Source organism: Sinohyriopsis cumingii, chromosome 10 (genome assembly GCF_028554795.1).
Source record: "Sinohyriopsis cumingii isolate HCF-2022 chromosome 10, ASM2855479v2, whole genome shotgun sequence".
In the NCBI taxonomy this organism is placed as follows: domain Eukaryota; kingdom Metazoa; phylum Mollusca; class Bivalvia; order Unionida; family Unionidae; genus Sinohyriopsis; species Sinohyriopsis cumingii.
In genome coordinates this window covers 16,017,279-16,161,457 of record NC_142970.1, presented here as the reverse complement: position 1 = coordinate 16,161,457, position 144,179 = coordinate 16,017,279, and the positions used below count along the sequence as shown (strand labels likewise).

General features: G+C 36.5%; 1 protein-coding gene across 1 annotated transcript; it reads left to right on the top strand.

Moving 5' to 3' along the window:
• The first annotated feature begins 77,904 nt into the window (after nt 1-77,904).
• Nucleotides 77,905-143,952, top strand: LOC149789649 (uncharacterized). Its single transcript, XM_089971672.1, has 21 exons — nt 77,905-78,058; nt 85,092-85,162; nt 86,329-86,892; nt 87,691-87,765; nt 88,701-88,884; nt 89,789-89,987; nt 92,881-93,049; nt 99,491-99,568; nt 106,439-106,647; nt 107,902-108,247; nt 110,499-110,594; nt 114,234-114,451; nt 121,063-121,396; nt 125,251-125,298; nt 126,923-127,114; nt 128,618-128,815; nt 129,586-129,744; nt 130,146-133,972; nt 135,077-135,179; nt 138,215-138,294; nt 143,029-143,952. Exons 1-21 carry the CDS (start codon nt 78,045-78,047, stop codon nt 143,098-143,100), a joined length of 7,236 nt encoding a protein of 2,411 aa, XP_089827798.1. The 5' UTR covers nt 77,905-78,044; the 3' UTR covers nt 143,101-143,952.
• The last annotated feature ends 227 nt before the right edge of the window (nt 143,953-144,179 follow it).

Genomic DNA, 144,179 nt, shown 5'->3' with positions numbered 1-144,179 from the left:
ACAGACAAAACAGTAGCTGGGATTATTATTGTAAAGTTATATCTACACACAACAGAAGCATGGATTATTATTGTAAAGTTATATCTACACATAACAGAACCATGGATTATTATTGCAAAGTTATATCTACACACAAAACAGTAGTACGGGATATTGTATTAAAAGTATCCCTACACACAAAACAGAGGTATGGGATTGTTTTGTCAAATTATTCCTACATACAAAACAACAGTATGGTATTATTGTATTAAAATTATCCCTACACACAAAACAGTAGTATGGGATTGTTGTGTATAAAATATCCCATCACACAAAACAGTAGTATGGGATTATTGTATTAAAAGTATCCCTACACAAAAGACAGGAGTATGGGATTATTGTATTAAAAGTATCCCTACACAAAAGACAGGAGTATGGGATTATTGTCTTAAAAGTATCCTACACAAAAGACAGGAGTATGGGATTATTGTCTTAAAAGTATCCCTACACAAAAGACAGGAGTATGGGATTATTGTCTTAAAAGTATCCCTACACAAAAGACAGGAGTATGGGATTATTGTCTTAAAAGTATCCCTACACACAAAACAGGAGTATGGGATTATTGTGTTAAAATTATCCCTACACACAAAACAGTAGTATGGGATTGTTGTGTATAAAATATCCCATCACACAAAACAGTAGTATGGGATTATTGTATTAAAAGTATCCCTACACAAAAGACAGGAGTATGGGATTATTGTCTTAAAAGTATCCCTACACAAAAAACAGGAGTATGGGATTATTGTCTTAAAAGTATCCCTACACACAAAACAACAGTATGGTATTATTGTATTAAAATTATCCCTACACACAAAACAGTAGTATGGGATTGTTGTGTATAAAATATCCCATCACACAAAACAGTAGTATGGGATTATTGTATTAAAAGTATCCCTACACAAAAGACAGGAGTATGGGATTATTGTATTAAAAGTATCCCTACACAAAAGACAGGAGTATGGGATTATTGTCTTAAAAGTATCCTACACAAAAGACAGGAGTATGGGATTATTGTCTTAAAAGTATCCCTACACAAAAGACAGGAGTATGGGATTATTGTCTTAAAAGTATCCCTACACAAAAGACAGGAGTATGGGATTATTGTCTTAAAAGTATCCCTACACACAAAACAGGAGTATGGGATTATTGTGTTAAAATTATCCCTACACACAAAACAGTAGTATGGGATTGTTGTGTATAAAATATCCCATCACACAAAACAGTAGTATGGGATTATTGTATTAAAAGTATCCCTACACAAAAGACAGGAGTATGGGATTATTGTCTTAAAAGTATCCCTACACAAAAAACAGGAGTATGGGATTATTGTCTTAAAAGTATCCCTACACACAAAACAGTTGTATAGGAATTATTGTATTAAAATTACTCATACACACAAACTAATGTAAATATCTTCCTATAGGTATCCCTACACACAAGCCAACATTATGGGATTATTTTATTATAAGTAACACAAGCAAACACTATTTTATTATTTTAAGTATTCCTACACACACGCCATCTTGGGATTACTTTATTATAAATATCCCTTTGCACATAAACCAACATCAATGATGGCAGTACAGCTGGATATGCTTTTAGCCTCACGTTCCAAGGCCCGCCATCCGTTAAAGCTCGATACCCAAGCTGATTTTCTACAGTAACGCTTTAAAAACTGTCAATTATTGTTGATAATGCTGAGCACACCCGTCGATAACACGTAGAAATTACCGAGAAAATTGCCACCATGTTTACAAGATGGCGTGCTATCTGAAAAATGTTTATCGTATCTAATTATATCTATAGAGTTACATTATTCTATCGTATTTGAAGTCCTATATTGTTAAAAAATATAAATATATTAGTTCTCTAGGACGAACGCTAAACCACCATCTGGATATTGTAATGTATGTAGGTAGGTAGGTAGGTATGTGCGTACGTGTGTGTGTGTGTGTGTGTGTGTGTGTGTGTGTGTGTGTGTGTGTGTGTTTGTGTGTATGCATGTCTGTGTGTGTATGTTACATAACGGCATGACAATATCAAAATGACTTTTTCATTTGGACGGAAAAGCATTTTTGGTTTTCTTGTTACAGGTCATGGTGCCGTAGATTTTTTAAAAATAAAACAGTGATTTCTAGTAATATATTCAGGGTACTACACAGTTTGTATATAAATATTGAGTCTTAACTGAAGCTGGAAACTAAATATAAAGACTTGCATATAAACTGTGTTTGGAAGAAGTGTTTACGACAATTACGGATTTATTGCTCATGCTAATTGCGCTAAGCCACAAAAAATACCCTTTGAATTAAGTTCGGGAATCATTTAAACTGGTCAATGTGGTGGTCTTCTCTTTTTTCACTTCTCTCTGCCCCAAGGTCAGTTTCTCCGTTCTATTTACAAGATTGTTATCTACACATAAAAAATACCTATAAAGCTATTAACAGATAAACCAAGACATGGTCCCCGAGCCATAACTATCAATTAATGGCTCTAAAATTATTTCTATAAATACATCAATCATTTATTTTCCCACGGATCTCGCAAGATATACGAACCGTCTTGTCCTATAATATTTTAGACAGCCAAACATGGCTTCCATTCAGATATGACAAAACGTCTAGGTCTTGTTGCCGAAGCATTCAACAGGTGCCTTGTAGCACAAATTGAAGTGTTCTCCGTCATTAAAACTTGTGAAAGTTTATTGGCTTTATTAAAATAATCGCTACGATTTAAAGTGATCATTGTTACAGTTCTCTCATCATGAAAAAAAAATACATCTATGGGAAAAAATAAAATTTGGTTATAATGCGTTTTCTTTTCTTTCATTTTTGTCATAATTATTATCATGATGTTAACATTATGGGTCAAGCGTCTTTCCGACTAAGAAGAAGCACTTGGTAACGCCACATAGCAACGTTACTGAGGAATGAAAACTCCTCAACTTCTGTGAAAAATAGAATCTTAAACTCTCGTTGATGAGATATGTAGTATATATAGCTCGTCGAATAATACCACATACACCTCAGTGCAGGATGTTCATGTCAGATATAATGATATTCATTCGTTTTCTAAATGATACATCTTTCAAAAACGTATGTAATGTCATCTAATAGGAACCTGGGCACTGATCAAATACCAATTTCGATTTCTTACGAATTCCTCAGATGCAATGTACCTTGAGATGAAATGGGTCTTTTTATGATAAATTGTATACATCGTTTATCGTCAAATATATTTGATTGAGGAATATGCTGTTATTAAAAGGCAGAACATTTTATGTTAAATACAAAAAACCCACATAAAATAAATGCCTGTAGCAAGGATGGAATTCAAATTATTTCGTATTTTGAATTTTACGCCATTTTTGTCCATAAACCGTAGGCGTCAATAAAAATGAAAACGGAGACCACCCATTTCGACTTATTTTATCACATACAAATAGGAACAGTACATAAATATTTAATGTGTGCAATTTTTAAGTCATAGGTATGTCATAGAAATCTCTCATCTACTGATTTTGCAACTGCAAATGCACTGTACAAATAATTTGTAAAATTATGAGCTTTTTAATTTTTATTTATTGCAAATACAATATATGTATATAATAAAGATTTATATTATAAGGTTGGTAAAATATGCATAAAGAAGTATGGTTTGCAAAATATGCAACGATTTTGTACGATTGGTAAAATATGCATTGATTTTGTAAGGTTGTTAAAATACGCATTAATAATGAAAGGTTGGTAAAATATGATTTGGTAATGTAAGGTTGCTACAATGTGCAATGTAAGGTTAGGTAAAATATGCATCGAGTGGGTAAGGTTGGCAAAATATGCATCGAGTGTGTAAGGTTGGTAAAATACGCATCGATTTTGTAAGGCTGGTAGAATATGCATTGATAATATAATGTTGGTAAAATATGCTTTGCTAATGTAAGGTTGCTACAATGTGCATTGACAATGTACGGTTGGTAAAATATGCATTGATTGTATATGGTTGTTAAAATACGCATTGATAATGGAAGGTTGGTAAAATATGCTTTGGTAATATAAGATTGCTACAATGTGCAATGTAAGGTTAGGTAAAATATGCATCGAGTGGGTAAGGTTGGCAAAATATGCATCGAGTGTGTAAGGTTGGTAAAATATGCATCGAGTGGGTAAGGTTGGTAAAATATGCATCGATTTTGTACGGCTGGTAGAATATGCATTGATTTTGTAAGGCTGGCAAAATATGCATCGAGTGTGTAAGGTTGGTAAAATATGCATCGAGTGTGCAAGGTTGGTAAAATATGCACCGATTTTGTAAGGCTGGTAGAATATGCATTGATAATATAATGTTGGTAAAATATGCATCGATTTTGTAAGGTTGGTAAAATATACATTAATAATGTAAGGTTGGTAAAATATACATTAATAATGTAAGGTTGGTAAAATATGCATTGGAAATGAAAGGTTGCTACAATGTGCATTGACAATGTAAGGTTGGTGAAATATGCGTTGATAACGGAAGGCTGGTAAAATAAGTATTAATAATGTAAGGTTGGTAAAATATGCGCTGACTTATTTATGGTTTGTAAATATACACACAGATTTTAGTTCCATTCAGACTTAAAAGTTTTGTCTACTGTTTTTCTAGTATTTAGATACTCTTTTCATATCCACATGGAAACAAAGTACGGATGCATTAACATGGAAACAAAGTAAACATGTATTAACATGGAAACAAAGTCTAGATGTATTAACATGGAAACAAAGTATGGATGTATTAACATGGAAACAAAGTATGGATGCATTAACATGGAAACAAAGTCCAGATGTATTAACATGGAAACAAAGTAAGGATGCATTAACATGGAAACAAAGTCTAGATGTATTAACATGGAAACAATGTACGGATGCATTAACATGGAAACAAAATATGGATGTATTAACATGGAAACAACGTATGGATGCATTAACATGGAAACAATGTATGGATGTATTAACATGGAAACAAAGTATGGATGTATTAACATTGAAACAAAGCATGGATGTATTAACATGGAAACAAAGTATGGATGTATTAATATGGAAACAAAGTATGGATGCATTAACATGGAAACAAAGTATGGATGTATTAAAATGGAAACAAAGTATGGATGTATTCGATCAATGTTAGTTTATGGGTGTGATGGTACCTTCATTTTGTCAGCTGGACAATCACAACACATAGCAATATCACGATAATATATTGTCTGCCTCTGTGCAAGAGACTTGTTTTTTATATATCATGAATCCTGAATATTACATGTTCGATTTTCTTATCACAGTTATATTTATGAGTCTAGTCCCAAGTTGGTTATTCATGGTCAGTAGCTATGGAAGTGATCATGTATCTTCTACTTCATTTTATCGCCAGGCAACAGTAATTTCCTCCAGTGTGGAAATACATGTAACAGCTCGGTGTACCAGGCCACCAAACATCCCCTTAAGTGTAGAAATACATGTAATAATACGGTACACCGGGCCACAAAACATGCCTCTCTAGTGTATAAATACATGTAATAGTTCGGTGTACCAGGCCACCAAACATCCCCTCTAGTGTAGAAATACACGTAACAGTACGGTGTACCAAGCCACCAAACATCCCCTTAAGTGTAGAAATACATGTAATAATACGGTGCACCAGGCCACAAAACATCCCTCTCTAGTGTATAAATACATGTAATAGTTCGGTGTACCAGGCCACCAAACATCCCCTCTAGTGTAGAAATACACGTAACAGTACGGTGTACCAAGCCACCAAACATCCCCTTAAGTGTAGAAATACATGTAATGGTAAGGTACACAAGGCCACAAAACATCCCCTCTAGTGTAAAACAATACATGTAATAGTACGGTGTACCAATACACCAAACATCCCCTCTAGTGTAAAAATGCATGTAATAGTATGCTACACTAAGACACAATACATTCCCTCTAGCGTAGAAATACATGTAATTGCAAGGTACACCAGCCCACCGAACATTTCCTCCAATGTAGAATACATGTAATAATACGGTACACCAGGACAACATAGTTTCCTGTAGTGTAAAAATACATGTACGTGTACGGTACACCAGGACACCAAACATCCCTCTAGTGTACAAAATATATTTAATAGCATGGTACCCTAGGACACCATACATTCCATGTTACAACAAAAAATGTACAGTAAATGTAACGAAAAACCAAAGAAAACAAATGTTTCACTTTAACACTGAAACAATAGATGTAAATCGTATTTGTTGTATTACCCTTGATCAACATAGATGATGAAAGAGTTAATAAGAATTTGAAGTATTCCATAACGGACCTTGACCGCTCCGGTGGCCTAGTAGTTAGACCGTCCGCCTCAATGCTGGAGGTCGCGGGTTTGAAACCTGGCTGAGTCATACCAAAGACAAACAAAAATGGTACTAACAGCTGCCTCGCAAGGCGCTCATCATTAAGAGGTTAGTGTTAGGACTGGTGGGCCTGGTGTCAGGATAACGTGACTGAGGCATGTCTGCGGCATGATACCCCAGTGCTAGACATCACTATAAACTGCCACACTGCAGACATCTTTGCGATAGGATCAAAATTGTTGCAATTTGACTGGAAGATTATTACAGCTACGTTAACATATAAATCTCTCTCTCTCTCTCTCTCTCTCTCTCTCTCTCTCTCTCTCACACACACACACACTGAACCTTAGCATTCTGCATCCAGCCGAAAACGTGTATGTGTGTGTCTGTGTGTCTGTGTGCGAAAGAGAGAGCGAGAGATTGAGAGAGAGAGAGAAAGACAGATTAGTCTTGATGACAGTTCAGTTACAGTTTCATTTTAATTTGATTGTTTGACATAAGCTCAAGGTTCGTAGTGTGATCAAATGCCTCTATTTACCTTTACAAGGACCTGAAAGATCAAAGAATTAATGACAGGAAAATGAATTCCACAGTTGTAACAACTCTCAACCTCGGCCTCAGACAGAAATGTATACTTTCTCAATACCACAAGCAAATAGAACTTGAGTAAATATTTAGGCTTCGGGTGGATGGGATATGAGGGATAATAAGATACAAGATTAAAAGATTTCCCTTGATTTAATCTCCATGTCTCGAAGGCAAGTAAGTTTCGTACTACATCATGAATATGTGTCGTATACCAGGCCTAATTATATAGGCACTACTTTAGCATGTAATATGAGCGGACGTGAAAGAAGACAACCTAATTATAGATGTAAGAGACAACAACCAAATTATTATTTGTAACAAATACGAAATGAAATATGCTACATTAAATGAAACATCAAGTATGTGTTACTGTCATACGACATGTTTTATATTAACCGCAAAAGTCGTGTGAAAATTAACTTTAAGAATGAATTGGTGTCGAATATCTTATCTCAATTAAGGAGAAGAAGGTGGATGGACTGAATATCAACATAAAAGTACGATGCAGGTAGAGGTAAAGCAGAATGACAGCGTATGTATGTATGTATGTATGTATGTATGTTTTTGTTGGGTTTAACGCCATTTTTCAGCACACGATAGGCTATGCATGGCGGCCAGTATTATTGGTGGAGGAAGAACCCGAGAAAATCCCGAGAAGAACCACCGACCCACGAGAAGCTACTAGCAAGCTTTCTCACATACCCACATTGGCTGAATCCTAAACTCGAACCCACGCAGACAGAGGTGAAATGGCAGTGGTCCGTAACGGAGAGCGCTTTAGACTATTTGGCCACTCGGGGCCCCGTGTATGTATGTATGTATGTATGTATGTGTGTGTGTGTGTGTGTGTGTGTGTGTATTTGGATAGGTAGGTAGGTAGGATGGCTATTTAGGTCGCAGGTTATAGTCATTTTCACAATCTTCACATCACATATGACAATGATATATATGACCATTCAAGTGATTTCAAAGATGACGTGATTTTAGTCAAGAGTGTTAATCTTTCTGTCTGGTCAGAGAACAAGGACTTCATTATAAAGTCGTTATGCAAGCACCCCACACCTGGCTTCCTAAGGTGAACCAGCTTTTTACATCAGACTATCAAGGAGACTTTTGTTCAGAAGAGAAAAATTATTTCTCTGTTTATTTTGATCTTTACTCAAGTACTTACTTAGCAAGTCTTATTCACCTAATAAGGGAAACGGTACAAGACTTGTTTTCACATATTTTGGACGAAATTCTGTCATCCGGTAAAGGGAAACATCCTTGTATTGTCAATGGTGTTAACAACAAATAACTGAATGCAATAAAAACAACATCAACCATTATACGCCATAATATTATTATGAACAATAAATATAAATGGTTGCTTTAACACAGACAACATCTTGGTGTATCTAGTCATTGTAATAACGTCCTGTTCCATCGCGTCATTGTAATAACGTCTTGTTCCATCAAGCCATTGTAATAAGGTCTTGTTCCATCAAACCAATGCAATAACGTCTTGTTCCATCAAGTCATTGTAATAACGTCTTGTTCCATCTTGTCGTTGTAATAACGTCTTGTCCCATCAAGTCATTGTAATAACGTCTTGTTCCATCTTGTCGTTGTAATAATGTATTGTTCCATCTAGGCATTATAGTAACGTCTTGTTCCATCAAATCATTGTAATAATGCCTTGTTCCATCAAGTCATTGTAATAACGTCTTGCTCCATCTAGTTAATGTAATAACGTCTTTTTCCATCTAGTTATTGTAATAATGTCTAGTCATTATTATAACGTATTGTTCCATCTAGTCATTGTAATAATGTCTTGTTGTATCTAGTCATTTAAATATTACCCTGGTGTATCTAGTCATTATAATAAAGCCTTGATGTATCTAGTCATTGTAATAACGTTTTGGTGTATCTAGTCATTGTAATAACGTCTAAGTGTATCTAGTCATTGTAATAACGTCTAAGTGTATCTAGTCATTGAAATAACATCATGGTGAATATTGTCATTATAATAACGTCTTGGCGTATCTAGTCTTTGAAATAACATCATGGTGTATCTAGTCATTGAAAAAATAACCTGGTGTATCTAGTCATTGTAATAATGTATTGGTTTATCTAGTCATTGAAATAACATCCTTGTGTATCTAGTCATTGTAATAATGTCTTGGTGTATCTAGTCATTGAAGTAATATCCTGGTTTATCTAGTCATTATAATAACGTCTTGGTGTATCAAGTCATCGTAAAAACTTATCGGTGTATCCAGTCATTGTAATAACGTATTGATGTATTTAGTCATTGTAATAACGTCTTGGTGTATCTAGTGATTGTAATAACGTATTTGTGTTTCTAGTCTTTCTAATAACATATTGTTCCATCTAATAATTGTAATAACGTCTTGGTGTATCGTCATTTTAATAATGTATTGATGTATACAGTCATTGTAATAACGTCTTGGTGTATCTAGTCATTTTAATAATGTATTGATGTATACAGTCATTGTAATAACGTCTTGGTGTATCTAGTCATTTTAATAATGTATTGATGTATATAGTCATTGTAATAACGTCTTGGTGTATCTAGCCATTGTAATAACGTCTTAGTGTATATAGTCATTGTAATAACGTATTTGTGTTTCTAGTCTTTCTAATAACATATTGTTCCATCTAATAATTGTAATAACGTCTTGGTGTATCTAGTTATTTTAATACTGTATTGATGTATACAGTCATTGTAATAACGTCTTGGTGTATCTAGTCATTTTAATAATGTATTGATGTATACAGTCATTGTAATAACGTCTTGGTGTATCTAGCCATTGTAATAACGTCTTAGTGTATATAGTCATTGTATCTAAACATTACAATAACGTCTTGTTTCATCTGGTTATTGTTTATAGACTCTTTGTCCATCTGCTCAATGTATATAGCGTTTTGGTCTACTAAGTCATTGTATATAGAGTCTTGGTCTATCAAGTCATTACATACAGAGTATTGGTCTGCCAAGTCACTGTACATATGTATATAGCGTATTAGTCCATCTGGTCATTGTAGTTAGTATATTGGTCCATCTGGTCATTTTGTTTATCGTCTTGGTCCATATAGTCTTTGTGTTTGGCGATAAATTCATGTCGTTTTCTATCTTTAAAAACGTTTGTTGTGGACCATGGCGTAGTGCTTCCATGGTCTTCCACGAAAAGAATGATCGAGATTTTAGTTAGTACTAATGGTCTTCCACGAAAAGATGATCGAGACTTTAGTTAGATCATGCGCTCCGCGCGAAAAAATACGATAGAGTATTTTACTAAGTTCCCATAGAAACGACGATCGAGTCTTTTAGTTAGGCTTCGTGGTCCACGGAATAAAAATGATCCAGTGTTTACTTTGTGTTCATGGTTCGCGAAAGCAAGATGGTTGAAACATTTAGTTAGTTCCCATTTAGTGCATGAAAATACAATGAGGATTCGAATTCTATAGTAAGTACAATGTGCTCTTAGATACACTGGCTTAGTTAGAACAGGAAGTGGTTTATTTTTATTACGAATTAGACAAAGTTGTTACTGTGTTAAAAGTGTATTTCCTACACCATCTTCCCGAGCACCTGTTTGTATGCATCGGAGATATGATACATACCGTACAGCTGTCAGTCGTGTTTTATTACTTGGCTATTTAAACAGTGAATGAATGATATATTTTAGCACTTGAAACATACATACATACAGACAGACAGACAGACATTTGATCTCTGTACTTTATATTTTGAAAAGTATTGCTTATATAATTAGTATCATTATTTCCTAACATACATATATTTATCTACTTGGATGTACAATCATATGCAAGTCTTTAAACACACACACACACACACACACACACACACACACACACACACACTGTGCACAGGTTCCAGAATTTCTATATGAGCAAGTCATTCTTAAACAATCTGAAATATACCTAAGTCATGTCCTCACATTTGTAAGCCAATATTTGGAATAATTAAATGAATTCGAAATGCGAATACTCTTTAAATGACGTTTCAAGTCCACAATTTGTCACCTGAAAGACACCCAGACGGTAGTCGCTCACTCTCTTTTTATTTTATTGTTCATTTAAAAAACTCAGGTCTAATTTACACATGGAATTTCATGAACTGACTTACTTCTTCTTAACGTAATACACAATTGAGTATATGGTGAAGTGGCACTTAAATGTATATGATGAAATAAGAAAGGAATGTACTTACGCTACTCAAATTCCCGTCTGTGTAACAGAAGTCCTTCGTTTTTGAAAAATAAGAGGGGATTTGTAGCGTCTTATATAACGCAAAATTGCAAACACATGTTCTGTGGATCCCCATTCTAACCGTCATTTTTATATTTCATGAAAACTTCTTTCATATAGTTTATCGGCGTCTCAGTGCGAAATTGTATAGGGTTATCACCCATTGGGAAAAAGAAACGAGTAAGATCTTCAACTTTAGTACCCTATGATGTACATATTTAAACTAATTTTAAGGCACCTGTAAATGACTTTAAATGTATATATTGGTAATGTTTGTTTAGTCTGTCTGGTCGATTAGGACGATGGTACAGTTTTAATTACAGGTTTAGTTCGTCGGTTCAGTTAGGACTATGGTACAGTTTTAATTACAGGATGAGTTGTCGGTTCAGTTAGGACTATGGTACAGTTTTAATTACAGGATGAGTTGTCGGTTCATTTAGGACGACTGTACAGTTTTAATTACAGATTTCATCTGCCTGTTCAATTAGGACGATGGTACAGATTTAATTGCACAATTTCAAGATGAGAAATCTGTTGAAATATTCTTTGACGAAGGAAATAAATGATCTCCATTACGTGTTTATACTCTCTCCATGTGCCTACTTTAACATATATGAAGAAAATTTAGAACCTTTGCTAGACAATATTTGGAGTTTAATTGTAAAAGCCGTCGGTTTTGATTTATAAGTCTCCCTCTCTCTCTCTCTCTCTCTCTCTCTCTCTCTCTCTCTGGTACACAATACAGTATATTCATTTGCTGTAAGCATAGCAAGTCATGTACTCCAGTCAATATATTTGCAGTCACGTCTTTCCATGTCGGCAAGATCAAAGGCCGCAATTTCCAACTTAAACAGTCGATTGATCGTTTAGTATATATACTTTCCTCAATGTACCCTACACTTCCATATAACACACCAACACCTTGCCGAAATCAATTAACTCAGTATACCATACACTTCCAAATACCACAACATCAACATCCTGAAATCAAATACCTCATTCTACCATATATTTTATCATTAACTTACCTAAATAAATCACCTTAATGTACCGTACACTTTTCGAAACCAATAACCTCTACTGCGTCCTGGATCTTGCAGATTCCCGATCAAAACTACAATCCACAAATATATCACTCAATTTTCTATCATAACTTTTGTAAATATGTACTGTAATGAAACCGAGTACATAGATAGATTTATATAATATCAAATGGACTGTAATCACAGAAAAATCTATGTTTCTATAGACAGAAAGGGTTAATGAACTCTGATCACGGAAACATCTCTGTCTCTATAGACATAAAGAGTTTAGTTATCTGTGATAATCGGTCAACGAGGGTTGAATTGACTGGCAATTACAAGGTGATGAATACTGCATTAAATTATAAGAATTGTTCCGATAAGGTACATTCAATTTTACGGTATGTATGTATGTATGTATGTATGTATGTAAAGTGGAAGATAGATAAGACACGAAGAAAGAGAGACATGAATACAAAGCAAGAGAAAAAAAAGGAGGAGAAATACAGATCGATAGATGCAAATATTAATCTCAAAGAGAATAACGGGTATCACACAATTTATTTTAGAGCTTATTCATATAATTGTATTGTTATATTCGTGTAATTATATTATATTATACCATATAGTGTTCGTCGTCTTTATGTTCTAATATATATATATATATATATATATATATATATATATATATATATATATATATATATATATAGTTGTATATAATTAATAGGTATAATTAATAATGTGGTTGTAGATATTCAACATTGTATCAAGCTGAGGATAGTGATATAAAACCGCTTTCTCAAAGTTGTTCCGAAATTATTGTTATTATTATTAATATTATTATTATTATTAAGGGCACTTTTTCTAACACAAGAACAAAAAGTTGACTTTGTTGCGTTAAAAAGAGTTCGTTTAAATATGCAAATATTGTAGTGAATATATTTGTATGTTTTACAGGCATTGTAAGTAAGGTAAATATTCGAGTGGAGATTTGCAAGTGTTTTTATATACATTGTAGCTGATATAAATATTCGAGTCGAGATTTGCATATGTTTTTATATGCATTGTAGCTGAGATAAATATTCGAGTCGAGATTTGTGTATGTTTTTATATGCATTGTAACTGAGATAAATATTCGAGTGGAGATTTGTGTATGTCTTTATATGCATTACAACTGAAGTAAACATTCGAATCCAGTGAGTTTATGCGATGAAAGATGGCAGGATATAATGATAATTACAAATAACGAACAAAAATTAATTATATATTTGTTACTAACCTTTTATTAATTTCACATGTACGTTCTTTTTTTAAAGTACGTCAAGAAAATGTTCTAAACAAAGTTGAAAAGCAAGAAATAAAATTAAGTTTAGTTTAGTTTTTACACCCTCTCTCTCTCTCTCTCTCTCTTTCTCTCTCTCTCTCTGCCTACGTGAGGACTGTTCAGGCTAAATCACTGTTCAGAAGGGATATCCATATTTCAATGAATATTTCATGTTTCACATCTAACGAAACACACACATACAAGAACACACATATTCAGTATTACGCAAAAAGGTATTTCCCCATAAACTACGAACGTTTGAGGATATTATAATACTCCCAAAAATAATATTCTTATTACTAGGTCTGATCATAATGTGTAAGTGTAACTGTATGATGTAACATGCGTAAGTGTAACTGTATGATGTGAAATGCGTAATTGTAACTGTATGATGTAACATAAGTGTAACTGTATGATGTAACATGCGTAATTGTAACTGTATATGTGAAATGCGTAATTGTAACTGTATGATGTGAAATGCGTAAGTGTAACTGTATGATGTGAAATGCGTAATTGTAACTGTATGATGTGAAATGCGTAAGTGTAACTGTATGATGTAAAATGCGTAAGTGTAACTGTATGATGTGAAATGCGTAATTGTAACTGTATGATGTGAAATGCGTAATTGTAACTGTATGATGTGAAATGCGTAAGTGTAACTGTATGATGTACAGTGCGTAATTGTAACTGTATTATGTAAAATGCGTAAGTGTAACTGTATGATATAAATGCGTAAGTACAACTGTATGATCTAAAAAGCTAAAGTGTCACTGCATATGTAAAATGCATAATTGTAACTGTATGATGTAAAATGCATAATTGTAACTGTATGATCCAAAATAATCGCTTCGTCAGCAGCAGACAATTACAGTTGGACATGAGAATTGATATCCACCCTACGATGTACGCAACCTTTTTAATGGCTGTTACCTCCGACACGAATATGCACATGTTCTGCAATAAATAACTACTTTAAAGCTTATCGTCTCTGTCTCACTTAGGTTACTAAATGTACCACTCAATGATATGTACCAACTTCGGGGTCTAAATATTCTGTACTGAGAAACCTGTAGATGTAATGCATTGCAAAAATTTGTAATGGATACATTACTCATAGTCATAATTACTCAATTACAGGTGTTAAAACTTCGTCATTATCAATACCTTAATATAAAATATAAAATAACTTTTTAGTGAAATTCACGAATGATATTTTACCTAAATAAAGTACCTCAGGTTGTGTAAATGCGGACAAAACTATAAAAATGCCGCAAATGTATGGGATTAAATGCAGTCTAGTGTAGTTGGTTTCTTTCGAAATGAATAAACCCAAATGTTTCAAACAGATCTACATACTTGTGGTTTCCCTCCAATAAATAGAAAAAGTAAATCCATGGGTCATTAGCTACGACGGAATGAAAAGTCATTGCTTGTAATGCGTTATTGTTGTTGTTGTTGTTGTTGTTGTTGTTGCTGTTATTATTATTATTATTATTATTATTAGTAGTAGTAGTAGTAGTAGTAGTAGTAATAGTAGTAGTGGAAATAGTAGAAGAATTTGTAGTATTAGTAGTACTGGTAGTAATAGTAGCAGCAATAGAGGTGGCAGGTGCGTCCGCAGAATTTTGCAGGGGGATGGGGGACAAACATGTAGTGATCAGCCATTAAATTATACGGAGGTAGGTCAAATCATGTTTAGAGGTGAAATGGGGGTGGGGGTGGCAAGTAACCCCCACCATTTGTTCCTATGTTCTGGCGCCCATGAGTAGCAGTATCAATTTTAGAATTGCCCAAAACATTAAAGATAGATGAATTAAATGTACAACAAATTGCTTCATCCGTCTTTTCAGCCAAATTAATTTAAAGTCAGAATTTTCAAAATATTTACAGACATTTGTCTAATTTTCAAGCTGCTGAAAATTATGAAGATTTAAATAAATCTTCGAAAAAATACATGGTTTCATTTTCGGTATAAGCTTTAAAAATGTAAGAATGGGAAAAGGACCTAATTTACAAGATACAACGACCTCATTTACAAGTAAAACTGAGCTAAATGACAAATTAAAATGACCTAATTGAGAAGTTAAAACGACTTAATGAAAAGGAATTTTATTGAACTAATGCAACGACATAAATAAATTCCATACTTTCTTCTCATTCAAATTTTGTATTTGATTTAAACCAGGCTTGAATGATATGTTTCTGCTTATAATATCAAATCATTTTAATATCAAATCCTTTTAATATCAAATCAATTTTAATATCAAATCAATTTTAATATCTTTTAGAAATAAACAAGGACTTAAAAACGGAATTATGTATACATACATACAAACAGACAGACATAATTTAGTAATTAATGTATAAATCATATATGCATGCATACAAGTAGACTGGCCTAATTTAGCAGGTAATGTACAAATTACGTTCCACTTACTAGCTTTTTAATTAAGAAATTATATTCAGAAATGTATTATTAATGAAATAAAATTTATTTTAAAATTCTCTTACCTTTCTCGGTGGATTTTAATCACATTATCGGTGCTTGGATTCACTTTCTTTGACATGAACAAGTTCGTTTACAAAAACTATGTCCACCCCGGGTGAACTGCAGGATCATAACAAGGTCAGCCGACTGATTCTCATTTTCACTTCTCTGCCTTTTTATGCCTGTCTGGTTAATGACGGTATAGTCTGTTTCAATGTTAGACCCTCTCTGTGTATCGGTACAGTATTTTAACGGCTTACTGTAAGATGTAATAGGCCTAGTTACTTACTCTCTAATGCAAAAAAAAAAAAAAAAAAATCTTCATATAATTGGAATAATATATATATATATATATATATATATATATATATATATATATATATATATATGAGTTTACACCTCTCTACACAAGAAGTGAAGTTGGGTGTAATAAATTTTGCTGTAGTCTAGAGTACGTTCAATCACAGTTCAGTCTTGCTCTCAACTGGAGAATGACGATCGCTGTTAAATGTAATTCAGAGTGTATATTTAATTGTATTTACAAAATATTATATGTTGTTTTTACAGAGACACGATGTAGCTTTTCGGTAACTGTATAGTACTATTTACACGGACACAATGTGGCAATTCCGTGACTGTGTAGTACTATTTACACGGACACAATGTGGCAATTCCGTGACTGTGTAGTACTATTTACAAGGACACAATGTGGCAATTCGGTGACTGTTTAGTACTATTTACACAAACACAATGTGGCAATTCGTTGACTGTATAGTACTATTTACCCGGACACAATGTGACGATTAGGTGACTGTATAGTACTATTTACACGGACACAATGTGGCAATTCGGTGACTGTGTAGTACTATTTACACGGACACAGTGTGGCAATTCGGTGACTGTATATTACTATTTACACCGACACAATGTGGCAATTCGGTGACTGTATAGTACTATTTACACTGACACGATGTGGCAATTCCGTGACTGTGTAGTACTATTTACACGGACACAATGTGGCGATTAGGTGACTGTATAGTACTATTTACACGGACACAATGTGGCAATTCGGTGACTGTGTAGTACTATTTACACTGACAGTGTGGCAATTCGTTGACTGTATATTACTATTTACACGGACACAATGTGGCAATTCGGTGACTGTATAGTACTATTTACACGGACACGATGTGGCAATTCCGTGACTGTGTAGTACTATTTACACGGACACAATGTGGCGATTAGGTGACTGTATAGTACTATTTACACGGACACAATGTGGCAATTCGGTGACTGTATAGTACTATTTACACGGACACAATGTGGCAGTTTGCTGTCTATATGATTAATTTTACAGGGACACGATATAAATCGGACGGTCATTATTTGTATCCATACATTATTTGTGATAGAGAGCGTGGACAATCAATCTGTTACTTTTCTTTTGCTTTGTTTTATTTTTATTAGCTTCCTTTTTTCTTTTTTTAGGCTTGGGGATATTTGTGCGGATTGATCCGTAGTTAAGTTGCGTATGCTCGGGCGACTTGTTTCATTGTCAAGTCTTCAGTCTATTATGATAAGGCCACACCAGGGCGCTGTCTTGAATAAGATTATGACTTAGGAATAAATAACGGTTGCCTTGCACTGTACTGTAAAGGAAAACACTATAGTGTAAGCACTGTACTGTAAAGGAAAACACTATAGGTCTAAGCACTGTACTGTAAAGGAAAACACTATAGGTCTAAGCACTGTACTGTAAAGGAAAACACTATAGGTGTAAGCACTGTACTGTAAAGGAAAACACTATAGGTGTAAGCACTGTACTGTAAAGGAAAACACTATAGGTGTAAGCATGGTTTACACATTTTCTTGCCAACGGCATGCACCAGGTCAAGGTGGTCCATCATCTCCAACACCGAGGACCACATGGACCACAATTGTTACGTTCTTGTGCCGTACGTGATATATAGTATCGTAATTATGCAATAATTATAGAATTGGTTTTCTTGTATGATCGCGGGCGACAAAAAATGAATGGTCATAGTTGGACTACTGGACTCTTGAGTAAAACAAGCTGGCGTAAACTAAACAGAAAACATTCGAGTTAAGAGCACAATCATTTTTATATCCGAAAGTAGATTGTAGTCCATTGCAATCCCATGGTTTACACTTCACGATGCATCACATGACTCGCCTTTCATGTTACATCAATTGCTTCACACTTCCTGTTACATGAGACGATTCATATTTCAAGTTACATCACATGTTTTCACACTTCCTGTTACATGAAACCATTCCTACTTCATGTTACATGACATGATTCACAATTTATATCGATTAAAAATTTTATTCATCGTAAACCAGATTCCTGAAGACACATATTTGTTAAGACCTACAAGTCGTGAAAGTTTATTTCCACGAATTGTTTTTGGGTTTAGGGGATCCATGTAACATGGTTATTGACCAGAAAGGAGACGCCCGTCCAGAACACATAATGCAAGCATGGCGATGCAATTTAAACTAACCCAATTCATCTAACACTACATGTGTGTGTGTGTGTGTGTGTGTGTGTGTGTGTGTGTGTGTGTGTGTACTTGGTACCACTTGAAAAAGGAAACGAACAAAAGGAATTACTTGTAACATAGTTCTTTTAGAACACAAAACAGCGGTGTCAGCTGCATTGATATCCAAAAGTTGTGCAAAGACAACGATTTTGGCTTAATTATGGACAAAAATTTCAGGGGCCGATAAACTGATTGCTTGTATGCTATATGATGTTTACAATAATTTTAGATTTAATGTTTGTTATAACGCTAGCTATTAGTAAAATCCATATGATTCCGTTGAAGTTCTAAATGTGGATTTTCCAGTCAGATTACAACCTAGTAACTGTCTCGCGAGAGAGAGAGAGAGAGAGAGAGAGAGAGAGATTTGATTAAAATTACCCTTATGAAATAGTCATTCAGATGTCATTTTTAATGATTGTGATTTGTCTTCAAAACCTTTCTTACGTCTTTGACTGAGTTATTATCAAGACTATATACACACCAGTAAAGTGTGTGTGTGCGTGCGTGTGTATGTGTGTGTGTGATTTGGACTTTTAACGTAGCTTGAACAATTTTTCAGTCATATCACTACGACGTCTGCAGTGTGACAGTTTATAGTGATGTCTAGCACTGGGGCATCATACCGCAGACATGTAGCATGATGTCCCACCCAGCCACATTATCCTGACACCAGGCTGGCCAGTTCTAACACTAACCTCTTAATGCTGAGCGCCAAGCGAGTTAGCTGTTAGTAACATTTTTGTACGTCTTTGGTATGATTCAGCTGGGTATCGAACACACAACCTCCCGCAGCCGAGGCGGACGCATCTTACCACTAGGCAAACGGAGCGGTACAGTACATTAGTAAAGGCAACGATGGACATGACTATAGTCACATTAGTAAAGGTAACGATGGACAAGACATGATACTTCAATAGGTCAATCATGTGTTTTATGTGTACACTCTATAGTACATACGTAATATAACTACAGGTTATAGTGGGCGTGTATAAGCTGATATCTCAAGTGGATAAGTTGTTTGACACATGACAGACAAGCTTGCAAGTCAACTATGCAAAACAAAATATTACAAAAACGACCCAAAGACAACCGAGTCCACGCAAGATGTCCGATATTACACAAACATTAGTCTGTGTATAACGTACTCCATGCGTAGCATACAATAGCCGGTTTGTAACATATTCTATACTTAGCATAGAATAGCATGTATATAATGTACTACATACGTAGCATACAATATCATGTTTATAGTGTACTCTGTACGCAGCATATAATAGCCTAGACTGTCTATATAGTTTCGGTGTGCCTAGACTGTGTATATATAGTTTCAATGTGCCTAGACTGTATCTACATAGTTACATCGTGCCTTGACTGTATCTGTATAGTTCAGGAGTGCCTAGACTATATTTGCATACTTCCGTTGTACTTAGGCTGCATCTGTATAGTGGTGTGATCAGACTGTATATATATAGTTCCATTGTACCCAGACTGTATCTATAAAGTTCGGTGTGCCTAGACTGTATCTGTATAGTTGCGGTGTGACTAGACTATCTGTATAGTTCCGGTGTGCCTAGATTGTATCTGTATAGTTCCGTGTACCTAGACTGTATCTGTATTGTTCTGGTGTGCCCATACTGTATATGTATGGTTCCGTTGAGCCTAAATTATTATCGGTATAGTTCAGGTGTGATTAGATTGCATCTGTATTGTTCCTAGACTGTATATGTATGGTTCCGCTGTGCCCAGACTGTGACTGCATAGTTCCGGTATGCCTAGACTGTATATGTATTGTTCTGGTGTGCATAGGCTGTACCTGTATAGTTCCGGTGTGCCTAGACTGTATCTGTATAGTTCCGGTATGCCTAGACTGTATATGTATTGTTCCGGTGTGCATAGACTGTACCTGTATAGTTCCGGTGTGCATAGACTGTATGTAGACAGTGCAGTCTAGGAGTCAAAAGGACAAAATTATGCTTTCATTAAATGGATACGTCTTGATCTATTCCCTTGCGAACGTGTTGATATCATTCACGTTATATTATGCAACACGTATACGACAGCCTTTATAGAACTAGATTAATATTGCAAATTGTTCTGACTATTATGAATTTTACTTTAAAGAAAATGTTTTTGATTCACTCCATAATTTCACAAAGTTTGATTTTTCACTTCATATGAAAAGTGGTTTTGAAACTTTTTTAAATTTATATTTTATTCTTATATTTTATTTTATAAAGATTTCATAACATTTTAACATCTTTACATTGTATATGTGATCTTGTGGTATTTCATGTTTACATTTTATTTGGAAGGGTTTATTTTCTTTTGCAATTGTTAATTTTTGCATCTTTTCTTTCAAAAGGCATCGTATAACCATTATTGCGCTCCGGTTATTTGGAAGGGTTTATTTTCTTTTGCAATTCTTAATTTTTGCATCTTTTCCTTCAAAAGGCATTGTATAACCATTATTACGCTCCGGTACCTGTAAATGCTAATTAGTATATACATTCAAAACAATGCTTAACGAAGAAAGTCGAAGCCGGCCGGGTGACACAGGCCACAGAGAAAATGGGAATAAAACGGCCTCGCACGCTATTCACAGTACATATTATTTGATAACGATAAAAACTATAAATAGTCCCAGTTTTCTAAATGAAATTATATATATATATATATATATATATATATATATATATATATATATATATATATATATATATATATATATATATATATATTAAATTCAACATGGCATTTAAAGTGTTGGTAAAAAACAAATTTATATAACAATACTATTGGTACATCAAATTGTGATCCGCCCATGACACAATAATAATACGAATATATAAACATTCTTTCTACTCATTCATTATTCATAAATGACATATGAAAATAACGATAAAAAGTATTAATAGTCCCGGTTTTCTAAATGAAATTAAAACATATGTATAGCATGTACCACTCGTATCCTTTCAACAAAAATTTACACATCTCGCGGTATATCATTGATACAGCGTACATACTACACACACACACATATGTATGTATGTATGTATGTATGTATGTATGCATGTATGTATGTATGTATATATGTATGTATGTGTGTGTATGTACGGACACACGCACGCACGTACGTACGTACGTATGTATGTATGTATGTATGTATGTCTTAAAGTTGTTGTGACTCTTAGACTGTATAAAGCCTACTAGTACGTTAATACACTTCGCATTGATGAAGCACAGAGCTGGGATGCTGGAAGGTAGCACGCGGCAGGTACACAAATGACAATGACGTAAAAATGAAGCGCATCCGTAACGTCATACACTCTGGTCATTTAACCTTTGGATTTTATTCGAACTAAATCTGTGATAGGAGAAGTGATGTAAAACCAGTCAACGTGCTTGTGTTCCAACACGCTGAGATGATGTAATAAGGTTTAGATAACTCAAGGATGAAAACAACCATATCTATCCCGAATGAGTATATGCTGTGAGTTGGGCGTTGTTGATCGCAACATCGCGTGGTTTATCTTTTTACATCAAGAAAATACCACATAGAAAAACTTTAGTGGTATAACGATACCAATTGTACAACCCCACAAGATAGGTAAAAAAGTGCATATACAATAATCCGCATAGTACATGTAGATTGTTTTGAATATGCATATCTTAGTAGATTTTAGCTTTGTTCAGTTAACACGTATTAGGTAAGTTCAGATAAATTAGAACTATTTAATCGATCAATAATTATGTCAATAATTAGTTTCTAATATATTTAGTAATCCATTCGTCTGTCTGTATGTCCGTCTATTTATCTATTATTTATTGATCATTCCGTCTGTCTGTCTGTCTATCTGTCTGTGTGTCTCTGCATTTGGCTTGATACGGATTGCTAATGTTTGGAGTGCAATCAGTTTTCCTTAAAGTAACGAATTATTCCCAAAGGCCCTTTTCGGCTCTGATAAAAGTAACGGATTATTCCCAATGGTTTTCTAAGGATCTGGTTTTAGTAAACTTAGATATAAAAGCAATTACATGCCCCTTAGTAATTTTGGCTCAATAATAGGTTTGACCTAAGAGAGAGAGAGTTATTTTAGGGTCCTCATGCAGCACAAGAGTTTTCCTCGGCTAAGAAGGAAAGGATGGGTGTTAGAAATTAGCTTTCTCTCACAGAAATCGGGGTCGGATGTCCCAAGTTTGTGTGGTGGTGGTGGTAGTTGTGGGTGGGCAGGGTCGGATCAAGCCAAACATTGGGAGAGAGGGAGGGGTTCCAATATTTCAAAAGGTCCCTGACTTTCCTGGAAAGGGCACCAAAGCAAAAGTTTGTCTATTTACTCAAAAGTGTACTTAATACACAATAAACGTGCGCAAGAATAAAACGATGGTCAAATTTCAAGTGACACGTGACTCTGTATGTTTGTGTGTGTGTGTGTGTGTGTGTGTGCACGTTTTTCTTTTTTGTGCGGGTAGTCCATAAACCTTGCACCGCAACTCACCTACCCCCAATTCAGTCCTGGTGGATGGGATAAGACTGCTTCAGATATTAAAATCTAGCTACTTGTGACAAAGTACACCTACAAGGGAGGTAATCTGGACATGCAGACATTTTGCAAAATTGATTTATTTCCCATTACATTTTTTCAAGGTGCAAGTGAGTTTTATGCACAATATTGATATCGCACAATCTGTCTAAAAACAAAAATTCACGAAAAACATATTTAAAAACATCAGTGAAGTAAAACAAATGTTAATATATTTTGATAGCTACAATAAAATAAAACAAAAATATATTTCACCTAATATGACATGCTAACGGAGGCTCGTTGCAGAAGTTTATTCCCCAGTTTATCCTCAGCCCCGAATTCACACGTGCATCTTTCATCTTGGATATCTGTATTGTTTGGTTGGCTTTTGGTCCATGATTATAGGTTATATATTTAGATAGAGCAATAATTTGGTGCTTACTAGTTTTAAACCCCATAATGACCCAGCACTGTATAGATACTGTGAATTAACTATTGTTATGAGCAGCTATTGGTGCTGCACTGTATAGATGCTGTGAATTAACTATTGTAATTGTTGGCTGTTGGTATTGTACTGCATATATACTGTGAATTAACTATTGTTAGGGGTGGCTATTGGTATATCACTGTATAGATTCTGTGAATTAACTATGAGAGCTGTACGTTCCCCACGCCAAGTTCAAAACATCTTAAAGCCCGTTACATTTAATTCACAAGGATATGCATATATTTAATTATTAAACAAAATTTATCAACAAAGTGACACTTTAACCTTAATTTAAGATATATGGAACTATCCCATGCCATCTAGACACATTTTATCTTAAGAGTTTACGAGTATGAAAACTGTTATGCAAAAGTCGCATTTGACAAGCCTTAACACTGGAAAGTAATGTTAGCTTGTGTTGGACTGCTGCGCAAGCGATGGGAATGAAGTACCTTGCCCAAAGATACCGGACTATCTGTTGGTAGGATTCGAACCCACACTTTGGTGGCATTCTCGGGTTCGTCCAATGTATGTATGTGAGAAAGCTTGCCCGTAGCTTCCTTTATATCGGTGGTTCATACCACGACTTTACCGTGTTCTCCCTCCACCAGTTATAATCGCCCTCATATAAAAATTATTTAAGAAATATATTTAATAATTTTTGCCAATAACAGCTTTTGTCCATGCATAAATTGCCACAATGCACCGGTAGCTTCCCATTTCATTGTTTCAAAATTATTTCCTTGAGGACAGCCAACCAGATCACCACTAGCGGGATAGGGGTAGGGAACGGCTGGACGTGGGCAAGATGGTAATTAACCTTCTTTATCCATTCCTCCCCTGATTTCCATTCCTCCCCTGATTTCCATTCCAGTGGTGCTATGCTGCTCTGTCAGAAATCGGTTTTCTGAACAAAATGTAAACAACAATCTGCATTTTGTTTTAAGATGCACGTAAGCTAATTTTCTTTAATACACTTCTCGAAGCAGAATTATAGTTGTAAAACTGGTTTCGACTTAAATGTGGATTAGTATGACAGGATTCGACTAACACGTAGAGTTGTATGACAGGATTCGACTGTAGCCATGAGAAGACGTAAAGAAGAGAAGTCTTTCAAACAATTGTTCTAATGTAATAATTATACCATTCGTGGGACATCTGCTCTGTCTCTGTCTGTCTGTCTGTCTCTCTCTCTCTCACACACACACCCACACACACACGCACACACATTCTAACTATGATATCCTCAATTTCAGAACAATTACATTAAAGATTTTTAAATGTATTTCCTCTTCTGGCTGTAATTATTTGTCTAATTCATCCGTCGGTCATCGTGTATATTTCTATCTGTGAGTAAAACTATTGTTCTTGTCAAGCCCTCTACTGCCTGAATGTCAAACCATTGTTTTCGTCGTACTGTGGTGTGTTTATTTTATACAACGTCGTACTGTGGTGTGTTTATTTTATACAACGTCATAATGAGGTGTGTTTATTTTATACAACGTCGTACTGTGGTGTGTTTATTTTATACAACGTCGTACTGTGGTGTGTTTATTTTATACAACGTCATAATGAGGTGTGTTTATTTTATACAACGTCGTACTGTGGTGTGTTTATTTTATACAAAGTCGTACTGTGGTATGTTTATTTTATACAACGTCTTACTGTGGTGTGTTTATTTTATACAACGTCGTACTGTGGTGTGTTTAATTTATACAACGTCTTACTGTGGTGTGTTTATTTTATACAAAGTCGTACTGTGGTGTGTTTATTTTATACAACGTTTTACTGTGGTGTGTTTATTTTATACAAAGTCGTACGTGGTGTGTTTATTGTATACAAAGTCCTACACTTATGAGACTCATGTAACAGGGATTAATTAGTTGTGTTTAGGTACAGGAGACCTTGGAAGATTTAAAAGCAACCGATGACTCACAATAATACCTCTTTAGCAACACGGATAACAAGATAAGTGGATATACAGGGACCAGGTGTAGCACTTCGTTATGAGCAAATTAATTAACTGGCTCCCGGGTTCTGTGTGTGCCAACAGGACCCATCTGGTATCATTCATTTTTCGAGCTCTGGTCCTTCTTTATCATGAAGTGGCATTAGGCATTAGGGAGAAGTGAAAGTTGACACCAGTCATCACCATCATCATCGTCGTCATCATCATCTTTCATCTTCCTCTTCTTCTTCTTTGTTTTCCTTCTTCTTTTTCTTCTTCTTCTTCTTCTTCTTCTTCTTCTTCTTCTTATTATTATTATTATTATTATTTTCTTACGTATATGCCTATTTTTTAAACTTATTTTATCATCTTATATTCCTTGTATCTCCTCTATTGTATTATCTTCATCAACATTAGTAGCAGGATCATCAGCCACATGCTTATTGCACTCTCTTAGCATCCCGGGTATAACCCTATAGATCCCGGATATCACCCCTTATACATAAATGGGTTTTAATATAGCATCCTGGTAAAACACACAAAAAAGGTCAAGCTGCTTTCTATAAACGCTAAAACCAGAGGCTACCTCATCGTTCAATCAACAAACAACGCGAAACAGAAATAGTATACTTAAAACGGTACCAATTTAACAAACCCACGTGGGCGGAGATTAAGGTGTAGGAACAATATATTCAAAAATAAACAATAACACTACCTGTGATTGGTGCATTATGTCAGACTGTACTTTCTGTTAGGCTTATTTTAAAAAATGGAGCCTCTTGGCAACGAGTGAGATTATGTTAATTCATATCTAGATCATATTTTTTATTTTTTATTTTTTTTTTAAATGTGGTACACATGGCTGACAATGTCTCTTGTGACTAGATAACTCTTACCCCTGTCTTGTTCCAGTAGAGTTATCTCTCTTAAATGCAGTGGAGTAGCTCGTTGTGTCCTTGTCAAATTGACAACCTAACATTGTTCTATATGATAGTGTGTGATATGCATGCTGAGGAAGGATACCAAGTATATTTGTTTCACGAAACATTAGCATTGAGGTTTTTGGAAAAACAATTGGTACCATGATACCTATACAGCGCGAACCAACAATAGCATACAATACGAACCAGCAAAAGTGTATTGCGCAAGTCAGCATACAGCGCGAACAAACAAACTAGATCACAATACAACGCGAACTTTTAATAGATCAGTGTACAAGGTCAGTCTGCAGTAAATCAGTATACAGTGTCAAAGAAGGGCGTGTGTGTGGTTTGGATTTTTAACGTAATTTTTAACAATTTTTCAGTCATATCGCTACGATGTCTGCAGTGTGACAGTTTATAGTGATGTCTAGCACTGGGGCATCATGCCGCAGACATGTAGCATGATGTCCCACCCAGTCACATTATCCTGATACCAGGCCGACCAGTTCTAACACTAACCTCTTAATGCTGAGCGCTAAGCGAGTTAGCTGTTAGTACCATGTTACGACTCCCGCATCCGAGGCGGACGCTCTAACCACTACACCACCGGAACAGTGTGAAAGAAGGATATATGGACTATTAATGACTATAAGTTCGTAGCGACTTAGTCCTTATAAGAGTCCATACGGCGACTTATAGTCCTTATAATAGTCCATACGTCTTTAGAACCTATAGCTACTAGTTCACGCTGTATACCGATCATACAACTAGATACCCTGTGTTAGTGGTTAGGGGTCTCTAGAGACTTCTGCTATTTGTAACTAATCCATTATATAATATTCAATATAAATTCACTTCTTTTTGTTTCAATTACTCTTTTATTGGTGTATTACCCTACCCATGTTGGTTGATTTCTATATAGTCTTGTCTCTTGGACGATTGCAATGAAGATGAACTCTGCCCTCCTTAAGATACACTGTGTTGCCAGTAATGTTGGCAATGAAGATGAACTCTGCCCACCTTACGATACACTGTGTTGCCAGTAATGTTGGCAATGAAGATGAACTCTGCCCTTCTTACGATACACTGTGTTGCCAGTAATGTTGGCAATGAAGATGAACTCTGCCCTTCTTACGATACACTGTGTTGCCAGTAATGTTGGCAATGAAGATGAACTCTGCCCACCTTACGATACACTGTGTTGCCAGTAATGTTGGCAATGAAGATGAACTCTGCCCACCTTACGATACACTGTGTTGCCAGTAATGTTGGCAATGAAGATGAACTCTGCCCTTCTTACGATACACTGTGTTGCCAGTAATGTTGGCAATGAAGATGAACTCTGCCCTCCTTACGATACACTGTGTTGCCAGTAATGTTGGCAATGAAGATGAACTCTGCCCTTCTTACGATACACTGTGTTGCCAGTAATGTTGGCAATGAAGATGAACTCTGCCCTCCTTACGATACACTGTGTTGCCAGTAATGTTGGCAATGAAGATGTACTCTGCCCTTCTTACGATACACTGTGTTGCCAGTAATGTTGGCAATGAAGATGAACTCTGCCCACCTTACGATACACTGTGTTGCCAGTAATGTTAGCAATGAAGATGAACTCTGCCCTCCTCACGATACACTGTGTTGCCAGTAATGTTGGCAATGAAGATGAACTCTGCCCTCCTTACGATACACTGTGTTGCCAGTAATGTTAGCAATGAAGATGAACTCTGCCCTCCTCACGATACACTGTGTTGCCAGTAATGTTGGCAATGAAGATGAACGATACCATCTTTACAGTGTGCTCTGTGCCCTCTATGTATGTAATGAAAGCGAAACCCGCCCTCTTTACAGTGTACGCTGTGGCCTATATGTATGTAATGAAAGCGAAACCCGCCCTCTTTACAGTGTACGCTGTGGCCTATATGTATTTCATGAAAGCGAAACCCGTCTTCTTTAAAATCCACCCTGCCGTCTACATAATGCAGCCTGTTGTTCCATGATGTTTACAATCAAGGTGAACTCTGTCTCTCTACAGTTAATCTTGCCCTCTTTATAGCGGACCCTGTTGCTCTATACTTCTATAATAAATATAAAAGGATGGTACCTGTCCACCACACCATGTTGTTACATAATGTAGGCAATGAAAATTAACCCTGATATGATATCTTACAGTGAACCCTTATCTCCTTATTTTGTCACTCCATAATATATGCAATAAAGATTTACCCTGTCAATCGTACAGTATAACCTGCACCCCTTTATGTTTACTATGTACCCCATAATGTATGCAATCAAGATTTACCTGTCCACCACACCATGTTGTTACATAATGTAGGCAATGAAAATTAACACTGATATGATATCTTACAGTGAACCCTTATCTCCTTATTTTGTCACTCCATAATATATGCAATAAAGATTTACCCTGTCAATCGTACAGTATAACCTGCACCCCTTTATGTTTACTATGTACCCCATAATGTATGCAATCAAGATTTATCCTGTCAGTCGTACAGTATACCATGTACCCCATACTTTATGCAATCAAGATATTTCCTGTCAGTCGTACAGTATGCCATGTACCCCATGATGTATGCAATCAAGATTTATCCTGTCAGTCGTACAGTATGTCATGTACCCCATAATGTATGCAATCAAGATTTATCCTGTCAGTCGTACAGTATACCATGTACCCCATAATGTATGCAATAAAGATTTATCATGTCAGTCGTACAGTTTACCATGTACCCCATAATGTATGCAATCAAGATTTATCACGTCAGTCGTACAGTATACCATGTACCCCATAATGAAATTTTCTCACAGAGATATGTGTGATGGCTTATTTGCTGGTCAAGGGAGATAAAAGCTATAGTGGCCATGTATCCTCATAGGGAAATTAATTGATGGTCAAGAAAGATAACTCCCATGGTAGTAAAATCCGTCTTCCGGTAACTTCATATGAAAACCGTATTCCTCCTTATTTAATAGTCAAGGAGCATCACTACTACATTGATAATATCCTTGATCATGTAATGTATAATGTGTTAAATATAATTAAACAAAAAGAAGGATGAAAATCTTTTGTATTGGTCTTAACATTATTATAGGCCTTATAATAAGGAAATTGGAGCTAAGTGCTGTTCTCGTGGACGTACTGAGGCAGCCTATCCAGAGCAAAGGAAGGAAGGAAGAAAGGAAGAAAGCGATAGATAGATAGATAGATAGATGGATAGATATTTTAAATATATTATTTGCTCCCTGATTGACTGATCTATTGACCGATTAATTGATTGATCTGAATAAAATACCGCATTACAGTGCTTAGATCTTCATTGCATGATGTCATCATGTATCTGGTTTTCGAATGATTAGTCACTGAAGGACGTATAACTTTAAGTCAGCAAGAAAATGTGTGTGTGTGTGTGTGTGTGTGTGTGTGTGTGTATGTGTGTGTGTGTGTGTGTGTGTGAGAGAGAGAGAGAGCTCAAAGTAATTGCGGTCCAACATCTTAAAACCGAATAAATCTGAAAATTGTATTCCTAATCCCAGATTTGTGCATTTCCATTTCAGAATAATTAGTTAACTAATTGTTCTAACCTATAAACAAAAATAAATCTTCACAAATTTTGACGTCACAAAACCAAATCTTTATTTTGGGCACATGATCAGCTGAATTATGTCATAGGCTAAAAAGCGAACAATTTATGTAGTTAAATAATGGAAGAAAAAGTACAAGACATTAAGATATCTCTTCAATGAAAAAGTACAAAGCATGTTAAATGTTTATTAATGTATAAAATACCAGACACGTACTGTGTTTGATGTACAAGACACGTACAGTGTTTATTCTAATCAAATTGTTCACGACACATAGTGTTGATTCTTTAAAAAAAAAGTACAAGACACGTAAAGTGGATTTCCAGTTACCAAGGACAAGAGAATAAATAAATAAAAATAAAAAATAGTATAGGACATGGGGGGGGGGGTCTACCATTTCAATTGGGCCTCGATTGGATCCAAGATTTCAATAGGGCTTCGACTGGGTCCAAAATTACAATAGGGCCCATTAAGCCTGGTGTGTCCGAAAACCCAGTATGTACCACCCACCCCGGCCCTAACATATACAGTGTCTATAGCGAAAAGGTAAAACACATACTTTGTTTTCCAGTGAAACAGTACAAGACTTGTACCGTGTTTATTCAAGGGAATAAGTACAAGATGTTTACAGTGCTTATTTCTATCGGATATACGCATTACTTGACATGAAATTCAGCAAGTGTGAGCAGAACACTGACTTGTTTATCGTTAAGGATGAATTGGTAATTTACGTTCTGATCCGTTCTGTTCTGTTTTAATGAAACACACCTATGTAACAATGGACAAAGATGACCTCGTGCTACCGTATTATGAGGATTAAAATGCGGACAGCTAGACTGTATTTCGAGGTCTCTCCAATACTAAACAGATAGAGATAAAAATAGAAACTTTAGTAAACCGAGAACCCGACCAAAAAGGGAAATTTAGTCTGGTCATGATGGTCCAATTTAATAGGACGTTGATTCAGTTGGCTGGAACCTGGGATCCGATTTTTGGAGAATGGAATAACACATTGTTGTCGGAAATGCTATGATTTAGTCATTGGTAAAAGATATAGTAAACTCCTTTATGGAGTAAATTAAAGAAAAACATTAAAGTCTGAAGCAATTTAGCATGGAAACAATCTACTTGTACCATGATCACCTGGGGTTCAAAATATGGCTGGCTGCCTTGGTGACATGTGCCAGAGAGATCAACAGTCTCCGTCTGTGGCTATTAGAACAATGAAATTAATGACCTGTACTTAATTGTATGGATTACTGACCTGGTGACATGTGCGAGAGAGATCATTAATTAAACGCATATAGAAGGCACTGAGGATACAATCGTATTGGCTTTATTTGGATTGTAATGGCGACAACAGTAGATGCTTTGTCAAGCAATCATTGGCCGAGACAAAGGAAATTACTTCTGGTCAGTGCTTATAGATTCATTTGATTTCAAAGAAATTCCCCACAGACAAGAGCTGACGAATTTCTTAAATATATTTCTTTCATCAAAGGGGATACAATTATATTAAATATGCGTCGTGCAGGCGAGAGGGGATCCAATTATATGGTGTATCGGTACATGCGCAATAGACGCTAAATAAATGATTGATATCATGTGATTTACTCTCCAATTTTGGATATTATCCCTACACAACCCAACTCTGAGGTCACGTCTGTATTTTGAGAGCAACAAATTAGTTCCAATCACGTGGCCGCATTATTTTGTTAATTTTCACAACACAATGAAGTCAGTATAATACATTTCTTGGAAGTAAGCACAATTCTTTCAAGAAAAAGTGTGTTAATATTTGTGGAGCTAAATCAATGAGTTTATGACGGATGAGACATAATGTAGAGCCAAACAAGTGTATTGAAAAGGGACTAAACATAATGGGCAGCTAAATAAGTGTACTGAAAAGTGACTAAACACAATATGCAGTTAAATAAGTGTATTGAAAAGGGACTAAACACAATATGCAGCTAAATAAGTGTATTGAAAAGGGACTAAACACAATCTGCAGCTAAATAAGTGTATTGAAAAGGGACTAAACAAACGTGCAGCTAAATAAGTGTATTGAAAAGGGACTAAACACAATCTGCAGCTAAATAAGTGTATTGAAACGGGACTAAACACAATATGCAGCTAAATAAGCGTATTGAAAAGGGACCAAACAAACGTGCAGCTAAATAAGTGTATTGAAAAGGGACTAAACAAACGTGCAGCTAAATAAGTATATTGAAAAGGGACTAAACATAATCTGCAGCTAAATAAGTGTATTGAAACGGGACTAAACACAATGTGCAGCTAAATAAGTGTATTGAAAAGGGACGAAACACAATATGCAGCTAAATAAGCGTATTGAAAAGGGACCAAACACTATCTGCAGCTAAATAAGTGTATTGAAAAGGGACTAAACACAATCTGGAGCTAAATAAGTGTATTGAAATGGGACTAAGCAAACGTGCAGCTAAATAAGTGTATTGAAAAGGGACTAAACAAACGTGCAGCTAAATAAGTGTATTGAAAAGGGACTAAACACAATCTGCAGCTAAATAAGTGTATTGAAACGGGACTAAACACAATGTGCAGCTAAATAAGTGTATTGAAAAGGGACTAAACACAATATGCAGCTAAATAAGTGTATTGAAAAGGGACTAAACACAATCTGCAGCTAAATAAGTGTATTGAAACGGGACTAAACACAATGTGCAGCTAAATAAGTGTATTGAAACGGGACTAAACACAATGTGCAGCTAAATAAGTGTATTGAAAAGGGACTAAACACAATCTGCAGCTAAATAAGTGTATTGAAAAGGGACTAAACACAATGTGCAGCTAAATATGTGTATTGAAAAGGGACTAAATATATTGTGCAGCTAAATAAGTATATTGAAAAGGGACTAAATATAACGTGAAGCTAAGTAAGTGCATTAAAAGGGACTAAATATAACGTGAAGCTAAACAAGTGTATTGAAAAGTGAGTAAATATATTGTGCAGCTAAATAAGTGTATTGAAAAGGGACTAAATATAACGTGAAGCTAAATAAGTGTATTGGAAAGGGACTAAATATAACGTGAAGCTAAATAAGTGTATTGAAAAGGGACTAAATATTTTGTGCAGCTAAATAAGTGTATTGAAAAGGGACTAAATATAACTTGAAGCTTTATAAGTGTATTGAAAAGGGACTAAATTTAACGTGAAGCTAAATATGTGTATTGAAAAGTGACTAAATATTTTGTGCAACTAAATAAATGTATTGAAAAGGGACTAAATATAACGTGAAGCTAAATAAGTGTATTGAAAAGTGACTAAATATATTGTGCAGTTAAATAAGTGTATTGAAAAGGGACTAAATATAACGTGAAGCTAAATAAGTGTATTGAAAATTTGCTAAATATATTGTGCAGCTAAATAAGTGTATTGAAAAGTGAAAAGGGACTAAATATAACGTGAAGCTAATAAGTGTATTGAAAAGTGACTAAATATATTGTGCAGCTAAATAAGCTACTCAAAAGGTACTAAACATAATGTGCAGCTAAACAAACTAATTTCAAAATCACACGGATAATTTAAGTTCTAACCAATATCGTGCTGATCGAAAGGCAGGCTATCGGTGTACGTTTCATATTTATTCGAAAGACAAAGTTGAAAGACAATGATCGGACAACTATAATCCAAACCACATACCTTCCTTTGTTATTGTATATAAACGTCTGATTCGGTTATGTGTGTGGACACCAGCAGATTTCTAGCTTTGGAAAACTGACAGACTTATGAGGTGCCTCTACCCCCCCCCCCCTTGTTCAAAGTCAGTTGGGTTCTGTATACGTATTGTACCTTTCCCGACATGCTTTGAGGGCATTATAATTAAATATATATAATCAAACAGAATGTTTTAAAAGGAAACTGTAACTTTGAATGGGTTTCATCCTTAGTTTTGGTTGAAACATCATTTTTAGATTTCTGTTGCCATATTTATTTATTTCCATCATTGTTTAGATGTCTGTTACCATGTTTATTTCTTTCTATCCTTGTTTAGATCTCTGTTACCATGTTTATTTCTTTCCATCCTTGTTTAGATCTCTGTTACCATATTTATTTAGTTCCAAGTAGTAAATAGGGCCACCATAGGGACAATGGGAATTAGCATTACAGCCCCTCCCCCCCGGGCCACTATAGGGACAATGGAAATTTAACATGGAGAAAAACGCTGGGCCACTCTAGGGACAATGGGAATTTAACATGGGGAATAGAGTTTGGGTTTGTCTAGGGACAATGGGAATTGAACATGAGGAATAGAGTTTGGGCTTGTCTAGGGACAAGGGGAATTGAACATGGGATTTTTTTTTTTTAAATTTTTAAGAAAAGGGGTAGGCAATTGAAAAGTCATTCTCTTTTCGAGAAATATGGCTGGCCCTGAAAAGGGCCTTTGGGTTTCTTCTAACACTTCCACTTCTTCAACCATCTTCTCACTTTTGTCACTATTCCTGTCTTCTTTTTCTCCTTTTCTGGCATCCAGTCAGGATGACCTAGAGCTCTAAACTTTTCCTGAACATTTATCCAATTCTGATTCAACCTCTCAAACTCTGCCTGTTTCTTTTTGTTTTCCACATCTTTTCTTTCTTCCCTCCATTTCTCTTTAATCTTCTCTACTTCTTCCTCCATTACTTTTCTCATCAGATCTTCCCCTTTCTTCACCTTTTCCAATCCCCATTTTACATTCCTCCACTCTGTCCAGTACAATATTTTTTCTAGGAACCACCTGACTTTGATGACATTATCCAGTGCTTCCTTCAAACTTCCCACTCTGAAGTAAGGTGGGTTAATGAAGCCTCTTGACTTATTGACTTCTTCTTCAATCATCCCTGCTATGATATCTCTTGCTGTCTTTAGGCCTTGAACTTGACTCGTTACAAAGTCTTTCATATCTCCATGCCTCCATTCCTCTTCTATTCTTCCTAAAACATATTCTACATCCATTATCAAGAAATAGATGTCTCGCAATAGATTAAATAGAACTGATACTTGAGTCATTTTGTCTCAGTTATTCCTTAGAATGGTTCCAACATCAAACTTTGTGGGTTCTTATAGTGAAAGCGCGGACGTGATGGAAAACATCCCCCTAAAAACATAAAATTGATCTTTCCTAGATCATGACCAAACAACGCGTACGTGAAGGAAAACATCCCCACTTTTCTCATTTCATATAATAAAACCCAAACTATACTCTCCACATACGCTAAGAAACCCATAATCTACTATTCACACAAACATACCAGAGCTCTTACAAACACTAACACACAATCACATACCCTCACATTTTTAAAAAAGAGTCAGTGTTTATATTCACACTACTCTACCTACACACATTGGCAAATTGATTGTTATTTCTTTTCTTGAGTATTGGGTAGCCCTTAAAAGGGCTGTTTTTTTTTTAACTCCAGATGCACCTATCTAATGATGGCACCTTCCTGGCCTGGCGCCACACACGCATCTTCTTCCCCAGTCTCCTTTCACCTTTCTTCTGGGGAGCGCAGAGGGAGGATGATTCGCTTCAACACCCCAATCCTCTGTCTCGGGAATATTGTACGACATCCTCTCTCCTATTTTCTTTTCCTCCTCTTCCCTCTGTCTTCTCTCCTCCTCTTCCTTCTTTATTCTTTCCTCTTCTACTATAGCCTCCGCGGCCAGTTCATTTAACAGGCGCCTGACATATTCCAGATCTATCTGTAGTTCAAGAAGTTTGCTTATTCTGCTATTCATTCTTGTGATGATCAGTCAACAAGGGTAGCTAGACTGCCCAGCGAGTTTCAATTTATAGTGAAAGTGCGGACGTGAAGGAAAACATCCCCCTAAAAACATAAAATTGATCTTACCTAGATCATGACCAAAGAAACAACGCGCGGACCTAAAAGAAACACTCACTCACTTTTTTATGCTACCCATTCCTATTCTAAAAATTTTTTCATGAATCACTTCAATAGACTATTCACATACGCAAAGCAATCCAATCTAACCCAAAATATACACCTCAAACACCAAAAAAAAAAGACACTATTTTAATCTACTATCCTCACCAACGTAGTTGAGCAGTTACAAACACACAATCTTATACACAAACACACAAACACATACCCTCACATTTTTTAAAAAAAGAGTTAGTGTTTATATTCACACTACTCTACCTACACATTGGCAAATTGATGGCTATTTCTTTTCTAGAGTATTGGGTAGCCCTGAAAAGGGCTGTTTTGTTTGTTTGCTATGGCAATCTTTTTTAGTTTCTAAGAATGCGATGTCCTCTGAGGATAGACTTTCTGGCGATAGGCCTGCTTCTTCGGAAAGAGAAGAAGAATTCTTTGGTGTCGATACGACAATCGACAAAGCCTCTGTCAGGTTCAGGTTGCTGCTGCTGTTGTTGTTGCTGCTGTTGCTGAAGTCTGTACTTCTCTGTCCATTCTTCTTTCTCCCTGTTCACTTCTTCTCTAAAGAGCTCTTCTCTCAGGTCTTCAGTGACTTTTAGCATTCTCACATTCTCTATTTCTTCTGGCTTCGGTATCAGACTGTGTCTGACCCTATGCAATTTCACGTAGGCTTCGTTGAGCTTAGCTAGTTTGGAGCACATCTTTGTAGGAGGATGAGTCAACAATGGATGGTTAGACTGGAAACAACCCCGGTTCTTAAAGTCAAAGCGCGGACGTGAAGGAAAACATCCCCCACACGGTTTTCGAGTCGCAACGTTCAATGAGTGTCATGAGAGGGATAGTAAGAAATTAAAGAGCATGAATCCAACATTCTTATAGCTAAACAAACCACAAAGGCATTTTTTTTCAAAACACAACATTTTTTATTCAAAAATCACTTAACACTAACCAACAACTTTAACATTTTTTAACAATAATCCAACATGATAACATCAAACATTTTTTTCAAATACCAAACATTTTTTCTCAATTGACAGTTTACTTTAAACAGGGCTGACAACGTTGTGAATGAAATTGTGATTTCCACTGTTGGAAGTCATTAGGCCATTGATGGACACTACGTTTCCTAGCTTGAGACAAAAGATAAGCATAATGGTCACAAAACCATCGATCTACTTTCACATCGTTTCTAGAAGAAGAACGAGGATCAAAATGAGTCACTAAATGTTCTAAGGAATAGCCCAGGCTGCGATGATGCAGAAAATACACACAGTACTGTCCACACACCAAGGAATCTGTGCCTTGTAATTTCACATTATTGAATCGGGTGGTTTGAGCATTTCTTCTCATAAAGTCAATGATATCGTCTTCCAAAGGGGGCAATCCATACGAATCGAAATATTCCACACATCCTTCTTGAGGAAAGTAAACGGCTACCCAGTGGGTTCCTGGGAGATGACTGTCGTCCGTGTTGATCACGTAAGCTAGATGGTCTTGAGGTTTGCGATGAGGGAGTTCATCTTTAGCACAGACGACAGGATTCCAAGAAGCCGTATACGAACTGTGGTTCAAAAGGTAATAAAGTTCCCAGGTATCCATTGATTTGTGTGTTTTTTTGTTCTTCTTCACAGGTAATAATACGTCGTCAATTCGATCCTGACTTTTTGCTTGAAAATGTCTGACAAATAGCCGTTTCTTCGTTTCGTTTCCTCACTCTGATTGAGGAGAGCTTCGATACGATGGATCTCTTGAGTGGTTAATGGTGGACAAGAATGTTCACGCAAGTCTTTATACAACTGATGCAACACCTCTTTGTCCGAGATGAGACTCCAAGCCTCGTCCAGATACTCGTCCAATTTTTCTTCTTGACTCAACATCAGGCATTTATCGTGTTGAATTTGACTGGGATGATCGTTTTGACATCCATAGCAATTTTTCTTGATCAATTCCGTCATTTTTTCGACCAAGTGTTTGGCAAAACAGGAGACTAAATGGGCTTCTTGTTCTGGCCATCTCGATTTCATCATGATCACTTCTTCTTCCACAGTCTCCTCACATTTCATGTCCAAAGTTTCTCCACTAAGTAAAGAGGGATAACAGTCTTCCATGACTTCTAGTAATCTAGAATGACTTCTCTCAAACTGTTGATTTCTATGGTATTATCGAATTCTGCATACAGGATGACGTTCACCGTTACATCAGGGTCTCGGTTTGCAAACTGAATTTCCACACGAATCTGGCCGGATTTTATAGGGTGGAAATGTCCCTCGTCGCTGCCTTGGTCAGGAGTGAAATCGAAAGCCCACAAAGCATAGCCTCCTGCATAATCGTCGTACGTAATACCATGACTGATGTTGGTTCCTAACTGTCCGGTGGCTTCGTACAGGGACAAGTACGATCTCAAGTAATTCTTCTTCTCAAAGTCAGGTTCGAAAGGTCGGGTACACAAGGTCTTGCCATCGCGACTGACTTCGATCTTGGACACGCCAAAGTGTTGAAAGAAGAAAGGATTTTTAACCAAAGCTCCGTTGAAGGCTTCATTCTCGACGATACCAAGGATCAAACGTTTGAGTAATTGTCCTTGGAACAGATGATCTTCGATCATGGATCGCTGTCCCTTGGGAATGATGAAGGTTTTCACTTCCACGCGTCGTATGGGATACTTGGCGGTCGTTCTGCTCAATGTTTGACTGATGTCGTTACCCACTTTAGGTAACACTTCCACGCGTCGTACGTAGAGCCTGGCTTCCTCGATAACAGTTTTGCAAACGTCAGTACCTATCAAATGGAAAGCGGCACTGCTACGATTCAGTCTCAGGCGAACATTCACCCCGTTCAGCAAATATTTCTCTTGTAACCACATGTCCAAATGCAAACGATCCATTAGTTCTAAACTATGTCCATCTTTGATTCTGTTTCTTCGTTCTACAAATCCGTCATTGTTTGGTCTTTTGGTTCCATCAATTTCGAATGTTTCAAACTGGCCTGTTTCGTCAGCTTCCCATAGCACACAGGCATTGAGATGAGTGTTCTTTTCGTCTATTCCGCACGTCAAGAGATTTTCCAGGTACGCTCGATAAGGGTAAGTATCCATGCTACTACTGACTAGTTTGTTATTCAAGTACAAGTCCACTCCACTGAACAAAGAATGCATGAAATTGTTGACGGGAGCTATTACCTCATTCTTTTCTAGGGGCGAATTATCCTCATCGACAACTTTGACTTTCAAGTACAAGTAACTGCTATTCAGATCGACGTAATCTTCGGGTTGTCCTTTGATTTCAAACTCGATGGGAGCTGAGGCTGTCAATGAGGAGACGGGGTGAAATTCCACCCACCGGGATTCTTGCATGGTCATCATGGTGGAGGGCATGGCAAACAGATCCAGTTCCGTCTTGGAACAAGCGCAAGACTCTCGGTGCATCATTTTTTTTTTTTGCTGCTGTGTCTCAATAATCGAAAACGTCTAAGTCTCGAACGGTTCTTCTTCTTTTCTTGGCCTTTCTCGCTTGCAGTCTGGTGAAAGGATGTTTTCTTCGTCGTCTCTTTCTGCCTTGTCCTTGCTGAATGCCTGATTCGGTAGCGTGCAGGGCATTTATAGGTGTGTCTCGTCGGCCCAAAATGTCTTTGCCCGTTTGTAACAAGACATTTTTACCTGCCCTCATGAAGGCTTCTTTAGGGTTTTGTTTGTCGATGATGACATTTTGGAGAAATTCTTTGCCTTGCGTCAGTGCCGCATCTTTCAAGGCGTGCAATCCGCGTGTCACCATCGGTTTCAACACAGGGGCCACCGAACGAAAGGCCGATTTTAACATATCTCCTAAACCGTGTCCTCGCTGTCGAGCAACCCCTCGGTACACTGGATACATGACTTACGAATCGTGAGAGAACCGTTTTCGAAAATGGAGTTTCACCATGACTTTTCCTTTGGTGAATGTAATATTTTGTCCCAAATCTCCTTTTATAGTAATGTTGACCGTGTCCAAATACGACTTGCTGACAGGCAAATAGTGAGGATGGACAAATTCGCGGTGGACGTGGTAAGTGTTTCCGCCTTCCTCGTCAGCGTTTGCGGCAGAATCCACTTTGAAAGGAATGACACGCAGTAACGGCACGGAGGTGTGTCCCACCACGTTGTACTCCACCACATCGGAGTACACAAACATCAAATTCAGTCCTTGGTTCAGTTCTACCGGGGTACGAAAATACTTGGCAAAAGTCTCGTTGTCGGCAATGATTGGTAATTCGGGTTTTTGTTCTACTTTCTTCCTCAGCTCCATGTCTCCGCCCAACATGTCAAACAATTCAGGACAAAATAAGAAAGACATCATTTTACGCCCCTCAGGAAATTTTATCAGAAAGCGACGAGCTGTTTTGTGGTACTCCAGGGTGACGATACCTCTATTGGCACTTTCCAAAGCTTTCAGAAACACGCAATTAAACCTGGTAGCTATGGTGCTGACCAAATGTTGACCACTAAAATAATAGCCTGGGGGAATAAACAAGTGATAGGTGGTGTACTTTTGATTTTGCAAACGGGTTTTCTTGTCATATTTGCTATTGTCATCCATCCACTTTTGCACTAGCTCGTCATAAACTTCCACATCAAATTTATTTTGATTGGGAAGGACATTGAGGACTTGGGTCGGGTGAATCATTTCTACTAAAGCCACTTCCCAATGGGCTTCGTGATCTAAGGGGATGGCTTGAGGTAATTTGGCCGTGTAACAGCACAACGTGTTGTGGGGAAACACCTCCATGGAACTGTCACTGGGTAAGGTTAAGTAAAATTGGTTTTCGTGACTCATAATTCCAGAGTTCTGTGGCTCTCCGAGGGGTTAGTGGACGTCAGAGGCGTGTCTCCGTCTAAAATGGGGTTCTGATTGTGGTTGGAGTGGTGACTGACACTGGCACTGGACACAAGGTTCCCGTTCGAGGAGAATTTCAGGGAGGGATTGGGAAGCAGTTAACCGATGCAGCTGCTCAATAAAATGGTCCACAATTGTTTGTCTCCTTGTTGCAAACTCAAATTGGCAATGGCTGCCCCGATGACACAATACACCACGAAGATTTGGCAGAAAAAGACGATTTGCGTTTTAGGCACACGTTCTCCACACCACACCCACAAGGGTTGTTTTTGTAAATCTTGCACAGAAGAACTAGGTGAAGAAGGAGTGGTCGACGTAGCTGCGTCTGCTGTGTGAAAGGGCATGATGGTCACTTCTTTTTATAGTCGATGACTTGCGAAGCGTCGATCCAAGTATCAAAACTGGGTGGATATCCTTTCCAACGTACTTTCACTTCTTTGACACGTCGTTTGCCCACTTTACGGGTTCTGCGTTCGAGAATGCTTTCGATGTCGTGCACGTCGTCTTCTTTTTTTGTCACACGTTGTAACTCGGGCAAATAAAACGTTCCTTTGAGCACTTCTCCGTTCATGTCTTCCAATTTATAGACGGCAGGATGACGGCCATGCACTCGTCCAGTGACGCGAAACAATTCGGTCGTCCAGTTAGGTAAGTAACCTTTGTCGAAAGTGCGTTTGGTTTTGCCGATGCGCACCCAATCTCCTACGGCCAACTCTCCACTTTTCTTGGGGACAGCCCTCGTCGGGGACGTACCAAACAGGCGCTCAAACACCAACACTTCGTTCTCGGGAGTCACGTCTTGCGGGGCACGTCCGATGCTTCGATGGTAAGATTGGTTGTACGCTTGCACCAGGTGCGGTAAGATGTCGATGTACTTCAGAGTGTGGTGATGCGTAAAATATTTCCACATGCGTTCTTTCAAAGTGCGTTGAAAACGTTCCACGATGCTGGCTTTGGTTTCGGGATTCTCGGTGGTAAAAAAATGAATGTCACGTTTCTTTAATTCTTTTTGGAAAGCTTGGTTCAGAAATTCGGTGCCTTTGTCCGTTTGCCATCGAAGAGGGTGACGACCGCTTTGTTTCAACACCCGTTGCAGGGCTCGCTCTAACTCGTTGCTGGATTTGGAAGTCAAGGGCACGACCCAGGCAAATTTGGAAAAGACGTCGATGACACAAAACAAATATTTGTAGCCACGATTGTAGCTGGCCAAATGAGAGACATCGGCTAAATCGGCTTGCCATTGATGATCGATGCCTTCCACTCGGGTGCGACTTCTGGCAAACTTGCGTCGAATGGGTTTGTGTAAAGTGTAGGTAGCTTGTTCTTGTAACCATCGTTGCACTTGAGGTAAACGGAGACTTTTCAGTCGACTTTTGGCAGCACGATACAATTTTTGAACTCCTGCGTAACCTGCAGGATGGGAGGGATCGTAGTAAATGCTGGCTAAGACTTTTTCCATTTTTTTGTGTTTGTGTGTTAATAAGACACCCACTCATGGAGGATGCTACTCTTTTTCTCTTCGGGTACTTTCTTGGATTGCAATGCTTTGCGTGTGCGACCGGCAATAGGTGTTGAAGAGGAGGATATCTGAGCGGGGGATATCGGTTCTTGTTTCACTTCTGTCTTCACTTCTGTCTTCACTTTCTTTTTCTCTTGTGATAAAGAAGGGGTGGCCATCATCTTTTTAATCCATCCAATTCTGGAGGTAGGTGGTGTTGTTAACTTGCGTACTTTTTCTGGTGGAGTTTGAAACCCTTCTTCTTCTTCTTCTCCTTTTTCTGTCTTGGTCACTGGTAGTGGTGGGACTGGTACTGGTACTGGTGATGGTGCTGGACTTTTCATCAAGGTCTTAAAATCTTTCAGAGTGGGTAGAGCTGTTTCGTCTAAAGCTTTCTGGTGAAAGAGTTGCAGTCGTTGCAAAAGTTGACCGTACTTTTGCGATTTTTCTGTTTCGGACAAATCTTGGCGATCCATCAAGGACTGCAATTCGTGTTGTAACTGGGACATCTCGCTCAAATTGGGATTGGGAGGTAAATGCGGGGTGCGTTGTTCTTGCCACCGATGGTATTCCATCCATCGTTTGTAAGGCACTAAAGCTAGTTTTCGTCCTTCCATGGGGTTGTCAAGGGTCGATTCTGAGATCTTGGGACTTCTGAGGGCCTTTTTATCTTGCTCCCACCAGTCCTCCCAACATGGTTCCCAAGACTCCTTTCAGTATGGGGCCTAACAAGAGGGGTAAAATGCCTCCACGTTGGACCAACATCTTCTTCTTTTGACGAATGGGAATTTTCTTTCGAACCATTTGGCGAAGAACGTGACGATGTTTGCTTAAGCATTGTTTCTGGTGTTTGGACAAAGGGATCGTGCCTTTCAAGACGTTCAAACAACATTCGCACACGGTATCTATGACCTCTTTGGAGGCCGATTGAATGAGTTTTTTTCGTAGAGGTGGAGAAGCTTTGGACAGGACAGATAACAGGTCCCCATGTTTGACTAAACGTGGTGGTAGTCCTTTTCTTTTCTTTCCTTGGGGTTTTCTGGAGGGTGACATCTTTGAGTCTTCAGGAGCACCAAAAAACACTGATACCCCCGACTTGGTCACAGGTCTTTTTTATACTGGAACGCGTCGCCACTGATTGTCTTTACGTCGTATCAGTTTGAGGACAGGCATGACACGTCGTGCAGGGGTTCGCAACGGACTAAATCGAGCCAGTTCTTGCTTGGACAAATCCAGTAAACTTTGTAACATGCCCGATCTTTCATAGACTTTGATTTTGGGAGAAGGTACTTTGTGAGCAGCAGCCACTGCCGCTAAATTGGACGGTCCTGCCATTGGGGAAGTTCTTTTTGGGGTCATCAACGGAGATGTTCTTGGTGTGATCAACGTCTCCAGGTACTCTTCAGTTCTTCGTGTCATTAATGGAGAAGTGGATGAACGTGAGGCTGCCGGTGACCGTGTCACTGCCGTGGCAGGTCGTGGTTTGCGAGTGTAAAGTTGCGTCCTGGCCGAAGTGCCTCTCTTGCGACTAGTTTTCTTCTGTGGGCTTTTCTTTTTCTGGGGACTTTTCCTCTGTTTCTTTTTCTGGGGGCTTCTTTTCTTTTTCCGGGGTGGTGGTGTCTGATCAGAGGAGGGTCCCGCCACTGGAGAAGTTCTCCTTGGGGACCTGGTCTTTTTCTTTTTCTTCTTGGGGCTTCGTTGGACTTTTTTCTTGGGTATAACTTTGGGGGCATTAGGATCCCATCTTAAGAGAGAGCGAATGATGACCCCTCCTAGAGTACCGCTCCCTCCAGGTTTCAAAATGATTTGTTTTTTGGTTTGAGTGTCGATGCGGGGATCGGCCAGTTGGACCAAAGCGACTTTGTTTCGATCGAAAAAGCGTTTGGTTTGATGAGGAATCTGAATGATTCCTTGGAGTATTTGACGTGCCGTCACCGTGAACCATCGTAAGACTTCTTTGAGACTAGCTTCTAAGACACGAGCTCGTATTTGTGGATTTTTTTCTCGACTGATGCCATACAAGGCACGAATCAATTTGACGGGAAGATGCGACTGAAGGGACGTCATGTTCACACTGTGTGAGACAGACGGAAAAGGGTCTGAGGTTTTTATAGATTTTTTTATGTGGAGTGAAATTAAGTCGAGGACGGAGACGTGTACAGGACAGGCCCTCCGTCTTGACACCAGTGGTGAAACAAGTGGGTACGAAATCGCAAATCCTCGGGGGTCGTAGGTTTCAAATCGACGAGTAAATACGCGTGTGGCGTTTGAGTGGCATCGTCGTACGCCTGAGTCAGCCAAGGCGTTCCTAACTGTTTGGCTAAGACTTGCACTTGCGATTTATCTCGAGGGCTTTTAAACAAGACCACGTAATGCGCATTGAGACTGATGGTGCGATGGGCTTTACTTTGTTGAAACAAATTTTGGGTGATGTAAACGACACTGGCATTACGGTGATGCCCTTTGCGCGTGAACCACAGTTTAATTTCTTCTTCGTCTTCTCCTAACATGTCGTCGAAAATGACCAAATGGGTTTGACGGGAGTCAGAGACGATGCCGTCGTCTTCTTTAGGAATGCCTTCCACAAACACGATGGAATCGCCTTGACTTTCTCGCAAGAGGCTGTACGCCTATTGCCACTCTTTGTAACACCACACGATCCGCTGAGGGGGCCGATCGATCAAATGATGTTTATGTTCGATCAAACGTTTGACGAATTCGGTTTTGCCTGAACCGCTAGGTCCAGCAATGAGCATGTTAAAGGGATGGCGAAGATACAAAGCCTCCCAACTGGCACGATCTAAGTGTTCGTCGATGACTTTGACAGTAGAGGAAGAGGGAGCAGAGACAGCAGAGGTAGCCATAGTGTGAGGAATGTCACTTGTGACACGAAAACAAACAAGACAAGAGTTTATATACTTTTTTCAGAACACGTTTATTAAATGTTTTTTTTTCAAACATGAATACGAAAGACAAAAATACATAAAAGCCAAAGGCTTAAGTACAAGGATAAAAGGCACATGATAACCATTAACGTGGAATAAACACAAGTGTCTGTACAACCACATGTTTTGGGTAATGTTCTAACCAGTTCTATAGTAGGGGGTAGTAAGGTCACACAAGTGTCTTCCCGAAAGGGTCTTTCAGGCCTGTCAACGACAGTTCCGTCCTGGATGACGGGTTCTTCTGGCACCGTCACTAACACGGGTTGAAAAGTAACTTTTTTCCTTGAACAACTCTCGTGCATACTGGGCCACTTCTTGGGTCCAAGCCTCAAAATCCCATTCTTTCCAGGCACGGACATCTGTCCAATGGGGATGTAAGTCACAAGCTACACACACATCGTCATACACGTCTTGGGTAGCTAAAAGTTGACGAATCTTTTTTTCCTGTTGAGGTCGAGAAGTATCCAGATGAAAACGCAAGGCTTTGAGCAAAAGGAGTTTTTCGTGACCATTTAAGGCCATTGGGGTGGTAAGTACTGATCGTAAAGAGTCCACAAAGAATCGGCTGGTAAACGAAATCCCAGAAAACAAGTCACTAAGACACACACCACTTGTCGTCCCAAATTGAATGGATACAGTTCTTGTAATAATCGATGGTAATGATCTACGGTTTGAATATGGTCATTGAGTTCCTTCCACGGAATCTGTTCAATCACTTGTGACATAAGCCGTGGCATGGCAGCCTGATTTTATAGTCTCTTTGTTTCGGAAGCAATACAACTCTGGGTAAATCCTTTCTCTCAACTCCTCAGGCAAGCCCAAAATGTTCTCTTGTAACGTATCCATAAGTATATACACTGTTTTTGGAATCGTTGGTTGGTGGCCAATAGCCTCGTTTAACTTTGTGCCTAATGTAATATCCACTCATAATCAGTCTTCTTGTACTTTGCAACAGAGCATAATTTAAAAACGGTTGAATAACTTTGCGTTTGCGTTTCACTTGTATTTTGATCAGTTCTCGGTAAATGCGTTCTCTCAACTCCACAGGCAAAGCACGAATGTTCTCTAGCAAAGTATCCATGAATAGGTCATACTAAATCCTCTTTGGTCTGACACAAGAAATGTACTCTTTACACAAACATGGTTTTACTTCAGTGTCGAATTTAAATCGTTTAGTCACTAATCTACACATTACAATTCGTTCAGAAGTTTCCTCTTTCACTAAGTTGGCATTGTGTTCAAGATGTTGGTAATTCGTTACCTCTTCCTCTGGAATTCGATGCAATAAGTTTACAATGATGTAGTAGATAGAATCGTCCATAACAAACCAATCCTTTTTAAAACCAGGGGATCGTTGATCAATGTCTGTCCAATGGAACACTTTCAATTGAATCAGTCCTTGTATAGCCTTCAGGTACCAGTGGTTCAAACACCGGTGACGTAACGGATGCAATTGTTCTTTACGTTTCACTTGTATTTTCACCAGCTCTCGGTAAATGCGTTCTCTCAACTCCACAGGCAAAGCACGAATGTTCTCTTGTAAAGTATCCATGAACAGATTATGGTAAGTTACTTCAATGTCTCGGTCCCACTAAGGGTAAGTAATGACAATTCGGTGACCATCGAGCATGTTCTACGTAGGCCGAATCTTGCGGTTCCCAGTGGTGAAGTGACACACCGCAACTGAAGCACTTGACTTTATCTCCTTCGCCCAAGTAGAAAAATCCGGCTCTGGCTTCGGGGGTCGGGCCTCCCAGATACTTAGGCCATTTTCCTTTGAACGATTGAAGACGATTTTCAAAGTCGCAGTATTCCGACAAACGCACAGGAAACGAATATTCGTTTTTCACAGGTTCGTTTCGATGAGGGTTGGGTGACATGAACAGGAGTTTGCTCAGGGCTGGATGACATCCGTAGGGTGGTAGACGTGAAGGTGAACATTCCCCTTTAAAACGAAACCCAGTAAAATGTCCAAGAGGACGAGCGGCATCGCTTTCGCATCCCTCAGGTTTGACACGCACAGCATCACTTTCCATGATAGGGGTAGTGACACTAAAGTTCCCATGATGCTTTACGGCATCGCTAAGGTCACAACGTACAGCATCGTACCCATCGCAAGGCTCACAATCGCATTCCACTTCCGAAGCCTCACACTTGAATTGTGCCTTTCTAAACAACTTGTTCTGTGTTTCTCTGAACGTATTCATCTTGTTCGCTCGGTCTTGGTAGTCACAATGAACTATCGATCTTGACCATAGCCCCCTTTTTATACTAGTCGCAATGCAGTCTCCAGCTTGTACATCTTTCCTTTTTTACGTTTTTTATGTCCTGTTCTGGAAGGTACCGTCTCTAAGGTACCGTCAACATTGTACCGTAGTGTGATGGGTGGAAAGGCCATAGAAAGGTAAGGGCAGTGCGGAGACCATCGAGTATGTTCCAGAATAGCTGAATCTTTATAGATACATAGATCCATTCGTAACTTCAGTCCGCAAGCGAAACACTGTACCTCGTATCCCAATCCTGACTCAGGTCCCAAGTAGACAAATCCTGTTCTAGCTAAAACATGCGAAGAAGGTAATCCTTCCCTATCCGTAGGCCATTTCTGAAACGTGTCCAATCGACGGGCACAATCACAATAGTCAGGTAAGAAGACTGGAAAATGGTAGGGTTTGAACTTGGAGTTCTCATCGGGTTTCTCACTCGATTCTTGCTCTGGCGAAGTCATCTTTCTGGTGGGTGACTATCCTCTTACAACCAATGTTTTATACCAACGTGTCCATACGGTAAGGTGAAATGATTGGGAAGTCGCACTCGCTTCTGGTACACGATTTGATAGACTATTTCCAAGGGTCGACTGACGATGTGGTGAGTGGGTAAACGTACAATCTTGTTAGGTTGATAGGTGGTCACTTTAAAGTTTCCATCCTCTCCCGATTGCAAGGCTTCTTTCAATACCCCAAAGTTGACCACACGACTGGTACGATGATTCAGAGTCAGTCCTTTCACTTTGCACGTCGTGTGCACTTCTCCTTGTTTGTCCCGGTATTCGTAGCCGTAATTTTTGGGGCCACCACTGACGAAACTTAGAATCTTGTCGTCGGGATGCTCGTCTGTCCAGGGTCCTAAACGGTCTCCTTCGATGTCAGGGTGCTGTTGACTCGGGTGATGGATGTAAATGCAACTGTCGGTGTCAAAGTACAGGACACGTTCTCCTAACAGTTCTAAAGCTTCGTACAATTTTAAGCGAGCATGAGCTGTCACGTAAGCCGCAATGATGACATTTCCAAAAGGGTCGTCTTGTACAAAGTCCAGATCTTCTTCGTAATTGACCAAGATCAAATCCTCGCGAACGACGTCCACGTGTTTCATGTATTTGGTTTTGTCGTGAATCATCTGGAAGTAGCGGGAAGGTTCTGTCAAATATTCCGTCTTGGGTAAACACGGTCGTTGTGCCATTTTACCCCACAAGCAATTTAACATCACTTTGGCAAACGATCGCCTGCCTTCGTTTTTCTCGATGTGGTCTAAAGAGATGCCTTCTTGTTCATAGTATTTCTCTTTGAATTGTATTTGGTCTTCGGGAGTGTGACACCAGGAAGGATAGCCGCTGGCTTCTTGTTTCAGTTTCAAAAAGGCATCCACGTAGTCAGCGAAAATGCCTTTCTGACTGGGATCACCCTTGTGGTACTGTTGTGTCATAGGAAAGTGGCAAATTTCGTACACTTCTAACAGTTGGTATCCCATGTCCAGAGCTTTGAACAATTCTACGCTGACCCAGGTTCCCGTCAAGGCACGTTCTTCCTGGCTGTGATGGCAAGGTTGGTCCTGGTTGCACGTTTCGGCACAAGTACGGCACAAGGGAAACATCAGTTTGCCTTGACAATGGTGAGGTAAGACGGGATGGTATAGGTTCGTGGGAGGCAAAACTTTACACTTGATCAAACCTTCGTATTGTCGAATGTTTTTCAGGTCGATGTGTTCCGTCAGCAATTGCGGGTGCCCTACAGGAAAGCGACAATATTTGCACACGTAGGGATACAGCGAACACACGTCCAAGTATTTGATTTCTTCTCCTTTCTCTTCGTCGGCTTGGTACAGCAAACAGGTGGCATTGGTCCTTCCTCCGTACAAACTATCCCTCGGGTTCAGCGGGTCCATGAACTGGTAACTTTCCACGAGGCGTTTAAACTCGGGATCGGTTTTCATACGGTGATCGTACTCGTGTTCCCACATTTCCACCACTTGGTATCCTTCCAGTTCTAACTTTAGGCGTCGCTGACAAGTGTCCTGGTACAAGTCTTCCATGGTCCGTTGTAAAAACTGATTTTTAGTGCCACGGTCAGGGTAACAGACGGGACATCCGTGAAATAAGCAACCCGTAAACTCGTACACGATCTTGGGGTTTTCTAAGTCCCAACCATCGACCGAATGCGTTCCGATGGTCTTTTCGCCCCCTCCGTTGCGGGCATGCTGAATCCATTTGTCTTCCTTGTCGCACAACTAATGTAACCAGCGTAGGGCTTTGACCGAGTATTGACGTTTGACATAGTGGGTCGTTTGAGGATTGATGACAGCTACGGTGTTTTCAGGCATGAATCGTTGTCTGTACACTAAGGAACACGCTTTGGCAATGGTGCAAGCTTCTTTCAAAGGATCGACCCCTCCTTGTTCCATGAACAGTTCTCGAAATTTTCCACAGCAACGTCGTAAAATGTCCACGTCGGAACGACAATACTTTAACATTTCTTCCTGAAAGTCGAAAGGGTCGGAGGCGTGAGCCTGGTACCAAGCGTAGAAAGCTTCTCGTTGTTCGGTACGCATGTTGTCGGGGTCGTAATAGTGAGCCTCAGGTAAATGGGGTAGAACGGCGTGTCGATTGGCTTCCATATAGAAAAAGTGTGGAAAGTACCCTTTAGCCATTTCTGTCATTCCAAACGTTTTAGGCATTCGGCTCAAAGGCATGGCCAAGTAACTCATCGAATCTTTAAACTGTACTTGTCCCACTTGCATGAAAATGATTTTGGCTCCGTTCAAAGTCACTTTAGGACGCTCGGTGCCATGTTCCGTATAGAACCTCAAAAGAAACTGTCCATCGTATCCGGAGAAATTGTGAGCCATCACCGTGGCATGACGATGAGAATCTCCGTAACGTTCGATGTCCTTTTGGCTCCACGTCTTGTTGATGGGGTCTAAAACCCATTGGGCAAAATCGGCTAACTTGTTCGGTCCCCGAAAGATTTTTTCACGCCCTCCAGGAATCTTGTTGCAGTGAGGGCAATGACTGAAGATAGGTTCTTGAATGCACTTCTCGCACGCTCGATGAGCCACGCAGAAATTAGGAATGTGAATGCCGGTCTCTTGCATGCATTCGAAATCGAACAAGATGAAATTGCCTTTCTTCTTGTGACCGTCCTCTTTCTCTGGTGGGGGTTGGTATTTTTGCACGTAGCATTGGTGTTCCAAGTCCACGATGTGGTGACAAATGTGACATTTTTTCTTTCCTCGACATACGTGTGCCTTGGCAGTATTGGTACATATGCCTTGTCCACAGGTAGGGCACATTTTCAGGAGTTGACAAGCACATTTCTTCTGTGAACCTTGTGTTTTCAAATGTTGTTGGTAACAGGTAGGGCTGACAAACGTGCGCAGACAAGTTGAACAAGGCACTGGTTCTTCGCTCAGACAGGGTGGAGAGGCCAAACATCCTGGGCATTTCATTCCACAATGCTTGTGTTGCTCTCGATTATTATAACCACGGTCACATTTCTCACAGTAATATCTGTATCGCAGGAATCCGGTGATACTGGTAATGGTATCGAAATGGTCATCGTGATAATAAACATGAATGTATTTTCCGTCCTTAAAATCTTGGCCTCGAAACAACAGAGGCCCACGCACTTCTTGAGGGTGAACTTTCAAGGTGTAGCGTGGAGCTAGGGCATCTTGCAATTTTTGCATCTCAGGAATGCCACAGGGTGTGTCTTTGGACAGGCCAGCTTGTTGCAACAGGAGTTCTGCTTCGTTTCGTTGTTTGGTTCGGTTCGATTTTCGAATGTTCTCCCAGGTTCTTTTCCATTCTACCGTGTCGTTCTTGTTGGCATAGGTTCGTCCCACCACGATGGCACGGGCTAAACACATCTGGTCTTGAGGGTTGTTAATTTGGACGAGACTCTTTTTGGTGCTGCGAAGATCGTCCACCAATAACATCTTTTTGCGTCCAGTCCCTTGAGGAGGAGAGACGTGGGCCATTTTCAGTGTGGCTTTACCATCGGTGATGTCAAACTGATCATTAGATTGTTGTACGTGTTGAATCTTGTCCCTGACTTTGGAAGGGGTTAGTTCTGCGGGTCTGCTAAACTCGATCCAAACAGGAGATTTCAAGCTGTCGTGATCTATGGATAGTGTCAAGCGATCGTCTTCTTTGGGTTGACATTGTCGCTTGAGTGCGGTGAGCAAAGAATCCCACATCTCGGTGATGAACCCTTCTGCTTTCTCCAATGGTACGTCAGCTTTGAAATCTTTAAACTTCACTGTGTAGGTGTAAGCCGTGGTTCTAAATTTTCTAGAGGAGCGCTTTTCCGTCTCTCAAATCGAATAGTATTTTTCAGGGTTGACTAAGGGTGGTGAACTTAGTTAAGAGGTTTCAAATTCTGGTTCACTCATGTCCTCTTCAAAATCACTGGCATGAATTTGTGCCAAGATTTCAGCCCTGGTACGAGGCGATAGATCACGTTTCTGCCTCTTACTTTCTTCTTCTTCTTCTTTCTTCTCGAATGAATAGGATCGTTTCATCTTGAGTGCAAAACGTCAAATGACTCAAGTTTAAACACCATAGACTAATTTATAGTCATGACAAACCATCGTATATAAAAGGGGTGTGTGTCTTGTCCTTTCACTATTCATTTCACTCTCAAACCGAGCACAACGATGGAAGAGACTACCCAGATGGAACGTTTCATCAGAGCTTTGCGAGGGGTCATTAGAAAATTCTCTTCAGACCAGCCCACGGACTACTCTCCTTCCTTTCGAGATAAAAGTCAAGATACTTGCTATATCTGTCAGAAGAAAGGGCATTGGTCTTCAGAGTGTCCAGACCGTCAAAAAAGAAAAAAAAACGGGGACTAAAAAAGACAAAAGTCAAGATACCTGTTATTATTGTAAAGAAAAAGGACATTGGTCTCCAGATTGCCCAAAAAGGAAACAAGAGGAGTCAGAAGAAAAGAAGGATTCTTCAGAAGAAGAGAGGGATTCTTCAGAGGAAGAAGAGGAAGAAAGAAGACAATTCTATTTACAAGAGGCAAAGAAACAGGAGAAGAAAAGAAGAAGGGAAGAAAATGAGGAAAAGACGGTGAAGAAATTTAAAAAACAGAGAGACTAAAGAAGAAGGAAGAAGAAGTCAATGAACTTTTTATTAAAGTTATGTGTTGTGAATTGTGAATTGGATTGTAACAATGGATAAAAGAATAAATTAATGATATAAGTTAAGTGTCTTTGAGTTTTGATTTTAAAATAAGAACGTACACTCACGCACTCATACAAAGACACGTACTATAAGGGTAAAATGGGCTGTTTACTATTTTTTTTTTTGAGTTATTGGCAAATTGAAATTGTATTTCTTTTCGAGAAATGTGGCTGGCCCTGAAAAGGGCCTTTTTTTCTTTATGGTGTAGGGGTGAGTTTAAGCAATCAACTTTAACTGCCTTAAGCCTTTGCCAAGGCCTACTTCTGGACTGCGTAATGTTGATGATGATTGGGTTGAAATCACTAAGGGTGGTACGGTAGGCTTAGTCACAGGGTTGACGTGTTTAGCTCGGGAAGGTCGTGTTCTCTTCGGTCGTAATAATGAAGTCTGATACATTTGTTTCAGACTTCTTAACTCCGCGAAAATGTCCAACAGTTCCGTGACCGTTTGATTTTCACCCTCTTGTTTCTTTGCTGCTACTTCTTCTTGCTGTTGTTGCTGTTGTTGTTTTCTTACCTCTTCCTCTTGCTCCTGTTGCTGTAGGAGAAAAGCTTGTTCTGCTTCCTTTTGTCGTTGTATAAATTTCTCCAATTCTTCTTTCTGTTTCTGTCTAAAATTCTCCACTTGCGGTAATGAAGAAGGTAACGAAGGTTCCGGAACAAATTCTTGCGAGGAGAGAAAATCCACAAAATCCCATTTCACCTCTTCTGAAAGTAAGTCCGGGTTCCCTTGGGCAGTCTCCCCTGTTTGTGCACCCCAATGGATCGTTTTCTGAATTTCCGTCATGTTGAATCACTGTCGCATAGATTGACTGCACACAAGCGCTAGCGAATCTATATAGACTACATGACGTCACAGACTGCTCTCTTCGGATTGGATGCGGGCTGACTGAATTTTGTAACGCGTGTTCGGATTGGTGAATGAACTCAATCCGTTTCAATCCTTCCTCTACCTATAAATAAGCGCAGTTCACTGCATTGATTCACCTGTTCTCGTCGCTTCAAGATGTGGACCGATGTGCAATCTTCTACGCTTGTGTCTTCCATGATGTTCCGGACGGACATATCCATGTATGTCCGATCCAAGTGGACCGTTGTCCACAGGACAGACACCAGTCTGTGGATACGTAGGATCTACGTAAAAAGACAAGGATGCCTCAAAAGAGTCCTGATTTACGGGCCAACAGTGAGACGCAGCCTAAGGACAAGAAGAAGACCAATGCGGTGCCCTTTATGTTAATGGATACATTAACATAAACCCAAAGGCCCTTTTCAGGGCCACCCATATTTCTCGAAAAGAGAATGAATTTTCAATTGCCTACCCCTTTTTTTAAAAATTTAAAAAAAAAAATCCCATGTTCAATTCCCCTTGTCCCTAGACAAGCCCAAACTCTATTCCTCAAGTTCAATTCCCATTGTCCCTAGACAAGCCCAAACTCTATTCCCCATGTTAAATTCCCATTGTCCCTAGAGTGGCCCAGCGTTTTTCTCCATGTTAAATTTCCATTGTCCCTATAGTGGCCCGGGGGGGTCTCTAATGCTAATTCCCATTGTCCCTATGGTGGCCCTATTTACTACTGTTCCATGATTGTTTAGATCTCTGTTACCATGTTTATTTCTTTCTATCCTTGTTTAGATCTCTGTTGCCATATTTATTTCTTTCCATCCTTGTTTAGATCTCTGTTACCATATTTATTTATTTCCATCATTGTTTAGATCTCTGTTACCATGTTTATTTCTTTCCATCCTTGTTTAGATCTCTGTTACCATGTTTATTTCTTTCCATCCTTGTTTAGATCTCTGTTACTATGTTTATTTCTTTCCATCCTTGTTTAGCTCTCTGTTACCATGTTTATTTCTTTCCATCCTTGTTTAGATCTCTGTTACCATATTTATTTATTTCCATCATTGTTTAGATCTCTGTTACCATGTTTATTTCTTTCTATCCTTGTTTAGATCTCTGTTACCATGTTTATTTCTTTCCATCCTTGTTTAGATCTCTGTTACCATGTTTATTTCTTTCCATCCTTGTTTAGATCTCTGTTACCATATTTATTTCCATCATTGTTTAGATCTATGTTACCATGTTTATTTCTTTCCATCATTGTTTAGATCTCTGTTACCATGTTTATTTCTTTCTATCCTTGTTTAGATCTCTGTTACCATGTTTATTTCTTTCTATCCTTGTTTAGATCTCTGTTACCATGTTTATTTCTTTCTATCCTTGTTTAGATCTCTGTTACCATGTTTATTTCTTTCCATCATTGTTTAGATCTCTGTTACCATGTTTATTTCTTTCCATCCTTGTTTAGATCTCTGTTACCATGTTTATTTCTTTCCATCCTTGTTTAGATCTCTGTTACCATGTTTATTTCTTTCCATCCTTGTTTAGATCTCTGTTACCATGTTTATTTCTTTCTGTCCTTGTTTAGATCTCTGTTACCATGTTTATTTCTTTCTATCCTTGTTTAGATCTCTGTTACCATATTTATTTATTTCCATCATTGTTTAGATCTCTGTTACCATGTTTATTTCTTTCCATCCTTGTTTAGATCTCTGTTACCATGTTTATTTCTTTCCATCCTTGTTTAGATCTCTGTTACCATGTTTATTTCTTTCTATCCTTGTTTAGATCTCTGTTGCCATGTTTATTTCTTTCTATCCTTGTTTAGATCTCTGTTACCATGTTTATTTCTTTCCATCAATGTTTAGATCTCTGTTACCATGTCTATTTCTTTCTATCCTTGTTTAGATCTCTGTTACCATGTTTATTTATTTCCATCCTTGTTTAGATCTCTGTTACCATGTTTATTTCTTTCTACCCTCATTATTAGCTTATCTCAGACTGGTACTTACCTCCATAAGCATTACATCTTTAGACTGGTTTCCTCTCCCAGTTAGAAAATAAATTCAGTGATCGTTGACAGGGCTCGATCTATTTTTGTCCTTTTCAACTATGCGCGTGACTGTGATACATGTGTTATTAAGCTTCCATGTTTGCAGTTATCATCGACTGCTTTCATACGCATATCATCGACTGCTTACATACGAATATCATCGACTGCTTACATACGAATATCATCGACTGCTTTCATACGCATATCATCGGCTGCTTACATACGAATATCATCGACAGCTTTCATACGTATATCGTCGACAGCTTTCATAAGAATGTCATCGACTGCTTTAATACGCATAGTATCGACTACTTTCATACGCATATCATCTATTGCTGTTATACGCATATAATCGATGTTTTCATACGAATATCATCGACTGTTTTTATCGGATCAAATATAATACGAGATGCTTATTTGACCAACGCTATATAAGAGCAAAAGCACAACCTTATTTAGAAAAAAAAGAAACGTTGTTTCTGTATATTATGTACATGTACAGCTTGCCTTTGTCTTAATCCCATTTGAAAGTAGATGTACATGCCCCCCCCCCTCCCAATATTGTGGTGTCGTATAGATATGTTTCTTTGAGCTCTTTTTCTGAGACTAGTACCAGTCTGTCTATCTTGAGTAGCGCCTCGATGGCTTAGCTTCTAATCCACCTCACTTCGGCATAGCTTCTAATCCTCCTCACTTCGGCATAGCTTCTAATCATCTTTACTTTGGCACAGATTCTACTCCTTCTCACTTCGGAATAGCTTATAATCCTCTTCACTTCGGCATAGACTCTACTCCTTCTCACTTCGGCATAGCTTCAAATCCTCTTCACATCGGCATAGCGTCTAATCCTCCTCATTTTGGCATAGCTTCTAATCCTCTTCACTTCTGCATAGATTGTTCTTCTTCTTACTTTGGCATAGCTTCTAGTCTACCTCACTTCTGCATAGCTTCTAATCCTCTTCGCTTTGGCATAGCGTCTAATCCTCTTCCCTTCGGCATAGATTCTACTCCTTTCACTTTGGCATAGATTCCAATCCTCCTCATTTCTGCATAGCTTACAATGCTCCTCACGTCGGCATAGCTTCTAATCCTCCTCACTTTGGCAGAGCCTCTCATCATCCTCACTTCTTTCCCATGGTATATTGCCCTCGGCTCGTTCTTTGTTACATCGAAATGTGTCACCTGTCAAATTTGACTTCAACTTACCTTGGTGAATGAAAATATTTATAGTTTTAGAGGTATTATATGTTTGTTAGAGGCATGTATATTTCTCGTATGAGCTGGAATAATATTCCCTACTTTCCCTTTGGCTATACTTTGTTCCTTCTCTATCTTAAGTCGCAAACACGAATCAAAAATCCACACACATGCCTCTTTTAGCCCCATTCGTTTTCTTTTCTTTATCGATATTCGTTTGCACTATTGTTAATAGAAAGTACTTTTACTCATATCAATTCCTTCATTCGATATTTTGCTAAATTATTATTAGCTATTTATTCCTTGTCTATTTCCATATTCTCATTTATTGTCTTCCGTGCACATCCTTTATCAATTATACAGCCTTAACTGTGCTTGTATATATATATATATATATATATATATATATATATATATATATATATATATATATATATATATATAGAGAGAGAGAGAGAGAGAGAGAGAGAGAGAGAGAGAATGTATGGATGTATGTACGTGTGTGTATGTTTGTGTCCTCTTTTTTATTTGTGTATATTTTGACTTTGTCATATGTCTGTTAAAATCTTTGCTTTTCAGTTAAAATCGTAATAAGGTTTAGTAAGAGCATACATTAAATCCTGTACCTTTTACAATTTCTTCTGAGTTAAAATTTGCTATTATTATCTTCTCCATGTTGCATTTATATGAATAATTGCTTAGATAATTTATATATTGAGCTTTAATTTAATCCTATTTGGATGGCACATAGAAACGTATGGCAGTTGTTAAATATTAATTGGATTAATCTCCTTTGAAACTGTCTCCAGTATCTGACGTCGTGACCTAGTTCATATACTCCTCTGTTCCTATTTTGTATTATTCCGTTTGTTTTTGTTTTTCTAGAGACATCAAGTTCACCGCCAGTTTTTTGCTTCTTTTTTTTCTCTTGGAGGCATCAACCTCACTGCCAATTTGTTTTTGTTTTCCTAGAGGCATCAAGCTCATTGCCAGTTCGTTTTTGTTTTCCTGGAGGTATGAAGCTCACTGCCAGATTTTTTAAGTGCAGGTGTTGTAACTGAAGCTTTAACGTGCTCTTTGTTGTTTTGTCTCTAAGATTTTGTACCATTCACGTGCTATTTGTTGTTTTGTCTCTATGTTTTTGTACCATTCACGTGCTCTTTGTTGTTTTGTCTCTACGTTTTTGTACCATTCACGTGCTCTTTGTTGTTTTGTCTCTATGCTTTTGTACCATTCACGTGCTCTTTATTGTTTTGTCTCTAAGTTTTTGTACCATTCACGTGCTCTTTGTTGTTTTGTCTCTATGTTTTTGTACCATTCACATGCTCTTTGCCACTTTCCGTGCATATAAACCAAGTGTGGAGCATGCGTTTTGTCCCCGACTCATTTGTCTCGTGCAAGAATGCAGTTCATTGTGCATGTCAAGAATGTCCTTGCTTTTAATTTATTTTCATTAATGGATTAGAAACACCAGATTCTTGATCATGCCCCTGATTAGTACTGTGTCTTTTTATTTCTCTCCTCTCAGACGTAAGTGCTTCGTTTTATCTTCCATCAACTTTACCGGTTATACAAGACAGGAAAGTCGTCTGCTCGGAGAGAACGTGGGATCAGAGTGAAACACATTATCTCATCATCGACTCCGTCTCCTTCTGTATGTGATGTCACCCCTACGTACTTCTTCATTCTCATATTTTGATGCTGAACTATCTAATATTAGGTCATTTTGAGCGGCCATTTCTGCATATCTGGTATTTTGGGTTGAATTGGACACAACTTGACTATGCATCCTCTGACCATATGCCCTACATTGTTACATACCGCACAGACTATAATGTACGTGGTACGTAGCCTATGATATACACAATCATAGTACACAGCCTACGCCATACACAGCCATGGTACACAGCCATGTTACACAGCCTATGTCATACACAGCCATGTTACACAGCCTATGTCATACACAGCCATGGTACACAGCCTATGTCATACACAGCCATGGTAAAAGGACTATGCCATACACAGCCATGGTACACAGCCTATGTCATGCACAGCCATGGTACACAGCCTATGTCATACACAGCCATAGTACACAGCCTATGTCATGCACAGCCATGGTAGACAGCCTATGTCATACACAGCCAGGGTACACAGCCTATGTCATACACAGCCATGGTACAAAGCCTATGTCATACACAGCCATGGTACAAAGCCTATGTCATACACAGCCAGGGTACACAGCCTATATGGTACACAGCCATGTTACACAGCTTGTGCTGTAAACAGCCATGATACCTAATTTTCTAGAGGAGGCCACGAGTAGGCCGATGTCGATTTTAGGGTGAGGGGCTGATATTACCTATTCATTAAAAGCTGCAGTTATCTGCATTCAAATGTGGCTGCACACAATCGGTGTACATGTTATACACTTACTGGTATTTCTCGTGGCTGTGCAGCTACCGTCAGCTATATAGTTCTTTTGGTGACATGTGTATTATATTTCCGGAGCATATCGTACGTTTGGTAACTTGTAATTCCATCTGGAATAGCACAACATTCTGTCCTGTGGCCATTTTGAATTTCGCGCTTGATATGGCTGTTATCAATTACCGGTATGTATCTAAAGTGTACGCAGGTTTGTTCCGGAAAGATTTTTAAATACAGCAAAATTGCACATTTTAATGGACAGGTCACATCAAACCCATATATCGTCCATCAGTATCAACACAGATTGAGGGGTGGGGTGATTTATCGGACTAGCCATCGAGGTACAAAAACGTTGATACCTTCTGATATATTTTTTTAGCATTTGAAAATTCTTATCAATCAGAGAGCATTAATGTACATATTGCATTTATATGAGGAATTGCTTAGATCATTTATATATTTAGCTTTAATTTACTCATATTTGCATGGCATATAGACACGTTTGGCAGTTGTTAAATATTAACTGGATTAATCTCCTTTGAAACTGTCTCGAGTATTTATATCTGACCTCGTGACCTAGTTCATATACTCCTCTGTTTCTATTTTGCCCTCTTGAGTTTGTTTTTCAATACTGTCATTGTTTCTAATGGTCGTGGGATTGTATTGTATTCTACATCAGACAGGTTAAGTACCTGCGTGCCAGATTTAATACGTACTTGCAATACCCACCCATCACTTTGGCCGCTAGCTATGCGTGGACGAAATTAGTTTAGCACGTTTGTTCCGTAATGATTGTTTCTGACAATAATGATAACCGAAGATTTGTTTCTAATACAGTTATTACTAATGCGTAATGCTAAATTACTAAAGATAGATATCTATGATACCAGTTGTAACTGTACTACTAATATTTCCAAAGAAAAGGATAAGACCAAATTCTTTCTGACGAACATGTTCTCAACAAATGTTCAAACTTGTAAAATCAATGAGAACATCAACAGTGAAAATGCCTCATAAAGCAATGATGAAAAATACGAAATGTCCACAAATAAAAAATGTTAAATGTTCAGAAAGGTTCACACTCAACTCCAACCAACGAATTATTTAGCCAAGTCAAGTTGCACTTTGCACTGAACATCATGCACGGTACTATATCATCCCGAGGCTTGCTTTGACCGTATCTTAGTCGACAAAATTAATAATGATCCAAGTCACTGGTCCAGGAATTCAAGAGAGGGGTGGGACATTTACCAACAAAGTTCATGTCAGTTGGAATTCATATATTAAATTACCGGGTTTATGAAATTATGTTATAAAATCGCCGCAAATATTCTCATTAAATCTTTTCAAGGGATCTTTTGGAAATGCATCCAGTAATTCGTCACGGACATTGTAAAATGGAGGAATATTGACGGACATTGTATAAAATGGAGGAATATTGCTGAATTACGATGAATAAACGTTTCTTTGTTGCACATATAAAGTATTAGATAAACATATTTAGTGGTGGATCTGGTATAAAAAGAAAGTTCTTGTGTTGTCCATGCCAACGAGTAATGGAATTTAGCACCTGAATGTCTCCTCTTACTCTTTCATTATTTCATTATTTGTCAAAGACAGGTAAGATATATTTGTAAGTATTGCATAAAAGCGTGATTGATCGCATTAAAATTAAATATTGAAAGTTATCCAACCCAGATATGTCATGCTACTCCTTGTAAACGAAGTACTGTCATTTTTAATAATACACGATTATATTTAGAGGACAAAGGGCACCTGAACAATTTACCCTGCGGACGTGAAGGAAGAAGTCTACAAAGAACGCAATCTCCAAAATAATACACTTTGCCCTCGGAGGTGAGATACGTGTTATCAATCGGTAAGATGTCATGACACATTTTGCGTGTTAACACCCTTTTTAGCACGTACTGACTTATATATAGCGTACAGAACATTGATAAATACAACATAAAGTGATGTCGACTATCATTGTCAAATGAGCTACCTGTCACTGATAAATTTGACTGTCAAAACAAAAAAGAGTGTGTGGCCATTTGATTACCTTTACTCATACAGCGAAGCTATCTTTTCGGCAATCACATTTCATTTTTGAAAGTTATTATCGTGTTGAGATTGTTTAATGTTATAATACAATTATTTATCATACTATGGTTGGATGGTACACATTTGTATACGGATGTTGATTAATACCAACATATATTATATTGTCTTCGATCATTCTTAAATATCTTACTACATCTGATTTTCATTATCTTTCTGAGAGGATACGAAATATTCTTTTATGTTCATAGTTGGAGGTTTATAGTATGCGTTTCTCGAATCCAGAAATATGTACAAAAAAGTGTGGACTATTCGATCACAAGTAAAGGACCCCTACAAGAAGTATAGGACACACAAAATCTCAAGTACGGGACATCCAATCTCGCTTTGCAAAGACATTGGTTTTCGCATGAAGCATTGGATTGGACAATTGAAAAACATTAAACCAACGACAACCGTGTCTATCCAGTTTGTCTCTCTTGTCTAGCCCTAACCTAACGACAACCGTATCAATCCAATTTGTCTCTCTTTTTATAAAATTTTTGATTATAATATCTGCACATGTTGAACTATATTCTGTTGACACTGTACGTAAGTTATTGTACATGTGCAACTATATTGTGTTGACATTGTACGTAAGCTATTGTACATGTGCAACTATAGTGATCATACACTGTACATAAGCTAGTGTACATGTGCAACTATATTGAGCACACACTGTTCATAAGCTTTTGTACATGTTCAGTTATATTATTCAGAGAAACACTATACAGATGTGGTTGTATTTAGCCAGACGTAGTGGGACGACATAATGAACTCTGTGAATGATAGGGCAGTAGACACATAGTCTATATCACCAAGTCATTTCGTGTTGCTATGTGAGATGCTAAGGTCTGGTAAACATCTATACAAGCAACTGCATTGCTATGTGAGATGCTAAGGTCTGGTAAACATCTAAATAAGCAACTGTATTGCTATGTGAGATGCTAAGATCTGGTAAACATCTATACAAGCAACTGTATTGCTATGTGAAATGCTAAGGTCTGGTAAACATCTAAATAAGCAACTGTATTGCTATGTGAGATGCTAAGATCTGGTAAAGATCTATACAAGCAACTGTATTGCTATGTGAGATGCTAAGGTCTGGTAAAGATCTATGCAAGCAAATGTATTGTTTATTTTAAACATCAGATGAAGTAGCTAATTATTGGACTGGTTCGTCAACAGTCGTAATAAAATCTTTGATCACATAAACGCACATGATATATTTTTTATAAAAGGAAAACATGATATAAATAGGTAATCCATGATACGATTACATCGGTAATCGATTATACGATTACATAGGTAATCCATGATACGATAGCATAGGTTATCCCATGATACGATTACATAGGTAATCCATGATACGATTACATAGGTAATCCATGATATGATACATAGATAATCCATGATACGATTACATAGGTACTCCATGATAATATTGCATAGGCAATCCATGAAACGATTGCATAGGTAATTCATTACATAGGTAATCCATGATACGATTGCATAGGTAATTAATTGCATAGGTAATAAATGAAACGATTGCATAGGTAATTCACTGCATAGGTAATCCATGATACAATTACATAGGTAATTCATTACATATGTAATCCATGATACGATTGCATAGGTAACACATGAGAGGATTACATAAGCAGTCCAAGATATGATACAAGTAATTAATCAAGGAAACGATTATATCGTAATATAAGGTACGAGTACATCGCAATCCCGGATGCGATTACATAGGTAATCAAGGATACGATTTCATAGGTAATACAGGATACATTGATAATCCATTATACGATTACACAGCTAATCCAGGATACCATATACACAGGTATCCTTAGATTAAAATCGTGCAAATCGTAAGACTATGACCCTAACCCATCGAATGCATACAGATGACATATAACCCGTGCACCAATACATTCCACCAACACACCAATACATTCCACCAATACACTCCACAGTACACCAGTATATTCCACCAATACGTTATACCAATGCACCAATACACAAATACATTCCACCAATACAACAATACATTCCATCGATACAACAATAAATTCCACCAATACACCAGTGGATTCATCCAAGACATTTTACCAATACACCAATACATTCTACCAATACACCAATGCATTCTACCAATACACCAACACATTCTACCAATACACCAATACATTCTACCAATACACCAATACATTCTACCAATACACCAATACATTCTACCAATACACCAACACATTCTACCAATACACCAATACATTCTACCAATACACCAATGCATTCTACCAATACACAAATATATTCTACCAATACACCAATGCATTCTACCAACACATTCTACCAATACACCAATGCATTCTACCAATACACCAATACATTCTACCAATACATCAACACATTCTACCAATACACCAATACATTCTACCAATACACCAACACATTCTACCAATACACCAACACATTCTACCAATACACCAATGCATTCCACCAACACATTCTACCAATACACAAATACATTCTACCAATACACCAACACATTCTACCAATACACCAATGCATTCTACCAACACATTCTACCAATACACCAATGCATTCTACCAATACACAAATATATTCTACCAATACACCAACACATTCTACCAATACACAAATACATTCTACCAATACACCAATGCATTCTACCAACACATTCTACCAATACACCAATGCATTCTACCAATACACAAATATATTCTACCAATACATCAATACATTCTACCAATACACCAATGCATTCTACCAATACACCAATGCATTCTACCAATACACAAATATATTCTACCAATACATCAACACATTCTACCAATACACCAACACATTCTACCAATACACCAATGCATTCTACCAATACACCAACACATTCTACCAATACACCAATGCATTCTACCAATACACCAACACATTCTACCAATACACCAATGCATTCTACCAACACATTCTACCAATACACCAACACATTCTACCAATACACCAATGCATTCTACCAACACATTCTACCAATACACCAACACATTCTACCAATACACCAATGCATTCTACCAACACATTCTACCAATACACCAACACATTCTACCAATACACCAATACATTCTACCAATACACCAACACATTCTACCAATACACCAACACATTCTACCAATACACCAATGCATTCCACCAACACATTCTACCAATACACAAATACATTCTACCAATACACCAACACATTCTACCAATACACCAATGCATTCTACCAACACATTCTACCAATACACCAATGCATTCTACCAATACACCAATGCATTCTACCAATACACCAACACATTCTACCAATACACCAATACATTCTACCAATACACCAACACATTCTACCAATACACCAATACATTCTACCAATACACCAACACATTCTACCAATACACCAACACATTCTACCAATACACCAATGCATTCCACCAACACATTCTACCAATACACAAATACATTCTACCAATACACCAACACATTCTACCAATACACCAATGCATTCTACCAACACATTCTACCAATACACCAATGCATTCTACCAATACACAAATATATTCTACCAATACATCAACACATTCTACCAATACACCAATGCATTCTACCAACACATTCTACCAATACACCAATGCATTCTACCAATACACAAATATATTCTACCAATACATCAATACATTCTACCAATACACCAATGCATTCTACCAATACACCAATGCATTCTACCAATACACAAATATATTCTACCAATACATCAACACATTCTACCAATACACCAACACATTCTACCAATACACCAATGCATTCTACCAATACACCAACACATTCTACCAATACACCAATGCATTCTACCAATACACAAATACATTCTACCAATACACCAACACATTCTACCAATACACCAATGCATTCTACCAACACATTCTACCAATACACCAATGCATTCTACCAATACACAAATATATTCTACCAATACACCAACACATTCTACCAATACACCAATGCATTCTACCAACACATTCTACCAATACACCAATGCATTCTACCAATACACAAATATATTCTACCAATACATCAATACATTCTACCAATACACCAACACATTCTACCAATACACCAATGCATTCTACCAATACACCAATGCATTCTACCAATACACAAATATATTCTACCAATACATCAACACATTCTACCAATACACCAACACATTCTACCAATACACCAATGCATTCTACCAATACACCAACACATTCTACCAATACACGAATGCATTCTACCAATACACCAACACATTCTACCAATACACCAACACATTCTACCAATACACCAATGCATTCTACCAATACACCAACACATTCTACCAATACACCAATACATTCTACCAATACACCAACACATTCTACCAATACACCAATACATTCTACCAATACACCAATGCATTCTACCAACACATTCTACCAATACACCAATGCATTCTACCAATACACCAACACATTCTACCAATACACCAACACATTCTACCAATACACCAATACATTCTACCAATACACCAACACATTCTACCAATACACCAACACATTCTACCAATACACCAATGCATTCCACCAACACATTCTACCAATACACAAATACATTCTACCAATACACCAACACATTCTACCAATACACCAATGCATTCTACCAACACATTCTACCAATACACCAATGCATTCTACCAATACACAAATATATTCTACCAATACATCAACACATTCTACCAATACACCAACACATTCTACCAATACACCAATGCATTCTACCAATACACCAACACATTCTACCAATACACCAATGCATTCTACCAATACACCAACACATTCTACCAATACACCAATGCATTCTACCAACACATTCTACCAATACACCAACACATTCTACCAATACACCAATGCATTCTACCAACACATTCTACCAATACACCAACACATTCTACCAATACACCAATGCATTCTACCAACACATTCTACCAATACACCAACACATTCTACCAATACACCAATACATTCTACCAATACACCAACACATTCTACCAATACACCAACACATTCTACCAATACACCAATGCATTCCACCAACACATTCTACCAATACACAAATACATTCTACCAATACACCAACACATTCTACCAATACACCAATGCATTCTACCAACACATTCTACCAATACACCAATGCATTCTACCAATACACCAATGCATTCTACCAATACACCAACACATTCTACCAATACACCAATACATTCTACCAATACACCAACACATTCTACCAATACACCAATACATTCTACCAATACACCAACACATTCTACCAATACACCAACACATTCTACCAATACACCAATGCATTCCACCAACACATTCTACCAATACACAAATACATTCTACCAATACACCAACACATTCTACCAATACACCAATGCATTCTACCAACACATTCTACCAATACACCAATGCATTCTACCAATACACCAACACATTCTACCAATACATCAACACATTCTACCAATACACCAACACATTCTACCAATACACCAATGCATTCTACCAATACACCAACACATTCTACCAATACACCAATGCATTCTACCAATACACCAACACATTCTACCAATACACCAATGCATTCTACCAATACACAAATATATTCTACCAATACATCAACACATTCTACCAATACACCAATGCATTCTACCAATACACCAATGCATTCTACCAATACACCAATGCATTCTACCAATACACCAATGCATTCTACCAATACACCAATGCATTCTACCAATACACCAACACATTCTACCAATACACCAATACATTCTACCAATACACCAACACATTCTACCAATACACCAACACATTCTACCAACACATTCTACCAATACACCAATGCATTCCACCAACACATTCTACCAATACACAAATACATTCTACCAATACACCAACACATTCTACCAATACACAAATAAATTCCACCAATACACCAATGCATTCCACCAACATATTTTACCAATACACAAATATATTCTACCAATACACCAATACATTCATCAAATACACTCTGCCAATACATTTTACTAATACACCAATACATTCCACCAATTCATTATACTAATACACCAGTACATTCCACCAATACAACAATACATTCCACATTACACAAATACATTCCACCAATACATTCTACCGAACACCGATACATTCCACCTATACATTCCACCAATATACCAATACATTTCACCAATATATTCCACCAATACAGCAATACATTCCACCAAAACATTCCACCAATACATTCCACCAATACATTTCTACCATCTCTAATGTAAATTCTTGCTGTTTGTGTTACCACTAATGAATAATTAGTGCTTAAGAACTTTACGACGCATATGATGCATATTTCAGACAGAACAAAAAAGATACAATGATATGATCGACTCATCAATAAATTGTTGAAACATTTTCTGGACTAACGATAGACAGAGATTCTCGGAGTCAATTGGGAGTCTGGTTGAAAGACTAGTAGCCTCATTCAGCCAGACCCTTGTTTGATTCCTTGTGACATATTCGTAGTGTTTTGTGACATATTCGTAGTGTTTTGTGACATATTTATAATGTTATATGCCTTCATCTTATTTGACTGTTACAATATTGCTATAGTTCTGCGTGGGGGAGATCATGGGAAGAGCCACCAACCCACCGGAAGCCACTGGCACATGTATTTACCCTCGTTGACCAAGCCGAGACTGAAACCCATGCTGATAGCAGTAGGATGGGAGTGATCCGTATAGGCCTTAGACAGCTCGCCCCCCACCCCCCACCCCCGGCCTCGGGTCCCAAAGACCCATATCAGCAAATGTAACAGTAAATATTAGGTTTAACCAAACTCGAGTCGTGAGGTTGATTGGTCGACAGACTGTATTCATTATCATATTTATAAGCGTCCACGTTAGATAAAATTATAGTATGTGCATGCACCAGTCCTCTTCTGTAGCCATCTTCAATAGCATCACTACAGACTGACACGCATTGTTCCAAAGTAGTTGGGATATTTCTCCTCATTGCATCCTGGCACGCATTTTTCTAAATTGTTCGGGATATTTCTCTTCATTGCAAACTGACACGCATTATTCCAAATTATTCTGGATATTTCTGTTCATTGCAAACTGACACGCATTATTCCAAATTATTCTGGATATTTGTCTTCATTACAAAATGGCATGTACTGCTCCAAATTATTCGGGATATTTCTCGTCACTACATCCTGGCACGCAGTGTCCCAAATTATTCGGGATATTTCTCTTCATTACAAACTGGCACGCAGTGTTCCAAATCATTCGGGATATTTCTCTTCACTGCATCCTGGCACGCAATGTTCCAAATAGATCAAGTTATAATATGAAACTAAAACGATTTTCAAAATGAAACGGAAATATTTACAGGATAAAGGAAATAATGGTCTATGTTAAATTTCGTTATGTGAAGTCACATTAGGTGCGGAATACCGTAATCGGTCGTTTGTATTTCAGGAAATAACAAACTTCATTGGTTCAGTAGTCAGGTTTCATTTTCTGAACAAATTAGTCAGGAAATTAAATAAATATCATATTTGTTGCTTGTTTTGATGCGTTCCAAATACCTCCAGTGAACACGTACATGTTCTTTATTCAATAGTCGGAAATGTATGCATGCAACTAAATTCGATGAGGAATGAAATTCAATATGTATGTAAATGTGGGTCACAGTAGACTCGGACGGAAGAGTACGTCCGGCACCTCAATGCGAATGGAGGAAGCTGAGAATTTAAAACAAGATTTTATTAAGCAACAGGTGGAATGGAGTAAAGAAACTGTAAAAGTATGTAAACAATCATAATAGCACGTATGCCCTTAATCGTTTTGACCTCCTCGAGTTTTAGTTTCAGGGCCGGAAACAAAAAGGTCATGAGATTAATACATGCAAGTAGGTTGAAACGTCAGAACCGATCGTTGTTAGTAATACCTTTAACAGAAACAATCATGTAAAGTGTGTTGGCGTGTATGAAAGTTTGCATGTTTGGGTGAATGTGTGTATCGTTTCGGATTATTTTAACTTGACATTTGTTATCTGATGTAATTTAGAGTTATCGAGAGGACGGTCAACTGGTGTAACAGACGACAGCCAAACGTGTAACAGAGAGGACACTCAATTGGTGTAACGGAGAGGGCAATCAACTGGTGTAACATATATGACAGTCAGTTGATGTGACAGAGACGACAGTCAGTTGGTGTGACAGAGAGGACAATCAGTTGGTGTAACGAAGAGGACAATCAATTGGTGTAACGGAGAGGACAATCAACTGGTTTAACGGAGAGGGCAATCAATTGGTGTAACAGAGAGGACAGTCAATTGGTGTGATGTGTGATGTGATGTAATGTGATTTTGATTTTTAACGTAACTTTAACAATTTTTCAGTCATATCGCTACGATGTCTGCAATGTGGCAGTTTATAGTGATGTCTAGCAATTGGGCATCATGCCGCAGACATGTAGCATGATGTCCCACCCAGTCACATTATCCTGACACCAGGCCGACCAGTCCTAACACTAACCTCTTAATGCTGAACGCCAAGCGAGGCAGCTGTTAGTACCAATTTTGTAAGTCTCTGGCATGACTCGGCCGGGGATCGAACCCACGACCTCCCGCATCTGAGGCGGACGCTCTAAGTCAATTGGTGTGACAGAACGTACAGTCAAATGGTGTAACAGAGAGGACAGTCAATTGGTGTAACAGTGAGGACAGTCAATTGGTGTGATGGAGAGGACAGTCAATTGGTATGATGGAGAGGTCAGTCAACTGGTGCGACAGAACGTACAGTCAAATGGTGTAATAGAGAGGATAGTCAATTAGTGTGACAGAGAGGACAATCAAATGACGAGCAATTAATATTACAATATTTCATGACCTTGATCGATTAAAAGAATGACGACAACGCATTAACTAACTCAAAACTCCACCAAATCTAACTCCCACTTTTAAATCAATTATTTTTGTTATTCGACAATCATATTGGCCACTAGACAATCATATTAGTCACTAGACAATCATATTGGTCACTAGACAATCATATTGGTGACTAGACAATCATTTCCAGGGCGGCGTGTTTTCCATTAAGCAAACTCTTCTTCTGTGCAATGTTTTGTCCAACTAACAGGTTTGCTATAATAATGGTTAGACACCTGGACAGTTTTCACCATTTAATATGTATAAATTCAACATTCCTAAATTAAATTATTATATGTATTTGAATTGCCTTCAGATTTGATTATCAACTCAAAATATATGTTAACTAAATTGATAATATTTTCCAAACAAAATCATTGGTTATGCAAATTAGTAGGAGTGGTTATCCGATGATTAAGACTTCTTTCCAGCTTACTATGTGATTATGGAATTACCTTCTTACGGATAGGTCATTGACAGCCTTAGTAAGTCTTCAAAAAATACAAAATATTCTCTTTGTATGACTTAGTACGGACTTGGGACACGTTAACTATTTTGAGCTAGTTAGTGGTGACATCTCATACCCACGCTGGGGTGGGCATCTGGCCCGAGGTCATTGTTCTGCCTGACAAATTTGGACTTGGTGCAAATGGCAGTATGTCATCTGTTTCACACCTTACAGACTAAGTTATACGTCTTACTAGTACACAGTACATTCAAGCAAATCAATTAATCTCTCTCTCTCTCTCTCTCTCTCTCTCGTTCGCTCTTGAACGTGAATGTTGTAATTAATTTATTCTGAGTCATTTAACTTATATAATACCTTTACTTTCTTCGAATGCGTGCATATTTTTGTGCAAAAGAGCAAATTTGTACGTTATGTATTAACATTATTATAATATACTCTTGTGGGATGCAAATATACTCCTGTGGGATGCAGTGTTTATGTTATCATGTACGATGCAAAGTCCATAGTATCCTGTTAGATGAACTGTTGGTGTTATCTTATGGGATTTAGTGGAGGCGTTATCCTGTAGGATGACGTATTGGTGTTATCCGTTGGATTTAGTGGAGGCATTATCTTGTAGGATGACGTATTGGTGTTATCCGTGGGATGCAGAGTTAGTCTTATTCTATAGGATGAAGTCATTGCCTGCATATGTTCTTCCAGGTCCCTAAGCACTGAAAATATGGTGCCCTCTCTCCTACAAAATGTGAAACTAAAACAAAAACAATAAAAGCAAAACTGGTGCGAGAATACCAGTGTTGCCATCATTCCGAATCATGGATGCCCTCTATATCATGGATGTCCTGCATGCCCTGGATGTTATGTATATCATTAATATCCTGTATGTCATTGATGTCCTGTATATCATGGCTGCCCTGTATATCGTGGATGTCCTGTATATCCTGTATGCTATGTATATTATGGATGTCCTGTATATCATGGATGTCCTGTATATCATAGATGCCCTGTATATCTTGGATCCCCTCTGTATCATGAATGCCTTGTATGTCCTGTATGTCATTGATGTCCTGTATATCCTCAATGCCTTGTATGTCATGGATGCCTTGTATATCCTCAACGCCTTGTATATCATGGATGTCCTGTATATCATTGATGTCCTGCATATCATGGATGCCCTGTATATCATGGATATTCTGTATGTCATGGATGCCTTGTATATCCTCAATGCCTTGTATAACATGGATGTCCTGTAAATCATTGATGTCCTGCATATCATGGATGCCCTGTATATCATGGATATTCAGTATGTCATGGATGCCCTGTATATCTTGGATTTGATGCCCTGTATGTCATTGATGTCCTGTATATCCTGGATGCCCTGTATGTCATGGATGGTCTGTATATCATGGATGTCATGAGTATGATGGCTGTTCTGTATGTCATGGATGCCTTATTTATCCTCAATGCCTTGTATGTAATGGATGCCTTGTATTTCCTCAATGCCTTGTATATCATGGATGTCCTGTATATCATGGATATACAGTATGTCATGGATGCCCTGTATATCATGGATTGGATGCCCTGTAAGCCATTGATGTCCTGTATATCATGGATGCCTTATATATCATAGATGCCCTGTATATCATGGATGTCCTGTATATCATGGATATTCTGTATATCATGGATGTCCTGTATATCATGGATATACAGTATGTCATGGATGCCCTGTATATCATGGATTGGATGCCCTGTAAGCCATTGATGTCCTGTATATCATGGATGCCTTATATATCATAGATGCCCTGTATATCATGGATGTCCTGTATATCATGGATATTCTGTATGTCATGGATGCCCTGTATATAATGGATATTCAGAATGTCATGAATGCCCTGTATATCTTGGATTGGATGCCCTGTAAGCCATTGATGTCCTGTATATCATGGATGCCTTATATATCATAGATGCCCTGTATATCATGGATGCCCTATAAGTCATGGATGCTCTGTATATCATGGATATCATGTGTATGATGCCTGTTCTGTATGTTATGGATGCCTTGTTTTTCCTCAATGCCTTGTGTATCATGGATGCCGTGAAATCACTGATGCGCTGTATATATATATATATATATATATATATATATATATATATATATATATATATATATCCTAAATACATAGAAAGCACATTTTGCATTCTAAATATATGTTTTATATTAAAGCTTGGTTTTCATTATTTCTGACGTTTAAAATGACATCGACAAGCCGTGTATTTATGTCACATTTATATACACTATTTTCTGACATAATGTAAAAGGTATCGACATGGTGTGTGTCACCTTTATACACATCATTTTCTCACATAATGGAAAAAGTATCGACAATGGGTGTGTTTGTCACACCTTTATAGACATTTCTATGTACACATAAATCACGAAACGCATGAAAAGTACATGAACATAACAATTCGCAAACAATGAGGACTTCATTCAGTCGGCCATTGATCGCACCTGTCAGAAGCAGACCGACAGCGTCACGTGGTCAAAGCAATCATTCTATTCGTATACAAAACCCAAGCACTTTACGATGCACAAGCGACATAAGTGACATGGTGTTTATCTACCACGATAGGTATATCGGACAGAAATGGGCGTACTCGATTTTAGACACTATAACTGTATCTGACAAAAATGGGCGTGCTCGATTTTCAACACCAAATTGTTTTGCTATTATATGTCCTCACTGGTATTCCTTTTGTTGTATGTTAAAGCTAAGACCAAATTAGCTTGTTATTAAATGACCTCATTTATATTCCTTTTGTTATATGCTATGGATAAGTCCTCATTTATATTCCATTTTTTATATATATTATGGATAAGTCCATATTGACATTCCCTTTGTTATATATTGTTGATAAGTCCTCATTAATATTCCCTTTGTTATAAGTCATGGATAAGTCCTCATTCATAGTCCCTTTATTTTATATTATGGATAAGTCCTCATTGATATTCGTTTTGTTACATATTATGGATAAGTCCATATTGTCTTGTTGTTAAATCATATCACTGATAGTCACTTTTTTAAATATTATGGATAAGTCCTCACCGATATTCCCTTCGTTACATATTATGATAAGTCCTCATTGATATTTTCTTTGGTATATATTAATGATAAGTCCTCATTGATATGTATTTTATTATATATTATGGATAAGTCCTCATTGATATATACTTTATTATCTATTATGGATAAGTCCTCATTGATATTTACTTTATTATCTATTATGGATAAGTCCTCATTTATATTCATTTTGTTATATTATTGATAAGTCCTCATTGATATTCCCTTTATTAAATATTATGGACAAGTCCATATTGTTCTGATACATATACGTCTAAGGAGGTGAAATGTTGGTGCAGAAGAGGATCCTCAAATTATCATTCTACCCCTATAATCCATAATAGGGATATTCCATGACTGGGTTGAGGTTAGTCAATACTAGGGTTTTTGAGGTTGGGTTTTTTAATAGTCCACAATATACAGACAGCATGCATTGCTTCTTATTTTCAATTTTTTGGAAGACTATCACGTGATTATCTTTTCCACTTTATATCAGTCTATAGTTCTGAATATTCATTAGCAATCAGGGTAGAAGGTGAAAATCTATCTATAGTAGTGTGTGTATGTGTGTGTGTGTATATATATATATATATATATATATATATATATATATATATATATATATATATACTGTCTAACAATCTGTGTGTACAGTACAATGACAGATACGTGACAATTTATACTGTCTAACAATCTGTGTGTACAGTAAAGTGACGGATACGTGACAATTTATACTGTCTAACAAGCTGTGTGTAGAGTACAATGATAGATACGTGACAATGTGTAATGTATAACAATATGTGTACAGTACAATGATAATTATGTAACAATTTTTGCTGTCTGGCGATCCTTGTGTACGCTGCAAGGACTTACACTATATAACAATCCATTTGGACATTACTGTGACATATAGATAGCACTTTATAATGTCTACCAATCCGCTTTCTTCGCAGTGTCGAGTTATACGAGGTTAAATGCAAATATTTGATCTGCTTCCGACACAGTTCTGAATACATCATATAAACGCTTAATTATCCGGGTTCCGTTAAGTTCCTAAGGAATTCGTTAAATATGTTTCCAATCAGTCGTTGAATATTTTCACCCCCACCTCACAACTTCTCAATTATTAACCAGGTACAAATGTATGGTCAAAATGCTGAAGATGCAAATGTTAATGCATAGGTTTGTTATTCTTTAAAATAGAAAACGAAGTTCTTTTTCTTCAGCATTGTGTTTTGTGGTTTTAAAGAATCTATGTGGGTTTTTTGGTGTAAAATGTCAACAAGGTGTTTAAATATATATATATATATATATATATATATATATATATATATATATATATATATATATATATATATATATATACTGTATTTTCTCCAAGTTTGAATTTAAACTGATCAGTTTTCATTACACCAGATGTCACGATTTTATCCTTTCTAAAGGTAATGTTAAGGTTTCTTAGTTTAACATACTTGTAAAAGGCGTCAGGATTGTCTGGGAAAATAAATGCATAAATTCCTCATATTACAGTGGTGTCTACATATGGTACAGTAAGAAACTTTTTAGCTATTTTGAAGTTTCTAAGGTTAATAAATCTATATTAGGATCGTTACTTTGATTTTAATGAGAAAACTACCAGAGAAAGATTGTATCCTTGTCTGACCCCATATAAGCTATGGGAAAGGGCATCTTACATGCATTATATTTAGATATAAGTCATGAATAAAAAAAGGATTTAAAAAGGAAAATGCCACATTCTTTACATAAGGGCAATTTCCTCCAGAGATCCGCCGATAAACAGAATTTTTAAAAAATCATAAAATTGATAAAAGAACAGAATAAATTGTTTCCTAAATTTCTGAAATCTTGTTAAGTCGTATAGTATAAATATGGTATAAATATAGTATAAATAGTTTATAAATATATAATTATCAAGATCGAAATGCTGCTTGATTTTCCTCCAGTGTATAGTGAGCACTAAGAAAAGTGCTGATTTCTATATTTAGATATAGAAATTAATAACGTACCGAGCAGCTTAAAATTTTTATTGGACGATAACATGCTTTTAATTAAGTCGTACAAGTCCCTAAAGCCATGAATTTGGAATTATTCATGTCTCAAGTATTGGGTTAAAAAAGGAAATTTAAGAGAGCCTCGTTATGTTGGTGTCATACGTCATATAATTCATTGTTAATTTTCTCATTTGATGGTGTCTTACGAATCATTTGATGGTGTCTAATTAATCATTTGATTTTGTCTTATGAATCATTTGATTGCATCTTATTAATCACATGATTATGTCTTATGAATCATGTGATGGTGTCTAATTAATCACTGACATTGTATATTAATCACATGATTGTGTCTTATGAATCATGTGATGGTGTCTAATTAATCACTGACATTGTATATTAATCACTTGAAGTTGTCTTATGAATCATGTGATGGTGTCTAATTAATCACTGACATTGTATATTAATCACTTGAAGTTGTCTTATGAATCATATGATGGTTTCTAATTAATCACTGACATTGTATATTAATTAATCACTTGAAGTTGTCTTGTGAATCATCTGATTGTGTCTCATTAATCATTTGATAGTGTCTATTAATCATTTGATGTTATCATATGACTCATTTGATGGCGCCTCATTAATATTTTACGCACTTTATGTATTTGAGGATTTCTTACTCAATTAAATTCAGTTCAGTTCCTTTCAATTCAGTTCACTTCAGTTCAATTCAGTTCAGTTCAATTCAGTTCAATTCAATTCAATTCAAATTCAATATAATATATCGTCATCATTGGCCACATCTTTTTTTAAGTTGCTCAATGTTGTCATCATGACAATTTTCCATTAATGTTTTCTCCATTTGACCTGTGTGTTCATTAGTCAAATTTATTTACGTAAAAATTCATTACTTGTTTGTAGTTTTTTTCCATATAATATTTGTCTGTTATCCTTACTGAGAAGGATTTATTTGGTAGCTGAACTTTTATTGTTTCTTCTTCCTTCCATGAATTGTTATTGTCATAATCATCATTATTTTTCTCGAAACTTTTGTCAGCCTCTTATTAAAATATCACGTTTGTTTCATGCCGACGAGGAAATTTATTCGGGAGGAATAGAAAATATCCTCTTTGTAATTTCCATTGCTAAAAAAAAATATATGCAAGATTTACGAATTTGATAGTTTCATTGGCAGAAGTGATTTTCTTTTTCAGCATCATTGTAAAATCGGTTTTAAAAACAAATGACAAATGACATGGAGGAAATTACACCATTTACAGCGTATGTATTAAAATGTGTACCGAAAAGTCGTGTCGTTACTATGATTTTTTAAAAAGTGTAACAAATTTATATTTTAAGACCTTTGTATCTTCAGAATAAAAATTGGGAACAAAACATAGAAAATGTCTGAATGATAGAAACGTAAACTAATATAACAATGGTTAGACAGCTTGCAGCACGTTGCAGTGATTCAACTAATTTTTCCTTCATAATTACATCTGGGGCCTCTCTGTTTCTTTCGTTGCTCTCTATGCTCACGGGTGACTTAAGGGCACGTGCCTCGCAGGTTTTCGCGTTATTTGACAGTAGTATATATGGGTTGGTAGGACATAGCCCTGCATCAAAAACGTGGCCGCGGGCTGAACTTGCCACCATACACTTTACATGACCGCTTGTGTCCTCAGCTATTGTACAAAGAACTGCGTCTGTCCAAGACTTGATCAGCGCGCGTGTGGAAGCAGTCAGCTGAGCACGGAGGGAAATAGTAAACTTTTAACGTCCACAATGGAAACCGTGTGGTTGTGTACAGTGTAATAGAATATTTTAAACTCTGTGAAGACAATCAAATTATTTCACGCTAGAAAATTGACAGACTATCGAAAGGAACTTAAAACAATACATGCATGCCAAACACAAGGTAAGATGTTTCAGTACTTCAGCTTGCACTGTCCAGTACAGTGCTTCAATTTATAAACGCAATGTTGGGCTTTACGAATTTCAAGAATCTATGCAATCCTTAACTTACAACCAAAAAATCTAGAAATGAATTCCATTGGCAGAAAGTAACCTGTTTTAAAAAGTGTATTTACCATGAAAATTAGGATTTCAGATGTTCTAAGCCATATGAACGCGTTTGACGTCTTATAACAATGCAAACATCTTCATATTGTTTGCTCTCTCTCTCTCTCTCTCTCTCTCTCTCTCTCTCTCATACCCTTTTTAAACCAGAATCCCCAGTTTATGTAAGAAAAAGGTAAACAGTCTTGTAGAACAGAGACATGTGCAAAGGCCATGCCTTATCAAACCATCTAACAGTGTCGTCTACTTGTCCGCTTTCTTGTACCTCAGCTATTAGTTTTGTCGTGTCAAGAAGTGTGAATACTATTTGCTAGGAAACCATGCCAAATTGATGTTAACTGGTTATGGTCACTATTTGAGAAAGACAATTTGTATTTACAATCTTATATCACTAGTGTCTTTTCCTTTCGCTTTCTTTCGTCTTTTCTTTAATACTTGCCATGAAATCTATGCCTTCGATTGGTATATGTTGGTGTCCAGGCTGACATATCGGCCATGAAATCTATACCTTCGATTGGTATATGTTGGTGTCCAGGCTGATATATCGGCCATGAAATGTAGGCCTTCGATTGGTATATGTTGGTGTCCAGGCTGACATATCGGCCATGACATGTAGGCCTTCGATTGATATATGTTGGTGTCCAGGCTGACATGTATGCCCTGAAAAGTAAGTCTTTGAATGGTATATGCCAACGACTTCCAAGCTGATATTCAGTCCATAATGTTTTCTAGATGCAGATACTTCCACTGTAGAATTCTTTCCGTGAAGATTTTGGTACTTTTTGGTTAGAGGTTTATGCAGAGAAACACAGGATTTCCACATAGAAATAATGTTTACACATAGAAACAGGACGTTTATACATAGGAATAAATATTTCTACATTGAAACAAGATGCTTATACGTAGAAACAAGATATTTATACATAGAAATAATATAATTATGCGTAGAAACAAGAGGTTTATACATAGAAATAATATAATTATGCGTAGAAACAAGAGGTGTATACATAAAAAGAAAATGTTTTACATAGAAACAAGATGTATATGCATATAATTAAGATTATGCATTTAAACATGATATAGAAACAAATGTATTCCCTTTATGCTAAATAATGTGTATATTCTAGAATTTAAAACTTGAAGTGAACGATGGACGATCTCCTTGTATCGAAAAATATTTTTTTAAACGTGAGGTGGATTTAACGGGGGATGCATTTACACGTGGGATGGATTTAAGGAAGAAATAAAGAATTGTGCGTTTGTTGTACTTTTTATCTATTTTCCAAATTAGTGTAAATACCGCAAATGAGCATTATAGAATATGGCTAGTCGGATGACTCTTTGTCCGATAAATGCCAATGATATTATTGTCATTAATTTATTTAGATGTAATCGTTCTTATTGATTTTGTGTATTAGGTCAGCGGTGTTTTGATGTCCTGTTTTTATTTCCAATCTTGCACTCAGTGTGAATTTTGTTTCTGCCCGTACCAATCATATCTTTTTAGCTTGAATGTATAATGTTTCTCAATATTGTTTTTTTTTTTTGGTATTGTTTTAGTTTTTGTTTGGGTTTTTTCAATCGTATTGCCTGGGTACCACGTGATCCCGCTTGTCCTCACATTGGATCATGGGTACGTGTGAATCCTAAAGCATATTTGGAATCTCTGACTCCTGTCCGCATGATTTTGAGTCTCGACTCGACGATCAACGAAGTTATTCCGTAGGTCGGTGATACTTAAACATATAACCCAGCAACGACAGCGGCATATTTGAAGATCTGAACTTGATACTCTGAATACAACATGTATATCATATAATTCGTACATGTAAAAAAAAAGTTATATCCATCCTGATGCAAGGTCTGAAAATATGGAGCTAGAATGGGAGTGGATTGAAAGGATATTATTAATTTGCCACAGGAAGTCTCTATACTGTGGTAATATCTGTTTAAATAGAATCGTGTCCATTGCATTTACCCGAATCCAGTTCATTTCCTTTTTTGTTATGTCTGAAAACCTTAAATAGTCCAGAAAAGGTGGCACAGGCCAGAAATAAATATGTAAAATATATAGTCACTCATTTTATTATATGTTTAATAGCGTAATAGAACCGAGAGATAGTGTTATTGGCGCTTGATGGCGGGGCATAGCTGGGCGTCCAAAATACACCATGTAGAACAACGACAGAACATAGAATTCCAAATCATTATCCATCAATCATTTGACGTATATACAGAATGGACCACGTGACACGGCTTGTTATTATGATACAAATGAACACTGCCTCTGACTCAGTGTAAACTGCACTTCGCTATTAGCCAACACTTGGGTACTAACGGCAGTTGCTCCAGGCGCCAGAGGTCTCTTAGGTGCCAAAATCCCTTTTTGCCATCATTGTCTCCCCGGGCGCCATTTACCTTTAGTACGCCACTGCATGGTATAAATAAATTAATGCAAATATAAGTTTTATTGGCCGCATTGCAAATCATTTGAAGATTATGAGGGAACTGTGTATGTTTTTCCGTCTGACGGGTTTGCATCGTGTGATTCACTTTGACAATTTTGTGTGTAGTCATATAGGCTGGTATTTATAGGTGACATGTGGTATGACATATTTCTGAATGAAAATGACGTCATTGTGACTTCTAATGCACAGTCCAGTCATTCTTCTTAACCTTTGTATTTAGGTCATTTTTGTTAAAACACTATTGCCTATGGAGTCATATAGCATGGTGTGTAATTATGACATTACTTTAGTGAAAACAAGATCACAGTTACCTATATTTGACGGTCTGGTGAGTTGATTTACCATTGTGATATATCTCAGTTTCTCCTGGTTATGGCAGTCACACTTTTGTATTTAGATTTGTTGTGTGGAGTACTACACCTTGTAGTCATACTCTGATCACTGAGATTTGCAGTCCGTGCTGGTGAATTTGGTTATTTTGTCTTTATATATAATTCTAGTGATGACTATCATACATTGTGTAAAGTTTAATATCATCATGGCTAAAATGCGAAGACTGTAATATCCTTTGACCTGAGACCGTGTGGAATATTGCTAGTTGTATGCATTTCGCTTTAAAAGGCTGTGTCTAATGGTACTAGTGACATAGCATGGTCATTTCACTTTTAAAAGGCTGTGTCTAATGGTACTAGTGACAAAGCATTCTCATTTCACTTTTAAAAGGCTGTGTCTAATGGTACTAGTGACATAGCATGGTCATTTCACTTTTAAAAGGCTGTGTCTAATGGTGCTAGTGACATAGTATGGTCATTTCACTTGAGAAGGCTGTGTCTAATGGTACTAGTGACATAGCATTCTCATTTCACTTTTAAAAGGCTGTGTCTAATGGTACTAGTGACATAGTATGGTCATTTCACTTTAGAAGGCTGTGTCTAATGGTACTAGTGACAAAGCATTCTCATTTCACTTTTAAAAGGCTGTGTCTAATGGTACTAGTGACATAGTATGGTCATTTCACTTTAGAAGGCTGTGTCTAATGGTACTAGTGACATAGCATTCTCGTTTCACTTGAGAAGGCCGTGTCTAATGGTACTAGTGACATATCATGGTCGTTTCACTTTAAAAGGCTGTGTCTAATGGTACTAGTGACATAGCATGGTAATTTCACTTTAAAAGGCTGTGTTTAATGGTACTAGTGACATAGCATGGTCATTTCACTTTAAAAGCTGTCTTTAATGGTACTAGTGACATAGCATGGTCATTTCACTTTAAAAGGCTGTTTTTAATGGTACTAGTGACATAGCATGGTCATTTCAGTTTTAAAAGATGTGTTTAATGGTACTAGTGACATAGCATTCTCATTTCACTTTTAAAAGGCTGTGTCTAATGGTACTAGTGACATAGCATGGTCATTTCACTTGAGAAGGCCGTGTCTAATGGTACTAGTGACATATCATGGTCGTTTCACGCTAAAAGCTGTGTCTAATGGTACTAGTGACATAGCATGGTCATTTCACTTTAAAAGGCTGTGTCTAATGGTACAAGTGACATAGCATGGTAATTTCACTTTAAAAGGCTGTGTTTAATGGTACTAGTGACATAGCATGGTCATTTCACTTTAAAAGCTGTCTTTAATGGTACTAGTGACATAGCATGGTCATTTCACTTTAAAAGGCTGTTTTTAATGGTACTAGTGACATAGCATGGTCATTTCATTTTAAAAGGATGTGTCTAATGGTACTAGTAATTTCACTTCAAAAGGCTGTGTGTGTGTTTTCGTCTGTATTTCTCTTGTTTTTTGTCCTTGTTGTTTTTCTTTTGTTACGTTTAATTACATGCTGATGAATGTAAAGAACCACGAATCCAAACAAATGTCGTGTCATGACGTAGAAACGTCGATGTAATAATGTCGACAATATGTGCTGCTTTACATGCTCGTCTTCGCATAGGTAAAAACATGTAGAATGATACTGAACCTCCTCTAAAGACGTGTAATAACATGAAAAGCGTTCCTGGACCTCCTCTAAAGACGTGTAATAACATGACAAGCGTTCCTGGACCTCCTCTAAAGACGTGTAATAACATGACAAGCGTTCCTGGACCTCCTCTGAAGACTTGAAATAACATGAAAAGAGTGTCTGGACCTCCTCTGAAGACATGAAATAAAACAGAGCAAACCATATCTTTCTAAAAGTTAAAACATCAAAGATTTGAAATTTATTGAGGAGAGACTTTTTTACTTTTGCTGTGAGAGATGGATAGATAGAGAGGCAGAACATAACACACACACACACACACACACACACACACACACATATATATATATATATATATATATATATATATATATATATATAGTACAGGATTACCCATTAAGCACACTAAGCATGTACATATTAGGGCACCAGCCCAACAGGGGCACCAGAAAAATTTCAAATTAACTGTTAATGATAACATTGGATGAATTATTTATCTGCATGAATACGTATTTTGATTTGGAATGATGGAAACACTGGTATTTTCTTATTTTCCCAATGTTTAGCTTTAAATATCCTTCGTTTGTTTGTTTGTTTTGAGTTTCACATTATTATTTTTTTTGGGGGGGGGCATCATATTTTCAGTGTTTATGGCCCTGAACGGCCTTACTCCCTCGGTCTAACTATCTATCTATCTTGCTATTGATACACATGAACATTCATACAATTTGCAAGTCTGTTTTGACAAATACAACAGAGTACAATTAGTAAACAGAGATTGCTAGCAATGAGAATAAATATCTGTATGAAGACAGATTAACACGAATTTTAAGGATAGTGAAGGTTGTCATCGACACGTCTCGAAAGAAGCAGAGAAGAAAGACACAATCTAGAAGTATTCAATAAAATGCTGGTTTACATAGGGCTACAAAGCATACAATCAAATGCTGTTTTATACAGAACCAGGAATCATTCAAACAAATGGTGGTTTTAATAAACTTAAATTGAGGCTATTAGGTAAGGAATAAATACTTTTTTTAAAAATAATCTTTTGTGCAAATGTTTTCATGTCCTAGAATCATATATCAACAAGTAGAAGAAAAGAGATCAGAAAATACATAAAAACGTATGAAGAACAGAATTTGAATATTTACGAGTAACATAACGATTATTTGATAACAACGCTATTATGAATTTTCCTGAAAGCAATATACTAAAGCATATGTGTCAAACTCAAGGCCCGCGGGCCACATCAGGCCCGGCGTACAATTATATCCGGCCCGAGAGAGAATTTTAGGCAAAAATATCTTTTAATGGCCCTGCGATATAAAGTGCAAATCAAATTCCCTAATTAGCAGCCTTGCCAAACATCCAGCTCTGACAAATTGGCATAAGAGCGAAAATGGGTATGCCAATGATTTTTTATTATTAAAACTTTTTTCTGTTTTAATTTATATTAATGTTTAAAAAAGGTTTAATTTTCCGCTTATTGAATGTTTATCCTGTTCGGCCCGCAACCTTACGTGTGATTTGAGTTTTGGCCCGCTGAGCGATTGAGTTTGACACCCCTGTAAACTAAAGCATATGAAATTCTTGGAATCGGGTCGGGGTAAATATTTTTATAATATCTACTTTATTTATGGTTCGAATGAAAAGTATAGTATACGTCGTACTATGCATGTACATACATGTACATGTTTACTTGCCAACCAATACAACAAGATGTAAGTCATTGTCTCTTTCATCTCTATTTTTGCCGATCTGTCCACAGGCGTGTACTAAGAGGATTTCCGTGTTCTCTATCGTCATGTTGATGCAGTTTGACATCACATTTTTGTCTTGACCATAAACCTGTTAGGCACATGCGCCTTTGAAGTAATTTTAGGAACTGTAAATAATTAGTCCAGAAAGAAGGATAATCAAGACAACTGATAAATCAAGTTAACTGCACGAGAAATAAATGACTTTGATATATGTTGCAATTGACGTGCTGTGTTAGCTACAAGAGAAATAAACGACTTTGATATATGTTGCAATTGACGTGCTGTGTTAGCTACAAGAGAACTAAACGACTTTGATATATGTTGCAATTGACGTGCTGTGTTAGCTACAAGAGAACTAAACGACTTTGATATATGTTGCAATTGACGTGCTGTGTTAGCTACAAGAGAACTAAACAACTTTGAATTATGCTGGCAATATTGTCGCCGTAATTATTTCCCACGTAAGGGCGACTGAATAATTTGACTAAATGAAACAAAACAAATATATTATCTTAACTTCTAGTGCTTTCGAGTCTTGAGTTGACTTGTCAGACTGTTTTTGTCTAGCTTGGTTGCTTGCTTTCTTGTTTGCCTTGCTTTATTCGTTGGTTTGTAGCAAATAAACTTTTCTAGATTTCAACTCTGTTTTCTTCTAATGTTTTCAGAAATAGCAAGATGAAGTGGACTGCATTTATTATATTCGTGTTTACACAGCTGCAAAGCATTACACCACAAAGTAAGTACCTCTAATTGTTATATTTATGTTTATACAGTTGCAAAGGATTACATCACAGAGTAACCACACATGTTATATTTATGTTTATATAGTTGTAAAGGATTACACCACAAAGTAACCACACATGTTATATTTATGTTTATACAGTTGTAACCGATTACACCACAAAGTAACCACACATGTTATATTTATGTTTATACAGTTGCAAAGGATTACACTACAAAGTAACCACACATTTTATATTTATGTTTATACAGTTGCAACCGATTACACCACAAAGTAACCACACATGTTAAATTTATGTTTATACAGTTGCAACCGATTACACCACAAAGTAACCACACATGTTATATTTGTGTTTACACAGTTGAAAGGATTACATCACAAAGTAACCACACATGGTATATTTATGTTTATACATTTGCAAAGGATTACATCATAGAGTAACCACACGTCATATTTATGTTTATACAGTTGCAACCGATTACACCACAAAGTAACCACACATGTTATATTTGTGTTTATACAGTTGAAAGGATTGCATCACAAAGTAACCACACATTATATTTATGTTCATACAGTTGCAAAAGATTAATCCACAACGTAACTACACATTTTATATTTATGTTTATACAGTTGCAACCGATTGCACCACAAAGTAATAGTAGAATCTAACATCTCTCTCTCTCTCTCTCTCTGTCCCTCTCCCTCTCTCTCCCTCTCTCTCTCCTTCTCTCTGTCCCTCTCTCTCTCTGTCATCATCATCATCATCATCATCTCTCTCTCTCTCTCTCTCTCAATTTAACGTTTCATAGATTACAAAAAAATATATATCTTGTCCGATGCCTATTATGGGATATAAAATCACTTTAAGGACGTAAATCAACAAATGTTTTACTTTTAAAAATAATATTAAACTTTGTATCGTCTTTCTTTCTTGTTAGTAACCTTATTCCGGTAATGCAGCAAAACGGTACCTGTTTATGCTTTTTAATAAAAGATTTAACTAGCGCACGTGACTGTAATTGATATAACATCATCATTCATCATTCGTGTAAAGCTTTTGTTCATTAATTTGAAAACCGTAGTCTGTTCAGATGTTTCGCAACAGTCTTTTTATGCACTATCTAATCACTATTGTAATCAAATTGCCGTTCTCTTTCTAGATATCGTCTGTTCAAATCCAGCGGACATCATGTTTCTGATGGACGGTTCTGACAGTATTGACCAGCAAGAGTGGGAACAAGAAAAGAGCTTCGTCTCTCGTTTGGTAAATGATCTTGACATTTCCAAAGACGCAATTCACGCTGGCGTGGTTATTTATAGCGCCGATATTGGCGACCATATTGGTCTGACACCATTCAAACCCAAGCCCGTGCTCCGAGCCAGAATTACTACGCTCCGTCATCCCACTGGAATTTCTACTAATACTGCAAAAGGAATAGAAAGAGTCCGTGAGACCTTCAAGTCCCAACCTGCAAACCGAAAAGGAGCTCAGAAGGTTCTTATCGTCATCACGGACGGGAGCTCCGAGAACCCTCAGGCCACGTTAGAACAGGCAAAAATGGCGAAAGAAGAGGGGATTAGGATCTTTTCAGTAGGGGTTGGAAATAACATCTTCACAGAAGAACTGAAACAGATTGCATCCAGCGAAAAGAAGTACTATCCTGTACCAGATTTCAACGCCTTGAGAAGCATTGAAGCTGATGTTAGGGCAATGATTTGCAGAGGTAATGAAATATCTTCACAATTATTGCATCAGTGGTTAACTTCGGCATTACGTGTGTCGGGTTACATATTAATGTAAATTTGATTACGTAGTAGGACTGTGTACTCCACTATAATCTCTTTCTAGCACTAAAAATGGCATGCCATATTTGACAACGATAAATGAAGCCTTTTCGGAAATGTTTTATCTGGCGACCGGTCAGTAGCGATTTGCAGCGGAAGCTTAAGATATATATATATATATATATATATATATATATATATATATATATATATATATATATATATATAGAGAGAGAGAGAGAGAGAGAGAGAGAGAGAGAGAGAGAGAGATTACGTTTTGCTAAAACAGAAATATTAAACCACATTCTTGGTGGCATTTTTCCATTTTCAAATGGCGTATTGTTTTTAGTAAATTTGCATTGATTTTATTGTTTAACTGGACCATTGGCCAATCAATTGTAGAAGAAAATTGAACATGTAAAATATAATTCTGTAAAAGTGATCAGATAGAAGCAATTGAATTGTTTTGTTATCAACTGCAAATTTGATACGTTATATATACTTTATATATATATACGTTATATATAATACACCACGGTATACTGTTTTTAAAAAAATAAAATCTTTGCTTACCAATTCACTCACTATATAATACAGAATAAGTTCTTTTGGTAAAATGTACGCCATCGGGTCCATTATATTTGCATCCGATCATCAAAGAAATGTATGTTGTTGCTCTTTGTTGTTCTTGCTGTTGCTTGTTTTATTATTATTATTATTATTATTATTATTTTCAGTGATTACCACTACCAAGACGCCACCGGTTTCATTTGCACCTCCCACAACACCACCGTTAATCCCTCTACCTCAGAGTATGCCTGTCTATCTGTCTGTCTGACTGTCTGTCTATCTGCTTATCTTTCTGTCTGTCTATTTTTATGTTTGTTTGTCTGTCTCTTTGCCTATAGGTCAGTTTATCATGAATTTAGCTGTGCATTTAAACATTTATATTAACTCTCAATAAATTCATCAAGTAGCTATTGCAGTGTGCTGCTCAATCTATCGAAATCGTTTCTTTAAAGAGACTCTTTAACAAAAACTTTGGGAGACTCTTTAACAAGAACTTTGGGAGACTCCTTAATACAGACTTTGGGAGACTCCTAATTAAGACTTTGGGAGACTCCTAATGAAGACTTTGTTGAGACCCTTCAACAGAGACATGGGGAGACTATAATGAAGACTAAGAGAGATACTCCCCAATGAATAATTAGAGTGACTTTTAGCGAAGACTTTGGAGAGACTCCCTAATGAATATTTCAAAGAGAATCGATATTGAATACATACTGTAATGTTATTATGAAGTCAAAATTGTGTGTATTCTTGACACTGACAATAAATTACATCCTTGTACTTTGACCCCATACAGCTTAAATTCATAAGCTGTTTCAACATTTAAGATATCCATAAATGCTGTACACACATTGTTTAATATTATCTGCGGTTTTAATGATATGCAAAAATTATGTGTATGAATGTTATCTTTATTGCCAGTTTTAGTGTTTATATGAAAAAAACAAAACAAACTCCAAATGGTCAGATTTAAAAAACAAAACAACACCAGATCTGTAAATTTGATACAAATTCAAAGATGCCTTTGAACACATGACGTGTAATTAGACTTTTATATATCGCACCTAAATCCTCAATAACGCACACTATATTAACATTGAGACATCGAAACATTTATTTATCGATTTATCGATTAAATACTCGATTAATCGATAATATAATTATCGTTCTACAACAGATCGTATATGTGACGTTCCGGCTGACATCGTCTTTGTCATTGACGGGTCTGACAGCATCAGTGATCCGGATTTTTCCCGCCTGAAGAACTTTGTTGCCAACCTGATCGATAACTTTGAAATCAGTCCGCAAGCCATCCATGTCGGCATGATAGTGTATAGTACACTCATCGGAGAAACTGTGGGGTAGGGATTTCACTCTCTTTCTCTAACACACACACACACACACACACACACACACACACACACACACACGAACTTATTCGCCCGTATATGCTTTAGCTGAATGCTTCAATTTTTATTACTAAGGATGAAAGTAAAAGTAAACTGTATTTCTTTTTGCAACCTAATCAAGAAGTTAATATAATTAATATAATTAATAGTTAAAAGCAACAAAATAAAGTTTAAGACTCTTGTGAACAATACTTTTCCTTGTCATTATGTTTCTCTATTCAAAGAAGAATTTAATTTAGTTTGCATCATTGCCGTGAATATATGGCCGAAAAGGATAAAACAAAGACAGACTATGACGAAAACAATTTTTAGTATGACGTAACGATATGTATGTATGTATGTATGTATGTATGTATGTATGCGCACCCTATTTGCATTTTAAAAACACTCAGTGTCATTTTTTAACAAATTTCATACTAAAATATCCTGCATGCAACAAATCCAAAAGGAGGGAAGATACGGGATATTATCTACAGTATATCATCCGTCTCCAGTCGAAATTTATTCTGGTAACCTGCATTGTCTTATTTGTGATGATACCCCCTGTTATACACTTATTACCTTAATGGAGTCTGTATGATGGTACCCACTGTTATACACTTTATAACTTAATAGGGTCTGTCTGATGGTATCCCTGTTTGTACATTTATGTGTGTGTTATGTTATGTTTCTCTATCTATTCATCTCTCACCGCAAAAGTCAAAATGTATCTCATCAAGAAATTTCAAAAGAACTAGAGCTCTTGAAAATTTCCATGCTCTTCTTCGTCGTCCTCAGTTATTATTATTATTATTATTATTATTGTCAACAGCAACGACAACACTATCAATATGATTAGTATTTTATTTTTCATCAGTCTGCAGCCATTTAAGAGTAAGTTGGTTTTAAAAATCTTTGCTCGGAATTTGGCACACCCGAAATTCGGTACGAACACTGCCAAAGGAATCTCCGCCGCTATAGAAATGATCGGCGAACAGGGTCGACAGCACGCTCCCAAAATCATCGTGGTCATTACAGACGGACGATCAACAAATCCACGAGATACTATTTACCAGGTATCTATCTATCTATCTATCTATCTATCTATCTATCTATCTACCTACCTCTCTAGCTAGCTAGCTATCTAATTATCTAACAAAAGGATTTTTAATTTTTCTAGATGACTGAAAGTGAAGGAATTTCTTTTCATAAATCATACAATAATTCAGATGTTGAGTCAAAGTCGTTTCATTCTAAAAAGAATATGGGTTATTTCAACACAGTTCATTCATCTTTCATACCACCTGGTGCATGTGACTCCCATTTTTACAACGAAGCTATCACACAAATATATTATTTAATAATCATCAAAATCGATATTATATTAATATTTCTAAATATGAACTTGAGTCTTTACATAATCTAATATTTGACCTGAGTATTGTGATTAAAACTGCTGATAAATCAAACACTTTTATTATTATGAATTAGGAAGGCTATATTAAAGAAGTTGAACGTCAATTAAACGATTAAAAAGAATACTTCAAAAATTATAAAAGAATACCCATCATTAGAAATGAAATCGAAAATTTCCATATGCATTGTTGAAATTGCTAAGAATAATAATCCATATATGAAGAATTTGATACTTTCCCTCTTAAAATACGCACACATACATATTATACACAAAACTCTTGACCACAGTTTACCTTTAAATTATCCAGGATGACCCTTTACGTCAGATCGTAACTCATCAACTGAAACCGTATCAAAATGTATTGATAGTGTTTTGCAGTCTTTAATAAAATCACTTCCTTCAAACATTAAAGATACTACCGATTTCATTTTATTTTTAAAAGTTGAAGTTTATTCCACATCTATCTGTTAATTCAATCATGGTATCTCTAGACTTAAAATCACTATATACTAACATACAGATGGTATTGAGGAGTATAAATATTTTCTTGATAATACTACTACTAATAATTACAGTGAAGAGATTTGTAAAATCATGAAACTTATCTTGGAAAGTAATAATTTTCATTTTACAATGGAAAGTCCAATGCCTCATTCATACATTTTCATTTTACAATGGAAAGTCCAATGTCTCATTCATGCATTTCCCTTTTACAATGGAAAGTCCAATGACACATTCATACATAATGAATTGGAAAGTCCAATGACTCATTCATACATTTCCCTTTAACAATGGAAAGTCGAATGACTCATTCATACATAATTTCCAATTTACAATGGAAAGTCCAATGACTCATTCATACATAATTTCCATTTTAAAATGGAAAGTCCATTGACTCATTCATGCATTTACCTGTTACAATGGAAAGTCCAATGACCCATTCATACATTTCCCTTTTACAATGGAAAGTCGAATGTCTCATTCATACATAATTTCCAATTTACAATGGAAAGTCAAATGCCTCATTCATACATTTCCTTTTTACAATGGAAAGTCCAATGACTCATTCATACATAATTTCCATTTTAAAATGGAAAGTCCAATGACTCATTCATACATAATTTCCATTTTAAAATGGAAAGTCCATTGAGTCATTCATACATTTCCATTTTACAATGGAAAATCCAATGACTCATTCATACATTTCCCTTTTACAATGGAAAGTCGAACGTCTCATTCATACATAATTTACAATTTACAATGGAAAGTCCAATGACTCATTCATGCATAATTTCCATTTTAAAATGGAAAGTCCATTGACTCATTCATACATTTCCATTTTACAATGGAAAATCCAGTGACTCATTCATACATAATTTCCATTTTAAATGGAAAGTCCAATGACCCATTCATACATTTCCCTTTTACAATGGAAAGTCGAATGTCTCATTCATACATAATTTCCAATTTACAATGGAAAGTCAAATGCCTCATTCATACATTTCCTTTTTACAATGGAAAGCCCAAAGACTCATTGATACATAACTTCCATTTTAAAATGGAAAGTCCAATGACTCATTAATACATAATTTCCATTTTAAAATGGAAAGTCCACTGACTCATTCATACATTTCCCTTTTACAATGGAAAGTCCATTGACTCATTCATACATTTCCCTTTTACAATGGAAAGTCCAATGCCTCATTCATACATTTCCCTTTAACAATGGAAAGTCCAATGCCTGATTCATATATAATTTCCAATTTACAATGGAAAGTCAAATGCCTCATTCATACATTTCCTTTTTACAATGGAAAGTCCAATGCCTCATTCATACATTTCCATTTTACAATGGAAAGTCCAATGCCTCATTCATACATTTCCCTTTTACAATGGAAAGTCCAATGCATAATTCACACATTTCCCTTTTCACTGGTTTAGGTTTGATTTTTAGATGATATGTTTATAATCCGGAACCATTCAGAAGATGAACTGACAAAATATTGTTCGCCTTAATCATTTTCATCCGACGATTAAATCTAGTACATACAATGTCATTTTTAGGTGTAAATTATCATAATAATATTATCTCTACAAATGTTCACGTACAAGAAACTAATACTCACTCTTTACATGAATTTTCTTTCATGCTAATAAATACTGTGTATGGAGAGATGAATAGACTAATTAAAAAAGTTAATGGATTCATAGGTTACCTATTTTGTTGCCCAATATCCTTAATACCAAGGCACAGTATACAAATTGTAATAAAAGAATTGATATATTGTATATCATATATAAATATAGAATTGTTTGTCTCTGCAATATATATATATATATATATATATATATATATATATATATATATATATATATATATATATATATATATATATATATATATATAAACCAGAAGCAAGTACAGATAATGCGTGTACTTCATATTACACTTGAGTGGGTAAATCAGTAAATTGGAAATCATGTATGTATGTATGCATGCATGTAGGTAGGTAGGTAGGTAGGAATGGTTATACATTTCTTTATTTCTGCAGGCTAATTTGGCTAAAATGCAAAAGATGACCATCATTTCCGTGGGAGTGGGGTCTCAAATTTTCGATGCTGAGCTGAACCAAATTGCCTCCTCAGGGGAACATTTTTATGTCCAGGACTTCGCAGCGCTTGAACAAACCGTGCAGGCGTTACGAAACCTCATCTGTTTGTGTAAGTAAAACCTCAAATTTCGTCTGTATATCGACATCATCTGTCAAGGTACATCTGTCAAACTTTCGTCTGTGTGTGTATACTGACATCATCTGTCAAGGTAAATCTGTCAAACTTTGAGTTTATAGAGATTGCAGTCCGAGTCAGATAACTCACATATCAGGACCTAATCTGTAGTTTTAAGTTAAAACTCGGCCTTTCACAGCCTGGAGGACCTATGCATAGAAAATATCCATCTACTTGTTTTTCTAAGTATTTTATTGATCCGAACCTTATATATGCATGCTATGTGCTAGTGTATATTTATACTGACATTGTTTGTGTAAAAAGCATACAATTTCATTTTTAATATATGCAAGTGATAACGTGACCCACTTCTCTTACATCGCTAATACTGCCATTACGCGCAAAAAGTCGTATACGCCAAATCATCAGAATAATATTGAACCCTGAACGATATTGGTCCTAAACAGTCATGTTTCATTCAAATCACATCACAATATGAGCCATGTAATTTCTCCCTCGAACTGAGAAACCCGGCCATTTTATTTTTCACAGTTGTACGAATATGTACGAATTATTCCGGTGTTGATCGGCGACATACTTGTGTCAACTGATTTCATTCGAAAGCTAGAACACAAAATGTGATGACGTCATCGTTGTAAACATAAGAAGCCCAAAACCACACAATATCAGAATCTCCTCGGCCCATGTTCGCTCTTCATAGTATTCCAAGACACCAGATCATCACCAATATTCACGCGATTCTTATTGTTATCGCATTTTCTTCTCAGATCCACTTAAAAAAGCGGGGTTTGCCTCTCTTCATTCCCTCTCGAGTCAATTTGTGCACAGTGTGCGAATGTTTTTGTTAATAGATTAGTCACTAACAAATTTTGTCGAATAATCACATCACAACTTTTGGAGCACTCCCGAAAAAGAACGGAATTACGAGCGACTTCATTGAATGAACAAAGGCTTGGCACTCCTGAGTTCTAAACTGAATTTTTGAACGTCGTTTAAACCTAGCAGCTTGATTCTTTCAAAGACTGGTTAATATCAGATAGTTAAGTCTTGTGTGTTAATACATAGTTTATCATGGTAAGTCTTGTGTGGTAATACATACGTAGTTTACCAAGTCAGTCTTGTCTGTTAATATATACGTAGTTTACCACGGTAAGTCTTGTGTGTTAATACATACATAGTTTACAGTTGTACGTCTTGTGTGTTAATACATACATAGTAATCCATGGTAAGTCTTGTGTGTTAATACATATGTAGTTTTCCATGGTAAGTCTTGTGTGTTAATACATACATAGTTTACTATGGAATGTCTTGTGTGTTAATACATACATAGTTTACCATGGTAAGTCTTGTGTGTTAATACATACGTAGTTTATCATGGTAAGTCTTGTGTGTTAATACATACGTAGTTTATCATGGTAAGTCTTATGTGTTAACACATACGTAGTTTATCATGGTACGTCTTGTGTGTTAATACATGCGTAGTTTATCATGGTAAGTCTTGTGTGTTAATACATACGTAGTTTATCATGGTAAGTCTTGTGTGTAATACATGCATAGTAAACCATGGTAAGTCTTGTGTATTAATACATACATAGTTTACCAACATAAGTCTTGTGTGTTAATACATACGTAGTTTATCATGGTAAGTCTTGTATGTTAATACATACATAGTTTACCAACATAAGTCTTGTGTGTTAATACATACATAGTTTATCAACATAAGTCTTGTGTGTTACTACATACGTAGTTTATCATGGTAAGTCTTGTGTGTAATACATACGTAATTTATCATGGTAATTCTTGTGTGTTAATACATACGAAGTTTATCATGGTAAGTCTTTTGTGTAATACATACATAATTTATCATGGTACGTCTTGTGTGTTAATACATACATAATTTATCATGGTAAGTCTTGTGTGTTAATACATACGTAGTGTGTCGTGGTAAGTCTTGTGTGTAATACATACGTAATTTATCATGGTAATTCTTGTGTGTTAATACATACGAAGTTTATCATGGTAAGTCTTTTGTGTAATACATACATAATTTATCATGGTACGTCTTGTGTGTTAATACATACATAGTTTATCATTGTAAGTCTTGTGTGTTAATACATACGTAGTTTATCATGGTACGTCTTGTGTGTTAATACATACGTAGTTTATCATGGTAAGTCTTGTGTGTTAATACATACATAGTTTACCAACATAAGTCTTGTGTGTTAATACATACGTAGTTTATCATGGTAAGTCTTGTGTGTAATACATACGTAATTTATCATGGTAATTCTTGTGTGTTAATACATACGAAGTTTATCATGGTAAGTCTTTTGTGTAATACATACATAATTTATCATGGTACGTCTTGTGTGTTAATACATACATAATTTATCATGGTAAGCCTTGTGTGTTAATACATACGTAGTGTGTCATGGTAAGTCTTTTGTGTAATACATACGTAATTTATCATGGTAATTCTTGTGTGTTAATACATACGAAGTTTATCATGGTAAGTCTTTTGTGTAATACATACATAATTTATCATGGTACGTCTTGTGTGTTAATACATGCATAATTTGTCATGGTAAGTCTTGTGTATTAATACATACGTAGTTTATCATGGTACGTCTTGTGTGTTAATACATACGTAGTTTATCATGGTAAGTCTTGTGTGTAATACATAAATAGTTTATCATGGTACGTCTTGTGTGTTAATACATACGTAGTTTATCATGGTACGTCTTGTGTATTAATACATACGTAGTTTATCATGGTAAGTCTTGTGTGTAATACATACGTAATTTATCATAGTAATTCTTGTATGTTAATACATACGAAGTTTATCATGGTAAGTCTTTTGTGTAATACATACATAATTTATCATGGTACGTCTTGTGTGTTAATACATACATAATTTATCATGGTAAGTCTTGTGTGTTAATACATACGTAGTTTATCATGGCAAGTCTTGTGTGTAATACATAAATAGTTTATCATGGTAAGTCTTGTGTGTTAATACATAAATAGTTTATCATGGTAAGCCTTGTGTGTTGATACATACGTAGTTTATCATGGTACGTCTTGTGTGTTAATACATACGTAGTTTATCATGGTACGTCTTGTGTGTTAATACATAAATAGTTTATCATGGTAAGTCTTGTGTGTTAATACATACGTAGTTTATCATGGTAAGTCTTGTGTGTAATACATAAATAGTTTATCATGGTACGTCTTGTGTGTTAATACATAAATAGTTTATCACGGTAAGTCTTGTGTGTTAATACATACGTAGTTTATCATGGTAAGTCTTGTGTGTAATACATAAACAGTTTATCATGGTAAGTCTTGTGTGTTAATACATACGTAGTTTATCATGGTACGTCTTGTGTGTTAATACATACATAATCTATCAGGGTAAGTCTTGTGTGTTAATACATACGTAGTTTACCATGGTAAGTCTTGTGTGTAATACATAACTAGTTTATCATGGTACGTCTTGTGTGTTAATACATAAGTAGTTTATCATGGTAAGTCTTATGTGTAATACATAAATAGTTTATCATGGTACGTCTTGTGTGTTAATACATAAATAGTTTATCATGGTAAGTCTTGTGTGTTAATACATACATAGTTTACCAACATAAGTCTTGTGTGTTAATACATACGTAGTTTATCATGGTAAGTCTTGTGTGTAATACATACGTAATTTATCATGGTAATTCTTGTGTGTTAATACATACGAAGTTTATCATGGTAAGTCTTTTGTGTAATACATACATAATTTATCATGGTACGTCTTGTGTGTTAATACATACATAATTTATCATGGTAAGTCTTGTGTGTTAATACATACGTAGTTTATCATGGTAAGTCTTGTGTGTAATACATAAATAGTTTATCATGGTATCACTTGTGTGTTAATACATACGTAGTTTATCATGGTATGTCTTGTGTGTAATACATAAATAGTTTATCATGGTAAGTCTTGTGTGTTAATACATACGTAGTTTATCATGGTACGTCTTGTGTGTTAATACATACGTAGTTTATCATGGTACGTCATGTGTGTTAATACATAAATAGTTTATCATGGTACGTCTTGTGTGTTAATACATACGTAGTTTATCATGGTAAGTCTTGTGTGTAATACATACATAGTAAACCATGGTAAGGCTTGTTAATTAATACATACATAGTTTACCAACATAAGTCTTGTGTGTTAATACATACGTAGTTTATCATGGTAAGTCTTGTGTGTTAATACATACACAGTTTACCAACATAAGTCTTGTGTGCTAATACATACATAGTTTACCAACATAAGTCTTGTGTGTTAATACATACGTAGTTTATCATGGTAAGTCTTGTGTGTAATACATACGTAATTTATCATAGTAATTCTTGTATGTTAATACATACGAAGTTTATCATGGTAAGTCTTTTGTGTAATACATACATAATTTATCATGGTACGTCTTGTGTGTTAATACATACATAATTTATCATGGTAAGTCTTGTGTGTTAATACATACGTAGTTTATCATGGTACGTCTTGTGTGTTAATACATACGTAGTTTATCATGGTAAGTCTTGTGTGTTAATACATAAGTAGTTTATCATGGTAAGTCTTGTGTGTTAATACATACGTAGCTTCGCATGTAAGTCGTGAACTAATTGAACACTAACTTCCGCTTAACCTCCTCACAAAGCGTTTGTAAAGACTCAGTTTTTCAAGGTAAACTCGTCGGTTTACAATGGACTTCAACCTTTCTTCGAGGAAGGATCTGCTAATGTATTTGAGTGAATTACTACACACAAAATGAGATGGACAACTTTGTATATATCCATGCGTCATGTAATAGTATGGGCTCTGTGTTATTTAAACACTAGAACGTGCACTGGAGCATAATTCCAGTGATTAGGTAATTTGAAACATGCAGCCTGATTGTGCCGAGTGTAAATATTCGTGTGAGTGAGCGTCATTGCCTTGGGGCAGCCGGACAGAAATAAATCAGTAGGTGTGCCAGAGAAAATGAACGATGTAAGAATTTGTAACTTATGTCATCTTTTGTATGAACATATTGTTTTTATAAAACCTGGAAAATAGCAGGTAATGAAGGTAACAATTGCAGAGCGTGTACTGTAAAAGTCAATTTTCAGCCTTCAAGGCAGCGCCAGCTGCATATCGTTCTTGTTTATTTCACTCTGAGCGCCCTATGAATTATTACGCATCCATCAGAATTTATGTTGCCCCCGGATTTAATATATATGCATGTCAGAATTTATACTCGCCCTACATCATAGAGTACATTTAAAATAGAGTAAACGCAGAGTACATTTTCCTTCATCTTCTTGAATCGTTGCTATGACGCACTTTAGAGTTTTCTCGTTAACAGTACGTTCAGAACTTTGTGACCGATTAAAAACAAAATATTTTCCATCCAAGACAAAACCTTTTCAAGAAGGTATTTAATAAAAATTCTCTAAAATGCGTATTTAGTCAAAATCTTAAAAATACGTATTTTGTCAAAATCATATAAAATATGTATTTAGTTAAAATCGTATAAAATACTATTTAATTAAAATTGTATAAAATATGTATTTAGTTAAAATCGTATAAAATACATATTTAGTTAAAATCGTATAAAATACGTATTTAATTAAAATCGTTTAAAATACTTATTTAGTTAAAATCGTAATAAATACGTATTTAGTTAAAATCGTATAAAATACATATTTAGTTAAAATCGTATAAAATACGTATTTAATTAAAATCGTTTAAAATACTTATTTAGTTAAAATCGTAATAAATACGTATTTAGTTAAAATCGTATAAAATATGTATTTAGTTAAAATCGTATAAAATATGTATTTAAGGTAGACTTAATCTCATCAAGAAAACCTCATCTGTCTGTGTAAACTAAAAACCGAACATTTCTCTGTTAATACCCATCTTATTAATCACTCATAATACCAATTTTATCACTCACTTTTAATACCGATTTTATCAATCACTGCTAATACCGATTTTATCACTCACTGTTAATACCGATTATATCAGTCACTATAAATACGGATTTTATCACTCACTGTTAATACCGATTTTATCAATCATTATAAATACCGATTTTATCAATCACTGTTAATACCGATTTTATCAATCACTGTAAATACCGATTTTATTAATCACTGTAAATACCGATTTTATCAATCACTGTAAATAACGATTTTATCAATCACCGTAAATACCGATTGTATCAATCACTCTAAATACCGATTTCATTTAGCTGAATATTTCATACATAATTTGTAGTTTATGTATAAAACTTGTATTTATAAGACAGTTATTCTTGTTGAACGACAAGATATCGACCTGTATAATTAAAATTTGGTTTGAATTTTCTCTTATTTCAGCCCTTACTACAACATCTACAACTACAACAACTCAAGAAATACCCACAACGCCACCGGGTATACTTCCGCTTCCGGAAGGTAATTGTCTCTTCTAATATTTTTTATACAATTCACAAGTGTATTGTATCTAATAACGAAAATGATTCATAATATTTATTTCCCGTGCTTAAATTAAATTCTGGAAACTAGTTTGTGTTTAATAATCATGATATTGAAATAATTTTCTCACCGACATACCATTTAGTTTCTGCATTCGACAATAGGATTCGATTTTTTCCAACCAGTACAAATTTGCTGAATTTGTAAAAACTCTTTCAGCATATAAAAGATGGACGATTAGTGACAATGGTTAGTTTTCCATACTGTTCTATGTAATGACTCTTCCTTTGGGTTATATATATATAAATATATATATATATATATATATATATATATATATATATATATATATATATATATATATATATATATATATATATATATATATATATATATCGGGGGTAGACTAGAACGCACATACTTACCCAAGACTTTAACTTGGAGTAACAGATATACATGCCTAGGTTTAAACTTGGTGGGACACATATCCTTAACTATGTTTTAACTTGGGGAACACATCTTCACGTAGGCTTTGACTTGAAGGAACACATGTCCTTTTCTTTCATTGGATTTGGATGAATAGAGCCTGTGTAATTGAACTGGCTTTAATTTAGAGGAACACAGACTATATCAATGTCAAGGTCTTGACTTGGAGGAACAGAGTCTATATCCATGTCAAGGTCTTGACTTGGAGGAACAGAGTCTATATCCATGTCAAGGTCTTGACTTGGATGAACATAGTCTATATCCATGTCATGGTATTGACTTGGAGGAACACAGTCTATATATATGTCAAAGTCTTGACTTGGAGGAAGAGAGTCTATATCCATGTCATGGTATTGACTTGGAGGAACACAGTCTATATATATGTCAAGGTCTTCACTTGGAGGAAGAGAGTCTATATCCATGTCAAGGTCTTGACTTGTAGGAACAGAGTCTATATATATGTCATGGTCTTCACTTGGATGAACATAGTCTATATCCATGTCATGGTATTGACTTGGAGGAACACAGTCTATATATATGTCAAAGTCTTGACTTGGAGGAAGAGAGTCTATATCCATGTCATGGTATTGACTTGGAGGAACACAGTCTATATATATGTCAAGGTCTTCACTTGGAGGAAGAGAGTCTATATCCATGTCAAGGTCTTGACTTGGATGAACATAGTCTATATCCATGTCATGGTCTTCACTTGGAGGAACATAGTCTATATCCATGTCAAGGTATTGACTTGGAGGAACACATTCTATATATATGTCAAGGTCTTCACTTGGAGGAAGAGAGCCTATATCCATGTCAAGGTCTTCACTTGGATGAACATAGTCTATATCCATGTCATGGTCTTGACTTGGAGGAACATAGTCTATATCCATGTCAAGGTATTGACTTGGAGGAACACAGTCTATATATATGTCAAAGTCTTGACTTGGAGGAAGAGAGTCTATATCCATGTCATGGTCTTGACTTGGAGGAAGAGAGTCTATATCCATGTCAAGGTCTTGACTTGGAGGAACATAGTCTATATCCATGTCATGGTCTTCACTTGGAGGAACAGAGTCTATATCCATGTCAAGGCCTTGACTTGGAGGAACATAGTCTATATCCATGTCATGGTCTTCACTTGGAGGAACATAGTCTATATCCATGTCAAGGTATTGACTTGGAAGAACACATTCTATATATATGTCAAAGTCTTGACTTGGAGGAAGAGAGTCTATATCCATGTCAAGGTCTTGACTTGGAGGAACATAGTCTATATCCATGTCATGGTCTTCACTTGGAGGAACAGAGTCTATATCCATGTCAAGGTCTTCACTTGGAGGAACAGAGTCTGTATCCATGTCAAGGCCATGACTTGGAGGAACATAGTCTATATCTGTGTCATGGTCTTGACTTGGAGGAGCATAGTCTATATCCATATCATGGTCTTCACTTGGAGGAACAGAGTCTATATCCATGTCAAGGCCATGACTTGGAGGAACAGAGTCTATATCCATGTCAAGGTCTTGACTTGGAGGAACATAGTCTATATCGTTTCAAGGCCTTGACTTGGAGGAACAGAGTCTATATCCATGTCATGGTCTTCACTTGGAGGAACATAGTCTATATCCATGTCATGGTCTTGGTTTGAAGGAACAGAGTCTATATCCATGTCAAGGTCCTGACTTGGATGAACACAGTCTTTATCTATGTCAAGGTCTTGACTTGGATGAACAGAGTCTATATCCATGTCAAGGTCTTGACTTGGAGGAGCACAGTCTATATCTATGTCAAGGTCTTGACTTGGAGGAGCACAGTCTGTATATGTGTCAAGGCCTTGACTTTGAGGAACAGAGTCTATATATGTGTCAAGGCCTTGACTTTGAGGAACAGAGTCTATATATGTGTCATATTCATGACTTGGAGGAGCATAGTCTACATCCATGTCAAGTTCTTGACTTGGGGTATCCTATATCATTGTCACTGCTTTGACTTGCAGGAAAAGATAACATTTTCTAGGCCTTAACTTTGAGTGACAAAGTATTTCAGCACCATATATATAGTTCATCCGATAGTTTATATTCCGAAATGCACTGCATAAGAACCTATGTACATGCAGAACTGCTTTAACCCACTGTCAAACGTTTTCAATTTTCCATCTCCGGACTGCTACCAAATTCAGAGATGAGATTTTGTAACCACTACATGCTGGGGCATGCATAGTAGACCGATCCGGCCGCCTAAATTTAATAAGAAACGATGAATGGAAATATGAGCCGCTGTGGCATATCTAGGTACTCGGTCTCGTGATTGAAAGGGTGCGGACCTTACCATCTGATTAGCCAGGGACAACTAACTTGGTGTGTCTAAGGCAACGTAGTTTACTCCAATTGCCTCGGCACTAATAACCCTGTTTGTGTTGCCGTGCCGTAAAACACCAAACCAATCCAGTGAGTTAACATAATTGACATTTTGAGAAGACCATTCGCAAAATAATAATAATAATAATAGTAATAATAATAATAATATTGTATAACGTCTAATCTTTAGAATCTCTGAGCGCTTATCAACATTAGACAACACCTAAAACATAAAAAACATATATAATGATATGATTACAAAAAAGGAATACCATGAAATTGGAAAACATAAAACATGCTGAAAATAGCTGAGATAGGAAACATTATTAGGTCTTTAAGTTTGCTCTTGCAGTCGAAATAGGTACGTTTTAAGAGCACTCTTGAATGAGATCACTATATTTTTGTATCTACGTTCAGTGGGCAATTCGTTCCTCGTTGCTTTGTCCTGGTATGCAAAAGAATGTTTTCCATATGACTTCGTTTTTACGGTGTAATAATGTGCATACAATTGTCAGAAGAGGAGCGTAAGTATCTTACTGGTGTGTACACATGGGTGAGGTCAGATAGATACGCTGGACTGGAGTCCGTCAGTGAAACGTAGCACAGAGCATCAATTTTGTGTTTGATTCTGGATCGAATGGATAGTCAGTGTAGGGTACAGATCAGCGGGGAGGAGTGCTCTGATCGTGGTACTCTAAATATGATCCAAGCAGCTGTGTTTTTAACTTTTTGAAGTTTCTGGAACATATATTGAGACGAACCAGACAAGATTGAGTTACAATAATACAGTCTTGAAAGGACTAATGAACACACAAGTGTTTTAGTGGCATCACCTAAAAGATATTTGCAAATTGCGCCGATGCGTCTCAGCTTAAGATATGCAGCCTTGCATATTTTCATGACATGTTTGTGCAACGTGAGAGTACTGTCCAGAGTAATATCTAGGTTTCCTACTGACTGTGTCAATTTAATGTTGGTGTTGCTGATATTTATTGTTTGAAGTAAAGGATTTGAATGAGAAAGTCTTTGTGTTGTGATCAGAATGGCTTCAGTTTTATCATCATTCATCTGAAGCTTGTTACATGTCATCCATGATTTCACATCAGAAATACCCCTCTCTACACCTTGGATGGTAGCATCAACTTCAGCTGGGTGGCCAGATTTGTATATTTGGGTGTCATTAGCTTAAAATTAATGAGACACTGGATGACGATCTATGACACTTGAGAACGGTTGAATGTATATAATGAAGAGAACAGGTCCAAGAACAGACCCCAGTGGAACACAACAACATAAATCAACTGGGCAAGAATGTATTCCATTTGCGGACACAATTTGTGTCCTGTTGACAAAGTAGGACTTGAACCACAGAAAGGCTGTATCATGAATGCCAAATACATTCTGGAGACGGTGAAGTAATATATCATAGTCTATTGTGTCAAATGCTGCAGACAAATCAAGAAGGGTGAGGACTATAATCTTTCCGCTATCCAAAGCATTGATAATGCCATTAACTACTTTTAGAAGAGTACTTTCAGTACTGTATTATGGGCGATATGCAGATTGTAAATGACCCTAAAGACTCTTTGAATTCAGATGAGATACAAATTGCGATAGAACAACTTTATCTAAGATTATTTTTATATGAATGGGAGTTTAGAAACTGGGCAGTAGTTCTTTAACTCGTTATCATTGAGTGTTGTCTTTAGCAGAGGCTTTAAAGTGGCAGTTTTGACAAATGATGGGAACTCCTCAGATGAGAGAGAGAGGTTTTAATAACATCAGTTAGTGAAGGCAATATTGGATCTAAGCACTCAAGCGACATTGATGTTGGAATTGGATCAAGTTCGCGTGACGTTGGTGCATTCTTCATTACGATTGTACGTACTAAATCCATGGAAAGAGGTTCAAATGCCGATAGTGGTTGCCACTGAAATTATGTATTGCAACTGTATGGTGACGACAAATCAATTGAAATTGTGTTGTCAGGCTTATCTCTAATGGTTTGATCTTTGTCACGAAGAAATTTGCCGACAGGTCCGAAAGGTCGACTGGAGAGAAGGTAGTTTGAAGTGGTGTACATTTGTACCTTGATATTAGCTTCTTAGTAATCTCGAAGAGCTGTTTTCATCTGGAATTTTCTGTGATCTTAGTACTGTAATGGGCAGATTTGACTGCATGGACTCTGTTTGTGACGTTATTCTTAGCGTCTTCATAGATTTGCTTATGAATAGTGAGACAGGTGGAAAGTCAAAGCCTCTCATCTTTACGGCTGTCTCTTTTAGCAGTGCTAAGCTGGTCCCAAACACTGCTATTCCACAGAGAACGCTTTTAATTTAATACTCTGTCTTTGGTTGCTGGGGCATGTTTGTCAAGCAATGAATGCAGGCAGTTTTCGAGTTGTTCTGCTGTAGGAGGTAAGCAAATTGTAAGGTTTGTTTGGGTGTCATGCATTAGTTATTTTTATCATACGGAGGTTTCTTTTAGTAGCAAATAAAGGAGGAGGGTTAGGGAATGATACGTCAGGATGGCATATAATGCAGAGGTGATCTGATGAAAGTTCATGGGATACCAGGGAGGACCTAGAATATTATCATCAGGCCTCTGAAGAATCCAGTCTAAAATGTGACCGTGTTTATGAGTGGGTTGGTTATCTGACTGTTCGAAGTTCAAAATATGACTGGAATCAGTAAGTTTGATGAGTATGGGTTTCCAGGACAGTCAAAGTGGAATTTGAAATCTCCCAGAATAATCAGGTTGCAACCTATTGAATTTCCATACTCCAGAAGATTCGGAAACTTCTCCAAAAGGAGAGATTCAGTCAGCTTGTATTTTTTCTCTACTAGGAGGAGGGCAGTAGAGGCAGAAAATGGACTGACTTTTGTTCCAGTGGGACTGTGGTTTGGACTAGTCCAAACGATGTGTGGTATAAATTGAAGGTTGTGGTGTGTGGTTAAGACGTTTGATCATGGAGGTTTTTTTTTTGGCGATGACAGCAATTCCACATTCGCGAGAGTGGCGAGAGAACGACTTGATGGAGTAACCGTAGGGTATTAGACCCGCGCACTTGGGCTCATCGCCTGATGTTTTTAGCCATGTTTATGTCAGGACAAAGACATCGATATTCTGATCGTTGATACAATTAACTATTCCTGTGCGCTTTTCCGGTGGTCCTACAGATTAGGCAGTGCATAATGCGATACGCAGTGTTATCTCTTGGATAGTTGATCAAAATGTGACGATTTAATAAGGATTTGAATTAGGTTATCTAAATTAACGGCCGAAGTTTTATATTGTTGAGCCGGAAAGGGAGATAACTGTAATTCTTCTTCTTGTTTTACGCCGTCCAGCTTTGAAACAATGTTTCTTTTTTCGCTTCCGTTTCCATTTTAAGCAATGATAAGTGTAGTCCCAGTTCGTTTAGTCTAGTGCACAATGTAGTGTGGGGAGCCAGTGAGTGGTCATTTAAATCAATTAATTAGGGCCCATCATAGCATAAACGGGTGGACTGGCGAGTATCACGTGATGGTGGTTTGTTCAATAACAAAGGACACGGTAGCAGTGGAGCAAGACAGATGAGAAAATGTCTAATTGTTCTCGTTTCCAAAACAAGGAGATGAAGAAACGTACGAATTGAACAGCCAATGCATGATGAACACAATAACGTCGACGAAGACAGACAACAATCACCTATGCCATGAGAAATGGCACACTAAAGAGGAACAGCAGCTTTAGGCCGGTTCAGCGATAGCGGCCATCTTGACTGACTGCAAGAACAATCAAATAGAAAAGAAAAGCGTCATTTTTATCCATAAAGAACTATACTAAGACTTGCTGTATAAAGTAATACATACGACAAGTAGTTTTTTTTCTAAAGAAAACAGTAGATCCATGCAGTGTATAACACTGGCTATGCCTAAGTAGAGTGATACAATGTCTCTATGGGAACAATATATATCACGCAATAGCTCCGTCTCTTTCATTCTATTTTAAACTTTATTTCCAGGAAGAATTTGTGATGTTCCTGCCGACATTGTATTCCTGATGGATGGATCTGACAGCATACACCCGAGTGACTGGAATCGACAGACGAACTTCGTGGCCAACCTGGTCAACAACCTGCAGATTGGTCCTACAACCATCCACGCTGGTGTTGTGGTGTACAGCTCCCAGATCGGCGAGACGATTGATCTAGCGCCATTCAAACCAAAACCGGTAAGATTACATTGACAGTCTTCCTTGCAGACAGCATATTTCGTCTTTCGAAACCCTATCTCAAGGTTTATCTCTCCTTCCAAACTCTATCTGTCTCCAATTATCTCCCCTTCTAGACGTTACTTTGTTCATAATAATCTCCCTTCCAAACGTCAATATGTCCATAATTATATCTCCTTTCTGGCTTATATATGTCCATAATAATTTCACCTTCTAGGCGTAGACCTGTATAAAGTTCTCCTTCCAGACGTTAATCTGTCCATAATTATCTCCCCTTTCAGACTATATCTATCCGTATTTATCTCCCCTTCCAAACGACTATCTGTCCATAATGTGTTGTGTGAAGTATAGCAAAATTACAATGGAATGTTTAAGTTCACTTTAAATATTGATATACGTAGTAATTGTATCTATTGCTTATTTTAAATTTGTTCTTCGTCACTTTTCAAATCATCTCTTTAAGATCTTTCAAACCGTCACCTTTCTTGCATACAATAAATGGTTTGTCGTTTTCAAGTTTCCTCGATGTAAAGGTCACATCGGTCATGTACGCGCATTTACTCATTCAAAATTAAATGTAAATTGTTCTTTTAAAATTTAATAATAATTTTCTTTAACCAAAGTATATTCGACCCTGATTATCGAAATGCTCTGCATCTTAACTGTAATCAAGAAACCTCCAGATGAATATTATCAATCTCTATGGTCTTTTACAATGGTGGCCGTGTACTTAACTTTGGTCAAGAAACGACATTCAATCTGGATTGTGCTGGATCACAACTTTAGGTTCATTTTGTCTTAAAATGTCTATGTACTTTAGCATTGATTTTGCCTTATGCACTTTTCGGGGGCGTGTATATAATGACCTTCCAAAGGAATGTCAATGCATAATAAGAATATTTGCCACTTAAAAAGTATGTAGAATCAAATTCTAAGATATGAACCCATTACTGAAATATACGGTGTTGAATGCCAACATGACCTGTGCAACTTGTACTACAGCTAGAGTGATGGCTTATCGATATTCTACAATATTAGAGTCCTTGGTGATGGCATTACTCGTCCAATCTATCAGTCTTTTGTGAATTCCTTTGCGAAAGTAAAACAGGTGAGTAAACGTGTACAATTTATCATAGTATAATAAAAGCACCTACAACATGCTTATCGAATTTCGTTGTGTTCCAAGAAAATCTAAAAATATTCGTTATGTTACCTGCAAAGGAAAAAGTCTGATTTTTCTGATCTATTGTACAGGTAATCATGGCTAGGGCGAAGAGCTTATCACAGCCTCGTTTTGGCACAGACACGGCCTTAGGCATCCAGAAAGTGAGAGAGATGATAAAGACCCAGGGTCGTCCTAACGCCCCGCGGGTTGCCGTGGTAATCACTGATGGCCGGTCTACCTACCCTGCCCAGACCATAAACCAGGCCAGTCTGGCCAAAGCTGACGGGATCGTGATGATAGCTGTTGGTGTAGGAGATCAAGTATTTATGGACGAGCTGAGTAACATCGCCACAAGCGAGAGGAAACTGTTCAACGTAACGGATTTCAGATCACTGCAGCTAATTGTCAGGTCACTAAGGGACCTCATCTGTCAAGGTAACGTGGTGGCAAAAATCCAATTATAAACTGCATGTCTTGTTGCTTTATTTCCGTGTTTAGCTGTCGGGCTGCACGTGGAAGGCAACATCAATTTTATATACCTAGAGGGAATATTGTTGAATCTTGTCAAGTACACGCATGTACTTAATGAGATTTTTTAAAATTGTCTACAGGTAAATATTTAATTCTTTCGTATCAATCTTTCCTTATCAGTCTTTTGGTGGCTGTTTGTCCTCGTGTATTACTCGCTGATTTATAAAGCCATCTTCTTCCTACCGCTAATTTTGTGACAACGATCATCCTTGAAAATAATTCGTATAGAGTAACTTAACTGAGAATCTTACGGCAGCAACTGACTGACGACTGTATTCCATACTTTTTCACAAAAATGCTTACAGTTATGGATAATTTAAACAACTACTCAAGACACAGTCTTTTCTAATAGTCATAGTCTGTTCATCAGTATCTGTTTGTCTGTCTCTGTCTCTCAAGCTACCTCTCTCTCTCTCTCTCTGTAATCAACATAACATGATATCCAATTCATGCAAGCAATATTATATAACCATAAATAACATTGTCTCACGGTCTGTCTGTCTCTCACTCTGTCTATCTGTCTGTCTCTCTTTCACCAACCAGCAGAACAAAATATCAAACCATGCAAACAATATGATCTAATTATAAACATCATGAAAATAGTCATCCTTGTGGTTACAATATAGTGTAGACAACCTTCCCATTATGACAAATAGTCATTCTAGTGGTTATACTATAGTTTGGACAACCTTCTCATCATGACAAACAGTCATCCTTGTGGTTACAATATAGCGTGGACAACCTTCTCATCATGACAAATATGCATTCTTGTGGTTACACTTTAGTTTGGACAACCTTCCCATCATGACAAATGGGCAGTCTAGTGGTTACAATATAGCGTGGACAACCTTTCCATCATGACAAACTGGCATCCTAGTGGTTACAATATAATATGGACAACCTTCCCATCATAACAAATAGGCAGTCTAGTAGTTACAATATAGCGTGGACAACCTTCCCATCATTACATAAAGGCATCCTTTTGGTTACACTATAGTTTGGACAACCTTCCCATCATGACAAATAGGGAGTCTAGTGGTTACAATATAGCGTGGACAACATTCCCATCATGTCAAATAGTCATCCTAGTGGTTAGAGTATAGTGTGGACAACCTTCCCCATCATGACAAAAACATAAATAAATTTGACTTCTGTCTGCTGGTTAGTCACTACAAGGAAAAGAACTTTTGCTACAGCTCAAAGAGGAGTCTCCGACTAACGTAGACTGATTCCAAAATTCCAGGCTGGATATACCCCTTATTCTAACATAAACATTATACTGACCTGATAAGTACACATCACATAGAATACTTTACGATGATGCCCTGTGACTGTGACAGGCATGTGCGTTAAACTAATTAGGAGAAACAGAATCACTGAAGTTAAAAGAACACGAGCATATGCGTCTTGATTGACTGATCACGAACCCAAACAATGATTTCATGTGCCACAGAGTCAAACTATTTCCTCACCCTAGATTTTGATTGGCTAGTAGTGACAACATATAAGAAAGTATCCATTAATTAAGTCTTACCTAGATTTTGATTGGCTAGTAGTGACATCATATATACAAAAGTATCGATTTCTTAAGTCTTACATAGATTTGGACTAGCTGAAAGTGACAACATATAAGAAAGTATCCATTAATTAAGTCTTACCTAGATTTTGATTGGCTAGTAGTGACATCATATACAAAAGTATCGATTACTTAAGTCTTACCTAGATTTTGATTGGCTAGTAGTGACATCATATACAAAAGTATCCATTACTTGAGTCTTACCTAGATTTTGACTAGCTAATAGTAACAATATATAAAAAAGTATCCATTACTTAAGTCTTACAGAGATTTCGATTACCTAGTAGTGACATCATATACAAAAGTATCGATTAGTTAAGCCTTATCCATAATTCACCTCTAAAGGTACAATTATTACAGTTTTATTACAATTATTAAATTATTAAAGTTGTCCAGTTATTAAAGATGTATTCCAGTTAGTATAGGTTTTATCATTGCAAAATATATAGCTTTATAATTGTATATTTGTTATGATACAATTGTGCAATCTTACTGGTTTATATATTGCAGTTTTATAGTTGTACAATTATCATAGTTTCAAAGTTATGAAAATATGATTGTTTTATTTTGTCATTCTAGTTATCAAGACAACAACGCCGCCGCCAACCACTACCACCACAACCATTCCACCGACAACACCTATGACAACACCAGTTACTGTTCCATTAACTCCATGTAAGTAACAATGATTCAGAACTTTGCATTTTCAGGATTCAAAACTACAAGCTGAATTAAATGCGGGTTTTTATTCTAGCTGTTCTTAAGTTTATTCTGGGTACCAAAGCACATACAACGCAAGTTAAATCCGTGCTTCTTTTGCATATTGAGAGACAGGTAGCTTTTGGTTCGGTTTGGTGTTTTACGGCACAACAACACCAGCTGGTTATTTACTGCTGAGGCAGGTGGAGTAAAATGCCTTGTCCAAGGACACACCATGGTAGGTGACCCAGGCTGGGGCTTAGAACCCGCACCGTCTCCGTCGTGATTTCGCAACGCTAATCACTGAGCCACTGTAGCTCCACTAGAGTTTGAACGAAAATGTCTAGACAGATTTTATCTTTATCTTTGCAGTCGTATGTACGAAAAGTGCCCCTCGATCCGAACGCGTAAATTTGTATCGGTTTTTCCTAAACATGAGTACTGGATAAAATACAAACAACATATCCACAAATAAACCGCACCTAACACAAAGGGAACTTAATTGATAGAACGCAATAGACCCGAATGACAAAGTTCACTCACGATTCTAAAACAGAATAAGGAAGAAAGGATACTCAACCAACAAGACATTATGCCTGAGGGGTATGAAGTACAAACCTGGATATTTATGGTATTTTAGCTAGTAAATTGCTAAAGCTCTAACCAGTTCGATATCATGGGATAGGACGGCAAGGTATCCACTAATAAAATTAAAAACAAAATCGTTCTTGTAGCGATACATTTTAGTCAATTAAAGTTTTTATCATCCGGTCCATCTGAATCCAGTTATTAGGCATCAACTTTCTACAAACAACCAATTCGCAATATGCTTGATATTGTCATAAAGTCTATCAATATTTGCTGTATTGGAAATAAATATTTATGTGATTTCATTATTAGTTTTTGCAAAAATTATTTGTAACTTTATCATATTAAACATTCGTGAGCCATATGTTTAAATAAATATATGGTCAATCGAATTTGAGCAATCTGAAACAATTGGTGGACCTGGTTCCCTTGATTTTGTCCAGTTTTCAACCGATTTGTGAATTATGTGAAGAAAATAAACTGTTGTGTAATTTTTCATTTTCAGGTCTTAATTCCAATGTTGCATCCTGGTAAATCAAACTGATCGGGGTTCATGGGAATGTCCCTTGTCAGGTCTTAATTCCAATGTTGCATCATGGTAAATCAAACTGATTGGGGTTCATGGGAATTCCCCTTGTCAGGTCTTAATTCCATTGTTGCATCATGGTAAATCAAAATGATTAGGGTTCATGGGAATTTCCCTTGTCAGGTCTTAATTCCAATGTTGCATCATGGTAAATCAAACTGATCGGGGTTCATGGGAATTTCCCTTATCAGCATTCCTTATAACCAATTACTTGATTTATAATATATTGTGTAACTCCCTAAATTCAGCGTTGAATAGGTTTGAATTAAAAATTAAAAACGCAACAAGCAACAAAAGATGTACTAGTCCTGAGAGTACGTAGCTGCAGAATCATCCTATTGAGTTTCATGTCAGTCCTTGAAAGGACTTTGTATGCTTCTATATCATGTCAGTCCTTGAAAGGACTTTGTAGGTTTCTATATCATTCAGTCCTTGAAAGGACTTTGTATGCTTCTATATCATGTCAGTCCTTGAAAGGACTTTGTATGCTTCTATATCATGTCAGTCCTTGAAAGGACTTTGTATGCTTCTATATCATGTCAGTCCTTGAAAGGACTTTGTAGGTTTCTATATCATTCAGTCCTTGAAAGGACTTTGTATGCTTCTATATCATGTCAGTCCTTGAAAGGACATTGTAGGTTTCTAGTTTAGGGATAAAATTAAAGTTGCTGGAGATAAACGCATTTAGTATGTCCAAATTCCTACGTTGATAAAAGGACAATTTGTGTAATTTATCAGCCGAGAAATTGTTATTTGCATTGGGAAACTCCAATGCAGCCAGAGTTTTCGAAGTTGTGTGTGGAGAGTCTGGGCACCGCTCTTTGGCCTGTCACTAATGTCGATGTCTACATTTACTTTTTGACGGTTGTTTGCGGCTCAGACGTCTTGGCTAAATGTGTCAGGTGGTGTACCTTGACACTGGTAAACCGTTATATCTCGGCGTCCCAAGGTGGCATTTGTCTTGTCGCATACTTGTTCAATTTGAATTGCCAATTACTACCACGTTTCTACAAAATGTCCGTTGTGCTCTCGTGTGGATCCACAATGTCGAGTTGTTTCGTGCTCGAAATCTAGTGGTTGGACGTGTTAGTCCAATGAAATGTTCTGTGTTAGTCGAATAAAGTGTTCGAATGCAATCTGCATAGGATCTTCACACGTTGGGAAGTTCGAAGTAATAGCTGTCGATGCTCTCAATTAAGTGAATTAGGGGAGGTAACAACGTCATGCTGATCATCTTTTATGTCTGTAAAAAACTGTGCTATGCAAAATGCAGGTGTGTCGTTATAGGAAATTAGTGAAAAGCTATTAGTGTCATTAGTGGGGTGGGGGATGTCTAATGCGTTTTTGTAAACGTCTTTGATTCTGTCTATAGCAGTCCTGTTGGGGTCTTCACTTGCAAAAATGTACATGTTGAATTGTGCTGATACTGTTTTCGGACCACTGTTGAGGTATTTTTGGGAACGCATCCGGCACTCCATATCTAAAAACGGCCATAAAATATTAATAATTTTACACAGAGCCTTAAATATCAAATGTTGACAGTGCTTCCTCGTACTTTCCGGAACAAACGTCGACAAAATGTTTGGTGCATTTCTCAGTTCCGATGATATGTTTGCATTGGACTTACTAAATCATAACGCGACGTTCTTTGTCTCTGTTGGAGACTTTCTGTCCTCAGTGTTCTTTGTCTCTGTTGGAGGCTTTCTGTCCTCAGTATTTAGTTAAAGGCCGATAGCCTGAATGAGATTCAAATAAAGTCTATCTATGCTGGCAAAGTTTGTTTTAGTTCTCTATGTTGTCAATTGTGGGTTTGTAAAATGTACAGTAGGTGAAGAAAATTCACAGTACCATGTTAGGAGTAATTAAGTAATTAGCTAATTAGGATCTGATTAGTCGTTTATTTATTTGTTTCAGTTGTAAATGTCAGGCCAAACATTTAAGAAGAGAACTGCGAAATTCAAATTGTGAAACAGAATTACATAATTCATGCATATATATATATATATATATATATATATATATATATATATATATATATATATATATATATATATATATATATATATATCTGTGTGTGTGTGTGTGTGTGTGTGGAACGGATGGATCAATTGATAGACAGTACAATAGATACACAGATAGATGGGTGGATGACTGGGTGGTTGGACAGACGGACAGACAGACAGACATAGAAAGATATATGCATTTTATAGTAATAGGTAATAGCTGTCAGTAAACAAAGATTAATGCGTTTTAAAGTAAGCTTAGATTGGAACAATATATAGACAATGGATAAATCAGTTCCCACTTTATTTTTCTGCATGTCAGTTTGACATCAATAATCAATATTGCACCAGGAGAAGGAGAAAAAACGTTGAATCTCGTTTCTGCTGTATATTTAGCAATATAGAAAAGTCACTAAAATATGTATTGCATTGTTTCAGGCATAGAAAGTCGCACTATGGCAGACGTGGTGTTTTTAGTTGACGGTTCTTCAAGACTGAATAAATATGATTGGGTTAAGCAGACACATTTCATGGCCAACTTTTTAGACGGAATTGAGATTGGTCCAGAATATGTCCACGTGGGCATGGTTGTGTACGGGACTGCAGTGGGAGATACAGTTGGCATCAAACCATTTAAGCCAAGATACAAACTCCAGGTGAGTACGGCGTAAAAGGATACAAAATACTAGTGGGTACTGTGTAAAACGATACAAACTGCAGGTGGATACTGTGTCGAAAGATACAAACTCCAGGTGAGTACGGCATAAAAGGATACAAAATGCAAGTGGGTACGGTGTAAAAAGATACAAGCTCCAGGTGGGTACTTCGTAGAAAGATACAAACTCCAGATGCGTACTGTGTAGAAAAATACAAACTCCAGGTGGGTACTGTGTAAAAGGATACAAATTCCAGGTGCGCACTGTGTATAAAGATACAAATTCCAGGTGCGCACTGTGTAGAAAGACACAAACTTCAGGTAGGTACTGTGTAGAAAGATACAACCTCCAGGTGGGTACTGTGTAAAAAGATACAAACTCCAGGTGGGTAATGTGTAGAAAGATACAAGTTCCAGGTGGGTACTGTGTAGAAAGATACAAATTCCAGGTGCACATTGTGTAGAAAGATACAAATTCCAGGTGGGTAATGTGTAGAAAGATACAAACTCCAGGTGGGTACTGTGCAGAAAGATACAAATTCCAGGTGCACACTGTGTAGAAAGATACAACTTCCAGGTAGGTACTGTGTAGAAGGATACAAACTCCAGGTGGATACTGTGTAGAAAGATACAAATTTCAGGTGCACACTGTGTAGAAAGATACAAACTCCAGGTGCGTACTGTGTAGAAAGATACAAACTCCAGGTGGGTACTATGTAGAAAGATACAAACTCCAGGTGGGTACTGTGTAGAAAGATACAAACTCCAGGTGGGTAATGTGTAGAGAGATACAAACTCCAGGTGGGTAATGTGTAGAGAGATACAAGCTCCAGGTGGGTAATGTGTAGAGAGAAGGCTTGAACGTTTTTGCGGTACGTAGAACATGATTATTATCCGTGATATGACTATATGGGAAAACCTACATGAACATTTATGTCCGGTCGTGATGTGGCTTTATGGAGAAACTTAAAGGTATTTCAAAATCATGTCTTGATATGGCTATAGGGGGATAACCTAAATATGAGTCTGTGTCTTCGTGTGATACGGCTATATGGGGGAAATCCTAAGTGTGAATCCAGTATGATCATAAATACAGACAAAAAACGAAAGCCCTTCTAGTTTACAGCACAACAAAAACGAGCAAGGCTAGATAGCGACAAACTCGAGGTCCCATTTGACAATGTGAGTCATAATATTACCTCTCAAGATAGAATTCTTGGTGTATTTGTAGATAACAATCTTACTTGGTCTATTCACATTAAACATGTTTCAAAAAAGGTTAATTCATATCTTTGGCAACTGAGGAAAATCAAAACATACATTCCTCTTCAGTATAGGGTCATCTTTTATAAAAGTTATATTCAGCCATATCTGGACTACTGTAATGTAATTGGGGTAATACATCTACTTCAATCAAAACAACACTTTTAAGACTCCAAAGGAGGGATTGCCATTTAATTCTATATAATAACCGGGATGCAATGAATACTATAAAGATTTTAACAATACATGAAATAATATTTCTTAGAAAGGCCAAATTAATAAATAAAGTATCCAGAAAGGTCATTCCTGCCTATCTAAGCAATAACTTTCACCAAAGAGATGCTGATGGCACTCCAAATTTAAGGTCCATAAGAAGAAAAAATTACATTATAACAAGGCCAAAGAAGGAGTTTTTTTGAAATAGTTTTCAATGTACTGGTCCACTGGTATGGAACAACATTCCCAGTGACATAAGGCTGGCTCCTATCATTTCTTCTGTCATAATCAATGTCTCAAATGGATGGCATCTTTAGACAACTGAACAGTTCTAGTACAATAAATACCGCCTGCTTTTCTATAATCTGAATCATTGTCACATTTGAATTTTTCAATGTAGGATGATATTTTACGTTTTATATATGTTTATGTGTTCACAGATGCCTGTGCATATATTCAAGGCTTGATACTTTGATTTTTTTAAATCACTTAATTATATATTGTCAAGCCAAATTTTTCACACCATGTTGTATATACTGTATATATTGTACATAACAGATAGAAGGCCTCAAGGTAAATCAGTTCTGTAACTGAGTTACCTTCTCTAAATAAAGTCTTTATTATTATTATTATTATTATTATCATTATTATTATTATTTCATCATGTTATACGGCTATATGGGAAAACATAACTGTGAATCTACATTCTGTTGTGATATGTCTAAATGGGAGAACTATAATTTAGTTCTGTGTCCTTTCTTGATGTAACTATATGGGAAAAACCTTAATGTAATTCTATGTCAGGTAGTGATTTTGCTATATGGGAAATCCTTAATGTAATTCTATGTCAGGTAGTAATATTGCTATATGGGAAATCCTTAATGTAATTCAATGTCAGGTAGTAATATTGCTATATGGAAAAACCTTAATGTAATTCTATGTCAGGTAGTGATATTGCTATTAGGAAAATCCTTAATGTAATTCTATGTCAGGTAGTAATATTGCTATATGGAAAAACCTTAATGTAATTCTATGTCAGGTAGTGATATTGCTATATGGGAAATCCTTAATGTAATTCTATGTCAGGTAGTAATATTGCTATATGGGAAAAACCTTAATGTAATTCTGTGTCAGGTAGTAATATTGCTATATGGAAAAACCTTAATGTAATTCTATGTCAGGTAGTGATATTGCTATATGGGAAATCCTTAATGTAATTCTATGTCAGGTAGTAATATTGCTATATGGGAAAAACCTTAATGTAATTCTGTGTCAGGTAGTAATATTGCTATATGGGAAATCCTTAATGTAATTCTATGTCAGGTAGTAATATTGCTATATGGGAAATCCTTAATGTAATTCTATGTCAGGTAGTGATATTGCTATATGGGAAATCCTTAATGTAATTCTATGTCAGGTAGTGATATTGCTATATGGGAAATCCTTAATGTAATTCTATGTCAGGTAGTAATATTGCTATATGGGAAATCCTTAACGTAATTCTATGTCAGGTAGTAATATTGCTATATGGGAAATCCTTAATGTAATTCTATGTCAGGTAGTAATATTGCTATATGGGAAATCCTTAATGTAATTCTATGTCAGGTAGTGATATTGCTATATGGGAAATCCTTAATGTAATTCTATGTCAGGTAGTGATATTGCTATATGGGAAATCCTTAATGTAATTCTATGTCAGGTAGTGATATTGCTATATGGGAAATCCTTAATGTAATTCTATGTCAGGTAGTAATATTGCTATATGGGAAATCCTTAACGTAATTCTATGTCAGGTAGTAATATTGCTATATGGGAAATCCTTAATGTAATTCTATGTCAGGTAGTAATATTGCTATATGGGAAATCCTTAACGTAATTCTATGTCAGGTAGTAATATTGCTATATGGGAAATCCTTAATGTAATTCTATGTCAGGTAGTAATATTGCTATATGGGAAATCCTTAATGTAATTCTATGTCAGGTAGTAATATTGCTATATGGGAAATCCTTAACGTAATTCTATGTCAGGTAGTAATATTGCTATATGGGAAATCCTTAATGTAATTCTATGTCAGGTAGTAATATTGCTATATGGGAAATCCTTAATGTAATTCTATGTCAGGTAGTGATATTGCTATATGGGAAATCCTTAATGTAATTCTATGTCAGGTAGTAATATTGATATATGGAAAAACCTTAACGTAATTCTATGTCAGGTAGTGATATTGCTATATGGGAAATCCTTAATGTAATTCTATGTCAGGTAGTGATATTGCTATATGGGAAATCCTTAATGTAATTCTATGTCAGGTAGTGATATTGCTATATGGGAAATCCTTAACGTAATTCTATGTCAGGTAGTAATATTGCTATATGGGAAATCCTTAATGTAATTCTATGTCAGGTAGTAATATTGCTATATGGGAAATCCTTAATGTAATTCTATGTCAGGTAGTGATATTGCTATATGGGAAATCCTTAATGTAATTCTATGTCAGGTAGTGATATTGCTATATGGGAAATCCTTAATGTAATTCTATGTCAGGTAGTGATATTGCTATATGGGAAATCCTTAATGTAATTCTATGTCAGGTAGTAATATTGCTATATGGGAAATCCTTAACGTAATTCTATGTCAGGTAGTAATATTGCTATATGGGAAATCCTTAATGTAATTCTATGTCAGGTAGTAATATTGCTATATGGGAAATCCTTAACGTAATTCTATGTCAGGTAGTCATATTGCTATATGGGAAATCCTTAATGTAATTCTATGTCAGGTAGTAATATTGCTATATGGGAAATCCTTAACGTAATTCTATGTCAGGTAGTAATATTGCTATATGGGAAATCCTTAACGTAATTCTATGTCAGGTAGTGATATTGCTATATGGGAAATCCTTAATGTAATTCTATGTCAGGTAGTAATATTGCTATATGGGAAATCCTTAATGTAATTCAATGTCAGGTAGTAATATTGCTATATGGGAAATCCTTAATGTAATTCTATGTCAGGTAGTGATATTGCTATATGGGAAAAACCTTAATGTAATTCTATGTCAGGTAGTAATATTGATATTTGGGAAATCCTTAATGTAATTCTATGTCAGGCAGTGATATTGCTATATGGGAAATCCTTAATGTAATTCTATGTCAGGTAGTAATATTGCTATATGGGAAATCCTGAATGTAATTCTATGTCAGGTAGTGATATTGCTATATGGGAAATCCTTAATGTAATTCTATGTCAGGTAGTGATATTGCTATATGGGAAATCCTTAACGTAATTCTATGTCAGGTAGTGATATTGCTATTTGGGAAATCCTTAACGTAATTCTATGTCAGGTAGTGATATTGCTATTTGGGAAATCCTTAACGTAATTCTATGTCAGGTAGTAATATTGATATATGGAAAAACCTTAACGTAATTCTATGTCAGGTAGTGATATTGCTATATGGGAAATCCTTAATGTAATTCTATGTCAGGTAGTGATATTGCTATATGGGAAATCCTTAATGTAATTCTATGTCAGGTAGTGATATTGCTATATGGGAAATCCTTAATGTAATTCTATGTCAGGTAGTAATATTGCTATATGGGAAAAACCTTAATGTAATTCTGTATCAGGTAGTGATAATGGTATATGGAGAAACGTAAAGGAAATTCTATTTCCTGTCCAATGCTTTTGAACAGCTAAATCTTCTTTGGTCGAATGAGCTTTTCCGTGATTTCGATCAGTATTATAATCCCTTGAGTAAATGTAATTCATTCAATGACTTTGCATGTAATTCATTCAATGACTTTGCATGTAATTCATTTAATGACTTTGCGTGTAATTCATTCAATGACTTTGCGTGTAATTCATTCAATGACTTTGTATGTAATTCATTCAATGACTTTGCATGTAATGCATTCAGTGTCTTTGCATGCAATTCATTCAATGTCTTTGCATGTAATTCATTCAATGACTTTGCATGTAATTCATTGAATGACTTTGCATGTAATTCATTCAATGACTTTGCATGTAATTCATTGAATGACTTTGCATGTACTTCATTCAATGACTTTGCATGTAATTCATTAAATAACTTTGCATGTAATTCATTCAATGTCTTTGCATGTAATTCATTCAATGACTTTGCATGTAATTCATTTAATGACTTTGCATGTAATTCATTCAATGTATTTGCATGTAATTCATTCAATGACTTTGCATGTAATTCATTCACTGATTTTGCATGTAATTCATTCAGTGACTTTGCATGTGATTCATTCACTGACTTGGCATGTATTTCATTCAAAACCTTTGCATGTAATTCATTCAATGACTTTGCATGTAATTCATTCAATGACTTTGCTTGCAATTCATTCACTGATTTTGCATGTAATTCATTCTGTGGCTTTACATGTTATTCATTCAGTGGCTTTCTATGTAATTCATTCAATGACTACGTTTAATTAATTCAATGACTTGACATATAATTCATTAAACGGACTTTGCATGTAATTCATTCAATGTCTTTGCATGTAATTCATTAAATGACTTTACATGTAATTCATTCACTGATTTTGCATGTAATTCATTCTGTGGCTTTACATGTTATTCATTCAGTGGCTTTCTATGTAATTCATTCAATGACTACGTTTAATTAATTCAATGACTTGACATATAATTCATTAAACGGACTTTGCATGTAATTCATTAAATGACTTTGCATGTAATTCATTAAGTGGCTTTGCGTGAAACTCATTTAATGCTTTTTCTTGGGTTTATCATATCTATTTTGAAGTTTCCAAGGGACCGTGTTTTACATCATAATTGCTCTGTCTTGTTCCTGAAGTTTGATTATATTTATTACGTACTCCATTCACTCATCCAAACTTGCTCATTGTTATTTGCATCGATTCATGCTGGCACTCCTTGTTCCATACTGTTTCGTTCATCGTTTCTGATCTGTAAATTTTGTATATATGTAACAGTTCTTCCTAGATCTTTATCCTTCCATTAGTGTATTGACGAAAGTTTGTTGATCAGTGGAATTGCATGACTATAACTGAAAAACATGTACACAAAACGATGATATGTTAGTTGCCAAACAGTGTGTACATAGAGACGTATGTATTTGTTCCAGGAACATTCCCACGGTCTCCTTCATCCACAAGGAGAAAGCAATGCAGCTGTGGGGATCAAAAAAGCACGAGAAATATTCCAAACCCAGGGGCGTATTGGTTCTCCACAGTTCATTGTCCACATGACAGACGGCCCCACCTCAAGTCTAACGGAAAGCGTGTTCCAAGCAAACGAAGCGCGTGTGGAGGGAATAACTATAATTTCAGTGGGAGTTGGCAATGTACCCGCTACCGAACAACAGGCTATTGCTAGTTCTGCCAGCACTATTTTGAACACTCAGAGTTTTGATACTCTACCATACGCTCTTGAGGGACTGAGGGGGATGATGTGCAGTTGTAAGTACATGATTTTTGATGGACTGAGGGGAATGATATGAGTTTGTAAGTAAGGACTCTTGAGGGACTGAGGAGGATGATGTGCAATTGTAAGTACAGGACTCTTGATGGACTGAGGGGAATTATATGAGTTTGTAAGTAAGGACTATTGAGGGACTGAGGGGGATGATGTGCACTTGTAAATACGGGTTATTGATGGACAGGTGGGTGCTGTTCATTTTATAAGTATGGACTACTGAGGGACTGAACTGGATTATTTGCAGTTGTAAGTACGGGGCTCTTGAGGAGGAGGATGTAATGTTGCAAATAAGAGGGTTTATTGTATTATTGTCCCGATATACACGTCTTTCCTTTCATTTAGCGACGCAGTAGTCAATTATCTAAAACATGTGTTTACTCTTGAAGATGTAGGTTTGTGCTTTGTGCTATACACCAGTGTCATGGTATACAAATAACCCCAGATAATCCTAGTGGCAGCACATTATGTCTGAAATTTGTATTTCTGTTAAACGAGTTTTGTCTGAAAACTAAAATTTCAGTTGAAAGAAATCGGAAAAAATGGAAGCAGTTATATCAACTTGTTATTGTATGTTAAATAAATTGTGACATAGAATCCCAAATGCAGGTCGTCATGACAACTGTGATATCAGCTTGTTATTGTATATTAAATACATTGTGATATAGAATCCCAAAAGCAGGTCGTCATGACAACTGTGATATCAAGGCTTACAAATTATACTGAAAAGAAACAATTAGTCCATAATATTAAAATACACATTTCCAAGTTTCACCTGCGCTGTCAGTTTTAACGACACAGTTTTCTATTTCATTGTGGAACCTTTTATGATGTCATGTACGATATAGAAGGCTCTGTAACTACCACCATGTATTACTTTCCAACAACCGCTAAAATCCAATACGTTGTTATTAACTCGAACCATCAAAACCTTATTCAGTCTTTATGAAATATAAAAGGAAAAGATAACCTTCATTCTGTATTTTACACAGCATAAAAAGAAAGGATACTCGTATAGAAGGAACAGATACTAAGTATAAAACGTTACAATGATCAAAGTAAATAAAGTGTGAGGTTTCTACCAATGTTTTCCAAAGAATGTACAGTGATCTCTAATATCCATACAAAACTACCTTCCATTTTGTTACATTCATTGGATGTCGTGTTCAGTTTCTGGAAGCACCATCAGCAGCTGTAATAGAAGTAGTAGTAGAAGTAATGGTAAAAGTAGTATGAGAAATAGTGGTATAAGTAGTATGAAAAACGGTAGTAGAAGTAATGGTAAAAGTAGTATGAGAAATAGTAGTAAAAGTAGTATGAAAAATGGTAGTAGAAGTAATGGTAAAAGTAGTATGAGAAATAGTAGTAAAAGTAGTATGAAAAATGGTAGTAGAAGTAATGGTAAAAGTAGTATGAGAAATAGTAGTAAAAGTAGTATGAAAAACGGTAGTAGAAGTAATGGTAAAAGTAGTATGAGATATAGTAGTATAAGTAGTATGAAAAATGGTAGTAGAAGTAATGGTAAAAGTAGCATGAGATACAGTGGTATAAGTAGTATGAAAAAAGTAGTATGAAAAACGGTAGTAGAAGTAATTGTAAAAGTAGCATGAGAAATAGTGGTATAAGTAGTATGAAAAACGGTAGTAGAAGTAATGGTAAAAGTAGCATGAGATATAGTGGTATAATTAGTATGAAAAACGGTAGTAGAAGTAATGGTAAAAGTAGCATGAGATATAGTGGTATTTAAGTAGTATGAAAAACGGTAGTAGAAGTAATGGTAAAAGTAGCATGAGAAATAGTGGTATAAGTAGTATGAAAAACGGTAGTAGAAGTAATGGTAAAAGTAGCTTGAGATATAGTGGTATAAGTAGTATGAAAAACGGTAGTAGAAGTAATGGTAAAAGTAGCAAGAGATATAGTGGTATAAGTAGTATGAAAAACGGTAGTAGAAGCAATGGTAAAAGTAGCATGAGATATAGTGGTATAAGTAGTATGAGAAACGGTAGTAGAAGCAATGGTAAAAGTAGCATGAGATATAGTAGTATAAGTAGTATGAAAAACGGTAGTAGAAGCAATGGTAAAAGTAGCATGAGATATAGTGGTATAAGTAGTATGAAAAACGGTAGTAGAAGTAATGGTAAAAGTAGCATGAGATATAGTGGTATAAGTAGTATGAAAAACGGTAGTAGAAGTAATGGTAAAAGTAGCATGAGATATAGTGGTATAAGTAGTATGAAAAACGGTAGTAGAAGTAATGGTAAAAGTAGCATGAGATATAGTGGTATAAGTAGTATGAAAAACGGTAGTAGAAGTAATGGTAAAAGTAGCATGAGATATAGTGGTATAAGTAGTATGAAAAACGGTAGTAGAAGTAATGGTAAAAGTAGCAAGAGATATAGTGGTATAAGTAGTATGAAAAACGGTAGTAGAAGTAATGGTAAAAGTAGCATGAGATATAGTGGTATAAGTAGTATGAAAAACGGTAGTAGAAGTAATGGTAAAAGTAGCATGAGATATAGTGGTATAAGTAGTATGAAAAACGGTAGTAGAAGTAATGGTAAAAGTAACATGAGATATAGTGGTATAAGTAGTATGAAAAACGGTAGTAGAAGTAATGGTAAAAGTAGCATGAGATATAGTGGTATAAGTAGTATGAAAAACGGTAGTAGAAGTAATGGTAAAAGTAGCAAGAGATATAGTGGTATAAGTAGTATGAAAAACGGTAGTAGAAGTAATGGTAAAAGTAGCATGAGATATAGTAGTATAAGTAGTATGAAAAACGGTAGTAGAAGTAATAGTAAAAGTAGTATGAGAAATAGTAGTATAAGTAGTATGAAAAACGGTAGTAGAAGTAATGGTAAAAGTAGCAAGAGATATAGTGGTATAAGTAGTATGAAAAACGGTAGTAGAAGTAATAGTAAAAGTAGCATGAGAAATAGTAGTATAAGTAGTATGAAAAAGAGTAGTAGAAGTAATGGTAAAAGTAGTATGAGAAATAGTAGTATAAGTAGTATGAAAAATAGTAGTAGAAGTAATATGAAAAATGGTAGTAGAAGTAATGGTAAAAGTAGCATGAGATATAGTGGTATAAGTAGTATGAAAAAGAGTAGTAGAAGTAATGGTAAAAGTAGTATGAGAAATAGTAGTATAAGTAGTATGAAAAATAGTAGTAGAAGTAATATGAAAAATGGTAGTAGAAGTAATGGTAAAAGTAGCATGAGATATAGTGGTATAAGTAGTATGAAAAACGGTAGTAGAAGTAATAGTAAAAGTAGTATGAGATATAGTAGTATAAGTAGTATGAAAAACGGTAGTAGAAGTAATGGTAAAAGTAGCATGAGATATAGTGGTATAAGTAGTATGAAAAACGGTAGTAGAAGTAATGGTAAAAGTAGCATGAGATATAGTGGTATAAGTAGTATGAAAAACGGTAGTAGAAGTAATGGTAAAAGTAGCATGAGATATAGTGGTATAAGTAGTATGAAAAACGGTAGTAGAAGTAATAGTAAAAGTAGTATGAGATATAGTGGTATAAGTAGTATGAAAAACGGTAGTAGAAGTAATAGTAAAAGTAGTATGAGATATAGTAGTATAAGTAGTATGAAAAACGGTAGTAGAAGTAATAATAAAAATAGTAGCAGAAATAGTAGTAGAAGTAGTAATAGGAGAAATAGTTGTTATCTAGCAATTGTAGTTTCGTGACGATAAACTTTAAAATCAAAATTGTGTCTCGCAACAGCAAACATAGGACTAAATTTGCAAAATATAATTCTAGTCACACAAAATATAGTTGTTTTTACATTTTCCTTCTCTACTCGTCTTATTGGTTGTTTTTCAGTATTGGCCGTTACTACGCCAGCACCTCCGACCACAACCCCTACTCCAGGTAACTAAATCAAGCAATGTCATCTGTCTTTCTTTCCATTCACCGGTCTGTCTTTGTTCATCTCTCAGTTTTCATATGCTACCTTTATATTTTGTTTTTCTATACACTGCATAGAATTTTGACATGTTTACTTTAAGGGTTTATCTTGTACTTGATGTTTACATTCATCCGGAAGGGTTTATCTTGTACTTGATGTTTACATTTATCCGGAAGGGTTTATTTTGTACTTGATGTTTACATTTATCTAGGAGGGTTTATCTTGTACTTGATGTTTACATTCATTTGGAAGGGTTTGTCTTTTACATTCATCCGGAAGAGTTTATCTTGTACTTGATGTTTACATTTATCTAGGAGGGTTTATCTTGTACTTGATGTCTAAATTCATCCGGAAGGGTTTATCTTGTACTTGACGTTTACATTCATCCGGAAGGGTTTATCTTGTAACTTGATGTTTACATTATCTTGAAGGGTTTATCTTCTACTTGATGTTCACATTCTTCTGGAAGGGTTTATCTTGTACTTGATGTCTACATTCATCAAGCAGGGTTTATCTTGTACTTAATGTTTACATTTATCTGGAAGGGTTTATCTTCTACTTGATGTTTACATTCTTCTGGAAGGGTTTATTTTGTACTTGATGTTTACATTTATCTGGAGAGCTTTACTTTGTACTTGATGTTTACATTCATCAGGAAGGGTTTATTTTGTACCTGATGTCTACATTCATCAGGCAGGGTTTATCTTGTACTTAATGTTTACATTTATCTGGAAGGGTTTATCTTCTACTTGATGTTTACATTCTTCTGGAAGGGTTTATTTTGTACTTGATGTTTACATTTATCTGGAGAGGTTTACTTTGTACTTGATGTTTACATTCATCAGGAAGGGTTTATTTTGTACTTGATGTCTACAGTCATCAGGCAGGGTTTATCTTGTACTTAATGTTTTGCATTTATCTGGAAGGGTTTATCTTGTACTTGATGTTCACATTCATCAGGAAGGGTTTATCTTGTACTTGATGTTTACATTTATCTGGAAGGGTTTATATATATATATATATATATATATATATATATATATATATATATATATATATATATATATATATATATACGGAAGAGTATATCTTAAAGTATATGTGCAGTTTCATCACTTTTAAATTATTCAAACCTTACTTATTGCTGGCATCATATAACGACAATTGTGCTGGTGTGCCGATACTTCATACATGCATTTATCATGTATATTTCAATATCTGTATTTCCTGTCTGAATATTTCACTGTCTGTATGTATTACAATTCTCATGACCTTGAAAGCCGTATGATGTAGGTTACATTTCCATAAATAGTTCAGTACCACGTGTCTATGTAAACAATCTTCTTCTGGATTAAATAGTGATGAGGAAGTGAAGGTGCGCAGGAAATGAACTACCTTCTTTTACTATTTTTATATTTCATTTTGTTTGCAATATTTGATACTTAATTATAAAAGTCTGATTTCCCTATCTTTGCCAAAATCGATTATTTGCTTGTGACTGTGTTCCTTTTAACTTTCATCTTTTACATAAGGCCCTCAGTGGTATTTCGTTAGTTCTCTTCAATACAGCAACAATTTTTTTTATAGGCCTTTGCGACGGATGCCTGATTGACAATGGAGTTGGGTTCAATCCTTTCCCTGGGGATTGCACAAAGTTTGTGCAATGTTGGAAGGAAGGGAACACAGTTCAGGCAGTTATACGGTCGTGTCCTTTTGGACAGTTCTGGGACACTGACGCCATCACCTGCCGACCATCATTTTTGGTTCGTTGCGTTGCGGGTAAGCCTATTCTGTCATAAGGTCCTTAACGAATTATACAGCGAATAATCAAGTATTTCGTTTCCAAAGTTTTGCGTCTTGTCCAAAAAATTGACCTTTGAGCGGAACATAGACGTCTTGCCCTACAAATTTAATTTTGGTACGACTACAAATTACTTTAAAAATCTTTAAGGCGATTACAATTTACAGTCTCTAAAGTAATGCATAAATCGGTTTTAGTTTTTAAAATGGTAATTCATAAAGATAGTGCTTGATCTTGATAAGTTATAACTTGCTTTATGTTGGTGAGCTACAACGGTAAACCATAGACCACCGTTATTTATCCTGACAAGTTATAACGGTAAACAATAGGTCACCGTGATTTATCCTGACAAGTTATAACAGTAAACCATAGACCACTGTGATTTATCCTGACAAGTTATAACGGTACACAATAGACCACCGTGATTTATCCTGACAAGTTATAACGGTAAACCACAGACCACCGTGATTTATCCTGACAAGGTTTAACGGTAAACAATAGACCACCGTGATTTATCCTGACAAGTTACAACGATAAACAATAGACCACCGTGAATTATCCTGACAAGTTATAACGGTAAACAATAGACCACCGTAATTTATCCTGACAATTTATAACGGTAAACAATAGACCACCGTGATTTATCCTGACAAGTTATAACGGTAAACAATAGACCACCGTGAATTATCCTGACAAATTATAATGGTAAACAATAGACCACCGTGATTTATCCTGACAAGCTATAACGGTAAATCATAGACCACCATCATGTATCCTGACAAGTTTTAACTGTAAACAAGAAGTTAAATTTGATATTCAAAGCGATTAAGATCGTGGGATCTCGCGGGAGAATTATAAACGAGAGTACTAGTGTTTTACATGCCATTTGTACCTCTAGCATGTAAACCCTTTACGCTTGGATAATTTGCGATTCTAGTAAATGCAGTGATAACGGTGTTACCAGTGGTAATATTACCCCCGAGTTAAACAAAACGACTACATCAGTGATAGATTTTAATGACATTGTGTCGGACAGCATGCTTTTAAAATCATGTATAATAACACAAATATGCGTTTCTCATTCCAAACGTAAATGGACAACATTTGCTGTGATTAATTGGTTTTAAAATGAGCAACTGTGAGTAACTATATTAAGTTGTCATCAGCATAAAGAAGTTCAAGTTGCAGAGGCAAAACGGGAACACCATAAGTGCATGATTGGCATATTCCATATAATTTTCAAACTTTTTTCCCCGTGTAAACAAAGTTGTACACTACAGGAAACCTACAAGAACTAATACATTGTTTTTTTAAGGACAGACTGTCGTCATTCAGACGAAGTCGAGCATCTTTTAATTCGAGCACGCAATGGTATTTTGCATCATCATTGTTTTGAATCAGTGTCCTTATCTCTGGGATTCACTGTTCATTAGGTCTTGGCTTTACTGTTCATTAGTATTGCTTTGCTTTTGTTCATTTAGATCCGTGTGCCACAACACAGGCCGGTTTCACATACGGCATGCCCAAGTATGGCTGTCGAGCATACTTCAAGTGTTTGGATGGACGCAGTATAGGACACTGCTGTGGTTTGGGAACGGCTTATGTGGAGGGACTGGGGTGCATGGAGGACAAAATGTGTACAGATGTGTGTCCACCAGAGGGAGGGATAGCAGTATCACGTAAGTTTGTTTTAGCTGCATGATGTGAGATTATGGAAGTCGAGTCTTGTAAGGTTGCGGCACGTAAATGTTTTTGGCAGTCATGTTTTTAAACTGCTGAATACATGTAAGGTTAAACATCGCATTTTGATTGATCCGTAATAAGAAAACTCCCTTTAAAAACAACGTTACGCATAGGCTGTGTATATTGTTTCCCCAATAAATTATTTTTGAAAAATGCACTCTGTGATGTTCGACTCCAGCGCTGTTTTATAGAATTTTCAGTTATCGAGATGTGAAGATTTTCCTGTAAGCATTGAACTGGTTATACAAATTAGCTTAATTACTTCGGCATGAGAATGAAATGAGCTGGATAAATGCGGAAGCGTCATCTCCTCCTTTTTTTAACGTAATATTCATTATCAGCTTCCAAGAGTGTACAATGTAATACATACAATTCCAATACCTGTGTCTACTTTTTGAGCCGATGCTCTTTATTTTCTACCTGTCATACCTGGTACCTAATTTCTCAAAACTAATGTTCTGAAATTCATTAATTACTATAAGTATGCACGAGAGTGCCAAAACTCAGCTAACTAGTCTAGAGTCAAATCAAGATCTCAGTTGTAAGGGCTGAAATATTGACCCTTAGCCAAGGATGAGTACAGCAAATACTAGAAGGACAAGTGTATCATATGCGTCAAGGACAAGTATAGTAAATACTAAGTTGTTAAATTATAACTAGTCCTTAAGATTAAAAGGTCTGCAGTTTTTGGATTTGTATTTTTCAGCGGGATGCGATAAAAAGCCACACTGGGACAAACGATATTACATAGAAGTAGTTGTCGGCAGAGGAGAAATTGTTCGCCCCTGTCCCCCTGGAACTGGGTTTTCAGAGAATCGATGTGAATGTGACGTCAACATCAGAGACATTCTACCTTTCCCAGGCGGTATGGCTTATCTTTGTAATTTTTCTTTGCTTTTAAAGCTGAGAGTATTACATTTTATCATGTTGTAACCAACAGGTAGGTTTATAAGAAAGTTTTCAGTTTAACAACATACATTTCTAACGTTTAACAATATATATTTCTAATGTTTCTTCATTTAACTCGTTCAAGTTTATCTTAATAGTTTTGTAAATTGTTGTATTCCTCAATCACATGAGGAACAATCAAGTGAGGAAATATTTGAAACTATTTCTTTTAATTTTTAAAGCATCATTTCATTTGTTGGGATCATATCAGTCAGTGGTCATACGTGGCCGCCACTCTGTTTTCGCAGTTTGATTTTATATATTGATATATCCCAAGTATAACTGATTTTCTACTCTTTTTTGTTGCTTTTATGGCAGAGACCTGTACTCCGTCTGCACACTATCCATTTGACGTTGACTTGATGGACCATTCACCGAACCGGATCCCTACGGGTATTACAAATGTTCGTCTAACGGATCTGGGTACTGCGTACTTCAGTGGAAGAAGTGATATGAACCTCTGGCGCTTCGCCGGCGTAGATTGGAAAAACGCCATTGTTATCAAATTCAAATTCCGTTTTGATCATTGGAACAAGCATGTGGACTATGGCGGCTTGCCAGTGGACTTGGGAGTGGATATGCATGTTGATACCGGTCTCACCAGTAATATGACAATGGGCGATATTGATTGGAATCTATGGAAAAGGTTACAGATGGTTAGAAATATTGAAGACTGGAGACAATTCCTGCAAGAATTTGGAAAATCTAAAGATTTCGCTATGTTTTTGACCCAACTAGGACTAAAACCCGCAACAACGAATACAGTACAAATAATACGAATCCTAGGAACACCCGAAGCATTTGCCGAAATGCAAATAATGCTTCAAAAACTTAATTCATGGTTCTTACAAGGTTCGGGTGATATAATGCTTTTGATGAAACAATTAGGCTCAATGAAAGGTTTTGTAAACTGGAGGGATGTGGTCAACAAGTTGAGTAGGGGCGGTGCTGCAGCAGGCTTTTTGGACAAGACAACAGCTGTGGATATGTCACCTATTAATGGTGGACAGTCAGGCACTGGCAGTGCAACCCTAGAAAGTGGACAGATGTCATGGAACTGGAAGGGTGGCAGTGGATGGGATGGGATGGGAGGGGGGAGCCAGAGTGGTCAGAGAAGTGACACGTGGTCGACTGATCATTCACAAAGACGTGGAATGGAAGGGGAAAGTCTCACTGGACATGGTTCAAGCGGTACTTGGTCGACTGGTCAATCACAAACTGGAGGACTGGGAGGAGAAAGTCTGACCAGTCTTGGTTCAAGTGGCACTTGGTCGACTGGTCATTCACAAGGAGGAATGGGAAGGGAAAATCTGACTGGCGATGGATCAGCTGGTTCCTGGTCTGTTGGGCAATCGCATCAAAGTGGAATGCAGGGAGGTGCTTGGACGGGAGATCAAGGGTCATCATCATCAATGACAGGTGTCAGTGGAAGCTCAAACTGGAATACCGGCGGACAAAATATGCAATGGAATGGACCTCAAGATCGTATTGGAGGTTTGGACTGGAATTCAGGAGGACAGAATACGCAAACTGGGACCACTGGAAGTGGCTCGGGATCGTGGCAATGGGTCCCTGGAGACACCATTGGAGCTGGACAAGGGCGCGGCATTACTGGCTCTTGGCAATGGATGTCAGGCAGTGGAATATTCGGAACCCAGTCCATGGATCAGAATCAAATTGAAAGTAGTACATCCGCTGGTACAGGTTCATGGCAGGGTGGGATTGGATCACGAGGAACAGATTTCACTAGTTCCATGGGAGGTGGTGATTCTTCTTTTGGAGGGCAAAGTCAATTTCAAAATGGGTTTTGGTCAGGGCAGGGTTCTGGGCAATCTGGCATGGGGACGTGGGGCACTGATGTGAGTGGATCTCAGAATGTCATCGATGCTCAGTCAGTCGGCCAAGGTACAGGAGGTCTGTCTGGCCAGAACTGGCAAGGTGTTATGGATTCCAGGACTAGAGGCAATGGTAGCTCACAGAGTATCATGCATACAGGTATGGGAGGAATCGAGCAGAACATCTTGGCTGGCAAGGGTAGATGGCAGGCTGGTATGGGAACCTGGGGTTTGGATGGAAGAATAGCAGCAACTCAAACGTCTGGCTCTACGTTTGACCAAACTAAAAATATATTGGGGACATCAAACAGCACAGCCTGGGAAGAAGTCTTGAAGAATCTGAAAGTCAACACTGGAAAATCGGATGGTGTTTGGCAGATAGGATCTGGATGGGACCAGGTTAAGAATCAGCTACAAGGTGGATCTGGAAGCTGGAATGTTTCTGTATTATCTGGAAGTGTCACGTTCCCTGGAATCACTCAAGGTGATCAGATGGCAGGGAGGTGGCTGGATGCTGGAAGCATGGGCGGCATGGCTGTTGGGGGAAGTGGAACAATTGTAGGATCTGGACAGGTAAGAATGGGCAGAAATGATGGGACAGGATACAGCGCAAAGACAGCAAAGGGCACAACCAAAGCAGTTACTTCAGATTCCTCAAAGACAATTACAGCAAGAGTCGTAGAAATAAATAAAGAAACAGGTGATATTGCAGGGCAAAAGACTTCAGTTGCTCAACAAGGAGGTGGCGACAACATTGGCAAGGTGGTGACACGATCAGGAATTGTAATCGGCACTGGTGGTAGGAGTGGTGGTGAAAGTGGCTCCTCTGGTCAAGTTATCATAACATCGAGTGGCAGCCAGCAAGGCAGTCAACTGTTTGAAAGTGGTCTCGTCGGAGGTGGAAATGGACGAGTTGTGGATGCAAAAAGTGGTGGAAGACAGGTTGATTCGGGCGTTGGCGAAGGTCAGTTTACTTTGACATCGAGTGGCAACCAGCAGGGTGGTCAACTATTTGAAGGCGGAGAAGGTGGTGGTGCAAGTGGACGGGTCGTGGTTGTAAAAACTGGTGGTGGGCAAAGCGACACGAGAGCTGGCCAAGGAACTGTGCAGTTAAGCGGAACTGGTATTATCAGAGGTCGTGGAGGGGTATCTGGGTCGGGAGTTGTGGGTGGCGGCACCATTAGTGGCGTGAATATGTCTTTCACTGCAGGAGAGGGTGTCATAACTGGGGAGACTGTTATCAATAAGGACATTAAAGAAGTGCCTGTCTCAAATGTCAATACTCTAAGAGTCAGGGAAATTGTGCAGGAAGTGAAGCCAATTGTTTTCAGTGCCACATCTGAAGATGGTGCTTCAGGTGGAAATACACTGAAAAGAGAACAGGTTATAACCAGAACTGTTATCCCGGGTGTCAACACTGGTGGCATACAAATCATTGGTGCTGATGTAGACGGGCAAGGTGAAAGCCTTAAAAAGTCTGGAAGTTTTACTAGGAGAATCGCATTAGGTGAAGGTGTAAGTGGTACTAGTCTAGAGTCTGCTTTACAAGGACTTGGAGAGGTGGTCATTGGATCTGATGGAGTAACTAAGATGCTCAAGACAGCTGATGGTCGACTGATACCTATTGAAGTACAAATGACTGGGCAAGGTGCTGTAACTGGAGAAGTTACCATCAATAAACAACCAGTACAAAATCAGGTTGTTGGAACCATTGAAAGGACTGTCCAAAGAAAAGTAGTACCCGGTGGTGCTGTTACTATTCAGGGATCCAACACAGCTGAAAATGTAGGTCCTGGAGGCAGTGGAGGAGCAGTCATACAAAGAACAATATCAAGGGAAACAGTTCCTGTAGGATCTTTAACACTCTCAGGGAAGTTTTCGGGGAGAGGTGACAGTGGCTCCGAAGGTGGTCAGACTGTCATAAAGAGAACCATTCAAAACCAAGTTGTACCCGGTGGTTCATTATCATTTTCGGGAAGTAGTTCCGGAACTGCAGGAGTGAGATCCAGTGGTGGTGCATCTTCGTCTGGAGACTCTGAGTTAGGAGATCCTTTTGCAAATCTAGGTTTCCTTACCGGAGAGGGAGCTGAACACTTATTGGACACCTTTGCAGTGACTACAAAGAAGAAGCGATCAGCTAGAAGGTCAAGGAGGTCCGTGAACCCACTGGACTATCAGGCCCTAGTGACAAATTGTCAGGGACAGGGAAATCAGGGTCCGTCAATTATGATTGTAGCAAATGAAAATGATGTCCAGTTTGCATTGAAGACATATGGCCATAAGGATCCTGCAGTGGTATCCGTGCCTATTGTAAGTTGTTGTGAAAATTCCTCCACTGAAACTAGGGAGAAAAAAATGTTTTACTTTTATTCAAATAGAAAAGTGGTCCTCTACTGTGATTTTCTTGTCTTAAAAAATGTGTATCTTCAAACTGATAATATGCATAGTTTGTTTTATGACACAAATAAAATATAAATTTGTATATATCACTTTTTTAAAACTAATTTTATATGAAATTATTTGCGACTTTATTTATTCCATTTAGTTTGGCTGTCTAAATTGAAATTTACCAAATATTTGCCAGCCTGTTTCAGTTATAGATATATGTAATGTGAAATTCACCAAATCCATTTAATTGTTGGCCTAGTTCAATATAGCAAGGTCTAAAGTGAACTTTACCAAATCCATTTAATTGTTGGCCTAGTTTCATACAGCAAGGTATAAATTGAACTTTACCAAATCCATTTAATTGTTGGCCTAGTTCAATACAGCAAGGTCTAAATTGAACTTTACTAAATCTATTTAATTGTTGGCCTAGTTCAATACAGCAAAGTCTAAATTGAACTTTACCAAATCCATTTAATTGTTGGCCTAGTTCAATATAGCAAGGTCTAAATTGAACTTTACCAAATCCATTAAATTGTTGACCTAGTTCAGTATAGTGAGGTCTAAATTTAACTTTACCAAATCCAGATTCTTGGTGACCTATTTCAATATAGCTGGGTATAAACTGAACTATATTTATGCAATCCAGATTTTTGGTGACCTGATTAAATATAGCTTGATTTAAATTGAACTTTACCAGATCAAGATTTTGGTGACTTGTTTCAATTTAGCTAGGTCTAAATTTAGCTTTTCTAATCCAGATTCCTGGTGACCTGTTTCAACATACATCTAAATGGATCTTTACCAGATCCAGATTCCTGGTGACCATTTTCTCTAAATTGAACTTTACCAGATTGTAATTCTTGATACCCGATTTCAAAGACATTAAAAATGTGAAAAACTACATTCTGGTATTTTAAGAAACATAAAACCATCTATATGTATTTACATCAAGATAAACTGGTTTAATTATATTCTGCATTTGTGTTTTATAAAAGAAAAACTATAATAGATCATTATTTATCACAGGTAGAGGGATGGAACGATGTTACCATGATCTATGATGGCAGAAAACTAACAGGTGTAGTGGAAAACTGGAAGGGAATGAAGAAAGACAGTTTGAATTTGTCAGGTAAGAGAGAGCAAAAAATTATAGGTAATCATGAAGCCTACTTCTTGAAGATAAGGGAAGGAATATAACTGTAACACAATGAAACAGAGTTATTCCCCTTGAAGAAAATGGAAGTTATATAATTTTAACACAATGAAACAGAATTATTCTCCTTGAAAGTGAACTGCCATAGCATTAACAATTTAAATAAAATCAAAGAAATGCAGAATCATATATATGTTTGTCTGTTATCAATAGCTTCCCACCATCACACCTTGGTGACTGGGCAATCCAAATTATGAAACTGTTATCATTAAATTCTCACCTAAGTGACCATGGGATTAATCTAAATTACAGCACAGTTGTCATTAAATTCTCACCGTCTCAGTAACCATAGAAATAATCCAAATTACAAAACAGTTGTCATGAACCTCCCACCTTCTCAGTGACCATGGGATTAAACCAAATTACAAAACAGTTATCGTTAACCTCCCACCTTCTCAGTGACCATGGGATTATTTTAAATTACAAAACAGTTATCATTAAATTCTCAACTTCCCACCTTCTCAGTGACCATGTGATTAATCTAAATTATAAAAGTTATCATTAACCTCTGACCTTCTCAATGACCATGGGATTAAACCAAATAACAAAACAGTCATCATTAACCTCCCACCTTCTCAGTGACCATGGGATTAATCTAAATTATAAAAGTTATCATTAACCTCTGACCTTCTCAATGACCATGGGATTAAACCAAATAACAAAACAGTCATCATTAACCTCCCACCTTCTCAGTGACCATGGGATTAATCCAAATTACAAAACAGTTATCATTAACCTCCCACCTTCTCAGTGACCATGGGATTATTTTAAATTACAAAACAGTTATTAACCTCCCACCTTCTCAGTGACCATGGGATTAATCTAAAATACAAAACAGTCATCATTAACCTCCCACCTTCTCAGTGACCATGGGATTAATCCAAATTACAAAACAGTTATCATTAACCTCCCACCTTCTCAGTGACCATGGGATTACTCTAAATTATAAAAGTTATCATTAACCTCTGACCTTCTCAATGACCATGGGATTAAACCAAATAACAAAACAGTCATCATTAACCTCCCACCTTCTCAGTGACCATGGGATTAATCTAAATTATAAAAGTTATCATTAACCTCTGACCTTCTCAATGACCATGGGATTAAACCAAATAACAAAACAGTCATCATTAACCTCCCACCTTCTCAGTGACCATGGGATTAATCCAAATTACAAAACAGTTATCATTAACCTCCCACCTTCTCAGTGACCATGGGATTATTTTAAATTACAAAACAGTTATTAACCTCCCACCTTCTCAGTGACCATGGGATTAATCTAAAATACAAAACAGTCATCATTAACCTCCCACCTTCTCAGTGACCATGGGATTAATCCAAATTACAAAACAGTTATCATTAACCTCCCACCTTCTCAGTGACCATGGGATTACTCTAAATTATAAAAGTTATCATTAACCTCTGACCTTCTCAATGACCATGGGATTAAACCAAATAACAAAACAGTCATCATTAACCTCCCACCTTCTCAGTGACCATGGGATTACTCTAAATTATAAAAGTTATCATTAACCTCTGACCTTCTCAATGACCATGGGATTAAACCAAATAACAAAACAGTCATCATTAACCTCCCACCTTCTCAGTGACCATGGGATTAAACCAAATAACAAAACAGTTATCATTAATCTTCCATCTTCCCAATGACCATGGGATTACTCAGAATTACAAAACAATTAGTGCCTGAGTGGTGTAAAGTACTCACCATTACGGATCACTGCCATCTAACCTCTGTTTGCGTGTGTTTGAATCTCAGATTCATCCAATGTGGGTGTGTGAGAAAGCTTACCAGTAGCTTCTCATTGGTTGGTGGTTCTTTCCAGAGTTTTCTCAGGTTCTTCTTCCACCATTAATGCTGGCTGCCATGTATAGCCTGTCGTGTGCTGAAAAATGGTGTTAAACCAATTGTCATTAAATTCTAACCTTCTCAGTGACCAAGGGAATAATCCAAATTACAAAACAGTTATCATTAACCTCCCACCTTCTTTATGACCATGGGATTACTCTTGCCTTCTTTATAACCATGAAACTACTCTTGCCTTCTTTATAACCATGAAATTACTCTTGCCTTCTTTATGACCAATGGGATTACTCTTGCCTTCTTTATAACCATGGAATTACTCTTGCCTTCTTTATGACCATGGGATTACTCATACCTTCTTTATAACCATGGAATTACTCTTGCCTTCTTTATGACCATGGGATTACTCTTGCCTTCTTTATGACCATGGGATTACTCTTGCCTTCTTTATAACCATGGAATTACTCTTGCCTTCTTTATGATCATGGGATTACTCTTGCCTTCTTTATGACCATGGGATTACTCTTGCCTTCTTTATAACCATGGAATTACTCTTGCCTTCTTTATGACCAGCAGTGTACTACAAATAACAAACATGTTATGCACATCTGTGGATTACTTCCACTCAAATCTCAAAGTTTAAAGTCTTTATCTCAATGTCTAAAGACTTTATCTCAAAGTCTAAAGTCTTAACTCAAAGTGTAAAGTCTTTATCTCAAAATGTAGTCTTTATCTCAAAGTTTAAATTCTTATCTCAAAGTTTAATGTCTTTATCTCAAAGTTTAAAGTCTTTATCTCAAAGTCTAAGGTGTTTATCTCAAAGTTTAAAGTTTTTATCTCAAAGCTTAAAGTCTTTATCTCACAGTCTAAGGTGTTTATCTCAAAGTTTAGTCTTTATCTCAAAGCATGTATTACTTGAAAGGCAGTAGTATACTAACAGTGGGTGGGAGGGCTCAGGGGGCACTGGCCAAAACCCCTTTGGGCCATCATCGTCACCCTGGAGGCCATTTACTCTTAGTACACCATTGGACACAAGCATGAAAGCACATTCAGATGGGTAGAATTGCATAATTCCACATTTTCATGAGAAAACATAGGACCAAATAATATTATACATTTAATTTTGCAGGAAATATTGAGAGACGACAGGCTGGTTTGCTGGTTGGATCATGTGAAGGATTTAAAAGTTTCTTGGGTGAAATGGATCAGGTAGGACACAATGTCTTGTTTTCACATCAGAATAAAATATTTTTGGATCCAGTCCAAAGCAGCTTTATTGTTTTGGGATCCTTGCTGTGTTCTTAAAAAAGAAAGTGTTCCAAATATGTATCAGTGCATGTATTTTCTGGAAAACTCAATGATTTCTGAAGCCTAGGTTATTCTTAGATGAAATGATATCAGTTGTTCACATATACAAACATATGTATAGGACATGACAGAATGTCATCAAAATACTGGCTATGATAAAATATAGCTAAAGAATATGTAGACCTTTCAGCTGGAATAGGATTTTAAAGATCAAAATGGCAATATGCAGCTTTTCTTTTGTGTCAAAAGTCAGAAGAAAAACAATGCACCTTGTTTGGTTTCAAATGTCAAAAAACCACCATACACCTCGTTTGGTGTGAAACATAGCACTATGCATGTTATTCAGTGTTAGACATTGCACTATGCATGTTATTCAGTGTTAGACATTGCACTATGCATGTTATTCAGTGTTAGACATTGCACTACGGAGCTTTTTTGATGTCAAAACTAAAATGAAGTATGATACCCCTTTTTGTGTCAAAAGTAAAAAGAAGTACGATATCTGATTTTTTGGTGTGGAAAGTAAAAAGAAGTCTTCCACATACCTGATAATTATAGCAGCTTTTCTACATCTTTGACTGTTTGGTGCTTAAATGTACAAAGATTACCCTTGCCTGATTGGTATAAAGTACAAAGATTACCCTTCCTTGAATGGTATAATGTACAAAGATTACCTTTCTTTGATTGGTATAAAGTACAAAGATTACCTTTCTTTGATTGGTATAAAGTACAAAGATTGCCTTTTCTTGGTTGGTATAAAGTACAAAGATTATCCTTCCTTGGTTGGTATAAAGTACAAAGATTATCCTTCCTTGGTTGGTATAAAGTACAAAGATTACCTTTCCTTGATTGGTATAATGTACAAAGATTACCCTTCCCTGATTGGCATAAAGTACAAAGATTACCTTTCTTTGATTGGTATAAAGTACAAAGATTATCCTTCCTTGATTGGTATAAAGTACAAAGATTACCTTTCCCTGATTGGTATAATGTGCAAAGATTACCTTTCCTTGATTGGTATAAAGTACAAAGATCACCTTTCTTTGATTGGTATAAAGTACAAAGATTACCCTTCCTTGATTGGTATAAAGTACAAAGATTATCCTTCCTTGGTTGGTATACAGTACAAAGATTACCCTTCCCTGAATGGTATAATTTGCAAAGATTACCTTTCCTTGATTGGTATAAAGTACGAAGATTACCCTTCCTTGAATGGCATAATGTACAAAGATTACCATTACTTGTTTGTATAGAGTACAAAGATTAACCTTCCTTGATTAGTATAAAGTACAAAGATTACTCTTCCTTGACTGGTATAAAGTACAAAGATTATCCTTCCCTAATTGGTATCAAGTACACAGATTACCTTTCCTTGATTGGTATAATGTACAAAGATTACCTTTCCTTGATTGGTATAAAGTACGAAGATTACCCTTCCTTGAATGGCATAATGTACAAAGATTACCATTACTTGTCTGTATAGAGTACAAAGATTACCTTTCCTTGATTGGTATAAAGTACAAAGATTACCCTTCCCTGATTGGTATAATGTGCAAAGATTACCTTTCCTTGATTGGTATAAAGTACAAAGATTACCCTTTCTTATTAGTATAAAGTACAAAGATTACCCTTCCTTATTAGTATAAAGTACAAAGATTACCCTTCCTTATTAGTATAAAGTACAAAGATTACCCTTTCTTATTAGTATAAAGTACAAAGATTACCCTTTCTTATTAGTATAAAGTACAAAGATTACCCTTCCTTATTAGTATAAAGTACAAAGATTACCCTTCCTTGATTGGTATAAAGTACAAAGATTACCCTTCCTTGATTGGCATAAAGTACAAAGATTACCCTTCCCTGATTGGTATAATGTGCAAAGATTACCTTTCCTTGATTGGTATAAAGTACAAAGATTACCCTTTCTTATTAGTATAAAGTACAAAGATTACCCTTTCTTATTAGTATAAAGTACAAAGATTACCCTTCCTTATTAGTATAAAGTACAAAGATTACCCTTCCTTATTAGTATAAAGTACAAAGATTACCCTTTCTTATTAGTATAAAGTACAAAGATTACCCTTCCTTATTAGTATAAAGTACAAAGATTACCCTTCCTTATTAGTATAAAGTACAAAGATTACCCTTCCTTGATTGGTATAAAGTACAAAGATTACCCTTCCTTGATTGGCATAAAGTACAAAGATTACCCTTCCCTGATTGGTATAATGTGCAAAGATTACCTTTCCTTGATTGGTATAAAGTACAAAGATTACCCTTTCTTATTAGTATAAAGTACAAAGATTACCCTTTCTTATTAGTATAAAGTACAAAGATTACCCTTCCTTATTAGTATAAAGTACAAAGATTACCCTTCCTTATTAGTATAAAGTACAAAGATTACCCTTTCTTATTAGTATAAAGTACAAAGATTACCCTTCCTTATTAGTATAAAGTACAAAGATTACCCTTCCTTGATTGGTATAAAGTACAAAGATTACCCTTCCTTGATTGGCATAAAGTACAAAGATTACCCTTCCCTGATTGGTATAATGTGCAAAGATTACCTTTCCTTGATTGGTATAAAGTACAAAGATTACCCTTTCTTATTAGTATAAAGTACAAAGATTACCCTTCCTTATTAGTATAAAGTACAAAGATTACCCTTCCTTATTAGTATAAAGTGCAAATATTACCCTTTCTTATTAGTATAAAGTACAAAGATTACCCTTCCTTATTAGTATAAAGTACAAAGATTACCCTTCCTTATTAGTATAAAGTACAAAGATTACCCTTCCTTGACTGGTATAAAGTACAAAGATTATCCTTCCCTGATTGGTATCAAGTACACAGATTACCCTTCCTTGATTGGTATAATGTACAAAGATTACCATTACTTGTCTGTACAGAGTACAAAGATTAACCTTCCTTGATTAGTATAAAGTACAAAGATTACTCTTCCTTGATTGGTATAAAGTACAAAGATTACCCTTTCTTGATTGGTATAAAGTACAAAGATTACCCTTCCCTGATTGGTATAATGTGCAAAGATTACCTTTCCTTGATTGTTATAAAGTACAAAGATTACCCTTTCTTATTAGTATAAAGTACAAAGATTACCCTTCCTTATTAGTATAAAGTACAAAGATTACCCTTCGTTATTAGTATAAAGTACAAAGATTAACCTTCCTTGATTAGTATAAAGTACAACGATCACCCTTCCCTGATTGGTATAAAGTACAAAGATTACCCTTCCCTGATTGGTATAATGTGCAAAGATTACCTCTCCTTGATTGGTATAAAGTACAAAGATTACCCTTCCTTATTAGTATAAAGTACAAAGATTATCCTTCCCTAATTGGTATCAAGTACAAAGATTACCCTTCCTTGGTTGGTATAAAGTACAAAGATTACCCTTCCTTGATTAGTATAAAGTACAAAGATTACCCTTCCTTATTAGTATAAAGTACAAAGATTACCCTTCCTTGATTAGTATAAAGTACAAAGATCACCCTTCCTTGACTGGTATAAAGTACAAAGATTATCCTTCCCTGATTGGTATCAAGTACACAGATTACCCTTCCTTGATTGGTATAATGTACAAAGATTACCATTACTTGTCTGTACAGAGTACAAAGATTAACCTTCCTTGATTAGTATAAAGTACAAAGATTACTCTTCCTTGATTGGTATAAAGTACAAAGATTACCCTTTCTTGATTGGTATAAAGTACAAAGATTACCCTTCCCTGATTGGTATAATGTGCAAAGATTACCTTTCCTTGATTGTTATAAAGTACAAAGATTACCCTTTCTTATTAGTATAAAGTACAAAGATTACCCTTCCTTATTAGTATAAAGTACAAAGATTACCCTTCCTTATTAGTATAAAGTACAAAGATTAACCTTCCTTGATTAGTATAAAGTACAACGATCACCCTTCCCTGATTGGTATAAAGTACAAAGATTACCCTTCCCTGATTGGTATAATGTGCAAAGATTACCTCTCCTTGATTGGTATAAAGTACAAAGATTACCCTTCCTTATTAGTATAAAGTACAAAGATTATCCTTCCCTAATTGGTATCAAGTACAAAGATTACCCTTCCTTGGTTGGTATAAAGTACAAAGATTACCCTTCCTTGATTAGTATAAAGTACAAAGATTGCCCTTCCTTATTAGCATAAAGCACAAAGATTACCCTTCCATGGTTGGTATAAAGTACAAAGATTACCCTTCCTTGATTGGTATAAAGTACAAAGATTACCCTTCCTTATTAGTATAAAGTACAAAGATTACCCTTCCTTGATTGGTATAAAGTACAAAGATTATCCTTCCCTAATTGGTATCAAGTACAAAGATTACACTTCCTTGATTTGTATCAAGTACAAAGATTACCCTTCCTTGATTTGTATCAAGTACAAAGATTACCCTTCATGTAAGAGTGATAGGTTGACAGATGCACAGGTTACAAGTTTAACAGTGATGGATTGACAGATACGTTGGTAGACAAATGGATGAACAGAAAAGACTTGCATGCCAAAATAAAGTTTAAAAGAAAATTATCTTCTTTCCCTCACAAGTTCTACCTCCTTGTTATGATTATATATAGACAACATTTTTTGTTTCTATTTCAGCTAACTGTGTACCACTGTGTTCCTGGTGCTATTATGGAGCTTAGAGAAAAGATGCCACCACAAAAAAAGTAGATAGGGACCATTCATTACCGTGTAAATACAAAGGATGTAGTGGGGACCATTCATTGCATATAAATCACTTGTGACATTTAGTTTCAGTCCTAAATATAAATATAAACATTGTGTCTTTGTTCATTCAGCCATATCCTTCATGTTGTATTGCTTTGTGCTATTCCAGAAAGGTAACTGTATTGCCGTTACTGTGGCATATCCAATCCTAGAACACCTTTACAGTGAAATATATATATCAGAACAGCTTTATAGTGGCATATCCAATATTAAAACACCTTTACTGTGGCGTATCCAATATTAAAACACCTTTACTGTGGCATATCCAATATTAAAACACCTTTACTGTGGCGTATCCAATATTAAAACACATTTACTGTGGCGTATCCAATATTAAAACACCTTTACTATGACATATCCAATATTATAAGACCATTACAGTGAAATGGATTGGAACACCTCAATAGTGACATATCCAATATTATAAGACCATTACAGTGAAATAGATAGAAACACCGAATATCTTGTCAGCAACTTCCAATGTAAGACATACATCTGCTTTATTAGAATCCAATGTACTGATGATGCCTTTGTTTTTAGTTGTACTTGGTTGTTCTCTGCTTTATCAGAGATAGAGGTTGAAGACCAGCTAATATAGCTTCATGCTCCAATTAAAAGTACAATTTGATTTTAATAGAATAAAATTCCTTTGAAAGAAAACTCATGTCTTAATTACAGAGAAACATTTGTACATTTGTGTCTTGAAATAATTATGTTGTAAAAACAAAAAGTACAAGAAAAATTTAGGTTTTTTTTGTACATGGTTTATTCAGTAAAATAAACCCATCAGAATTATCTTTTGTTTAGTTTTTAATTTTAAATGTATTGGCCTGATGGTAGTTAACTGGTGCTAATTGTTAAACAGGTAGATCAATCAAAATTTAAGTAGTCTGAAAGTCCAATGACTACATTAGTTTTCACTAAGTAGTCTGAAAGCATAATGACTCCATAAGTTTTCATAAGGTAATGTGAAAGCCTAATGACTCCAGAAGTTTTCACTAAGTAGTTTGAAAGCCTAATGA

What these genes read in the sequence shown, in the direction of transcription:
- LOC149789649 (XM_089971672.1), top strand. An exon ending in GCAAAGCATTACACCACAAA is followed by an intron (nt 85,163 to 86,328) that starts GTAAGTACCTCT and finishes TTCTCTTTCTAG; the next exon opens with ATATCGTCTGTTCAAATCCA. An exon ending in TTTGGTTCGTTGCGTTGCGG is followed by an intron (nt 127,115 to 128,617) that starts GTAAGCCTATTC and finishes TTGTTCATTTAG; the next exon opens with ATCCGTGTGCCACAACACAG.